The 121,896-nt window shown below is 49.2% G+C and overlaps 3 protein-coding genes, 2 long non-coding RNA genes and 1 pseudogene across 9 annotated transcripts; 3 read left to right on the plus strand and 3 right to left on the minus strand.

Moving 5' to 3' along the window:
- The first annotated feature begins 12,307 nt into the window (after positions 1-12,307).
- On the plus strand, positions 12,308-50,068 carry PITPNA (phosphatidylinositol transfer protein alpha). Its single transcript, XM_021006958.2, has 12 exons — positions 12,308-12,512; positions 16,471-16,501; positions 22,290-22,435; positions 24,926-25,017; positions 30,641-30,648; positions 31,416-31,490; positions 32,191-32,274; positions 33,704-33,781; positions 33,966-34,076; positions 34,965-35,087; positions 45,995-46,062; positions 47,386-50,068. Exons 1-11 carry the CDS (start codon positions 12,493-12,495, stop codon positions 46,037-46,039), a joined length of 813 nt encoding a protein of 270 aa, XP_020862617.1. The 5' UTR covers positions 12,308-12,492; the 3' UTR covers positions 46,040-46,062; positions 47,386-50,068.
- A 1,034-nt stretch (positions 50,069-51,102) lies between these two features.
- INPP5K (inositol polyphosphate-5-phosphatase K) lies at positions 51,103-70,472 on the plus strand. Of its 3 annotated transcripts, XM_021007016.2 has the most exons (13): positions 51,103-51,248; positions 51,418-51,481; positions 54,187-54,294; positions 54,634-54,742; positions 58,179-58,295; positions 58,597-58,772; positions 59,318-59,429; positions 60,302-60,411; positions 66,794-66,980; positions 67,915-68,052; positions 68,366-68,449; positions 68,738-68,842; positions 69,096-70,472. In XM_021007016.2, the coding sequence occupies exons 2-13, from the start codon at positions 51,438-51,440 to the stop codon at positions 69,159-69,161; spliced, it is 1,356 nt and encodes a 451-aa protein (XP_020862675.1). In that variant the 5' UTR covers positions 51,103-51,248; positions 51,418-51,437; the 3' UTR covers positions 69,162-70,472. The 3 variants fall into 3 exon arrangements, with proteins under 3 accessions (XP_020862675.1, XP_078010893.1, XP_078010894.1); XM_078154767.1 differs by lacking the exons at positions 51,103-51,248; positions 51,418-51,481 and adding an exon at positions 53,774-54,027; XM_078154768.1 differs by lacking the exons at positions 51,103-51,248; positions 51,418-51,481; positions 54,187-54,294; positions 54,634-54,742 and adding an exon at positions 56,392-56,668.
- Positions 52,825-54,190, minus strand: LOC144457482 (uncharacterized). The gene is made up of 2 exons (XR_013486815.1): positions 54,100-54,190; positions 52,825-54,001 (listed from the first exon to the last, which is right to left on the minus strand). It is a non-coding gene; the product is annotated as an uncharacterized LOC144457482 (long non-coding RNA).
- On the minus strand, positions 69,341-74,561 carry LOC144457483 (uncharacterized). The gene is made up of 2 exons (XR_013486816.1): positions 74,076-74,561; positions 69,341-72,641 (listed from the first exon to the last, which is right to left on the minus strand). It is a non-coding gene; the product is annotated as an uncharacterized LOC144457483 (long non-coding RNA).
- Positions 73,207-118,455, plus strand: MYO1C (myosin IC). 3 transcript variants are annotated; one of them, XM_021007013.2, is made up of 32 exons: positions 73,207-73,390; positions 94,948-95,106; positions 95,230-95,345; positions 95,645-95,843; positions 96,013-96,093; positions 96,717-96,896; positions 97,068-97,166; positions 97,525-97,638; positions 97,737-97,808; positions 98,493-98,612; positions 98,852-98,934; positions 99,466-99,571; positions 99,751-99,831; positions 100,280-100,371; positions 103,954-104,048; positions 104,199-104,245; positions 104,646-104,726; positions 105,079-105,184; positions 105,746-105,863; positions 108,741-108,854; positions 108,952-109,028; positions 110,649-110,717; positions 110,893-110,977; positions 111,448-111,607; positions 112,663-112,746; positions 113,874-113,967; positions 114,375-114,430; positions 114,980-115,115; positions 115,563-115,633; positions 116,097-116,194; positions 116,310-116,409; positions 116,964-118,455. In XM_021007013.2, exons 1-32 carry the CDS (start codon positions 73,316-73,318, stop codon positions 116,988-116,990), a joined length of 3,195 nt encoding a protein of 1,064 aa, XP_020862672.1. In that variant the 5' UTR covers positions 73,207-73,315; the 3' UTR covers positions 116,991-118,455. The 3 variants fall into 3 exon arrangements, with proteins under 3 accessions (XP_020862672.1, XP_020862674.1, XP_020862673.1); XM_021007015.2 differs by lacking the exon at positions 73,207-73,390 and adding an exon at positions 74,680-74,935; XM_021007014.2 differs by lacking the exon at positions 73,207-73,390 and adding an exon at positions 89,132-89,269.
- Positions 118,456-120,929: 2,474 nt separating this feature from the next.
- LOC144457481 (large ribosomal subunit protein eL30 pseudogene) lies at positions 120,930-121,282 on the minus strand (annotated as a pseudogene).
- Positions 121,283-121,896: the final 614 nt, after the last annotated feature.

A 121,896-nucleotide genomic window follows, 5' to 3' on the forward strand; every position in this document is an offset into this window, starting at 1 on the left:
AATGTGTAATAATGCTTGAATGGTAGGTTGAGGCCAAGCTGTGAAGGGCTTTAAAAGCCCAAAAAGGAGTTTACGTTTGCTCCTGGAGCAATGATAGGGATAGGGATAGGGAATGGGGAAGTGACATGATCAGGAGGCCAGCACTTTAGGAAAATCACTTTGGTGGCCATGTGGAAGATGGTTGGGAGCAGGGCCAGTTTTCTGGCAGAGGGACCAGTAAGGGATCTACTTTAGTCGTCTGAGGTGAGAAGAGACAAGAGCCTCTGCTAGGGGAGTGACCTGCACTGGGGGAGTGACCTGCACTGGGGGAGTGAACTGCACTGGGGGGAATGACCTGCACTAGAGGGGTGACCTGCACTGGGGTGGGGGGTGATCTGCACTGTGGGAGTGACCGTATGAGTGGAGTAAAGGGGGAGATATGAGAGATTTTTGGATGTAGGCTATGCTCAGCCTTTCCTACTCTCTATAACAATTCCCTTATGAATAATTGCACAGTTCCAGGGAAAAGAACAAAAACTGGCCTGCGTAGGGCTCATCCTTGTGATTTTGGCCTCATTAATATCCCAAGATGACGAACTCCCAGAGGAAGAAAAAGACTGGAACAGAAAGTAAGACAGAATGAATCCGAGAAAAGGGCTAAGAGGTGTAGAAACATTTGTTCAATAAACATTTATTAAGCTCCAAATGCCTGCCAAGTACTATATTTGGTGCTTGGAGAGATACAAAATGTAGACAAAACGTGAGGCTACCCTCAGGGAGCTTAATCTACTAATGGGAAAGATGCCAACACAGATAATTAGAATACACAATTTTACTTGCTCAGTCAGCAAACGTTTATTATGTCCCTACCAGTCACTGTGCTAAGGGCTAAGGATAGAAAGAAAGGCAAAAGACAGTCTGTGTTCTCAAGGATCTCATGGGGGAGATAAAATGCAAACTGCTAAGTCCAAACGAGCTTGTTGTTCAGTCTTTTTCAGTTGCATCTGACTCTTTGTGACCCCATTTGGGGTTTTCTTAGCAAAGGTACTGGAGTGGTTTGCCATTTCCTTCTCTAGCTCATTTTATAGATGAGCAAACTGAGGTAAACAAGGTTAAGTGACTTGCCCAGGGTCACCTAGAAAGTATCTGAGGTCAATTTTGAATTCAGGAAGATGAGTCTTCCTGACTTCAGGCCTGGCACTTTATCCACCATGCCACCTAGCTGCCCCACAAACAAGCTACATACACAACCAATTGCAATGGACCCTGAAGTCAAGAGGACCTGAGTTCAAATCTGGCCTCAGACCAAACACTTGACAGTTACTAGCTGTGTGACCCTGTGCAAGTCACTTAACCCTAATTGCCTTAAAAAAAAAAAGAGTGATAGGGAAAGGTTTCCTCTAGAAGGCGGGGATTTTAGCTGGGACTGGAAGGAAGCCAGGGGAACCAGGAGATGGAGATGAAGAGGGAGAGTGTTCCAGCCATGGGGGATAGTCCATACCTAGAGTCCAGAGATGGAGTTTCTCTTTCTGACAATAGCAAGGAGGCCAGTGTCGATGAATAGTGTGTTAGAGTGATGAAAACCAAAGTCCTCTGAGAGATCCAGGGAGGAAGGATGTTCAAAGTAAAAATAATAACAAATAAATGAAATAATAAAAACAACCACAATAACAAGGGAATAATAATAACTGACATTTATGTCACTCTAGTCCCTAGTGCAGGGGCCACCTCCCACAAGGGGCTCTGCTCTGGACTCCAGCGATCTGAGTGCACCCTCAGGAGGCTTCAGGCTTTTCTTAAACACTTGTCCATCATCTTTACTGGGGTAATTCTAGGGACATCTCAGAAACAAAATTTGGCTCCTATCCAGGCTCTCTCCAAAATGTGGGTAATAGAGTCCTTCAAAAAGGTCCTCAGTGTACAATAGAGATGTCAGTTACAAGAGAGTGGTTTATTTCTTCCACCACTAAAAATGCTCAGCACACAGCAGAACCCAAAGGCATGCGTTAACAAATACAGAAATCCACAGAGCAACAAGCCATCACCCTCTTTATATTCTCCGGGGAGGTAAAGACAACTTTGTGGGCCCAGTGAACGGGTATCAAGGGTATTTGACATTCCCTTCAGACTTAGAGTATTGGAGCATTTCACAAGGGCTGTATCTCCTGGCCAACCTGGGCATGGCTTGGGTTCTCTTAGCTGCAACATCCTTTTGGGTGTGTGTGTGTGTGTGTGTGTGGGTATGGGTGTGGGTGGGGTGTGTGCACACACACACACACACACTTCTTTGCCTCTCAGGCGTGCTGTGCAGCTAACACCTGAGCTAACCTCTCTTACATGAGGTTATGCCAGGGCAGAAAATGATTGCAGGTCTGTGGTTAGGGAATGGTGACTTCCTTAGGGCAAGTATGTGTCTGGCCACCATTGCCACTGGGGGAAAAGGAGAGAAATTCCCTCCTCTCCCCTTACTGGAAGTTCAAGAGAGAGAAAGCACCGGATATATCCCGAGTGAGACGTTTTTCCTCTTAGATTCTCTTTTCTCTCCCAATGAAAAGGCAGCTCTTAGTAACTCTGTGGTGAATCACCTTTGACCAACTTCACCAATCAAGAGCTGCCACGTCAAGAACCGTGGCCAGGGGCCGTATGAAATGTCCCACAGAAAGGAACCAGAGAGTATGAAAGTGTGCCCATTTCCATGGGAGGTGCCTCAATCCAGCAGATCAAGGGGTTCTCCAGATTGTTCCCATGATAGAGGAGATTTGGGGTTTGGGTTTAGGTTTATCTAAGGACTGTGTCTCCCTATTCCATCTGGGCTAAAAGTGTAAGTGTTACTCACAGGCTAAATCCTAACCACTGTCTGGCACAGAATCTGCTCTGTTTCCAACTTAGGAGGTTGGTACCACCCAACTCCCCCTCCCCCCAGCTCCTCTCCCTGATCTGGAGGGCTCAACATATTAATGCCAAACTTAGTGAGGACACCTGACCAGCATAGCCCTCTGCAGCTCAAATTCCTAAACTCAAAAGATGTGCCAGGTTCCACCTCTCTGGCAGCTGTGATTACAGGCATGTTTGGCCACCGTACCTGGGTACTTGGTGTTAAAGTCTGCAAACAGTAGGTACCAGATGGGCTGGAGTATGTTCTGTAGGACGAGGTTTTAACAAGACTTGGTAACTCATTGGATGTAAGAGCTGAGGGAGAGAGAACAGTCAGGGGCAAGGCCATTAACATGGAGGCTGATCAATGCCAAAGATAAATAGGGAAGTCAGGCAAAGCAGCAGTTTTAGTGGGAAAGAAGCTAAGTTTGGGCCATGGAGAGTTTGAGCTGCTGGTGACACCTCCAGGCACAGAGACCTTTTAGGCAGCTGGAGATGTGGGTATGGTGCTCAGAAGAGAAGCTGATCTGTGATGTGGTTTGGGGAAGCATCTACAGGGAGGTGATAATTGGGAAAGGGGGTTGGAGGGCAGGGAGAGAAGTGAATAAGATCAAAAGAGAAAGAGCAGAGAGAGGTAAGTCCAAGGGCAGAACCTTGGGAGAACTCAAGAAATCATGTATCTGTGGTAGACTCATAATAAGGGAAGGGAGGGAGGTGGAAGCTAAGAGAGACGCACTTAGAGAGAGAAGTGAAACAAACAACAAAAAAAACCGAGGAGAGACACACACACAGTGAAACAGAGACCAAGGCAAAAGGGGATGGAGCAGACCCCAGAAAATGTCACATGCAATGAGTGCAACAATGTAAATGGGAAGGGCCAGAAAAAATGAAACTGAATTCTGTGTGATTCTGATGCCCGAGCTTGGCTTAGGAGAAGAAATGAGCATGTGCGCCTCCTTCCGGTCTTCTCTGAGGTGCACGTACTATCAAGCTCAACACACCTTGTTAAAGGGAGCATGGTACATTGTGGAATACTGGACTGAGAAACAGAGGCCCTAGCTTTGAATACCAGCTCTGCTATTTACTGCTCTTGTGACCTTCTCCCCATGGTTACAAATAAACAAATGAACGAATGAATGGATAGATAAACGATTAAATAAAGAGATAAGCAAGCAAATAAATGAATGGATGAATGAATAAATAAACAGATGGATGAATGGACAAATGGATGAATGAATAAAAAGACTTTTTTTAAGTTAAAAAAGTTAAAAAGAAAGAATGCTGTACTACATTACCCAAAAGTTCTCCTCCACCTTTCTATTTTTTTTTCTTTATTAAAAGGAGTGGTTCTCTTAACTAGTAGAGGGGAAGGATATACTTGGACATAAAGGTGATGTAAAAGTAAGAGCAATCAATATATTTTTTGAAAGAAAGGGGGGGAAAGGAAACAAAAGAAGCCAGAACAAACCAACACAAAGATAAAAGTGGGGGGGAGAAGGGGGGAGGCCAAAACAGAAACAGAGACAGGAAGATGGGAAGACATAGAGATAAAGAATGTGGACAGAAAGAGAAAAACAGTGAAAAAGAAGACTGAAATAAAACAAGAAAATGAAAAGAAAAATGAAGCCAGAGAGTGAGATACTGAGAAGAGCCAGGGAGATGCTTAGAGAAACAATGAGTGACAAAGATCAAGCTGAGAGGAAGCCACTTTCTCTCTCTCTGTTTCTCTGTCTCTGTCTCTGTCTCTGTCTCTCTGTCTCTGTCTCTCTGTCTCTGTCTCTGTCTCTGTCTCTCTGTCTCTGTCTCTGTCTCTCTCTCTGCCACCTGTCTTCTCAGAACAAGGAATATCAAAATATCTCTCCCTGCCAACTCACATACACGCACATACATGCATACTCACACACATGCACGTGCATACATCCATTCATTATTAGATAGTAGGACTATGTCAGCACATCCTCCAGAAAAGTGTCGGCTGTATGAAGTGAAGGTGTTCTGTAGCTACTGGACAGGTTAGAGGCAGTCACCTTTTTATCTAAAGGATGAAGGGAGCATCACTGAAGTAATAACCAAGATGAGAAGAAGAAATGATGAAAAGCAGGATGCTGCCCAGGGCTCTCAGATGGCAAGATATAGTAATAAGGACGTTCTGGGGGCAGCTAGATGGCACAGTGGATAGAGCACTGGCCCTGAAGTCAGGAGGACCTGAGTACAAATCTGGCCTCACACTAAACGCTTGACACTTACTAGCTGTGTGACCCTGGGCAAGTCACTTAACCCCAATTGCCCCCCCCAAAAGACATTCTGCTTCAAGTCAGCAACCCTGGGTTTGAATTCTGATATTTACTATCTGGGTAGCCTTGGGCAAACTACTTCACATGGGGGCCTGTCTTCCTCAACTTTATAGTAGAGTTTTATAGGGTTATATGGTGGAAAGCATATTGGATCTGGAGTCAGAAAGACCTGAAATCAAATCCACCCTCAGACACTTCCTAGCTTGCTGATCATAGACAAGCCATTTAACCTGTTTCCTTTTCTGTAAAATGGAAATAATAATAGCACCTGCCCCCCCAAGTTGTTGTTAAGATAAAATAACACTTGTAAAACCCTTTGCAAACCATAAAGTATTATGTAAAATTTAGCCATTATTATTGGATCCCTGGCCACAGATTGTAGACAGGTCTCAATGTGTAGCCATGTGTGCTTCAGGCCAAAGGGAGATGATTGCGTATGAAAGCCTGGATGACTCAATTTGACCCATCCCCCACTACAGGAGGAACGTGTCAGAGCACACGCTCCATCTGGCACACTAGCTTGACTGCAGAAACCTCAGGGAAGGAGGCTTTTTGGCTGCCCCCTGTTGGGAGGCATCTAGTCAGGAAGACATTAGCTACCTTTGACTGGGGTAAGCAAGGCTAGAAGGGTGCTCTCAACATCTCCTACCTCCTCAAACCAGCCTTGCCAGGATGCCTCCTTTGGCGGGCCTTATCTCTGCAGAGGGTCATGCCTTATTCTTCCCAGGCTGCTCATGCGGAAAGCAGAACCAGACTTCCTCATCTGTTATGATATGTGCTGGGGGGTGGGGGTGGGGAGGGCACCCGGATGGGATGCAGGAGGGGACACTTGTATGTGTATGTGTCCAAGGAGTGTATGTGGAGAGCAGGCAAACACATCATCACCTTATTGACGTTGATTCAGTGGGCCCTGACTACATAGGTTTCAGCAGCTCCTACAGCCGCCTCCTCCCTTGGCTCAGGACCCATAATTTTATGAATGTAGGAAACTCCCTTCACCCAGAGAGAGGCAGCTGGTCTGTAATCTATGATCTTGGTGATCTGCCTGGGGCACTGAGAGGCTGACTTGCCTAAGGTCAACCAGTCAGTCTGTAACAGAGGCAGGGCTTGAACTCAGGGTGTCCTCACTCCGAGGTTAATTCTCTATGTTTGTCTCTTTCTGTATCTCTGTCTCTGTCTGTCTCTGTATCTCTCTACCTCTGTCTGTCTCTGTCTCTCTGCTGCTGCTTCTTATTACCAATACATAATAATAATATTAGCTCCCATGTCAGGAGAATATCAGCTCCTTGAAGACAGGGACTATTTCTTTTTGCACCTCCGTTGCCTAGTAGAGGGCCTAGCACACAGTAGGTGTTTAGCGAATGCTTGTTAAATTGAATCGGCTAGAATTTCATTTCTTAATGCTTCAAAGGATAACAAAGCACTTTCCTCACAACAACCCTGGGAAGCAGAACATGTAGGAGGGAGAAAGAATGTGAAGTTAATCTGGAAAGATCATGGTTGGCTATTGTCCTTCATTCTCAAAGAGGACCAAATGGCATCACTATGTTAGAGTCTTGACAGTGTGTCTGTGGCTGATCAGACCAAGAGCTTTAAAGACTCTACCACAGGTTGGGCACAAATTGACCACAATGAATATATGATCTAGGAAGATACATGGGGATCAGATTAGGATAGGCTTTACTTGCCAAGCAAAAGAGTTTAGGTGATAGGGAGCTATTGAAGCTTTTTGAGATGAGGAGTGACATGGTCACACCTCTGCCATGAGAATATCAGTTTGGTGGGTTTTTGAGGATGGATTAGAAAGTAGAGATTGGAAGCAAGAGGACCAATTAGGAGGCTCAGTAGTGCTGGTGAGAAGTGATGAGGACCTGACTCAGGCTGGTGGCCATATGAGTAAAGAGAAAGAAGGGGCCAGATACAAGACATGTTTTGAAGGTAGAATTGATAAGATTTGGCAACTGATTGACTATAGGAGGGGGCAGTGAGGGAGAATGAATAATTGAGGATGACTCTCAGGTTGAAAACCTGGGTGATTGGAAGAATGGGGACAGAAACAGGGAACTTAGCAAGGGGGAAGGGTTGGGGAGTAAAGGTCATAAATCTGTTCGGGACTTGTTGAATTTGAGATGCCCACAGGATATTTGGGTGGAACTGTCTAATAGGTAATTGGAGGCATGGGACCATTACTCAGAAGAGAAACAAGAGCTGGTTTTGTATATTTGGGAGTTTCCAACATAAGAATAATCATTGAACCTATGGGGGCTGAGGAAATCACCGAGAGAGTGTATATATAGAGAAGAGAGCTCAGAATTGAGTCCTGAGGTTTAACCGTAAGGGGCAAAGAGGACGGAAGGAGTATTAAGGCAGGCAGGAAGCCTGTGGTGCTGTGTGGTGCAGTGGAAAGGGCACTGGGCCTGGAATCAGGAATCAGGAAGACGAGTCCAAATCCAGGACGCTTACTAATGTGTGACCCTGGGCAAGTCACTTAACTTCTGTTTGACTCAGTTTCTTCAGCTATAAAATTAGGATGATAATAACACCCACCTCCCACGGTCGTTGTGAGGATCAAACAACTGGCATGTATATAGTAGACACTTAATAAGTATACTTGGGTAGTGGTCAAGAGTGTAAAGTGTTTCTGAGAAGTCAAGGATAAGAACTGAGAAGAGGCCATTGGATTTAGTCATGAAAAGGTCATTGGTAACTTTGGAGAGGGCAGGGTTGGCCAAGTGGTCCAGGTGGAAGCCAGACTACAAGAGGTTGAGATGGGGGATGTCTCAGAGGAAGAAGTGGTTGCCAACTCCTCTGGCTGTAACAATAAGATTATTACAGCTAGCAAATTTCATTTTATCCTCACAGGTAGGTGCTATTATGATCCCCATTTTACAGTTGAGGAAACTGAGGCTGAGAGAAGGTAAGTGACTTGCCCAAGGTTACACAGCTAAGAAGTACCCGAGGCTGGATCTGAACTCAGGTCTTCTTAACTCCAGCTCCAGTGTTCTATCCGTGGTACCACCTCGTTACCAATGACCTCAATGCCATCCTTCCCTCCATCTCTTTCCAGAGCTTGCCCTGCATCCTTCCTCACCCTCCTCTCTAATCTTCAGTCTTCCTTTATCCACTGGCTTTTTCTAGGCCTTTGTCTGTACAAGGGATAAGATACTGCAATAACTTAAGGGGATGCCAGGGGTGAAATGAAAGTTTTTTAAGGCTAGAGTAGGTCTAGGCACATTTACAGGCATCAGGGGAGGAGACAGTAGGTAAAGGTTGAAAATTAGAAACGGGGAAGGGAGGCTTGAGGGGTATGTTCCTGGAAGAGATGGAGAGAAGGATTGGATTGAGAGCGTGTCTCCCCTAATAAGTGATTTGCTATTCCATTCATCACAGCAACTGTTCCAAACCATCTCTCCTCAAGCCTCCCATGGCACCTTCTCCATCCACCCTCTCACCTGGACTCCTGCATCACCAAAAAAAATTGAGACAATTCACCAAGAGCTCTTCCTCATGTCCCATCATGTTCCTTTACAATCTCCTCTTTCACCCCTATCTCACTTGAAGAAGTGGCCCTTCTCCTTGCCAACGTAAATCCTTCAACATGCACCCTTGGTTTCCTATCCCCTTCTGTCTTCTTCTGCAGATTGCCTCCTCTATCACTCATACTCTTTCTCATCTTCAGCTCTCTCTACCCATGGTTCCTTTCTTGATGTCTATAAATATTCCCATGTCTACTCCAGCCTTAAAAACCCTCACTGGATCCAACTATTGATGACAGTTATCAGCCTATACCTCTCCTTCCTTTCATGGCTAAACTCCTTGAAAAAGCCATCTACATTCAGGGTTTCCACTTTCTCACCTCTTACTTTCTTCCAAACTCTCTGCAGTTTTGCTTCTAACCTCTTCATTGAATGGAAACTGCCCTCTCCAGTGTTGCTAGTGATCTCTTAATTGTCAAATCTAATGGTCTTTTCTCAATTCTGAACCTATTTGATTTTGTGGCAATCATTCCCTTCTTTTGTATTCTTTTGTATAGGTTTTTAGGACATTGCTCTCTCCTGGTTCTACTTTTATCTGTCTCATCACTCCTTCTTAGACTTCTTTGCTCATTCTTCATGCAGGTCATGCCAACCAATCCTAGGTGGGCCCCAAGGCTTTGTCCTGGGCCCATTTCTCTTTTTAGTCTGTATTATATCTCTTGATAATCTCACCAGCTCCCATTTCATTCAGTTATCATCTCTTGCAGATAATTTTCTAATCTCTATACCCAGCCAGCCGTAGTCGCTATGCCCTGAAACTCCAACTGCCTCCTAGACATTAAATGAGATGTCTCCCTTGTTCAGTCATTTCAGTTGTGTTCAACTCTTTGTGACCCCATTTGGGGTTTTCTTTGCAGAGATACTGGAATGCTTTGCCATTGCCTTTTCCAGCTCATTCTGCAGATGAGGAAATTGAGGCAAACAGGGTAAAGTGACTTGCCTAAGGTCATATAGCAAGTAAGTGTCTGAGGCCATATTTGAACTTGGGTCCTCCTGATTCTAGGCCCAGTGCTCTATCTACTGTGCCACCTTAGATGTCACCCAGATATCTCAAATTCAACTTGTCCAAAATAGAACTCATTATCTTTCCCCTCTTCTGAATGTCCTTCTTACTGTCAAGCAGGCACCATCCTCCCAATCACCCAGATCTGCAATCTCAGAGTCATCATCAACTTCTCACTCTTACGCATCCCACAAAGCAAATCTAGTGACAATGCTTGCCTTTTCTACCTTCATAATATCATTTATATATACACCTCATTTCATACATATGCACACATATACATATATGTGTTTATGTAAGTATGCATATATGTACATACACGTATGTGTATGTGTATGTGTATAGGTATGTGTGTGTATATGTGTGTGTATACACACACACACATACGTGTATATACACACACACATACTTCTCTCCACTCATACAAACATACCATTGGTCCAGATCATCATCATCTTTCACCTTCCAGTCTCATCTCTCCGCACTCCAATCCATCCTCCACTCAGCTGCCAAGCTGATTTTTCTAGTGTAGATCTGACCATGTCACCTTTTCCCCTTCTCAGTGAATTGCAGTGGCTCCCTATTACCTCCAGAACCCAATCTAAAGGCCTCTGCTTGCATTATACAGTTCTTCATAACCTGGCCCCTTCCTATCTTTCCTGCACTCTGTAATCCAGCTCCATGGACTTATTTGTAGGCCCCCAAACAACTCACCTTCTGGGCACTGTGTACCTTCTCCCCCCCCCCATGCTGCCCTCTTAGTTTCCTTGACTTTTTTCAAACCACAGCTCTTTGAGAAGGAAGGATGAACAACAATAAATCCTATCTTCTACAGGAAGCCCTGGACAGCTAGATGGCAGTGGATAGAGAAGCAGGACTGAAGTCGGGAAGACTTATCTTCCTAAGTTCAAATGTGGCCTCAAATACCAGCTGTGTGATCTTGGGAAAGTCACTTTACCCTGTTTGCCTCAGTTTCCTCATCTGTCAAATGAGCTAGAGAAGGAAATGGCAAACCACTCCAGTGTCTCTGCCAAGAAATCCACCCCCAAAAAAGGGGTCATGAAGAGTGGGACACCTTTGAACAAACAGGAAGCCCTTCCCAGTCCTCTTAGCTACTTTCTAAATCTCATATGTCCCATGTTATTATGTATGTGTCATCTCCCCCATTTAAGTGTAAGCTTCTTGAGGCCAAGGACTGCTTTGACCTCTCTTTCTGTCCCCAGAGCCTGGTATGGTACTTGGCACACTGGATGTGGTTAAATCAAAGGTTCTTGATGGAGTGTGTCAAGCTTACATTCTCCTGAATGGAAACAATATGGATACAGTTAATGCAATATAGATAGGTTCTTGATGGAGTGTGTCAAGCTTACATTCTCCTGAATGGAAACAATATGGATACAGTTAATGCAATATAGATACAAAGTAAATGCAAAGCTTAAGAAACAACAAGCACATACATGAGTCAATGTGAAAGAGACACAAAGGGAATCCAGAGGAAACAACATGTTCTCAGACGGTTATATACAAAATAGCACCCAGATCCAGAGTTGGAAGGGAAAGTAGAAGCCACTTTGCAGATCAGGAAACAAATGGAGACCAAGAAAGTTGGGCCACACTGCTCTTAAGAGATGGGACAGTTCCTCTGAGTCCAAAGTCAGTGCTCTCTCCGCAGGACATACTAAATACAAGGTGATTTGGTGAGGGAGACACTGGTAGATGAAGAGATCAGGAAAGGTCTCACGTGCTGGAAGTGAACTGAGCTCTGAAGGAAAAAAAAATAGCGATTCTAAAAAGGTGGAGAGGAAGACCCGACTTTAAATCTGATTACAATAATAATCATCATCATATCAGATGGGGGCGTGGGGGGAGAACCATGCAAAGACGGAGATAGGAGATGGAACACAGTGGGTAAGGACAGTTTGGCTTGGCTGGACCCTAGAGTGGAGGAAGGGAAGTGAACTATTCTAAGGCTGGAAAGATAGCTTGGATTAAGATTCTAGAGGCAATAGGAACCCACGGGAGTTTACTGAGCAGGACAGTGACCCAGAATCCGAGGTCTAAGTCTAGAGCCCGAAAATTCTTCAGCGTCTCTCTAACGGGTCCAACCCTTTCATTTTACAGTTGAGGAAACTTCGAGCCAAAGAGATGAGGTGTTTTGCTCAGGGTCACAGGGTGGAGTCAGGATCCGAGGGGAGATCTGAACCCACGACTCGGGATTGCAGAGGCAGACACGTGCAGCTCTCGGATGCTGTTTGGGGGAGAGGCCTGACACCACTTAGTAGGCTGCTTCCACAACGGTCCAGACAAGAAGAGGGCGCAAGTGGGGGGCCTCCCACTCCAGGACGCAGCGCTCTGCCCCCCAAGAAGGATGCCCCGAGGGGACAGTAAACCGACCCACTGACACCTCCCGAGAACGTGCGCCGGGCAAGTGAGACTCGGGATAGCACCGCGCGCGAACTCATGCTGTGGCCTGGGGAGGGGCGGGGGTAGGAGCGGCTTCCAGGCAAGCGCGGGCACTGGTTCGTCGACGCCCCCCGCCGGGCTGCGGCCCCTTTAAGGCCCCGCAGGCCCCGCCTCCGTGGTGAGATCAGCGCGCTCGCGTGCGTGTGACGCGCTGGTTGCCGCAGAGACGCCCCGCCCCCCGCGCGGTGCTGCGGAACCAGAAGCCCCGGGCGGCGGCAGCCGAGGCTGGACAGGCGGCCAGGGGCGAGGGAAGGACGACGACGACGACGAACGCGGCCGGGCCGAGCTGAGGCGAGAGCGGCCGCCGCGAAGCGGGCCAGCCGCACGGACGCCGGGCCCAGACATGGTGCTGATCAAGGAGTAGTGAGTGTCCGGGGCAGGCGGCCGGCCGGCTCGGGGGACCCCCCGGGGCGAGGGCTGGGGTGCGCGCCGGGAGCCGGGAGCGCGCTGGGGGAGCCGGGAGTGCGCGCGTGCCAGAACAGCAGAGGGGTGGGGGGGGGGGTCGGGCTAAATGGGTACTGACCTGGGGCCCTGGGCCAGGGGGCTGGGCCACTGGCGGGGTCCGGTGCCCAGGGGTCTGGAGGGAGGAAGGAGGCACCGCAGGCTTAGGGGGTACTGATGAGGGGGATGGGGGTGCTGAGGACCAGGAAGAGATGGGGGTACTGAAGGGGGAAAGGGGTGCTGAGGGCCAGGAGGGGATGGGGGAGACGGGGTGGGGACTTTGGAAGGGAGAGCCAGGCAAGCCATGGTGGGGAGGGGGGGGTCCTGCGGGAGTGGGGAAGGGGTGCATGAAAGGGCAGAGGGGGCTGTCTCACATGGGATCTTGGGAGGCAAGGGCAGGCTGGGGTGCGATTGGGATGGAGAGCAGGGCCTGATTGGTTGGTGAGCCATAGGAGGAATAAAGAAGGAGATAGAGAGATGTCCTGTCAGGAGGGATCTGAGGTGACCTGGCAAGGATTGGGAGGGAGGGAAGGGAGGCTGAGTGAGGTGGGTCAGGGAAGGCTTTGGGCTGACAGGGGCGGCTGGTGGGGTCATTGGGGGTTGGGCAGACAAGAAGAGGTTTGGCGGTGGGGAGGTGCTCCAGAGGCAGAGGGGAGATTGGGGTCGTAGAGAAGGATGGGTGGGAGGAGTTTATGGAACAGACTGACGTGATAGGGCAGGATTTGGGGGGTCATTGGAGGTAAGGAGAGATGATAGTTTGAGGGGCTGGAGGGGCGACAAAGATCTCTGGAATGATGGGGATGTTGGAAGACAGGAGTGTAATGGAATTTAAGGTGGGGGGAAGGGATTGGCAAAGGTTTGAAGGGATGTGGAGGAAATTTCTAAGCCCAGTGTTGTGAAGGGACTGGGGTGAGGGATTGATTTGAGGGGAGGAAATACAGTCCCAAGACTATGGGAGGGGCATATTGGCCCAAGTGGTATGTTGAGAGGAGACACAAGTCACCCAAGGGGATGAGAAGGGGGAGTCCTTGTATAGTGGGGGAGTAAGTAGGTAGCACATCATTCTTGGCATTTGGGGCCCTTGTGGGTACTTTGGAGAAGGGAAGTGAGTCTTCGTGTCTGGACCCATGATAGGTGAAGATGTTAAAACTCCCAGATCTCCTGGGCACTGGGAACAGTATTGCTACTTCTCATCCTGAGTAAATGTCACAGAGCCATCTTCAAAGGTGATGGATGGAGAAACTGGGTACAATGTTAAGACAACTCTGCATCTTTGGTAGGGGAGAGCGAGGAGGGCTGTGGAGGAAGAGTCAGTGTCTCCAAGGAGTACAGAAATGCCTGACGAGAAGTGGGGAGCTGGTGCAGCTTCTCTGGGGACCTTACTGGGCAGAACGCAAGTGGATTGTGAGTCTGGGTGCTTCCCCTCCTGCAAGGAGGGCCACTTGGTTCTCATTCTGTAGAGGGTATAGTACAAAGGGGAGACCCTGGTGCTGTGGATGTTAAGAAATCAGGGATCTAAAAGCTGTCCAAGAAAGGCCTTGTTTCTCACCTGCGCAGAAAGACTTTGAAATTGTCCAAGGTGAGGCCTGGCTAAGGCATTTTTCAGCCCCAGGACCTTGCAGGTGTTAGGATTGGGCTCTTTTAAGTCTGCAGGGGCAGAATCCAGTATGATCTTAGAGATTTACATCGTGATTGTAGAAAGGAGGAAAAGGTGGAAAATGTTTCCTGGGTTATTTTTTCAGGAGCGAGGGAGTTGTAAGGAGGCTCTGGTAACTTTGGAATTTTAACTCTTTGTACCCAAGTTAACAGCCTTTCCCTCTGTCCTTCTCACAACAAAGTGCTGCAGGAATCTGCAGTCAGCTGCAGTTGGGAGTTTTATAGGGAGGGTGAGCCTGGAAGGGATCTGAACACTTTCCGAAGAGGAGTTCTGTTTGTTCTTTGATCTCCTCTGGTTCAGAGGCCAGTGGTGCGGCAGCAGCAGTAGCCATCCATCTCCATTTCCTTTCAGACGTGTGCCTAGCACGTGGGCATGTGTGTGCATGTGCCATGCTCTGGGGCTTGTGTGCCCGGGGGAGGGGTCTGGGATACTTTGCCATGACTGCAGTGCTGCAGCTCCTGAGAAGGGGCAGAGTGAAGGGCACGCTAACAGCACACCAATTGGAGTCTCCAGACCTGGCGGTGGATGTTCATTACCTTTGCCCTGCTCTCCAGGGCTGCAAAGGTGGCTTCATTTCCAGGGACTGGAGAGAATGAATGGCTTTAGAGCTGTAACAGAAGCGGCTCTGGATGGTCCTGGCAGCAGTTAGCTCAGGCAAGCCCACCTGCCCCTGGCTGGACTCAGCGGCCGGATGCTTTCCAAGTTGCTGTTGACTTTTCCGACGATTCCTCAAACGGAAATCCTCACAGTCTAACATCAACAGAATTCCAAATATGGTTTTCTCTACTGTGCTTGAATTTAAAAGGCTTGTTGTTTTCTAGGAAGTTTCTTTTGAGGGTGTAGGAATTCTTGCCCCCAAATGAAGAACATTTCTATGGTCTTTGTGTTCTCTAAGGAGAGGGAAGTGTCAGCAGCTATATCCAATAAACTGGATTATTTGAGTCGTTCTGGGTTCTTTACCTAGCAGCAGATACTCATCGGGTTTAGTCATCCACTCTCGCTAGATGCTGGGGTCTTAGTTCACTGGCCCCCCAACCCCGTGTGTGCTTCCCACCTTCTCTGGGAGGCCTCATGGGTCTGTACTGTACCGTGAACTGACTCTTCACTGGTTTGGGGAGGGGGCAGGATTTGAGGAACGTTGCACAGGGAGAAGGCCACTGCTCTTGCATTCATTGATGGGACTTAACTAGACGCTTGCAAGATGCAGAAGATTTCAGTAGCCGTCTCTGAGCCCTAGAAAATGAAAGCCAGGGCTCTGTAACTGGCTCACTAGCGTGTATTGCCCATTACCAAGCCATTGGCCTCCAGTTGCCTTCCCCCTCAAGCAGACATTGGGCTTCTCTGCATCACCAAGGAAGCTGCTTGTAAAGAACTTTATAAACCTCAAAAAGTCTGACAAACGTGAGCTCGACAAGTTGCATAGGAAAGCAGAGGTAGCCCCTGGTTCTTGGTTGCTTAGTAGGGTGGGAGAAGTAAGAAAACCCAAATGATTGGTTTGGTCGCTTCTGGCCGACCCTTGGAAGGTGGACTGCACCGGCTGGGTACAACTGCCACTGAGACTTGACCTGTGCTGTGCTGTGGTCTCTTTTCAGGCTGGCTGATTGCTAGATTTGTAGAGGTCTTTAGTTAGTGGATGTTTGAGAGTGAAGAGTCCAGCGAGGCATTCGGCTTGTCTTCACTCTAGTACTTGGAGAACCAGCAGTGCTGCTGAGCTTTTTGGGGGGAGTGGGATGAGTGGAGTGTCCAGAAGTAGAGGGGGCTGCATTCAGTCGATTTCAGAGCTGCTGCTCTGGGGCATCAGATGTAGAAGGCTCATTATCTAACAGATGGGAGCTGCAGGCCCTGACCTGGGGCGGGGTGGGGGGGAATCAGCCGAGCTCCTCACTCTGGGGTCTGCATCACACCTAAGTCAGCCTCTTCTGTTTTGACCAGACTTATCAATGGCTCACCAGTGGAGGGAGGCACCTCCCGATGTGTGAGCAGAAGGAGTTCCGAGTGAGTCATGGATGAGGCTCCTGGTGTTCCAGATGAGTGTGCTGGGAGGTCACCGTGGCTGTAGATTGTAATCTTCTGGAGGGCAGAGCCTACTGCCTTCCATGGAGTTCTCTTTTACAGTACGGTGCCACCTAAATTAGGCCTTAATAAATTCTTTTAATGATGATCTAAGAGTCTTGTGCTGGTTCCAAGGCTTGAAGCTGATGCCTTGTTTTCTCTCTCTTACAGCCGAGTTGTCTTGCCTGTGTCTGTGGATGAGGTAAGTCCTTTTTCCCCATCTCCTCCGTGGCTTTTTTTTTTTAAGTGTTTCTCTCTGGTCAGCTAAGTTGGAGCTTACGCTGCTCAGACTGATGCCCTCCCCTCTATTTTCACTTTGTCCTAAAGTAGGAATGAGCTGTGCTCATTTTGACCAACTTCAGTAAAAAAAAAAAAAAAGGTCACCTTTCATCCCTTGAGGTCCTTTATTCTCAACACTAAGGGCCCGGCCTGGGTGCTCTCCTGGCTTGGCCCCAAGCTAGCCAGGTGTGTGTGGGGTCTTTTACTCCTGAGATAAAGCCAGCCCGTATCACAGATTTTGGGGTAGTGGAGGGACACCTCCTTAGATATGTCACTGGTCACATCGAACAGTGTGTGTCAGTGAACTGAGGTGTTGGTCACTTAGGGAGTCTGTAGGAACTCTTTGTCCTTGTGTGACGAACCAAGATGGCCTATTGGGAAAAGAATGTGCCAGGACCGTCCTTACTCCCTGAGGTCCCTGATGGCGAAACAAAAGTGTAAAAGTCTGTTTCCAAGGGAGGAGAGTGAAAACAGAAATGATTGGTTTACCCACTTGGCTTCTGGTTATGGGATGCTCTGGCCAAGTCAGCCTGAGGAGATTTCAGTCAGAGTACTGACTCAGCATTTGTCCTCTGGAAAGAGAACTGTCCTCAGGGCTGCCTCACCTGCCCTTTTCCCCGCCTTCCTCTCGCTCTCTGTTTTGTGACCCGCTCCTCTTCCTCCCCGAATTAAGCACCTATACACAGATCTTCTTGGTAGGTCCCTGCTTCAAACACACCAAAGCCTAGGAGCCCCCAAGGGGGTGGGGAAGGTGGGGGGGGCAGTGGCACAAGCTTGTTTTCTGGTGCTGTCATCCGTGGAACCCCACCCGTCCTTACCTTTGGATGATACTTATCATAAGTGTTTCAGACTGATAACAAACTCCCTTATGTATACAAATAGTACTTAAAAAAAAACCCCAAAAGCTCAGGCAAGCAAAAAAAAAAAGAAGAGGAAGACACTTTTTCTCTGTGGCAGGTGTCCTGTCTCAGCTGCAGTTTCCATGCTCCATGAAAAGAGTGAGGAGTACTGGTGTGACTCTCCCAGAGGACTGTACTCATTGTCAGACTTCACACATGAGAAGCATTGTGGGAAACCTAGAGACAGGCCCAAGGAGAGAAATACAGCCAGTTACAGAGGGCGAGGTCTGTGAAGGTGGAGGGCAAAGCAGGGATTCTTTTCTTTCTTTCTTTTTTTTTTTGTGAGGCAATAGGAGTTAAACAACTTGCCCAGGGTCACACAGCTAGTAAGTGTCAAGTGTCTGAGGCTGGATTTGAACTCAGGTCCTCCTGACTCCAAGGCTTTGGACCTCTGCTTTGGGCCTCTGCTCTATCTACTGTGCAACCTAGCTGCCCCTGTTGTCCAGTTCTTCAAGAAGAATTGTGTCACCTTAGTTTGTGACATAAGAATTTTGGTGAGGACATATGCACATGTTTTTAGGCACCGGACAAGTGACAGAATGCTTGTGAAATGTCCTCTGTATTGGAGAGCAGCAGTGTCCTAGAGGGGCTCTTGTGATTTGTCTGGGGGCAGCAGTGGCCACGCCTCAGGCCAGGCCACAACCAGGGGGGTCTTGAGTGCCCACCTCAGGGTATCCAGTGACATTCCCGTGGCCTGGCATGGCCTTCCTTCTGGTTAGAGGCTGTCCCTGAAGGAACCTGAAATACCTGAGCTCTTGAGTCCTTTTATCGGTCAGTAGAGGCCCTTCTCCCAGGTGGGAAATGCTGAGTCATTTCCAGCTCCTTGTTGCCACAGCCTGGAGAGGGTCTGATGCCCTAGAGCTTCTGGTCCCTGTGAAGAGGAGCCCAGATGGGGAGACCAGAGTGAGATCCCTGGCTCCCAGGAGGCCAGGAGGCCAGCTCTGAGGACAGTGACGCCCAAGGCAGTGACTTGCCCGGTGTCACCTAGAGCCAGATTATGAACCCGCATCTTTCACTCCCAGCCCAGCGCTCCTTCTGTTGCCTTGCCGCTGCCCTCACTTATTATAGGGCCTGATATTGGCGGATTGAAGAACTCCCTCTTCTCCTCAGCAGTGGCTCTGAAAGTATTTGGTTTTATCTGCTGGAGTAAGAAAGGGTTAAAAAAATTTTTTTTAAGTCAGGGTTGAGGGGCAGCTAGGTGGCGCAGTGGATAGAGCAGTGGCCCTGAAGTCAGGAGGACCTGAGTTCAAATCTGGCCTCAGAAACGTAACACTTACTAGCTGTGTGACCCTGGGCAAGTCACTTAATCCTATTGCCTAGCCAAAACCCCAAAAAAACTCCCCAAAAAACAAACAAAAAGTCAGGGTTGGGCCGAGAGGGCAGCGTCAGTTCGATGCCGAGCTTGTCGGGTTCACACTGCTTTGGTTTGGGGGTGACTTGGCTGGCTAGGTCAGAGGAGTGTGTGGGTGACAAGCTACAGAAATGAGAGTGGTGCCTGGCCCAGGTCTGGACAGAGGAAGTGGGGGAGGGGAGGATCTCCTTTTCAACCCCCCCCCCCCCCCCGTGCTCGTCATGAACCTCACTTAGAGAACCTTCGAAAGTCCTGAATGGGGAGGATAAGGAAGCCAGGAGCAAGATAGGCCACAGTCTGTTGCCCCATCCTGACGATAAATCGCTGTGTCCCATGAATTCAGCTGAGCACCATGTGCACATCTGCTTTGTGAGAGGCTGTCCTGAATCATGGGGTGGGAACTCTTAGATTTATAAGTTTGAGGAGGAATGGTAGGAAGTGATACCTTTGTAAGGCCTTCTTTCCCAGGAGCCTGATTCAGCCACTTGCTGGTTGTACGACTGAGGGCTTCATCTTCCCTGAGGGGTTTGGCATTTCCTAGGAAGAGTAGTTTCATGTGCTGTGACACAAATCTCACACTGTCAGGATCTTTTCCTTCCTGTTTAAGTTGTTTGTTTCATTTTTTAAATTTAATTTAGTTTAATTTTTTTTCAATGAACAAAGATCAGTTTTCTCTCCCTCTCACCTCCCTCTTCCACTGAAAAAACAAAAACAAAACCCTTGCAACAAATATGCACCGTTGAGCAAAATGAATTCTCACATTGGCTGTGTCCAGAAATGTCTGTCTCGTTTTGCACCCTGAATCCATCAGCCCTCTGACTCATCATGAGTCCCCCAGAATCATGGTCAGTCATTGCATGGATGGGAGTTCTTAAGTTGTTTGTTTCTTTACAATGTTGTTGTTACTATAAATTGTTCTCCTGGTTCTGCTCATTTCACTCTGTGTCAGGTTATTCAGATCTTCCCAGGTTTCTCCCTTTCATCATTTCTTCCAGTGCAGGAGTATGGCGCAGCCATCATCTGGCCTGGTTCCATTTTAAGGTGCATAGTACTGGGGCTCCTCTTCATTGGGCATGTCCGCCATGAGCTCCCATCTGGAGGAAAGCCTATCCTTGCCCTGGTGGGTGGTGCAGTTTCACTTCTTCTTTCCCAAGACGTCTCCAAGGCTTTGTCTCTTTTTGGGTGCCCAGCCTCACACGGTTGTGTGGGTGGAAGTAGCAGCTGCGCTGTATTTTTTGTGTGCCTCAGAGTTCTGTGTTCACCCTTGTCCCCCACCCTCCTCCTGTAATAGGATTGCTAAATACAGCAGAGTTCCTGTTTTTCTTAGCTAAATTTTGAAGCCGTTCTTTGGGATAAGGGGACAGAACTCAAAGACGAGAGTATGGATTCTCCTTAGGGACCTTAGAAACGGACTATCTCTCTGTGGGCTTACCTGATGTCATGACCCTTGTTTAGATGGATACCCTTGTTTAAAGGCCCTCCCACCTGAACCTGGCTGTTTTTCAGAGTTGGTTCTTTCTCAAGGACTCCTCAGGTGAAGTCTCCCTTCCTCTCCAGCCCTCCCCCCTCCCCCCACACACCCCCTGAAGCCCCCGGACTGGAGCTGGTGATGGCTGAGTCTTATGTACCAGTCTGTCTCACTAGAACCGCCTTCCCTTGTCTCGTTGGAATTATAGGATCAGAATATCAAGGGAGATTAAAGGGCCAAGATGCCAACCCAACAGGCTGATCCTCTTAGAGCTTGACCTTTGACTCCTGCCTCCGAAGAGGAACCAAATGAATGAAACACTGTTACTAAAGGAGATTAGTCTGTGCCTGGGGAACCCTGGCCCCAGCTTGTCCCATCGGGCTTGCTGAGGGAGCCAGCCCAGGCAAATGTTCTCACAGCTCTTCTCCAGCTGATGTTCCTGGGACACCTGCTCAGTCAAACTCTCCTCTACTCAGTGTGTGTCCCAAGTAGGCCCTCTAGGGTATCAGAAAGCATGCTGGCAGTGCTGGCGGGGCTTGGGATTGGCAAAGCTGGGAGGGCTGGTGACCCTGCTGAAGCCATTCTTGCCTTCTTGTATAGAGTTCTCAGCTGAAGCTCTGGAGGGCAGGGGGCAAGGAGGGGCTGCCTGTCAGCTTAGCCCAGGTGCTGGGGGTCTCCCCTGCTGTGCCGAGAAGCACACCTGGGGTCCCCACTTCACTGCTGAGCCCTTCTCCAGCCGCTGCCCTCCTGGTAGCTTAGCTCAGGGTAAGGTGAGCCATCACCATTCCAGCTGCTGTGGTTTTTGCTGTTGTGGACAGTAGTGCCACTGACAACCACGCAGTGATCCATTCCTTCTCTACTAGTCTGAGAAGAGAAGGAAATCCCAAGCCCTTATTTTCCTGTAAGGAATGGGATGAGAGGAATCTCTTGTTTGATTTTTTTTTTTCCCCATACGCTGTAAGGAAATGGCTGGCCTTCCTGCCTTCCTTCTTCTCCTTATGGCAGTTTTATGACCAGTTTGGCTGAGGCTGAGATCATTTAATAGGAAATGAATGCTTGCTGTTGTGCGTCCATTCTCCTTCCTCATTCTCCATTCAGCCCCCCTTACAGGTTCCCTTTAGAGAGGAGGGGAGAAGGCCTGGGGTCTGACTGCCTTGGACCTGAGCGCTGAAGTCAGGCTGCACAGTAGCAAGAAAAAGCAAATAACCTTGCGTGTTGTAGCCTGTGACCTCAGGAAAGGGACAGCTCCTCAGTGCCAACCAAAATGATGTTACATATGCCCGGAGTACAGCCTACAGGCCCTAGTTCATGGGACTACACTATTATAGGAAGCCGAAAGATTCACTTCAGTGCCAGCTAGCAAGACCTCAGGACTTTGGAGAAGGACTAGGAGACATGTTTGCTGCTGAGGGTATTCTTTGGGCACCTTCTAGGATGAGGAAGAGCCTCCTTTGGAGACCAAAGAGAGACGTGTCATGGGGGAAGGAGCTTGTCACTTTCCTAGAGCACTTTGGTAAGAGGTGAGGCTTTAGGGTTCTGTAGGAGTGGGTGGAGTGAGAATCTTCTAGTTGGCACCACCACCCTACCAGAACCTGGAGCTTAACTCTAGGGAGAGCCCTTAGGGCAGATGCGGCCTTGAGTGCCAGGAATCCAAGTGGTGGTTCAGTAAGATCTCTGTCCTTGTCATTCCTGGTCAGCCCTGGTGGTTATTAGACGAGCAAGTTGTCTGCCGAGATACATAACTGCTACATGCATGCGTGTGTGCCAACTTGAGAATCTGTGGGGCACCTCGTCTCAGTTACTTTGGAAGAATTCTTGGCAAGGTCTTTGTTGAACTCTTGAATGATTTGGATGTAATGTTCCCCAGCCTTGTGGGCTGCAGAGCGATCTGGTTAGATAGTCTTTTGTATTTCTGGGCACAGGGAACTAGATTGTGTTTAACTACCGAGAAGCCACTAGCCCTCGGATAATTCCTGTTTCTCTATTCCTTCAGTACCAGGTAGGACAGCTGTATTCGGTGGCAGAGGCCAGTAAGAATGAAACTGGTGGTGGTGAAGGTGTGGAGGTCCTGGTGAATGAGCCCTATGAGAAGGATGGAGAGAGAGGCCAGTATACCCACAAGATCTACCACTTACAGAGGTATGTGGAAGCGAGCACTGTCTCTGTGAGCCGAGGGTCTTGGAAGGACTCTGCTTAATCTGATGAGAAGAGCCTTCCAAGGAATGCAAGAGCTGAGATTCTGGGGTCGTCCCAATGATCTTGGGGTGCCTGAGAGGAGTGGGAATTTAGAGTGGGCACTGGGACTGATATCTGAATCAAAAACATGAATCCCCGCAAATTCCTTGAACTCCAAACCCTTTTCCTTCCTGAATTATGAACAATGCCGTGCACATAGTAGGTACAGAATAAGTGTTTGTTGAGTTGGAATTGAATTCTTTTTTGGACCAGGATTCTTTTAAGAACTGTCTATTGATCCAGTCTGAACTGGACCCAGCTATCAGTGTTATTCTAAGCTATTAAACTGGAGTCAAGCCAGCGCTGAATCGATGGTTTCCAAACTGAATCTAAGTTTATTTCTTCTGGTTCAATTCCTGATTTAAAGTGGTGTAGCTGCCTGCCGATAGAAAGCATTTGGCGCGTGTGTTAGCCAGGTGATTTTGAGAGGCGGAGCCATGACTAGTTAGTTGGAGGCAAGATTCATGAGGCAGGCTATGTGTCTCTTTGTTGCCCTCCCACTTTCCTGGTCACTGCCCTTCCTTCTTCCCTTTGGCATTTCTCCCCACCCTCTGACCCCCAGGTGCCTATCAGCATGGTATAGAGTAGGATGTCCAAAAGACAGAGTCAGAGGACGGGTTCCATCACTGGGGAAGTCACTAACCTCAGCTTTCCCTTCTGTAAAATGGAGACAGTAATATTTCTGTTACCTCACAGGATTGTTGTGAAGAAAGTGCTGAACAGACTATAAAATGCTTTATAAAAACTGAAGCTCTGATTGAGCTGGGGTTCCATTCTTGCTTTTACCTCGTTTACTGATCTCAAGACTAATAAGGTGTTAACTAATTACAAGGGGTGATACTTCCACTCATCCTTTTCCCTATCCTCTGCTATTTGCATTTTTATAGGGGACTTCTGAAGCTAAGCAGTAGGGGTGATATTTGGGAGCTGACAGTGATTTAGGGCCTGTGTTATATTATTTGCTCAGTCTTTGGGTGGATGCCACTACTTTCTCCCCTTTGCACAATCCCACCCCAACAACACATGCTTGCAAAAGAGAGACTCCAGTGTTTTCAGTCACTTCTCTTATCTATGAGGATGTGAATAAAGGAATAGTTGGCATTTTGGCATACTGTCTCCGAAAGGTGGGTGACCTTCTTGTTAGCTCTGAGGTCTTGTTTCAGACGTGAGGTTCTCAAGCTGTTGTAGGCAGCCTCCTGAAGCCTAGATGAGCTGTCATGTCCATTAAAGATCCAGGGAAGAAGATCCATGCCCTGCTCAGCCATTCCTAAGAGTAGGATCAGGAGAACTGAGTAGGCCAGGATATCTTGTACTGGGGAGTACACAAATCTTAACTTCCCAGCAGCACCACACATCATCTCCAAAATGGTGGAAAGAACTGGCCATATTAGAAGGACAGGGGCATAGGAGCGTGTTGGTTCCCACTTCCTTTGGAGGCCTTTCCTGATTGCCAGCCACCCTGGCACACTGCTGGGCTGGCAGATCCTTGAGAATTAGGTTCTATTTGCTTTGTATTTGTGCCTGCCTTTTTGTTCTAAGGTATAATTCTGGTCACGATGCTTCCTTGGCTTTTTCAGCATCGGGTTTTGTTTTTTCCCTACTGCCTGCTGAATTAAGTCCAAACTCTGTAGAATAACCTTCAAGCTCCTCCATGGTCTGACTCCAACCTACCTTTTCCTCCTACTACATTCCCACTAAACTTTCCTGGCTGCGCTTAACCACTTCTGTGCCTTCCATCCCCTCCCTTCTCATCTTTCCTGGAGGAAATCCTGTCCCTCCTTCCAGGCCAGAACAAGTATCCCTTGTGTGAAGCCTTCCACAGAAGTGCCCCCTCTCTTCTCGGGGCTGTGCATGGGATGCCTCTGCTCATGAGGCTGTCCCGTTCTGTGTGGTACTTCGTTGGGTTGGTCTTTTCTATGTTGTAGTTTCCTCATGGCATAAATTGTGTTTCTTCCTTGTGTGCTGTACTGCCCAGTGTCGTGCCTCACACACAGTAGGAGCTTAACACTTCATAAATGTTTGCTGAATTGAGTCCCAACCCCTGAAATGCCTAGAACCATGCTCTAGAACCAAGGAGCATGAACTGAGCTAAGTTAATGCTTATTCACTAATGCAGGTGGCCCGGAGGCACCCTCTGCCTTTGGCAGAAAATCAGGGCCTAGGCGCTCACTCTCTTGCTCGTCTGGTGATGGGTTAGGTATTGGGTCTTGATCTGGGGAACCAGCCTCGGTTGAGATGCTGGAGCTCTTGTGTCCTGAGGCCAAGTGGTGTAGGGTCTCAAGGAACGTGCTCCCTGGAACTCATCACAGGAAGCTGAAGGTATGGTCTGAAGAATGCTGTAAAAGTCTGCTGTCTTCTTCCTCTCTCCTTCCTTTTCCCCGTCCCCCACTGCAGCAAAGTGCCGACATTTGTTCGAATGCTGGCCCCCGAGGGAGCCCTGAACATGCATGAAAAAGCGTGGAATGCCTACCCCTACTGTAGAACAGGTGAGTAGAGGAAGGCCTGCTAGCTAGGGAGGGAAGGTTGGAGGGAGGCAGAGGACACAGGGGTGGAGTCAGGCTTCTTTAGTGACCTTTTTGCCTTTAAGTAGGCCAGCAAAAAAGATGCCCAAGGAAAGGTTTCTGGCCAGTGTGTGCCATTATTGGTTGGTTAACACTGAGTAGGCAACTAGGTGGGTAGAAACTACAAGGTAGTTGTGCCCAGCAATCTTCATTTTGGGCTTGGTACGTCCTGATCTGTGGGTGAACTTGAGATGTTTTTGTTTTGAGAAGAAGCTATAGGTGAGGTAGACTCTGAGAGGTTATTTAAAATCTCTGATCAGCAAGCAGTGTCTTATCTCTGGACTTGTACTGTGGGTTAAGGAGAGAGACAAAGGAAGAAGGGATATTTGTTTATATTTTTTTCTTTTAAGAACAGATGATGCCAGGGGCAGCTAGGTGGCACAGTGGATAGAGCTCCGGCCTTGGAGTCGGGAGGACACAAGTTCACATTCAGCCTCAGACACTTGACACTTAGTAGCTGGGTGACCCTGGGCAAGTCACTTAACCCTGACTGCCTCACCAAAAAGCAAAAAAAAAAAAAAAAAAAAAAAGAACAGACCATGCAGTGACCTGCTAGTATAAGGAAGCCATTTTGTACATATATGCCCAATGGAGAGAGTCCTGCCTGGTGTCTGGACCTCATGGCTAGCTGTACACCATGGGTCCAAATGAGGAGGTGGGACCGTGGGCACTCTAGAACCATCATGATTAATGAGGAGTCTGATCTTGGCCTTGGTTAGCTCTGTGTCCAGCCTGTTTCTGGGAGGGACGAGGCCCTCTTTAAGAGGACTTCTGGGCATAGGGCCACGCGGCAGTTTGGTTTAGGTCTTCTGGCATCTTCCTAGTGTGGTGCAGGGTCTTCTGCAACTTGCCTGTTTTTCTACCCTGCTGGCCTGGCCCGGCCCATGGTCACTACACACTGGCCCTCATCCCCAGCCCTGAGCAGTAGTTCCTCGTTGGCCTCCAGATACGTCTGCTGGGGTAGATGAGGGCAAATGCTGTCCTTGAGAATGTTTTCTTGGTCTCAGCTACTTTGGCTGCTTGCTGCCTTGTGCTGGTTCTACCTTCTTGGGTTACACTAATGTACTCATGTACAGCATCTCTGCTATTTGCATGCGAAGCCTGATTCCATGAATTTGGGGAGTAAAAGAGTCATGGAACTGTGTGTTCTTTGTCCTCTGGAGTCCTCGAGCCCAGGCTCCATGGGTGGGGTGGAACATGGCTGTTACTGGGGGAGTGATGGAGCTCCAGCTGGCCTCTTAGTTGGGTGAGGTCTCCAGAGGGAACACCCAGCTCTGGAGTTCACCATTGTGAACAGAAATGTACCCATGACTCAGAGTGTATCATCGCTTCAGCCTAACCAATGGGCAGATAGTGACTGTATTCCTGGAAACAAGACATCCACAGTTCTTCAAAGATGACGTGCAATATGTCTGGTCTTGGGCCAAAGGTGAATTTTCCCGGCACCCAAGAACATTGTACTAGGCATATTCTGTAGTTAACTTTAAGCTTCTTAAGTTTTCAGTTAACTAAGTTTCAATTTGGCATGGAACAGCACATGTTCTGCGCTTGGAGTGAATGTTGTAGGCTGCTGCTCCGTGTCTGTAGCTAGATTTCTGGGCATGGTTAGCCCTGACAGAGCACTGCACCTGTCCCCTGTTTATTTCCTAAGGAGGTGGAAGCTGCCATGAACGCGTGCACATTAGCTCACATATTGATTTGCTCCTTGGAGAAAATGTTGGTACTCCGCAGTAGTCCAGGTAGGGCACGAAGGACCAAAAATGCCCGTAGAGGAGGGAGAGATGATCTGTAGGGACACTGACTGTCTTTGTGAAATGACATCTCAGCATAAAGAAATAGAGCTCTTTGACATCTCTCTCTGGGGGTTGGTGACAGATGAGTTTTAGATCCAAATCCTTACCTAAACATTTAACTCTAATTTAGTTTGCAAAGGAAGGTGTTTAAGGTAGTGTGGGCCAATGTTTTTACTTAACTTCTGAAGGCCTTTCATTTCATAAGAGGAGTGAAAACATAATTCAATTCAACAAACATTAGATGCCTACTATGTGTAATGCGCCATTCTAAGCTCTGGGGTGACAAAGATAGGGCATAAGCCCTAGCATAAAGGACGAGTCATATCTACAAATACTTATGATGCAGAAGGTACCGAGATAATGAAATGGAGGGGTGAGGAGGAGGAAGCTGTCCTTTTTCCTCTTGGGTTGGAGCAGGGAAGGCTTCATGGAAGAGGTGTCACCTAAAGCGGGCCTTGGAGGTAGAGACTTTAGCTAGTGAAGGTCAGGGAGAAGGATTCATTCCAGTTATGGTACCTCTAGCATGGGCAAAGGCATGAAGGCGAGAGATTACGGGATAGGAAAAAAGGATGGCTGGAGAAGAGACTGGTCCAGTGGAACTGGAATGTAGCACACATGAAGAGGACAGTAAATGTTTATTAAGCCCTGCTATGGGTAAGGTCCTGTGTGAGGTCCTGAGAATATAAAAACAGAAGTGCTGACGTCTGTGCCCATGAGGAGCTTCCATCCTATTTGGGAGGCACAGCACATGTGCAAATATACATATATGTTATGTGTGTGTTTACACACATGCACACACACACACGTATATCTCACAAGGAAAATGGAAGAGTAGAAAGAGTCTAGACGATTGAGGAATGAGGGAATTCTTCATGAAGTGCCTGAACTGAGCCTGGAAGAAGCAGGATCCTGAAGTGGAGGAGGGCAGGCATTCCGAGAAGGGAGAGTGGCCTGGACACACTTGTAGAGGCAAGAAATGGAGCGCTGAGTTTGAGTGGTCCATACACTACATCGTGTGAAATAAGGAGAGGCAGCAGCCAGATTGTGGAGAGCCTTAAATGCTGTGTCTGTTGAGCAGGCAGGTCCAGGTCCCTAAATCTGAGGGCTTGGATTGCAAAAAGAAAGCCCAGGTGTTGAAATTGCTTGAAAAAGGAGGGAGGGCGACCTAAGGGCCAGAGGACCAGGGCAGCAAGGATCCAGCCTGGCTGATAGCAACAGAAAGAGTGAACCTCCAAAGGAGAAAGCTTGCTGAGTAATGATGGCCGAGGCATGGTCTGGAAGTGGCAGTGAAGAGTCAAGAGTCTTCCTGGCCCACTGTGTTGGGGGGCAGGAGAGAAGGAGCAGTTGGTCCTGGAGAGAATGTTTTCTGGAGACAGCCGGGTTTCTGTAACTGCATCAAGTTAGAGTACGAAGAGGGACTTGTGTGAGATCAGGCGGCAGAAAAGCTTGATTGTAGAGGCTCTAGAATGCCAGGAACGGGATGTGTACCTTGTTTAGTAGGAAATGAGGAACTAATGAAGATTTTGGAGTAGAGCTGTGGTGTTATCAGGACGTTGCATCAGGAAAATTACTTGGATGGTGGCGCCTACCATAAATCGAAAGCAAGATGAGTTAGGGGGCCGTTACAACATTGTGAGCAAAAAAAGAGGGAGGGCTTGAGGTAGGGTAGCATTATGAGTAGAGATGGGCAGACAGGAGAGCTGCTGGAGGAAGAGGGTTGATAGCACTGGTAACAAGATACAGATGTTGGGGAAGAAGGGAATGGCAGAGGTGATGTCACAGTCATGACCCTAGGTAACCTGGAAGCTAATAGTGCCACCTAAAGAAATAGAGAAATTAGTGAGAAGAGGTTGGTTTGAGGAAACAGAGGTGGAATTCCAGTTTAGAAATGATGAGCTGAAGGCCGTTCAGAGAGAACTGTAGGCCTAGTCCCTTGGAACTAGAGCACTGAAGCAGAACGGGGGGAAGACTTTGTGGGGGGCGAGGGCATGAGTGATCTGAAAAGAAGCCAAAAATGGAGCCGTGGGCATGGATATGTAGAGAAAAGAGGATTTTCAAGGATGGAAAAGGGGAGGTCTCCATTTAAGGGATGCAGAGCAGCCAGAGAGGAAGTTGTGAGGGCCTGGTGCCACAGAAGCCATGGGGAAGGAGGAGGGCATCATGAGGAGTCTATGGCTCTCAGTGCCTTGTGGTGCCTGCCATGTCACAAGGGGCAAGAAGCAGAAGGAAAGAGAAAAGACCTTTGGATTTAGCAATAAAGCAGTTAATGGTGACGTTGGAGAGAGTTGATTCAGTAGGATGCTGGGGGTTGGAGGTGGTTTGCAAGAATTCAATAGTGAGTAGGTGGTAAGGAAGTAGGGGGAGTGAGTGTATAGACTACTCTTTCTAGGAGTTGACAGTGGAGGAGTGAAAAGACGTACTGGGAGGGTGAAGGGAAGGTTTCTGTTTTGATTTTTAGGGCAGGGGATACCTGAGAATATTTGTAGGCTGAGAAAAGGAGCCAGTAGAGGAGACATTGAGTACGTATGACCAGAGGAAATGATTAGTGGAGCAAGGCCTAAAGGAGTTGAGAGGGTGTGAGATTGTGAGGAAGGGGTGTGCGGCCGAGAGGCTCCACTTGGAGCCTCTATCTGGAGGGGTGAAGGGGAGAATTACTGAAGATGCAGTGACATTTCAGAGGGAGTTCCCCCAGGGCCCATGTTGGAGCTGGAGGGTATATAAGTATCACTGTGAAGTAGGGGGTGAAGTCGTCTGCAGGTAGCGAGCTGAGGAAAAGTGGGAGAGAAGAGAAAGCTGGAAATAGGTGAGGTTAGGAGCATTGATGAAAGATGGCTAAAAGGGTGATCCTGAGGTAGAGAGGGCCTGCTTGAGGTTAAAAGGCTCCAGGTAATAGTGGGTTCAGGATGACTTCATGCTCTCAAATACATGGAGCTTTTCCCACACATCTGGCTTCCTATTCTCTTCTTAACTCTCAAAGTGATTGGTAGTCAAGACTGGTCTTGGGGAAGAGGAAGAGAAGCTGTTCCTTTGGTCCAAAAGAATTGGTTTAAAATTAGCTCAAGCTATCTTCACTCATGTAGAATCCTTCATTCCCTAACCGAAAGCCAGTTTCTAAGCCCTCCAACTCTGAAAGTGTGGTGTCCTTCAGAAATACAGACAGCTTCTGCACTTCAAGGACACGAGGCGAAGGCTTTTGTGGGGAGATTGTCTGCTCTCCAGTGACATAGGATCTTGTAGCCGTTTTTCTCTGATGAATAATTGAGCCTTGCTTTCCGAAAGGGTCTAGTTACAATGAGCAGGGGCACGGAGGGGATGGGGTCTGGTTACAGTGAGTGGAAGGGATGCAGAGGCTGAGTGGGCAGTGCTTGGATGCCCTCCTGTCTCTCCTCAAACCCCCAAGCCACTGATGATCTGGTACTTTGGGGAAATGGGGGCTGCAGTGGGTCAGCTGACCAGGTTCTGTTCCATTGCCCTGCCCAGTTGGAAAGGATCCAGAGAACATATAGTGGCATCTCTTTAATTAAGTGCAGAATCTGTTCCTCCAGGCTTATGCTTGACTAACAAAACTCAAGGGGATGGGGGAAGCCCAGTTTTTCCTGACTGGCCAGAGGGCCTGGTAGGACGACTTTGGGACATGAGGCTGGGAGCTGAGAGCCATCTTGCTACTGTTGGCCCCTGGGGGAGGGAGGGCAGTTGTTCATTTGTCCTTATTAATCTTTTGTCTTTCTTCCTTCCATGCCCTAACCTTGGAGCAGTTATTACAGTAAGTATCTTCAGGGGATCTGTGGGGTGTGTGTGTGTGTGTGTGTGTATGTGTGTGTGATCTGTAAGGGAAAGGAAAAGGGCATTGTAAGGTACAAAAGGCTGCTGGGTATTTTTCTCCTTTTCCTGGCCTGCAGAGCTGGATGAGGGAGGCTCAGTCCTCCTGTGACCCTCCCAGTGGTTCATGTGTTCAGTGGCACAATTGCTCCTTGGTTAAGCTGCATTGGCATTCGGATTTGCACTTTGAAACACAGGAGATTCAGGCCGGGCAGCGTCATCAGAGAGCTTGTTCTCATCTGAAAGGGAGCTCCCAGGTCACGGGGGCTGGGGCTGGGCCCTCACACTGCTGATCTCAAGTCCGGCGACTCACGTTTGTCTTCCCCCTTCTGTGCTGAAGAGTTGGTGGCTCCAAGTCCGTGCTGGCCTTTAGCAAGATCGTCAAGGTCTGCTTTGGGTAGCCTGAGCTCTGTCCTCCCAGGGATCTCATCCCCTCTGGACAGTCAGGGACAGTCAGTGCCCACTCAGGTCTGAGTGACTTAATGTGTTTCCCCCACACCCTTTCGCATAGCCCTCGAATCATTCTGCCCTGGGTATCTTGGGAGTCTTCCACAGAAGGTTGGTCCTTTCCTGGGCAGCATTCTGCCCAGGAAAGGACGGGAGTGGCCTTGGGATTTCTGGAGAGGGTCATAGCCTTGGCCATGCTGTCCTCATTACCTGGGCCTGGTGACTAAAAGATCATCTCACGTTCTTCCTCCCCTTCGTCGGCAGAATGAATATATGAAAGATGACTTCCTGATTAAAATTGAAACCTGGCACAAACCTGACCTTGGAACACTGGAGAATGTAAGTAGAGCTGTCGAGGACGCCACTGGACCGCCAGGCCCTACCCAGACTTGCCCACTAGGGCCTTGCCCTTCCTTAGTTGCCAGAAAGGGGGCTGGCTGCCCTGGGGCCTGGTCCCCAGCATTGCAGAAAGTGACCCCCAGGGACTTGCCCAACTTCCTGGTAGTCCTTGTGCTGGTCCAGAGCACAACTTACACTGAATTGTAGTGATCCTGGGGAAAAGCACACAACAAAATGACACTTTAGACAGACATCCACATATCACTTGCCTTCTCAATGAGGGGGGAAGGGACTGGAAGGAGGAAGAGAATTTGGAACGCAAGAGTTTTTAAATGAGCATTAAAAAGAAATAAATAAATAAGTGAAAATGAAAGTTTTTTTAAACTAAAAAGAATTTTTAAAAACCAAGATACCTAGTCAAAGGCTTCTTGCATTAAAGTTTCATCTCTCTGCAGTGGGGGATGAGGTGATAGGTAGTCCTAAGGACTAACTCTGCAGGCAACCACTGCTTTAATTACATTGAGGTAAGCATCGGTCCCCTATGTGTTTTGGTTGGTTTTGCGAGGAAAGCTTCCCCCAGAAGGAATCCCTGTCTCGGCCTCATTGGCTTTGGGAACCCTTCTTCGTAGGCCTCCATTGTCAGGTGAGGGCTTCCTCGTATCTTGTGGAAATCCTGGCCTGAATTATCTCCGTCTCACAGGTGCACAAACTGGAGCCAGATGTGTGGAAACACGTGGAGACTGTCTTTATAGACATTGCAGATCGGAGCCAGGTGCTTAGCAAGGTAGGACTCATTTTCGGGGTGAGAACGGGCGGTTGGCCTCTGAGAGGCGGGGGTGTGGTGAAGCCTCTCTAGAAACAGGAGAACCATACCCCTTCCTGGCTCAAAAGAGTCCTCTCTCACGTGTCTTCCAACTAAGTTCCAGAAGCTCCCCCTTCTTGGTTTGGGGCGCCGCTAGAGAAATCGTGCACCCCAATGATCTATCTCCCATCCTGCACAGCTTCACCTTGGGAAATGATGACCGGTCTGGATCTCCCCAGACCAGCTGGCAATGTGTAGTAAATGTCTATTCCACATGGAGTGCTGGGTAAAGCCGCAGGAGCCCAGGGAGGGAAGAATGGTGATTGCTAAGATGTGGAAGAGAAGACAGGGTGTTTGATTTGGGGACTGGAGCCCTAGATGTGAGCAGTAAGACTCTGGCAGAGCAGAGTCTGTGGGAAAGACGGATTTCTGTCTTCCCGTGGCTCTGCTGGCATCAGGAGAGGAGGGGCCGGGGCCCTCTTCCCCCCACGCTCAGGCAGCAGTGGGCATGCCCCTGCCTCATATGCTGTGCCTTCTCTTTCAACAGTTGTTGTGTGTTCTTCAGACGGGTCTATTTGTGTGTTGATGAAAAGATCTGAATTCTACTTTTGTCCTCCCCTGCTTCCTCCAGTCTCCTCCAAGAAGGGATTTGGGGCTTTTAGGAGGGCTCATTGTTTGGGTACACAGTAGATTCTCAGTTATTCCACATTGATGGGGTGATTTAATGGATCCAACATGGCAGAGAACACAAACCACCTATAATTGGCGGTGGAAGACATTCTGTGGCCCCCTTCTTTTTCTGTAGGACACTCACCCTCCTAAGTAGAGTTTTCTTAGGTGATTCAAGTGAATTTGCATTTCCTGAGTCTCAGTCAGGTGAACGATGGCATAGCAAGCCAGAATTAAAAATTTACTGTGGCTAATTCACTCATAGACGCTCAGGAATCGACTGTTTGCAAACCAGTGAAGCGAGACAGACTGTTAATGCACATAGCCTGCACTTTGAGTTCTTTCCATCCTGCGCCATTAAAAACGAGTTACGGAAAGCAAGGCAGTGAGATCATGCCCAAAGCTGTTTAACATATGGGCCCTTGGCATGGACACTGGAAACATTGTGTCTTCTTGAGCTCTTTGGTCATGGGTATATATAGGGAGAAGTCTAAAAGAAACCCCGGTAGATAAAATAACACGGAGTCCTGTCTCTGAGCAGCCCTCAATATTGACGTAGCTCCTTGGGGACTCGCCATCTGCCCGCTTTTGCCAAGGGCTGGCCAGTGGACTTAGGCCCTCTCAGCCTTCTCTGTTCTTGCTTTGGACAGTTAGTGGGCGGCAAGAATGGGGGGTGGGCTCCTCTATCGGTCAGATGACGCTCTTTGTGCCCCCGTCCTCACTCACCACCTTTCTTTCACAGGATTACAAGCAAGAAGAAGATCCAGCAAAATTTAAATCGATCAAGACAGGGCGGGGACCCTTGGGTCCCAATTGGAAGGTGCAGTTCATGCTCTCACCACCAGGGGGCTGAGATCAGGGACCGGGTGGGCCGAGGGCTCTGGCTTCTTGAGGGGGTGGCCCAGGGGAAGAGGACAAGTTTGGAGGACCTGAGGCTGGGCTGAGGGGAGCCCATGGCTGCCCCCTCAGTCATGTGCTTGCCCATGGGTGTTTTCTCTGTGCAGAAGGAATTGGCAAGTCAGAAAGACTTGCCATACATGTGCGCCTACAAACTGGTAACCGTCAAGTTCAAGTGGTGGGGCCTTCAGAACAAAGTTGAAAACTTTATACAGAAGGTGAGTGGCCAGAGGGAGGAGGTGAGCGGGCACGCATCGGGGACCATGTGTGCACTGCCTGAGAAGAGCAGCTCAGGCGCGGCTTGACTTAGAGCCATCTAGTTGGATTCTGAAGCCACCAGGGTCGTCCTCCACACCAGTACCCAACTGCCTGACGCTTTTAGCTCATTAGGGGGTCAGGAAGATACCGCAGTGTCGTGGAGAGGGGAAAGTGAGGGACAGAAATGGGAAAGGAAGTGACTTGCTGTGATTCAGCTCAGACATTTGTTCCCTTTCTTTGAAACCCCAAGGCAGGAAGTCTTTAGTCTGAATTCCTAGAGGTCCTGAACTGCCGGCCTGGAACAGTGCAATTGAGCACGTGCCCTTAGTCCCTGACATCCTCTTTCTGGGAGGTTTGAGACCCACACCAAGTTTACTGTCCTCACCTCCTGCCCCTTGTGGGTCCCAGAGAAGAAACAAACACCTTTGAGTGCTCCACCCCTTGGCAGCATTCTCGTGTTTGGCCCGCATGCCCCCTCTTCACGTCCTGGCGAGGCTCGCCAGGAAGCCTCTGCCCTGTGGTGGCCAGGATTTCCTTTAGTATCCAAGTGACACACCCAGCTGTGAATAAGCTTATCTTCCCTCCCATCCCTCACCATCCTGGTGTTCCTTTTCTCCCGGCCTCTGCCTTGTGGATCTTGAGGCCCACTAAGAAATTAATGTAGAGGACCCGAGGTGAGAGCCATCCTGACCTTCCACCCTCTAGCCAGTCATGAAAATAAACAGATGTGGCTAGGCACCCTTTGCTTTATAAACTGAAGTGTCGGCATCAGCTCTGACCGTGGGAAGGAAGAGGGCAGTAGAGTCCTTCACCTACTGAACTGGCAACTTGTCCCCTCCATTTTTTAGCAAGAGAAGCGTCTGTTCACAAACTTTCACCGGCAGCTGTTCTGTTGGCTTGATAAGTGGGTCGAGCTGACTATGGATGACATTCGCAGGATGGAAGACGAGACCAAGAGACAGCTGGATGAGGTGAGTGGGAGCTTAGGGGGAGGCTCTGAAACTCGGGTTAATCCATAGGCTAAATCCATGGCAGCTGATTATCAGAGGTGCAGCAGTCAGGATCCTGGGGTGGATGGACCAGTATGACCCAGGCTGGGTGGCACTGATTCTGTTCTGACAAAGCTCTGAGCCGGTGGGACAGGTGGGGCAGCAGTTTGCAGAGGGTGAATACACTGCGAGCCTTGTCCTGAAATTCTGGGAAGTTTTCTTGTTTTTTAACCAATCATCAAAACTGACTAGTTATGGAATATCTGCTCTGGAGCACTGGGCCCAGCTGTACGTAGGATATCTTCCCTCAAAGACCTCTGACAGACCCCTGTGGGGGGCCAGGACCCAGCACATGCTGACCAGAGGAACAGAGGCCTAGGCAGTGTGCACTAAGTGCCAGGTGAGGGGTACAGACACCGTGTGCCAGAGGAGTCCACGGGAAGGGGGGGCACCGGGCCCAGAGCGGGGGGGGGCATCACTGGGCACCCCAGAGAGTACCGCAACAGCCTCAACAGCCCACTTCCCAAGGTTGCCTTTAGCTCTCGTTAGTTTTCACTTGGTTCTCTTGAGAATTTTAGCTTCCGGGTTTGTTGAGCCTTGAAGTTGGACCCAGGGAGGAGGTCCCCTGAAAGTCCTCAGCTGGAAGGACTGCAGCAGTGAGCAGGTGGGGATGAGGGAACAGCCATGGTGGGCGTTCCATTTCCGACTTTCCTGGGCACCTCAGAGCATAGTCCCTTCACAGTCAGGTAGCTGTGCTAGGGAGGGAAAAGCCCTTTCTATTCCCAGCCATTCTGCCCTCCCAAATGCCTCTTTCTTTACCTCCTGGGCCTCTGTGAGCTCCTCCCCTTGGAGCTTGGGGCGGGGCCAGGGAGTGGCTCGCTCTGTTGAGCTTTTCCTGGGCCGGGGTGACTCACATGGGTGAATGGAGCATCAGGTAGTCCCTGTGAAAGGCCAGCGGTCATGGTCACCCATTTTACTGTTTTGGGCTGGCTCCTTGCCAGGCATGGGGCCATAGCCCCTGCTTTGCTATAGGTCTACCAAAAGTTGTATGTTTATGACCAAAGTTTTAGGCCTTGGGAGCTCCTAGGCAGGGAAAAAAGTACACAAAAATGGGAATTTACTTTCTCATTTCATCAGTCGGCCAGTAAGCATCCATTAAGCATTTGTGTGTGCCGAGTACAGTGGTTATGAGTAAAAAGCAAGAACGATCTCTGCCCTCAGGGAGCTTACCTTTCTAAGTGAGGGAGAGGCCCTTAGGTCTGTCGGTTGAGGTCACTGGTAACTGGGGAGAGAGCACACATTTCTGATGTATGTATGTACGGGATATGTACAAAGTGTATACATAGTAACGAGCAAGGAACCTTCTAGCATCTGGGTAGAATGATTCAGACCACTTGGAGAAAATTCTCTTGAACCGAGTCCTGAAGGAAGTCAGGGTCAAAGAGACGGAGGTGAAAAGGAAACCCATTTCAGGCACAGGGGATGTTACCGATGCAGGCACAAGAGCCCTCAGAGATGTGGCCTGACCTGGCATGTGTGAAGAGCAGGCAGGGGTGGCTGTACCACAGAGTGCACAGAGGGTGATAATGTAGAAAGACTGGAGAAGGGGAAAGGCACCAGGCTGTGCAGGGATCTAAATGCCAAAAGTAGGAGTTTGTATTGATCCCCAAAGAAATAGGGAGCTTAGGGAGCTCCATTGGGGATGGTGAGCCATGGTTAGACCTGGGCTTGAGGAAAGTCATTTTGGTGACCTTGTGGAAGCCACATGGACTGATGTGGGGGGAGACCCATCAGAGGCTAGAAGGCCATTGCAGTCGTCCAGGCAGGAGAGACAGGGATGTATGTATAGGAGAGCCATAGAAACAACGAGGTGTCAACGCTGATTGGGCAGGTGGGGTGAGAGTGAGGAGCTGACCTTGCCAACCTGGAGGACTGGAGAGTGGAAGAGCACCCTACACATGTGGGGAAGCCTGAAAGAAGGGTGGGTGTGGAGGGGGAAGGTGATGAGTTGAGTTGGAGATGCCCATAGGACAGCCAGTTCACAGCTTGGTAATGGAGGCCTGGAGCTCAGGAGAAAGACTAGGCGTGGCTCCATAGATTTGGGAAGAGAGAAAGCATTGGCTCCATGGAAGCTGATGAGATCACCAGAGAGAGAGGATGGAGGGGGAAGGAGAAGAGAAGCCCAGGGAGAGAACAGCCATAGATGGAAGATTGAGCCAAGAGAGATCAGTATCCAGCAAGAGAAAAGGTAACCGCCCATACGAAGTGCGGCAGAGAGGTCCGGGAGGGAAAGACTGAGAAAAGCCTACTAGACTCGCAACTGAAAGAGCCTTTCAGAGAGCCATTTCAGTTACATGGAGGGGTCAGGAGTCGGTGGCAGAGGGTCTGGAAGAGGGGGCACGCTGTGTGTAGATAGATGGCTTAGCCAAGAAGGGGAGGAAGAAGAGATACTGGAGGGTAGCTTCCAGAAAAAGATCTAATGAGGATTTTTCAAAGAATAGGGGGGACTTGGGTATGGTTGTAGGTAGCAAGGAAGGAACCAGTAGTAGAAATTGAAGATTAGAGAAGGGAAGATGATAGTGGGAGCAGTCTGCTGGAGAAGATGGGCGGGGGGAATGAAGAGTTCATGAAGAGGGCTTGGCATTGGCAAGGAGAAGAGGGAGGAGTAGGAGATGGTGCCAGGCAGGTGTGAGAAAAGAGTCACAGAGAATGGTCTTAATCTCTTTTGGCCACCTGATAGGTGAGGTTCTCAGCTGAAGGTGTGAACAAAGTGGGGTGCTAAGGGAGGCTTGAGGGAAGAGATTTGGAACAGCCCTTGTAGTGGGCAGGCTAGATGTTTGGCTAGGGAGGAACGGGAGAATGAACTGGCTGCAGTTGAAATTAGATAACAGATTTGTGGTGGGTCTTGGTCAGCGTTTTGTGACTTCTTCCAGCTCCATTCAACAGGATGTGAGTAGGAGCAGAGGAGCCAAATTTTGGGAGTAATCCCAGGTTGGATTTCAACAAGGAATAATTGTGGAAGAACAACGAGGCAAGTTGAACTGGCTCTTCGAGGTGTCGAGGTTGGGGAGGGAGGCGAGTGTTGTAGCAAGAGCCAGGGTGCTGGATGGCCTAGAAGAGGTTGAAAGGGTCAGGGATCAGAGGGCATGGCGAGGTCAAAGGGCAGTGTTGGAAGCAGTAAGGCATAGAATGACATGGAATAATAAAAGTTAAAGGAATTGCAGAGGTCTTGAACATGAACATTGAGCCCTTGCGGGTGGTGATGGTGAGACACAGGCTATGGCCGTCTCTATGTGAAACTGACATGAGAGTTGAGTGGACTGAGGAAGTAGGAAGTTGGGGGGTGTTTGAAGGAACATGAGGATGTATGTTAAAGTCCCCTGGTGTGATATGAAGAGTGTAGCCAGGAGGGAGACTGTGAGCCCGGCACTAACCTGAGAAAGGATGGGGGATGCCCTGGTGGTCAGTAGATAATGACTACCAGGATTGAGGGGGTGACAGTTTTGGAGAGAGTAAACCTCAGAAGAGAGATTACTGAGTGACGGCCACCAGGCGTGTCAGATGAGTGTTAGGAACACTGACTTCCCTGCTGAAACCAGGGAGTCAGGGAGCAGGCCAGAAAGTGCAGCCGGTCCTGGAGGGGATAGCCAGGGGTGCAGGCTCATCTTGGCGAGCCAGGTGTCAGGGAGTACCAGAAAATGGCAAGAACAAGAGGAAGAGGAAGTCTGAAATGAAAGGAAGTGGGTTAGGTATTGAGGAGGAACTTCAGAGGGCTGGAACAGCAGGATGGGGGGAGAGGGAGAGGAATGAGCATTTATTAAGCACCTACTTTGTGCCAGGCACTGAGCTAAGTGCTTTCTAATTATTATCTTATTTCCTCCTCACTGATAACCTGGGAGGTAGGTGCCATCATTGTCTTCATTTTATAGATGAGGAAACTGAGGCAGAGTTTAAGTGACTTTCCCAAGATCACACAGCTAGTTAGCTGAATTTGAACTCAACTCTTCCTGACTCCAGGTCTAGCACTCTATCCACTGTACCACCAAGCTGCCTCCAGTGAGGATGTGGGAGCAGACAGCTGGGGTTTCGGGTTCTTTGGCAGTCTGGGGGTTCATTATCACCAGGATGGAGAATGTGAGAGGGGCTGGGAGTGTGCAGACCGTTTGGGAACACGTCAAAGCAGAGGATCAGCAAATAGCAGGAGGGCTTCTGGCCAGGGCAGGTAAGGAGGAGGTCGAAGGTCTCCTCGGGGTCACCTTGTGGCAGCTGCCGTCCGTGCCCTAGGACTCCTTCTTCCAGCTGCAATTCATGCCCCTAACCCCAGCAGGTCAGAGCCCAGACCCCAGGCTGGAGGCCTTATGCAGATCACATAATGAGAATCACAAGGCACTGTCTGACAGCAGCTTCCTGTGACTGCTCAAGTGTTTGCCCGGTAACCTGCAGGAAGCTTGTGGCTCCTGGAGCTGACTGGACTCTCCAGAGCTCATCATTGATCTACTACCTTCAGGCAGAACCATCCAGACCATCCCAAATAGAGGAGAACTAATCCTTTTCAATGAGTGCCGGAGAATCCGGTTTGCCCGGTTTCCTCTGCTCTCATTCCAGTGGGTGTAACTGCCATAGCTATGACGAAGCTCCTTTCTTAACTCCTCCGGCTGCATCTTCTGCCCATTTCTCTGTGTTCTCTCTGTAGTACAGGCAAGGCAGCAGTGCTCTCTGCCCACGGTGGGGTAACTGCATAGCTGTGAAACCTTCTGTAGCAGAGGACTTAGCATTCAGACTCTGGAATGCTCCTGCCCTTCCAAGCCCCACCCACTGGCTCTGGGCAGGTATCATAGAGAAGAGAGGTGAGACTTGACCTGCTTGCCACCAAGAGGGCAGGATCAGGACCAGTGGAGAGAAGATAGAACTGAGCAGATTAGGAAACAGAAGCCTAAATAGGGCAAGTGACTTACTCAAAACCACACCACAGGTCAGTAGCTAGAAACTCAAGCAAAGGCCGAGTGTGACGCTCACACTGCTTCCAGAGGTGAGCCCTGGTGCTGTGGCAACCAGGCTTTAAGATGCTTGGCCCAAAGCTGGGAAGACTGGGGCCACTGGCAAAGGCCCGGTGTGCCGCTTGCACTTCCAGCGCTAGGCCTGGCACAGAACTGAGGCCGTGCTCTCCACACTTGGCATAGCTTTTGGTTGGACCTCACACACCACCATCTTGTGCCATGTGTCATTTTAGTCCAGTCCCTGGGACCCCAGACCTTCCAAGCCTCCCCAGTGTTGGGGGAAGATCCATGAATGCTACCCTTTCTCTTCACAAGGCCTTAGAAGTTAGAGGCTCCAACCCACTTGTCCTCATGGCCTACAGGCCTGTGTCTCCTACATCCCTGATCACAGCAATCCAGAATCAACGTCACTTGTCATCAGAGCCGCCTTTCCCTGTATGTACTCTCAGCTCCATATGACTTAATGCTCCCATTCCTGAGTCCCTTTCCATGAAGGTGTCTGGAGCCCCCTCGTCAGTTATTCATCTTCAGTCTCTTAGCAGGCTTTCTACTTTGTTGCCCTCATAGAAACCAGTTTCTCCCCAGAAGAGACTGCACCCCTGGCCACTCTCTCTGGAACTTGTCATCCCTTCTCTTGTGACCTCTGACACACTGGACCAGGAGGAGGGCAGCAAGGTGGCCCAGTGGGTAGAGCACTGGCCCTGGAATCGGGAGGACCTGAGTTCGGATTTGGCCTCGGACACATACCACTCACTAGCTGTGTGACCCTGGGCAAGTCACTGAACCCCCATTGCCTCGCCAAAAAAAAATAAAAAATTACTTCTTGCTCCTTGCTGCCCTTCTCTGCCACCATCACTTGGAACCCTTTCTCAATATCCAGCAACATTGATGAGTCCAGCTTCTTGTGGCTGTGATCTGCAGGCTTTTAGGTCACTCTTCATGCTTCCTTTTTCTTCTGTTATTACTAGTCACCTATAATTGGAGTGGCCTAATCCCACTTTTGTCTCTTTCCAGTCTTCACCCAGGTTGTGGGTTCTTCCATTGTATGCCGCCTTTATAATCAGACCTCTGTAGCTGATACTTCTTTTGCTTATGACTGTTCCCTTCCCAAATCTATCCTGTCTCTATCCTCTTGCTTATAAAGTATTTTGGTACTAAGGGGTGTGTGTGTGTGTGTGTGTGTGTGTGTGTGTGTGTGTGTGTGTGTGTGTGTGTGTGTTCTGCCACCTTTTACCTGGTTCAGATAAGACTGAGGTTCTGAAATATTCAGCACCCTCCTTTGTATGTTCTTTTGATGTCACCCCAATTCTGAGAGGTAGTAAGTACTCCCTTCTTTCTCATTTCTTCCCTAATATAGTCTTCTCCCTCTCCTTTCTTTATTCTCATAAAGCAAACAAGATTACATTGACTTTTCCCTCTCTGTTACCTCCCGTATCCAGGCAGTCGCCAACTCTTGTCTCTTCTATTTTTACAACCTTTCTCACATCTGTCTCCTTTTCCCCACCCGCACAGGCTCCCTCCTAGTTCAGATACTCATTACCTCTTGGCTGGACAACTATAATAGCCTCTTAATTAGTCTGCTGGCTTTGTCTCTCCCTTCTTCCCCAAGCCATCCTCCACACAGCTACCAAAATAGTCCTTCGACATCACAAGTCTCATTATGTTATTTCTCTACTTAGAAATCGTTACTGGCTCCCCATGGTCTATAGAATAAGATACTAGCCTGGGATTTAATAAAAGTAATAACGATAACAACAGCGCCACTTTACCTAGCCATCATAAAGGCTACTATCAGGTACACACCCACCGATTGTCTCCTGTCACTAGAACAGGCTTACCTTTAGGAGGAGCCAATGAAATCATGAAGATCCCAGCATGGACCTTGGGCACGAGCACCTGAAACCCAGCCAAAACCACGTCTGCAAAGAAGTATTGGACAAATTTGAATCATGCAGACTCCCTTCTGGAAACAGGATCATGAGGGAGATTCGAGTCCCTGTAAGGAGCCCAGACTTGGTGATCAATGCAGATTGTGCAAAGAAATGGAAGGAACTACAACATATGACTTCACTCTGTAAACACTGAGCACCTACTGAATACCTAGCAACTAGAATTCTTTATCAAAAGCTTGATATCTTTAATGAATTGCCAGGTCAATCTCCATACTATAAATACAGACTTTAAAACGTCCTGGAGAACCCAACCTATAAGCTAAAACCTGACCATTTTTACTGACCAAACTCGCCAGTGGTGGTCCAGAAGCACCTGTGATCCATTCCCAATGTGACCACGTAAACTCCTGGCACTGGAGGAGGGGCGGACCCTCCCCATTGTCCTCTCACGACCAGTGTCATCCCAAGGATGCTCTCTGCTACAAAAAAACATCTATTTTCTCTTCTGCTTGAGAATTCAGAGAACGTTTATAGAAAGAATAGGAGAGTGACCTGCTCCAGGGTTATTTCTGTCAGTGCCCCATTGAAGAAGAGGAGAAAAATAAGGTCATAACTGCCATAAGGCTTTCAAGTTTGCAAAATAATTTATACACATCATCTCCTTTGAGTTTCACAACAACCCTGGATGTGACTGCCACATAAATTATCGTCTTGATTTTATAGCTGAAGAAACTGAGGCTAAGTGATTTGCCCATGGTCACACAGCTAGCAAGTATTCAAGGTAGGATTTGAACTCAGGTCTTCCTGCCTCCAAGTCAGGCACTGAGCTGTATTGCCTTTTTGGTAAGGCCCTCCATAATCTAGCTCCTGTTGAATTTTCTAGCATTATCTCATACTGGAGAGTGCTCCTGATACATTAAAGAGATGATCTGTTAGCAAAGATATGCCTATTTCCCCCATTCATGGATATCTCTATGATGTATCTCCTGTGAATGCCAAAAGTAACCTATACTTCCAGATCTTCATTCAGTTTCTCTTCAGTCTTATCTTTTCCATTGTCATTAATCTAAATTTCATGTCTTTTGTCTACTTCTCCCAATCTACCTATGCTAGTTAATGTTTAAATAGTGCTTTAAGGATTGTAAATCTCTCTGCATGCATTATCTCCCTTGTGCCTTACAAATAACCCTGTGGGTAGGTGTTAGGATAGTCCCTATTTTATAGATGAGTGGGTCACACAGTTGGTTAGTATCTGAGGCAAGATTCTATCTCAAGTCTTCCTGATTCCAAGTCCAGCGTTCCATCCACTGTATCACTTCAGAATCTTGTTTACGCTTCCAGTCCCTCTCCGTGAAGGCTTTGGTTGGTTCTTGGTTGTAGAGCTCAGCACTGAACTCCACCCTTTAGTAATGGAGCCCTGGGTGTGCAGTTCAGGTTGGGGATGAGTGTCAGGACTCACCTATACCTTTTTGGTGAATTTGGGTTGGGTCTGTCCCGTAGCCTCTCTCTTATTAGGAGATAAGAAGATTTGCCTCTCTTGGATAACCTTGTTTCTTGGTGCCTCGGGGCCTCTAGCTGCCCTGGCTTCCTTTTTATTGTTGAGTACGTCCTCTGTTTTAGACTTTAGGTTATGAAAGCCTGTATTGTTCTGGGCCCCATGCATTTAGAAAGTGGCATTTTCTCTGTACAATGAAGCCCTCCCTAAGTTTCCAGGCTGGAATTAAGGGGGCTGTAAAACACCTTTATTGGTTTAATTTCTTTCCTTTCTGGTCAGTGGAGTTCCAGTATGCTTTCTGATCTTGTCTTGATACTCCCTAACTTCTGAGTGTTAGGCAAACAGGTGCCTGGCCTACCTTGGCCCTAGGAACAACGTCACTTAAACTTTCAGCACGGCCTAAGGAAGACCCAGAGCCCAGAAGTTTGTAGGGATGGGCACACACGGAAGATGACACTGGTTCCTTGTCTTTCGTTCCTGTGACTCCAGCTGACTTGGACCAAGCTTTTTAGTCAGTGGTATTTGGCTAGTAATAGCTCAGAATCTTGAATTTTGCTGAACTAGAGGCTCTGGCTGATATTTTTCTAATATATCTCCTCAGTTTCATGTTCCTTACAGTCTGGTTCAAAATCCACTTCCCTCCAGAAAGTATTCTCTAACTGACTTTACTCAACGACGACAGCGCTTTGACTCTGTTTCCCTTTGGAAACTCATACTCAGTTGGTAGTATGTTCATTGACCTTCATGTGTTCAGTCTTCCCAACTACAAAATAACAGTATCTTCTATTTCTGGGGTTAATTATTTCCTATATATGCTACCTGGTGGATGCTAAACAAATATTTACAACTGACTTGCCATTCAAATGAATTCCCAACATTTGGGACGTCTTAGAGTTGGCCTTGTGGGTTCTTTGGCCTTTGATCAGAGCTTAATACGTGATTATTCAAAGCCTTGTTTTAATTTATTTATGAAAAGCCAGTTACAATTTTGCTAATTGTGGAGGTATAGCTTCTTAACTGTGAGCGCAGTAGTCTTATCCTGCTGTCAGAGATATCAGAAGGGTCCCTCTACAATTCAGAAAGTTGAGGGGAGTTGGGGGGAGATGGGTAATTACTTTTCTTACTCAGTTTTCTGAAAAGGTTCATATCCCGGTCTGTTTCCTGGTTCCTGTGTGACATACCTGATTTGTTTGATCTTTAAAAATTAGCTTTAAAAAAATTGTTTTAAGAAAAAGGCCCCTTCTCTCAGCATCCTGCTTTCACTGAAGGACCATTTATAAAGAGCCCATTATGTGAAAAGCCTTGAGAAAGAGATGGAGATATGTAAAACAAGCTCCTTGCCCTCATGAAGTTTACACTCTGATGTTTGGAGGGGCAATACAAAACATATATAAATATACAAAAACTCTGGTAAAGACCAGCATAGGAGGTAGCCAAAGGACAGGAATGGAAAGATCAGTTCTGACTTAATGTAGTAGGGAATCAGAAATGTCATAGGGAAGATGGGACATTGGAATTGGACTTTGCACCATGGGTAGGGTTTGTAAGAGGGCATTTGGCTTAGAAAGGCCTTAAAAGCAATGCTAAGGAGCTTGCGGTGGTGTGAGGGATCTCTAGAAACTCAGGGAAAGTTAGACATAATAGTAACAACTGCTCAGTTCTGCAACACTTTGAGGTTTACAAAGCCCTTTCCTGACAGCTCTGTAAAGTAAATATAACAAGTATTGTCACCACCATCTTATAAATAAGGAGCCTGAAGCCCTTACGAATGGAGCGGAATGGTGCTTGCCAGAATCCTCATTCCAACACACGGTGACTGAAGGAAATGAAGGAACTGGGAGAGAAAATTGTGCCTTCAGAGACCTGAAGTAGGAAGTCCTAGAGCAGAGCTTAAGTTGGGGCCCATAAACTTGTTTTTAAGAATACTTTGACAACTGTATTTCAGTATAATTGGTGTCCTTTGTAATCCTCTGTATTTTATTTTGTCCATTTGAAAACATGATTCTGAGAAGGGATGATAGGCTTCACCAGACTGTCTGCCCAAGGGGTCCAGGATACCCAAAAAAGTCAAGAAGCCTTGTCTGAGGGAAGGGGCAAAGGCACACGTGTGCAGTAGATAGCTCAGTAATGTGAATGTGACCGAGTTGGAGGGTCTAAGCAGAACTCAGGAGAGCTCCCAAAGCAGGAGCTTGGAGACCTCCCTTCACCCCTAGGACCCTGTGAGAATACCCAAAACATGGTTTGGGGGATGAGAATTGGTGAGCAGCCCAACGGGAGAGAGGAGCCTCTGGCGCTGAGGGGCTCTGATAGATGTCCTTAGTAAATGCACCATCTCCTTCCCAATTTCTCGGCTTGTCCACGAAACCATTCAGCCTGGGCTATTTGGCATGACTAAGCCTTTATCAAGGAGCCTGGAGAGGGTGAAGGGGGTGGTATTTATGGCAAATTTCTACCAACAGCTGAAATCTTTTTCCCTTTTTTTTTTTTTGTCCCTCTCTCTTCCAGATGAGAGAAAAAGACCCTGTGAAAGGAATGACAGCAGATGACTAATGCCATCCCTTCCCCTCAGCACCGTACGTACCAAGTGTTTTCATTCTGCACATCATGGAAGCTAAGGTTCAAAGGCCTACCAACTCTTTGGGGAATCAGATAAACTTCCCTCCTAAAACAGCAGTGACATGGTTGCCAAACTGGTGGTCCGAGCCTTAGATTTCATTGAAAATGTTTGTGAATTTGGGAACTTTTTTTTTCTCTGAGAATCACACAGGAATAGTCAAATACTGGGTAACCGGTGCATGATAGAGGATGGACCAAAAAGAAACATTAATTGCAGCCTGCCTCTGTGTGGAGAAGCCATTACCACTTCCATCCCTCCTTTCCTAGATCCCCCCAACCCCTTTGGGGTCATCAGCCTATTCTTAGGCTGTTGTCATTATTGCCCCTTACCCCTGAGCAAGGTAAAAGCCCTGATGTTCTGTCAGCAAAGGGTGTCAGGTGTCTGGACCATTTCCAGCATCCAAACAGTGCCACTCCCACCCTTTGTCTTGGGAAATTATCTTGAGGAGCATTTGGTGACATTTTCTGGTGATGGCCCTGACGCCTGTCATTTCACTCCTGTTTCCGAACCTTGGATTCAGCCTAAGTAGTTCCCTCCATCAGTGCAGGCCTTTTAGCCATTTGGAAGTAATCTGTCATTAGAGTTGGGAACCTGAAATAATGGATAGAGAACTGGCCTGAGGGGTGCATCCTGGCTGGGCACATCACTTAAGCTCTCAGTGACCCAGGCAACTTCCTAAGACTGCAAGTTCAAGGGAAGGTACCAGTGTGCATTAAAGAAGTAACCCCCTCCACTGATAAAATTAGAGGTCTCGTAAAAAATAAAATGAGAAAAATCTGACTTGACTCCATAGAGCTATGAAAAGATTTCTTGGTAGTTTCTGCCCTTGTTCTGTTCTGTGGCTCTTCCTGAAGCGCCTTCTGGCTTTCCCCCATGGCAGTGGCTCTGACCCTGGTAGAGACCCCCTTTCTCAGAGTCGAAGTTTCTCTGTTGAAAATCTTACTTTGTTCCATGATCCAGTTCAGTGCTGCTAGAAAATGATCAACAAGAGATGCCATCTTCTCTCCTAGGAAAGCTAGGGTCCTAAAAGAGGGGGCTACAAACCTTTCCCCTTCCTCTCTGGGCCTCGCTGTCATAGAAGTGGCTTTTCTCAGGGTATAAAGACTGGGATCTTAAGTGTATGGCGTAGGGTAGCAGTTATGGCCCCTGCACGGGCCAAGGCTGCAAGTTAGTCTGGTAGCCCTTCCTCCATAAGCTGGAGCATCCACTGAAGATGCTTTATGGTGTACTTGTATTTTCCCTTGCTGTTCCCGTAATCATTGTATTTTTTTTCCCCTAGTTTTGCAAGACAGTGGTCAGCAGGAAGGCCCAGCAGCTCCACCCTCCTGAGTGACAGGCCATCTTCGGACCCAGCCTTTCTGTGCCCATTCGACAGGCGATTTCCAATCCCTCGTAGCTAACTCTAGATGCCCTTTAATATTGTGAACAAATAGACCATTTGGTATTATTAAGCACATGTGTGCGGGAGCTGGCACCTCTGAGACGTGTGGCGTATAGGTCTCTGGATTGACAGCTCCTCCCTCCTCTTTCCATTGTGTTCTGACCCATTTCCATGTGGCCCCTATTTCCAAGTGACATTTTTAGCTGAAATAGCTGTCTTTTGTGATGTGATTTCAGTGATTTAAGTTTGTCTGTTTTAAACCTGGGATAAACTGAGGCCTCGTGTCTTGGCCAGACCCTCATGATTTTGAGTGCTAACCTGGGGAGAAAGAAGCTATTGGGTGGATTGATCGATTTTTCTTCTCCTCCCCCTCCCCCTATCCCCCACCCCAACCCTGATCCCTGGAATGGCAGTGAAGCTTCAAGACTCTTAACATTTGCTTCTGGCATCTCAATATCCTGGTGCTTCATACCAAGGGTAGCCAAGGCTTAGCCAACCAGAGTTTAGGAACCAAAACAAGCCCAGCCCTCGGCACCAGCACTTGGAATCCCTATCTTTGGAGACACCTGATAGCTTCTTAAACCATGCTGTAACTCACTTTGTCTGCATCCGTTTGCAGAGCCCGTGATGTCACTATCAAGTCTCTATAGCTAGAGGGGCTCTGTCCTATTTGGCCCTTGTAACATCACCTGTGATAAGTGACCCCTTGGGGTGCTATCTATGCCTGTGCCCTGCCTCTCAGTCAGGCCGGTGCTTCTGTTGAGCAATAATCCCATGTTCTCTTGGAGCCCTCTTCCCTGGCTTTGAGACTGGCTAGGATGGAAGGTCCCAGTCTTTTCATGCTGCATGCAAGAAGACCCCTTTACTCAAAGGTGAAGTCCTCTCATCCTTCAGTGTTGCTGGAGAGGGATTAGGAAAAGGCCCAGTCTGCAAGGCCCGGTCTTTCATTTGCCGTGCTAAGCTCTGCTCTAGACAATCCCAGAGGGTCAGAGGGATGCTTCCATCCAATACTCCACTGGGGTGGGCCTGGGGAGGAGCTGTAGCTTCTAGCCAACCTGGCCTTGCAGGCAGAGCCCTGACTCTCAAATTAGCCAGCTGCTGAAGGCCCCTCCTCCTCCTCCTCAGCAGAACCTGAGAGGACTCTTATCCAAGCCAAGGGCATGTACCTGAAGCAGCTGGGGTGTCAACATTTCTCCAGAGCTGCTCAGATCATCAGTGTTCTAAGCCCTTGCTGTCCCGTGCTCGCACTGCCCAAGAGAGAGGCGAGGTTCCTGGCGGGGAGGAGGTCGTTTGTCCTCGGGTCTCTGGTAGTTTGCTTTGCCTTACTCATTTCGAAGTGCAATAAAGGGAGTGTAGGACTTCACCTGTGACTCTGGTGGACCCTTCTCTGGGACCCTTCTGGGGGCATGGGGTAGGCAGTCCCCAGGCCAACTGAGGTGAAGCATGGACCCTGGGTTTCCAAAAGAGAGTTCCTTCTGGCCATTATCAAGCCTCCTACTGCAGACGCTTGGCCTCTCAGTAATCACCCAAGTCCAGCAGCCTCCTCCTTATGGGTCCCCCAGATAGGGAGCCGGGGCATTGCAATTGGTCCTTTGTGCTGACTACAGAGGGAAAGTGTCAGTGTTGCCCTCGTCATCCTCTTGCTGTTAGCCATATTTGTGCTTAAACAAGTTTTCTTCTCCTGCCTTCGTGTGGAAGGTAGAGTCTAGACATCTGTCCTCTCTGGGAAAAGACTGACATTCAAAGCTAATGAATGTTTACACAGTTGTAGTCAGGAAAGACACAAAGGAGAAAGTCCTTCAAATATCAGTCTCGCCAGCTTCTAAATAAGATCAATGCACAAAACTTGAGATCCTCCTGAGATTTTTGTTTTCTTCCTACCTCCTCCTTGTCTGCACCCCGCCCCTCCCCATTTTAACGCAGAGTGAAAGTGTCCAGAAGGCCTGGGCTGGAGAATCCCTTGGGATCCGCCCTGATCTTGTAGTTCTGAGCATCAAGGGAGGCCAGGGCTCACCCTCCAGATGATGGTGCTGCTGCTGCTGCTGGGTATTGGCGTTGGCTTCTCTAAGACACTCCCACCTCCCACCCCTCTCTGCCCAGCCTCCACATCCCCCTTGGCCTCCAACCCAGTCCTGCTAGCTAGCTTTTAGAGGGGTCCATCATCATCATGGGAGGTTCGGCGTGGGGGGGGGGCGCGGGCGGGTGGTGTTATGCCTGAGGATGCACTCTGGCTCCAGACGTGCTGCTGCTATTAGATTTCCAGCACTGCAGTCCTACAAGACCATCCTCGGTAGGACAGCCCCAGGACTGGGTGCTGGGCTCTGGCATTTCAATGGAAGGGAGGTGTGCAGTGATAATTTTTATCTCTGGCACCCATGCACCTTCCTGGGTTCTTAACTGTCCCTGCTGGGACCCCTGACATGTTTTGATTGGTTCTTCGTGCTGTTCCTTTTACAAAAAACACTTTGTAGAATTAACTAGATTACCTTGTTTCTTTAATGTGAGTTTGTGCCTTTTTGTCTCCTAATCTTCCAATACAGGTATATTGGGGAAAAAAGTCTAATAAAATCATAGACACAGCTCTCTGGAGTCCAGATTGTTGGTGTCCTCACATGGAGTTTCCTGTAAATGTTTTGTAAAAGAAAGACATTCAGAATCATGCAGCTATTTTAACTCCTAACATGCAAAGGTTCCCGATGAAATGTGTACACATTGATTTTTTTCAATTTTTCCATTTGATTTACATTATGAATTCAAATATTTATTTTCGATTCTGCTCCTACTTCAGGTAGTAGTGGCTTCTATGATTTTTTTTAGCTCGGAGTGTCTCTTTATTGCCCCCCCCCCCCCCCCGGCAAAGTAGTTGTTGTGAAAACACTCAATTTGTAGTAGAACTGTTCATTTTTAAGGAACCCTGCTGCGAGTCCTTCGTGAAACAGCCTCTAATTTATTTGGTGGTGATTTTTAAGATATTTTGGGATAGGCAGTGTATTAAGGTAAGGCAAAGGCTAGGGTTATTTAGTTTATTCACTGCTTAGTTTCTGTGATGCCAGGTTTCTAATTTGCAGCACACAAGGCCCGTCCACTACAGCAGGGCGGTAGAGGCGAGGGCTCCCAGTGGGCAGGAAGAGCGGGTGGGGTGGGGGGGGGGGGTGTCAGGGTCAGCTGGGGTGGACTCTACGGGGACATGCGGTCCTGAGCGGGGATATCGTCATGAGAGGACGCTGGCGGGGAATGCACGAGCACCTGTTATTGGCAGGGAACGGCGCCCCCCCCCCCCCCCCCCGCGCCGCAACAGCCAGGGCCGAGCCACAGCCAGAAGCCACTCGGCAGTAACACTCCCAGCCTCGGAGGGGCGCCCTAGGCCGAGGCTGGGCAGCGTCGGAAGCTGCCGCGCCCCGCCTCCGACTCCTCCCACGTTTGGCTGGGCGGCTCGCGGAGCATGCTGGGAGCTGTAGTCCGCGGTGGGGGAGATCAGCTCTACGTTCTGGGCCTGGAGGAGTCGGGTCCCGTGCCGAGAGAACGCTGGCGGCGGCTGTTGCGTCGTATCTAGGTGACAAGGAAAGGTCCGCCCTTTTTCCCCTGTCCCCTCCCTCCCCTTCCCCGCCCCAGTCCCCCTCCCTTTTCCCCAAGTCCCGCCTCGGCCCCTGGTTTTGAGCTCTCCTGGAAGCCCCGCCCCTTTCCTCGGCGCACCCACCCAGGAGTCTCCGTACGCCCAAGGCCCGCCTCTTACGGAAGCCTAGGAGGAAGGGAAACAACAGGCGAGCGAGACAGAGACGCCCTCGGGGACCCGGCGCCCACCGGCCTGGCAGGCTTGGCCCGGCGAGGGGAGGGGGGCGTGGGAGTAACGGCCGCGGCCTGGGCCCGGCCCGGCCCGGGCTCGGGGAGGCTCCGGCTTCGGCTCATCGTGGGCTCCCTCCCTTGTCACAGACCCCTGGGCCGCCGTGGTCATGGAACGGCCCGTCAAAAAGATGAGGCACCTCAAGAGGCTCAGGTGAGGGGCGGGGGCGGGGCGGCCTTCTCACCCCCTTCTCTCCTCCACCCCCCCTCCTGCGGTTGGGAGCCACGGAATTAATCCTAGGTAATCCTCGCTGTCATGGGTCGGGGGTAGGGAGAAGGGGCGGGGTAGCCCAGCGTGCGCCTCCACTGCATCCCCTCCCCCCCACTGCTCACCGCCCCCCCCAAGAGGTAGGTACTGGGTAGGCATCAAGATCCCATTTTACAGATGGGGAAACTGAGGGGCTGGGCCTCCCCCCCCACAGCCGGCGAGGGTCTGAGGCCGGACAGGTCACTGTTCTTGCTTGATTCCCGACTACAGCCCCTCTTCCCCTGTGCCAGCCCCGGGAGGTCCCCGTCTCTTCTGGGGTTTAAGGTTCGGTGTCAGCCCCAAAGCGGAACGTCGGGGGAAGGGCTTCCTAACTTTGGGGGCCCGGGCATCCCCGATCCCGAGGGGGTCCATCACCGAGGACCGTGGTGAGCGGGCCGAGCTGGGTTCCAAAGCTCCCTCTACGCGGGACAGAGTGGCCCTGAGCCCCCGGGCCGGGAAAGCGAGTCATGAAGCCCCCCGGGAAGAGAGGCCAGGAAGGGAGCCGGCCTGGGGCCCCCGAAGACCGGGGCCAGAGAAAAAGGCGAAGGCTGGTGTCCCTGTCCCGCGGGTGGACGCCAGGGGGAGATCTTCAGCCGGCCACCCAAGCTCAGCATCCTCTGACCACGTAGGGAAGCCTCTTTACTGGCGCTAGAAGGAGGTAAGGAGGTTGTCCCAGGGCACCAGAGATTGTCCGCAGGTGCGGTCTGGTGAAACTTTATTTTTTTTCTCTTTTTGTTTTTTTTTTTTAGGCAGTTGGGGTTAAGTGACTTGCCCAGGGTCGCACAGGTGGTTGTGTCACGTGTTTGGTCTGAGGTCGGATTTGAACTCAGGTCCCCCTGACTTCGGGGCTGGTGCTCTATCCACTGGAAACTTTCTTAAAACACAGAATTTAAGAGAGCTGATACTTGGGGGGCAGCCAGGCAGGCTATGTCCTTTCTTCCCATTTCTCCATTTTTGTTTTTCCTTCCCTCAAAAAAGGAAAAACAGAAAAAGGAACTCACCAAACTCCTCTCTCTGAAGCCTGAAAAGAGGTGCTTTCTGGGCCCACTGCCTCTCCTGTCCCTTCTGCCTTTGCAGTTGAAATGCCTCAGCCAGGCTGTTTGTTTGTGAGCCTGCTGGTGATGATTCATCTTACAGTATGAAGACCCTTTTTTAACATTAGAATTGTTTGAACACTCCCACATGGTAGTAATTATATTATTAGTGGTCATTGATTGAGAAAATAAATAATGACAAAAAGCTACTGTGAATTCAGCAATACTTTGTAACGAATTATTTTATTAATCACAATAGCATCAACAAACAGTGAAAAAAGTTGCACATCTCTGTGCAGTACATTTATTCAGTCTGTAGAAGGCACATTTGTGGGTTTGCAGGTGAATTCTGGGCCCCTTTGTAATAACTCCGTGGAGCTGTCTACCCCTCCAAGGATCTTTGGTCCGTGGGTTGACTTGGAATCAGAAAGTGACCTTGGTCCAAGTCCCTCTTCTGCCGGTTTCCTGGCTATATGACTCTGGTGCAACCTTTCCCTGTTCCCATTTTTCCTTAGCTGTAAAATGTCAATAATGGCAAACCTGTGAGGGAAAACTTTTATAAACTGTGAAGTACCAATATATGTGAACTGCTGTTACCTCTCCAAGAGACTTGTTCGTCCTGGCTGCCTTGTGGTACAGCTAGCCTAAGGTGGCACTCAGCCCCATGTCCCAGGACGGCTCTGTGGTATGCTTTTCGTCATGTCCTTCTTCCCTTGCCCCAGGTTTCTCCTAAGCCTCAAAGGAGGGACCCCCCAAATCACCTAGGATTGAAGGTGTATTCCATTCCCCCCCAGGCTATGTGGGGGATGGGGTAGGACTCCACAGGTGACTTTGCCCAGAGGAGGGGAGAGGTACAAAGTTCTTTCACTTGACTCTTAGAGAGAATTCCACATATATACCAATAAGTGGTCACATGTTTCTCCTTAGAGTTTTCAAAAAGGCTTAGAAGGATTGACTGTTAAGTCTCTTAAGAGAATGAATGCCCTGTTATTTATTATTTTCAATCTCTCTGGACTTTCCCTGAGTCAGGAAAGCCCAAGACCTTACCCCGCCAAGTGGAAGCTGACTCTCAGGATATTCCTGGGGACCTTGGTTCTTGCTGGGCCTCCGGGGCTTGTGCTGGCCTGTCAGTGACTGCTGTGTGGCCAGGTGGGTGGTTAGGCTTATGGAGAGAGAAGACAGCCCAGCTTCTTCTTTGCCTGACTCTGAGACCTCACCATTCTCCCGGGACCGCTCCGCCAGCGTGAGCAGCACCAGCTCTGTGGGTCACACATCCCTCCGGCAGCGAGTGGTGCAGCTTCTGACCTGTGTGGAGGATGTCAGCTCAGATGAAGAGATCCAGGAAGAGATGGCTCACATGCTGGATAAGGCTTTCCTGCTCTGGGGGAAAAGGCTGAAGGAGAAATATCTGCAATTTAGGTCTCATTTTTCTCCCAGTCAGATGTAAAATCTTCCCATTTCTTATTCTTTCCTCCTAACAGTTTCATTTACCTAGAAGAACAGTTCATTGGAGGCCAGGGCCTCTTCTTGTTCCCTGCCCTCTCATTCTCTGTAGCCTCACTGTGCATTCATCCACAGGTTGCATGTCATGACCTGGAACGTGGCATGTGCTTCACCCCCGACCAACGTCGATGACTTGCTCCTGCTAGATAGAGAATCTTTGAACACAGACATGTATGTCATTGGGTAAGTTTCTGTTGGGGATTACTCATGAGATTCATCCTGAAATCGATTAAACCTAACTGATCAATTGGGAGTTGGGGTGGGATGGCAGAGGAGGACAGCAGAGGAGAGTGAGCCTCCACAGCCCCACTGTCCCATTTGTCCATATATTCCACCGTCTTCTGAAGGCAGGAGCCTTCAACCTCCTTTGGGGTCCAACTGTTCGTCCCTTGTCCTGGGTCAGCTGCAGCAAGGGGGGAGAAATTTATAGTGAGCAGAATCAGAGTTCTTGGCTGTCGCTGGGTTTTGGTAAGGATAGGGTGAAGTTTCAATAGCAAAGACAATGACCACTGGAATGGTCAGTTTACAGGAAGTAAAGTGTGGCATCATCAATTACCTTTCTGAGTTGGCATTTGAAGATCCATGGAGCAAGCTCTTCATGAACGTGCTTTCCCCTCTGGGTTATATAAAGGTAATTGCTGAGTGATCCTGGGATTTGGCTTTGGGTAAGAGGGAAATGGACTTGGAGGGTTAGTGTTCTTCACTGGCTTTTCACCTAAGAATTACCACCCCCCCTACCCCGCCCCAGTCCTTTCAGGTTTTGGTTTGTCTGCTTCCCAGCTAGTTCTGAATAGGAAGCCAGGAAGATCTGTTCCTGGGAAAGACTCCTGGAAACTTGGTCATATGCCAACCCCCGCTTAAGTAGAGAAGTGACTCAGTGGTTGCTCAGGCCCCTGCTTTTCACCTCCTGGCTCCCCTGTTCCTCTGTTGCATGGCCCAAACTGAGTGACTCAGTCTCGATCTCTCTGTTAGCTGCCACAGAAATGGCATGCCAGCAGCACCAGCTGCAGACTTCTCCTTTTCCTTCTAAGAGTGGGGACTGTTCCATCCACCTCTGCTCAAGCAGCCTTAGTGCTTGGGGCTGGACCATGCTCCTGACAGAAAAACTAGGGCCGCCCAATCCCTGCCCCACCCCCATCCTCTTGCATGAGGGGTGAAGCCTGTGGGCTGTACTTTGTGGACTCTCTCCCTCTCAGTGGGGGGTGTTGTCCAGGGTCATCAGCTATTTCTGTCTCTTCAGCTTGAAAAACATTTCCCTTTCCTCTGGGCATCCTCTGGACGCTTTTGTCCTCGACAGTGGCAGGAGGAGGCTCTGGCTCTGTCTGGATGACTCCTGACGTCCACCCCAAACACATGTCTCTGTGTCTCCGGGAGGGAGTGGGTGGGGAAACAGATGAAGAAAGGGCTGGGCTTGTGACTCCAAGGAACCCTTGCTGCCTTTCCTCACCTTTGCTGGCCTACATCTCTCATGTTATCTCCTGTTTACTTAAAACTCTAAACTTAGACTTCCCTCATGACTCTGGTGCTGCTTCTTGCTGCTGTGTAAGGCTCTTCAAGGTTGTCAGGGCTTGTCTCAGTAGATACCGGCCAGGTCCAAAGGTCACTTTGACCCTTTGATTTTAGGAGGATTGGGAGAGTTCCAGGATTAGGCATCAGATCTCCTTGACCCACTTGTTCTTTCTGCCCCACCTCCCCCCAGATTCCTCCTCTGACACCGCCCCTCCCAGGTTGCCTGGTTTGTGCACCAGAGGGTGGCACCTCAAGCCAGGGGAGAATCTGTACCAAGGCTATTGCGCTGGTGTCGAAGGGGGTGTAGATCTCATGCTGTAGGTGATGAAGCAGCCCAGAGCAGGGCTGAGGACCTAGGCTAGGCCTAAGCAGGTCCCAGGAGAGACAGAGGGAAGTATAAGGCTCCTTTTGCTGAAAGGGGAAATTATCTTGGTGATTTCCTAAGGCTAAACTGAGACCCTCTGGCTCTTCCACTCATTTGACTTGAGGGTTCCTTTTATCCATATCAAAACCTCTTTATTCTCCTCCCTAGGGAGGAAATGTTTCTCTAGAAAAAACATCTGGAACTCTGACCTGCTGGCCTGAGAGTGGGATGTGATTTCTAATTTCAAGCCTGAGTCTGCTGTTTACGCTGCTGGGTCATTCTCTGGATCCTTCCCCTTCCATGCCAGTTCCCTAAGAATCATATTCAAGGCCAGCCCCTTTCCAGTGAAGCCAATGCATTGTACCATGTGCTCGCCGCAGTGTGGAGTTGCTTCCTGCCTTCTCAAACCTCTCTTCCTCACCCTCTTACCCTGCCCAAAAGAGTCGGGGCTGCTTCACCTTTCCCATCCCTGAGTTGGCACTAACTTGGTAAAAGAGCAGCGCTAACAAAATGACTTCAGCCCACTGCGTTCAGAGCGCGACCCCTGAAGGAGATAGGGAGTCAGCCTGCGTGGGCCAGGCTCCAAGGAGGAACACGTGGGAGGTCACCTCTGCTAAGAGGTGGGGAAGAGCAGTTGGAGACCTGGAGCCTCAGCCGGAATTAGGCGCCACATGCCATGGGAAGGTCAGGGCTGCTTCTGAACGTTGGGGCCTACTACTGCTGGATCTCCTTATTTCCCCTCCCCCTTCTTCCTACTAACTCAGCCATACTCAGTGTTCTCTTTGCTCACTTCTTTCTTCCAAAATTTAAAACTTCCCCTTGATGTCTCCCTATGATAATCACTGCCCCACCCATTTTCAGCATGTCTGTCCCTGCCCAGCTCTCCTTACCTGCAAGGAAGCCTTTGTCCCAGGACACCCACCCATGTGTGCACTCCGCCAGGAAGGAGTGGCTGCCCTTGGGGTGAAGCCAGGGCACAAACCTGCCAGCCGGTTTAGGACCAAGCTGGAAACATCCTGAGCCAGCATAGATTGTTATCTGTCTCTCATTCAGTCTGTTACACACGCTCCCCCCCATGGTGTTGGAGGTTCTTCTGAAATGTCTGCTTAACGCAGTGTCCCGCCTCCTTACCTTAGCCCCCTCCATTCTTGGGGTTTCCCCACTTTGGTCTGTCTTCTACTTTGGAGCTCCCTGAACTCACGGATCAGGTTTCATAATTCCTGGAAGGCCCCAGGACATGTTCCCACCTAGGGGATTTCCTCCTCCAGCTTAGAGCTCCGGAAATGGTCACTCAGAGAGTGGGTTTGAGGCCTCTGCTTTAATGCAGCGGGTTTTTTTGGAGGGGGAGTGGAAGGCCTCCCCTCAGGCCCCCCAAATTGGCATATTTTAGCTGTAGCCACCCCTCTTTCAGTGTCCTTTTCCTCATCCTAAGTCATTGCTATTTCCCATTTTATGTTAGGTTTCTCCTCTGCTACCCTCAACCTCTTGGACCGCCTCATATTTCCTTCACACACCCCAACCACCTCTGGACTGTGTATTTGAGGAACCCCCCCCCCCCGCCATGACACTGTTCTCCCACCTCCCCCACAGCTGGGGGCTTAGGGAACATTAGAGATTCTTAGCGGCCTGGGCACACATTTTAAGGGTGGGGAGAAGCAGCCCTGAACAAGTCTCAGAGAGCTTCCAAGAGAAATGATAGATGTGACCAAGGGTTCTCTAGCTGGGCTTGGGGGATTTGGAGTCATTGTTCTCTATTTATCCTCAGGATGAGCACAGATGTCCACTGTCATGAATGGGTTTCTTTTTTTCTTTTTTTTTCTTTTTTGCATTTTAGTGAGGCAGTTGGGGTTAAATGACTTGCCCAGGGTCACGCAGTTAGTGTAAAGTATCTGGTCTGAAGCTAGATTTGAACTCAAGTCTGCGTGACTCCAGGGCTGGAGCTCTATCTGCTGCACCACCTAGATGCCCCATGAATGAGTTTCTTAAACTGTTCCCTTTCCCTTAGGTCTTAGAGAGTGGGGTCATAGGCTCAGGGTAGAAAGTCAAAACAGACTAGACTCACTCAGACCGGGCATCACAGCCTTTACCCCAGAGTTTGTGGGTAGAAGAGAGGTCATGGATGTGAGGGTGGAGCTGGAGGCACTCGAAGATGTAGCTCTGAAATAACTGGGCCCCAACTTCCTCTGCCCCATAGGAGACCTCCATAAGGATGCAGGGGCTCCTTCTGCTGGTCTTTGTCAAGCGCCAGCACGTGCCCTTCATTTCTGGCATCTACACTAACTACACCCGCACAGGCCTCGGTGGCTACTGGGTAAGGCCAGGCCGGGGTTTGGGCTGCATCGCTGAGTAGAAATGGATAAGAGATCTTGTAGTAGGACAGATGGATTTGGATGAAATGAATTTGCCAGGTCCTTCCCTGAGCCTAGCCCTGTGTGATAGAGCCCCTTCCCTTCGAACCTCAGAGGGTTTGTCGAGATAGTGGACTGTCCCATGTGTGGTTGGAGCACTCTCCCATGCGGTGAGGGATGTGGCTCAGCCTTCCCTCTGGGAGCGGATCGGGGGGAGCACAGGGGAACAGGCAGGCAGCTACTGTTACCCTTCTGCCTGGACAGGGGAACAAAGGGGGAGTTGCCATCTGCTTTCGGCTATATGGCTATGCTATCTGCCTCCTCAACTGCCACCTGCCAGCCCATCTGTCCAACATTGATCAGCGGCTCAGTGACTTTGACAAGATCCTAGAGATGCAGAACTTTGAGAAAGAAGACATCCCCAACATCCTGGACCATGAGTGAGTACCTGCAGCTTAGCCCCAAACCACCCTTCTGGTTTACCTGGTGTCCCATTCCCTACCTCCCGCCCCAAAACCCTGGCTGTGTCCGTGTCTTCCCTACCCTGAATTTTCTGGCTCTGTCTAAAACAGAGAAGGGTTCCATCCTTCATGAGCTCCTCTCCCTGAAGCAGGGCCCTGTGTACCCTGGCTAACTCAGGAATGAGCCTGAGCATCCATCCTTGGCTAGGTCCTCTCTTCCCCTCAGTGGGAGCCGAGGTTACAGCAAAGTTATTTCACCTGTCCCCCATCCCTCTGGTCTAGAGAGGCCAAAAGTCCTTCTGTACATGAGGCGCTTGGGTCTGCTGGCACAAAGCTGCTTTCCCTTGCCTCCATTTGGGTGTTGCCAGGTGACTAGCTGTGTGTGACAGGGAGGTAATGACCTCTGGGTCTCATCTCATTTAGCCGTTTTCCTCCATACCCGTGATAGATGGCTTGAGCTGACGCCTCTAGTGGGGGGCACAGGCTCCATTTTGATGATGCTCATTCTGGCTTTCTCTCTGAAGTCTCCTCCTCTGGTTTGGTGACCTAAACTTTCGCATTGAGGATTACGGGCTGTGCTTTATCCAGGAATCCATCAGCAATGAGGAGTACAGCCTCCTCTGGAGGAAAGACCAGGTACTGAATAGGAAAAGAAGGCCCTGCATTGGGCTCCAGGCCTGGGGGAAGGCCAGTCTGAGGGTGCTGGAGGGCCAAGACACCCTCGGTGGCCGTTATCTGGCTCTGTCACCTTCATTCCCATGATTGGCACTTGGGAACCTATGCCCAGTCTTAGGTCCAAGAGATTGTCTGCCATGTGCTACTCCAGTTACTTTAAGAGTTGTCTAGAAGACTCATCATTCCATCCAGACTAAATCTGATGTGTAGTGTCTGAGAGCTACGAGGGGTCTCTTCTTCCACCAACTCCACCACACTGATATCAGGCTACTTCAGCCACTGGTCTTTCTCTTTACCTCCCTACCTATGTGCACCTGACTCCAAATACCTGGTTTCAGAGCTGTTGAACTGACTTTCCTTTTTCCCTTGACCACCCCTAACGCCTCTCAAGTGCATATCTTTCCTATAGTGCGTGATCCCCTTAACTCTGGGGAACTGCCCTGATAACTCCATCTTCCTTTCTAAGATATGTCAACTGTTTGTGCCCAGGAAGGCATTCAGAGCCTCATCAGCTGCTTTTATCTGGGGCAGTAGATTGATTTTCCAAAGGGCTCCAGCTTCTTTTCTTGTAGAGACTGAGAGAGGCGATAAAGGAAGTGGAACCACTTGAGAAATTTGGGTCCCTTCCTTGGCAGGGGATCAAATGTTATCTTTAAGGTGATAACGGAGAAAACATGAGGTTGAGGATCCTCTTCCCCCTCTCCTCCCCAAGCCATGTTTAAGCATCTCCTTACTCTAATTGCATACTGAAGCTTTGGTGCTCAGCCAGTGCCCAGTTTTTGCATTTTTACAACTTGGACATGTGGCAATGAAGGATCTTCTTCTCTCTGTAGCTTAACATGATTAAGAAGACAGATTCACTGCTCCAGCAGTTCCAGGAGGGTCCTCTGCTCTTCCAGCCAACCTATAAATTTGACGTCAACTCAGAAAATTATGATTCCAGGTGAGGGGCTAATGGCAGGACTAACTGTAGGAAGACCTGGGAGGGTATCATGTGGTTAGCGGGGAGCTAGTTGGGAGGAGTGTCCGAGGGTGTTTGGAGGAGATGGCTGGGGGATCCGGGCTGGGGAATGAGGGAAGCAGAGGGTAGGAGAGGCAGCCCCAGAAAAGAAATATCAAGGGAGCAGGAATAGAAACAATTGTCGTCATTCTGGAGCTTTGCTTCCTTTCCATCTCATGAAGCAGCAGCCTCCCAGGAACATAAGGAGCTGCCCCAGATTTATCCCTAGGGAGAAGTGGAAGCAGAGAGAGAAGTCAGTGATGTACAAAGGTCCCCAGGGGAGGGAGGAGGGATTGATGAAGCCCTGATGAGACAGTGAGTTAAGTCTCTCTGAGAAGAAGGTGCATCAGGGAGATGGCCCCAGGTCACATTGTTGAACATCCGCCTTGTGCCTGGCATCCTTCTAAGTGCTTCAAAAGAAGTATAAGAATGAGAAGCTGGTTTAGAATACTATGTATCAGGCAATTCTGAAAAAGCAAAGTTGTAATCATGCTATCAGATAAGACAAAAGTAAAAATTTATAATATCAAAAGAAGATGAATGGGGAAACTATGTTCTACTTAAAGGCACTACAAAGTAATGATATCATGAAATGTGGCACTAAGTGTCATGGAATCTAAATTCATAAAGGAAAAACTTAACTGCATTGCAAAAACTCACCACCATCGTAATTGTAGGAGACTTTAATGTTCCTCTCAGAGCCTGATAAGTTAAACAGAAAAATAAGCATAAAAGGAAAACATAGAACTGATTGAACAGACTTTTGGAAAAGTTAGATTTGAAAGTCTTATGGCATCCTCTAAAAGGAACAGTAAAGAATATACATATTTTTCAGTATCATATGGTAATTTTACAAAAATAGACCACATGCTAGGGTACAGAGAAATGATAAATAAAGCTAAAAAGGCAAAAGGAGACTGGCTTCCTAAGGAGATGAAGCTCCTCTTATTTAGGGAGGGAACACCAAGGAAGGAGTCTCGAGTGGCCTAAAAACATTGATTTTTCCACCCAGAGGCATTCTGGTGTAGTAGAATGAACAATGGACTTGATGTCAGAAGAGGTCCTGGATTTGAGTGTGGGTGCTAACGTTTACTGGCTGTTCAACCGAGGGCAAGTCATTTCACTGCTCTGAGCTCAAAGATAATAATACATAGCATTGTTGTGAATATGAAATCAAATGAAAGATGTATCTGAAAGAATCGTGCAGATATTAGGGGTTTTCATCAGCGCACTACAGTGCCTTCTGGCCCTTCACAAGTTTCATCCAGGAGTTACTCATGTCCGTATATATGGTGTACTGGCCTGCAGGAGTAGCACTGTGCTAGCTTCAGGTAGTGCCAGGGTTCTGGAATGCAGTACATGCATTAGTGTGGGGGTGTGTCATTCCAGGGCCTTTAGCTTCCGACTCCCAGTGTTTAGGCAGGGCCTTTCATCATGACTATACCAGCAGCTTCCTAGCCCAGTTTAAAGATAAGGGTGACACAATCACCTTGGCCAAACAGTCAGCAGCTCCTGCCAGGCTTGTCAGGAGTTTGGGCCCCAGTTCTGCTGGTTAAACAAACAGAAGACAGGAGGGAGAATGAGGGTAGTAAGTACAGTGAGAGCAGAATGTGGCTGCCATAACAGGTCAGAACCCCTTCCCAAGTTGGGAGAATGAGAGGGGAGGGCAGGAGTCATTGGGGAGGATTAGGGCATAGGTCAGTTGGGTTTTGATGCAGAAGTCAGTAAGAGGCAATGTGGTTTTCTGAGCAGAGGAATGACAAGCAGATTGTGGAAAGATCAATCTGTTTTTATTTATTTAAGACTCATTCCTTTCCTTTTCCCAAAGTCATGAAGCAGCTGACATTTTTAAGCAGAATGCATCTCAAATGAGAAGTAATGATGTTTTCAGACATTAAAATCAATCCAGTTGTTACATTTGTGCAATAAATTTGGCTTTTGGATTTTCTAGCAACTGAAAGAGGAAAAAAAACATGCAGAATGGCTGGTTGTATTTTTAGACAAGAGAAGCATTTTTATCTGCAGAAACAAAACTCTTCCTGGAGCCAAACTTGAGCATGAATTCATTGCCCGGCTCCTCCAAAAGATTAATCACCAAGTTGGAAGGGAGTACCTGCTATGTGCCCAGCAGCTTTCTGAGTGTTACTTATGTGCGGAAAGGAAGGTGAAAGCCTTTTTACAAAAATATTCATTATTTTTAACATTCTTTTCTTTTTCGGTTTTGAGTACCAGATTCTCTCCCTGCCACCTACTGAAAAGGCAAACAATATGGTCTCAATTGTACATGTGAAATCATGTTAAACATATTTCCATATTAGTCATTTTGAAAAAAAAAGAAACTGTACTGCAATTTGCACTCAAAGTTCATCAGTCCCTCTCTGGGGGTGGACAGCATTTCTTTATCATGAGTCCTTTGTAATTGTCCTGGATCAGTGTATTGGGCAGAGTAGCCAAGTCCTTCACAGTTGGCCATCATTACAACATTGCTGTTACTGTGTACAGTGATCTCCCAGTTCTCCTCACTTCACTTTGCATCAGTTCATATAGGTGTTGCCAGACTTTTCTGAAACCAGCCTCTTCATCATTTCTTATAGCACAATAGTACTCCCTCACAACCATATGCCATAACTTATTCAGCCATTCCTCAATTGATCCCCTTGATTTCCAATTGTCTGCTACCACAAAACGAGCTGTTGTAAAGGTATGCATGTGATACACTGTGTGTGCGTTGATCTGTTTGGGATACAGACCTGGTAGTGGTATGGCTGGATCAAAGGGTATGCATAGTTTTATAGCCCGTTGGGCATAATTCCAGATTGTTCTCCAGAATTGTTGGACCAGTTCACTACTTCACCAGCAGTTCATGAATAGACCTATTTTCCCTCATTCCCTACAGCATTTCTGATAAGTATGAGGTGGTACCTCAGAGTTGTTTTAATTTGCCTTTCTCTAAGCAATAGTATTTGAGCATTTTTTCATGTGATTATAGATAGCTTTGATTTCTTTGTCTGAAAACTGCCTGTTCATATCCTTTGCCCACTTAACGATTGGGGAATGGCTCTTATTTTCATAAATTTGACTAAGTTGCCTCTATATTTGAGAAGTGAGGCCTTTATCAGGCAAGTGTGCTGTAAGAAGTTTTGGATACTGCTTCATTGTCTGTGGTACCTTTTAGCAAAATGTAGTCTCCCTTGTCTCTTTCAGTTAGGTCTATTTTTGCTTTTGCTTTGTCTGAGATCATGATTGCCACCTCTTCAGCTGAAGTATAATAGACTCTGTTCCAGCCCTTCGTTTCAACTCTCTTGTGCCTTTCTGTCCCAAGTGTGTCTCTTGTACACAATATTTGTTGGATTCTGGTTTCTAATCCATTTTGCTACCTGCTTCTGTTTTATAGGTGAGCTTATCCCATTCACATTCACGCTTATGTACACTAACTATACATTTCACTCCATCCCATTTTCCTCTGTTTATCCTTCTCTCTCTCTTTTTATACTATCATTCCCCAAAAGTCTGTCTTACTCCTGACCACTACCTCCCCCAATCTGCTTTCCAAGCTGCCATTTGCTCAGTTCTAATTTTTAAGGAATCACTTTCTTGAGTGAGCTTCTGTACCACCTTTTCCATGTGGCCTATTTTGCTTTCAAAGGAGTTTTTTTCTTCAGAGAATGTTTGTGCCTCTTTTATCATTAGACTAATTCTGTTTTTTTAAGATGATATTTTCCTAAGGGGCAGCTAGGTGGTGCAGTGGATAGAGCACTGGCCCTGAAGTCAGGAGGACCTGAGTTCAAATCCGGCCTCAGACCAAACACTTGACACTTACTAGCTGTGTGACCCTGGGCAAGTCACTTAACCCCGATTGCCTTAAAAAAAAAAACTTAAAAAAAAGATGATATTTTCCTAAGTATTTTTTGTGCCCCTTTTGCCATTAGGTGAGTTCTGTGCTAGGGACTAGGGATAAGTGAAATAATCTTTGCCATTAACAAGCCTACATTCTGTTGAGAAAGACATCATGAACACATACAAGGCGCTTCAGAAATCTTAGTGAAAGCTAAAAATCAAAGCAGCTAAAATTAGAAGAGAAGCAGGCAAATGATAAACAAAAAACCTTTTCAGTAAGTTTCTCTAGTAAAGGCCTCATTTCTCAAATGCATAGAAAACTGACCCAAAGTTATTAGAATAAGAGCCATTCCTCAATTGATAAATGGTCAAAGGATATGACAGTTTTCAGAAGAAACCCATTCTATCAATAGTCATATACAAAATTCTCTAAATCATTGATAATTAGAGAAATGCAAATTAAAATAACTCATAAGTATCTCCTCATACCAATCAGATTGGTAAAGTTGACAAAAAGGAAAATGACAAATTCTCGAGAGGCTATGGGAAAACAGGTACTTTAATGGTGACAAAGAATTGGAAACTGAGAAGCTCCGGAACAAGCAGGGCATGGCTGAAAAGTTGTCTGTAAGTGCGACGAAATATTATTGTACTTTAAGAAATGATGAAGGGGATGGTTTCAGAAAAGCCTGGGAAATCATGTTATGAACTGATACAAAGTGAAGTGAGCAGAACCAGGAGAAAAAAAATCTACAGTAACAGTATTGTAAAGGCAAACAACTTTGAAAGATTTAGGAACTCATCAGAGTTATCCTTAACAAAAAAGATTTGTTCTATAAAACTTGCACTCAGTCAGAAGGTCACACTTGAGGACCTAGAAGGCCACATGTGACCTTGAGGCTGCAGGTTCCCGACCCCTGGTCTAGAAGAAAGATGATATGGTCTGGATTTGAGTGTTGGCTATGTGAAAAGAGGGAAGAGAACAGATGCAAGAGATGTTGTGGAGATGGAATCAGTCAGACTTGGTAACTAATTGTTATGTGTAATGAGGAAGCATGAGGATTCAGTGGTTGCAAATCCTGGAGGTAGAGGAGGGATGATGGTGCCCTTGACAAAAACTTAGAGGTTATAAAGGGTGATGAGCTAGGGGGGAGAGGGTGAAGTTAATGAATTCTGCTTTGAATTGGTTGAGTTTTAAATGCCTAAGATGGAGATGTCTAAGAAGTAGTTGATAAGATGGAGCTAGAGCTCAGGAGAGAGATTAGGGCTGAATATTGAGATCTGTTAATGTTGAGATGAGGTTACCCAGAGATAGGATAGAGAGAGAAAAGAAGATGGCCCGAGATACACAGTCTTGGGATGTCCTCACGATTAAGGGATGGGATGCGGATGATGATCAAGTGAAGGGGGGGACAGGGAAGAATTGATGAGATAGGAGACTCAGGAGGGGAGCACTGTCCCAAAAACTCAAAGGAGAGATTGTTCAGGAGGAGAAAGTGGTCAGCGGACAAGTTGTAGAGAGGTCTACAAGGATCAAGATTGAGAAAAGACCACTGGGATTTGGTGATCATGAACTCATTAGCAACTATGGAGAAAGCAATTTCAGCTGAGTGATGAGATTGGAAGCCAGATTGCAAAGGGTTGAGAAGTGTGAAGAGAAGGTTGTGGAAGCAGTGAGTGTAGACAGCTTTTTCTAAGTTTGGTTATAAAAGGCAAGAGATAAATATAGCCTGCCAGACTCTGACCCTTCCTCAGGAGTGGAGGATGGTTGTGGAGGGGGAATAACGGGATGGCACCAAGGGTGTAAGTGCACGTCTTGGCCTTATCCAGGAGAAAGGTTGCCTCTTCATCGTGATTAGAGTACAAAGGAGAGGATGGGAGATGATGTCTAAGGCTTTCGAGGTGTATGTAGGCTAGGGAAGAAGACAGCTCATAAAGAGTGACCTTTCTTTTCTCTGTAAAGTTGGGTCCTCTACTGCAGGGCTCAGGGAAAGGGAAGGAGGAGAATAAAGAGCCTTAAGTAGCAGGAACCAGTCTAGTCCATCATTTCACTGTGGGCCAGCCCTTGATGGGAATGCCCATCAGGACTGGCAGCATGTTTCCTTTCTGGGACTACTCTTGGTTCCTGGGGACAATGGATGCTGCTTTGGATTAAGAGAAAGAGATTTTGGAATTGCATACTAATAGTTTCTGAGTCAGAATCTTTCAAATCAGGGGATTCCATTTATTTGCAGTGTAGGAAAATCAAAAGGACCTTCTCACTTTCTGACTTGCTTCAGTGTAACTGGCCACTGGTAACGTATCCCATCAACTCAGCTGTCCTTCCCCCATCTCTTGCCACGGGCCCCTTGTGCCTGGTGATTCCTGTCATTAAGGGCCATCACAAACTCTGTTTAATGTAATTGGGACAGCCTAGCATTTTACCCCTGATGCTGCCACTGCTGAGCCACCCTCATCCTTGCTTTCCCCTTCTTCCTTGTGAATTCAGTGAGAAAAGACGAAAACCAGCATGGACTGACCGCATCCTCTGGAGGCTGAAGCGGGAGCTCTTAACTAACCCTGGGGACTCTGGGAAATGTGATCGCTTCTTCTCTCTGATGTTGAAGAATTATGAAAGCCATATGAAATATAAAATCAGTGACCACAAGCCAGTCACAGCGACCTTTGAGCTGGAGGTGAGCCTCCCCCTTCACGTATACCTAGCCCAATGAACTTAAGGCCCAATCTTCGGTGGCTAATTGAGATCCCAAGGAAATGGGCAAGGAGAGATGGCCATTGTCTTCCCTGGCCTCTGTCTTACAGATCCAGTATTCCCCATCTTCCCTCAGTGGTCATTTCTGGCTGTCAGTCTCAAGGGCAGGCCTTCCCTACCTGTTGGCTGCACTGTGAAGTAGGACTTCCTCCTGGTGCTCCTAAACTTACCTGCTCAGGTTTCAATAGGAGCCTACTGCATCCTAATGACCTTAATGACATAAGTGTCAGTCACTCTCTTTGCCTTTCCCAATAGAAGAGTCTTTATTTTAGTCTGTGCTCAGAGCCAGGCTTCTTGCCCTCTCCACCAAATAAAGCCCTGCAGCCATTTTACTTGGACATATGGAAGCAATCGAGGGCGTAGTCTCTAATCCTGCAGTTCACCCTTGAGTTTGGGAACACTGAAAACCATGTGGAAGGTTGATCCGAGTCGACAGCTTCCTGCCTCACTGGCATTATCTCCTCCCAGGTCCTCTTGGGCCCCTGGTACTTCTTACCTACCCAGGTGCCCCTGTGTTTCTCCAGAGAACTGCCTCCTCTTTCCATCCCCAAGGCTTCCCTCCTTTTAAAGTGGCATTTTTCCTAGTGAAACAGCTGAGAGGAAGCCCCTGGTCCTCCCTTGCAGGATGATCTGGTTCTAGTCAAACAGTGTGTTCTTGCCTTCCTAGCTAGCCAGACTCTGACCCTTCCTCAGGATCTCGGGGCAAGAGGCCTTCCCATAAAGACAGTCCATGGAGCAGCTGTGCATTGCCATGACAGCCCCACCATGGATGCCCCTGTGCTGCTCCATAGAGTTCAACCCGAACCCCAGGTTAGTAGGATGCTTAATGATCAGAGCTTCGCTCCTGTCATGTCCAGCTGAAGTCCCTCCTGTTAAGCCCACCAGTCACCTTGATTCCTGAGGGTCAGTGGATCACACCTTACGATCTGATGGTCAGCTACAACCAGAGTCCTGACTTCATCAGCAGCCCCTGGGACTGGATTGGCCTCCACAAGGTAGCAAGCTGGGGTTGTGGGGAGAGGGCCAGTGGGCGTAGGTCAGCCAAGGCGTGGGTCTGTCACTTTTTCAACCTGGGACCCCCCTGGGGCATGCTGGAGGTTCTGTTTGTGGCAGACCCAGGGAGATCCATCACACAGTAGCCTTGGGCAGCCGCTTCCTCCCTTGAGCGTCTCTGGATGCTCCTTCCTGCGGAGCCTCCAGCGTTGCCTGAGTGGGAAAGCCCTCGGCCCCCTTGGCCATGACATAAGTCTTGCTTCTAGTGCTCAGGCCCTTGACTGACCCCTGCTCCTGCCATGTCTTGACTGCCAGGTTGTGATACGCCATGCGAAGGACTATGTGAACTATGCTTGGGTCAAGGACAACTTGGTCTCTTCACGTGACGGGCGTCACCAGGTATCCAGGCCCTTCCACCATGAGTGGCTCATGCTCCCCAGAACCCTGCCCCATTACAGGGCCAGTCTCCTTCCCGTGTGCCCGGTATAGGTGCTAAAGACGCACAGTTGGCAGGACTTAGTGAGCAGAGGGAAACTGAGGCACAGAGAGGAGCCAGATGCCTGACCCCATTACCTGAGAGCCAGGGACTTACCTTGAAAGGGAAGACTGGGAACTGGGCTGGCAAACAGGTAAGTGTCCAGGCCTTTAGCTGACCCTCTCCATTTCCTACCCCTTTCCCTCTTTCAGGTTTACATCAATGCTAGTGGTTTCCCAGAGGAAGGGGGAGAGTTTCTCCTCAGTTACTATAGTAACAACCTTCAGGCTATAGTGGGGCTGAGTGAACCCTTCCAGGTAAGAGCTATTACTGGACCCTGAGCTGGCCAGGATGGGAAGCGGGCAAAGCAGAGGGAAGAGGGAGTTACTTGGGTCTGGTGTTGGGGTCCACCAGTGGAGGTGGTAACATGTTCTGATCTGTGGTCATAGAATTTCATTCTGGGAGCTTTGGAGAAAGCCGGTTACAGTGAGGAGATTGGGGGAGGGGGAGGGCAGAAACACCTCTCCCCCACCCTCAAGCACTAATTCACCACCTCTTCTCTCCTTCCAGATCGCTAAAAATGCCATGACCCCAGATGACTGGAGAGAAAAGAAAGGAGATCCACTGATGTATTGAGCCAGGGTGAATGCCTAAATAGGGGTCGCAGCTCCCCCGGATGGCTGTTGCTTGTGTGTCCAGCTCTCTCAAGATAGGGGCACCCCATGCAGAGCACCTGCCTCCCCTAATCACCTCCTGGTTCACCATTCAGGACTGGGATTAGGTTTCACTTACCAGGATATGGATGAGGCCAGCTGCTCCATTTGCAGTGTGTACTCAAGGACAGTCAGCTGAGTGAGAGGGGGATTCTTCTATCCTCCTTCCTTCCCGGGCTTCGCCCTGCCCCATAACCCAGGTAGGGCTGATTGCCTTCAAAACGCCCTCAGTGGGGCTGCCAGCCACATGCCCCAGCTGGCACCTGCCCCATATTCCTGTGACTCCATCTCCAGGGCTCTGGCTGGCAGGGGTGGGGAGATCGATTTGTACAGGATCCTCTGACCAGTTGGCAGCAGCCCTCCAAGATTTAGGAAGAATCTTGGAATCTTGCCAGCATATCCCTCTTCCAGTGGCAGGGCAGGGGTGGCATAGTGATGGGCATGTCCTAATGTGTTCTTTTAGTGTGGAGAATTAGGCCTATAGCTTTGGTGTAGTAGCAGATTGCTAAGTATCTTCTCAAGAGGGTCCTGGATCAGGAAGCCCCTTTGGCCAGGAGATACAGCCTGAGGTCATGGGGTGGGGAGAGTTCAGTCCATTCTGATGCCTCCTGCCCTTGGCTGTGACACAGCTGAGGCTCCAGCCTTCCCAGGAGGAGCTCTAAGACTTGTGGCCCTGAACCCTGTCATCTTCACCTTCTTTCAGCATTTCTGGGATACCTCACCCCAACAACCAGGTCTTACGAGCCAATTCACATAGCATCATTGTACTGTGAGATACCAGCCCACAGGAAACAGCTTTGGGACCCCTCTGCATGCACTGGGCAAGCTGATAGTTAAGGCCATCTGGGGATCTTTAAAAAAACATTCCTCTCTGGGTACTGTCATGAAATTTTAAGTCATTCAACTCCACCCCTAGCCATGGGGGGTCAATGGCAACTCTGCCTTAGTCTCGTAGGAAAGACCATCTCAGGGAGCCCGCTCGGTGACATCACTGTGGTTCTTTCCTCCCTCCTTCCCGAAGGCCCATGGAGGGGGTCGATTCAGTGACTGTGGAGCCCCTTTCTCCACAGAGAAGCTCCCTGAGGGGGGCTCCAGGCTACTTGACATTTCCCCTTTGGAAGCCTTGCATGTCAACTTCCTGTGCTTCTGCTGTCCCTGCCCTGGTTCCCCAGCAACTTGAGTCTGTGCGTCTGTGTCTGTTACATTTGAGAATAGAGATGTGGCTTTTAGAGTGGCCTTGTGTGTTCCTGTTCATGTTGCTTGGAAGCACGTGCTCTGGTATTAGCAGGAGAAGATGAATGCAAGTCTCTCTGCCCTGGGGATCCAGTCCTCTCTCTGATTCCTGGGGCTGCTGGATCTGGATAGCCTAGGGCAGGGGAAATGGGGGTGGACTGGACTTCTGGGTCAGTTTGGCCCAAAGGATCCCACTCAGTGGAGATTGAAGTTTGTCAGCTTCCAAGTAATAGGGCTGTGGCTCTTGAAGCTTGGAAAGCTCAGGGAAGTACTTATGGGGACCAGAAACACCCTGAATTCCACCTACTCCCACTGCCTGGTATCTCAGTGTAGCCTTTAGCTGAAACAAGCTGATGGAGTTCTGCATTTGCCCCATGCCCCACCTTCACCCTGGTGGTCTCCTCCCACCCGAAGGATTCATATACCCTCATAGAGTCCCCTCAATTTCCCATATTCCCGTCTGTCCCTTCTTTATGCTCAGTCTGTTGTGTCATGTCATCCTCCTTCCATGTTCTTCCACCTCATCCTTGAAATTACCTCTCTCCTAGATCTGACTCGAAAAAATCTCACCCTGCATTGTGCATTGGTTCCAGATTCCCAGCCCAGGCTGGTGACGAGGGGCAGGCAAAATGTTGTCTTGGGAAAGGATCCAGGCCTCTTGGTCTAATAATAATTGTTGTCATTTGTATAGCATTTTAAGGTCTTAAAAAAACACTTTGCACACGTTCTCATTAAAATCTACTCTCCCCTGTGATGAGAGGCCAGTCTCCTAAACTCTTACTTTCTCTTGTCCCTAGCTATTCATGGGGTCATAGGGTTAGAGCTGCAAGAGACCTTAATGAGCTAGTCCAGCCTTCTTTACAGGTTAGGAAACTGAGGCCCAGCCTAACACTCCCAGATAAGTAGCAGAATGGGGATTTGGCTTCTGGGACTGTGTAGCTAAATCTTGTATTCTTTCCACCACAACATCTCTGCCTCTGTTTTACTTTGGTCCATCTTATCATAAACTCTCCAAGAGATCCTGTAATCCTACTGGGGGGGAAATGTCTAGAAAAATGACTTGCCCACCCATCTGGCTAGTTTCTGGTAAATGTAAAACTCGGGAGTGGTCCCCTGACTTCCAGCTGACTGATTTTTTAGATTTTCCAATTTGGATTTTCTTTCAATTAGTTTGTCTCTGTTCTGTCTGCCCTTTTCATTTTCTCCACTTTTTCACCCCACCCCCTTATGTCACCAGAACAAGTCTCTGCACACAGACATCCCTTCTGTTAGCAGGATTCCTCTGCAAGATGTTAGGGGTGAGGCTACCCTAACTGAGATAGGGGAGAGATGACATCTCCCTCCCTCCCCAATCAGGATATGTGGCGGCTATGAGCCTAGCCCTGCCTTCTTTGTGGAAACAGGAAGTACCCGAGACCTGTCCATTCACTCTGGGACCTGACTCCCTAGTCTGATAAGGCCATTGTGTGGCCGCCAGGAATGAACCTGCTCCTGGATAGATGTCCTTCCCAGAGGAAGGAAACTACTGGTCTTTCCTGGGAGGGGGAAAGGAGTAGAGTGGTGTGTCTTGTGGTGTTTGGAGGGATGGGACTGAAATGTCTCACTGCTTCGAGAGCCCCCATCTCCCAGGCTCCAGCCTCTCCATCTGGGAAAGGTGATTTCCCCCTCCACTTCCTCTTCTCGCTTCCTACAAGGAACAGCCAAAAGTACTAAGGGCTCCAGCCCAGGCCAGGAAAATGTCAGCTGTGATTTAACAACAATGAAAATGGAGAGGGAAAACAGGAACATTAGGGTGTGGGCCTGAAGGGGAGGGAAGAAGGGGATGCTCACCGGAGAATCGGGGATGGGGAGACATGAAGCCCTGGGACTCAGTGGGGAAGAATAGATGTCAGATCTCCACTGAACCTTCTTCCCTCCTGCCAGAGAAATGATTAGGAATTCACTTGAACCAAAGACATATCCACAGTGGTGGTGGTAGTTATGGCCTTGACACTGAGGTTGATCAAATTAGGGGGAAGGGTGAGTGAAGATACTTGTGCTGGGAGATAGGGTGCCATGTACCCCAGAGTTTTAGTCTTCCCTGAAAGGGTTATGTGGAAAAACAGACTTGTGAGAGGTTTATGGTCCAGGGTCAGGCAAGGGTGATAGGATTGATGCCTTACAGCAGAACCTGCAAAGAACCAAGGTTCAAAGTTAACCAAGACTCCTGGAGAGAGATTGAGACGTCTAGATGTGGATACCCTGGGCAAAACCCTGGGACAAAGCCCTTGTTACCTTGCTTAGTTATAGGACTGCTACCAGTTTCTCCAAGTGCTTGTAGATCATCAGGCAGGTAGTGGGGTACACAGCTAGGAGAGAATTTACTGTCTGCCCTTTGAGGCTCTAGCGGCCTGACCTGTCCCACCCCGTTCTGCCATTTCCCTCCCAGATAAGAATGGAAAGCTTCTAAGCTCCTTGCCTTCTGGGAGTGAGTAGGAAAGACCCAAGTCATGGGAGTGGCATGGGAGCTAAAGAGAGGGATGTCCCACCCTCCTCTTGACCGGAAGCACTGAATCTGGTGAAGGGGGGGGGCTCATCATTCCCCTTGGTTACCTGGGGCAGCAGGCATTTCCTTAGCCCCTATCAGCTCTTCCCTTTCCTGCTTTCAGCTCCAGCCCTGGGGCCACTGTCCGGCTGCGTCCTGAGGAGCTGGACTTGGCCACATCCCCTGGGGCCAGAGTTGAACCTAGCCCAAGTGGCAAGCCCTGACTCAGGCCATAAATTCCTAGCTACTGGAGCAGCAGGAGGCAGAGGGCACAGGCCCTGGCTCTCAGCGAGGAGGCCTGAGCATTCAGAGGGGCTGAGATGGCTCTACAAGTGGAACTCATCCCTACAGGGGAGATCATTCGTGTGGTCTACCCTCATGGCACCTGCAAAACTGTAAGTCAGTTGGGAGGATGCAAGGATGGGAGTGACATCACCCAACATAACAGAGTTAGGTATTCTCGTTTCAGAGGAGAAGAATGGGAATTTCCTAGATGGGCATTTAGGGGCTTATTACGCTAGTGGAGAAAGGAAGGAAAAGGGGTGCTCATGCAAAGTGAAGTGAAGGATGGGTCTGGGATGGGGAAAGATGGGAAGGGGTTTCTGTGGCTGTTCCACTCCAGAAATGAAATCCTCCACTGAGCTAGGAGATTGGGGGGCAGGGGGGGAGAAAGAGCGGGAGCTCTGTGTCCTGCTTCAAATCAGGAAAGGGTTTGTAAAAAGCAGCCCTGAACTGGAAAAGGGATGGACCTACAGGGACAAAAGGGGGACAGAGGAAAGAACATTGGATTCAGACTCAGAAGAACTGGGTCTGAACCCTGTCTTTGCTATTTATTACCTATGTGACCTGGGACAAGTCACTTTGTCTCTCTCTAGGGCAGTTTCCTCATCTTTAACCACATGGGGGAGGGGGACGACTACGTGGGCTTTAAGATCCCCTCACACTGCAAACCTAGAACCTTGATCAAAATGTCTCGCTTTGGCTCCATTGTTCTCTCTGCCCAAGAGAGCTCTAGAAATCCTAGGGTTGATCAGGCTGTTTCCTTCGGAGTCAGTTAGGAGAGAGGGATGGGGAACTAACCTGTTTTCCCCTTTTGCTGGGTAGAGAAAGGCGTTTATCTCTGTCCTTTGGTGTGGTGGTGGCGGCGGCGGCGGCGTTAGCGAGCAGAAGCGCAGCAATAGCCCAAGCTTCTGGCTCTCGGCCCCAAGGCCTGTCTTCTCCGGAAGGACTCTGCGCTGCCTGGGACAGGATGGGATGGGATAGGATTGAGAGAGGGGTTGGAGATGGAGGCCCGAACCCCACTTCAGCCTCCCGGAGAAGCTGGATTCTTGTCCCCTTTGGGAAGGTTGCGCGGGGGACTCTCCAGGGCTTGCTTTCTGCGTGTGGTTGTGTGTCTATGGGCCCCTGAGACGACCGTTAGGAGAAGCTGGGATAGGTGCGGGGGTACCTGCGACTGTTCGGGGGGCAGGGGGCGTGTAGGTATCTGTCTTTTTTTTCTTTTTGGGGGGGGGGTTTGTTGTTGCTATCAGAGCCTGAGCTGGGGAATGGAGCCCAGAAGGGGGAAGGGGGCAGGGCCGAGGGGGGAAGGGCGGGAGGAGCTAGGCCGGGGGCGGGGCCTGATGAGGGGTGGGACTGGGGGCAGGGTGCGTGTCCCTGTGTTTGTGTGTGTGTATGTGTGTGGGCGTGTGTGTATGTGTGTGTGAGTGTGTGTGTGTGCGCGCGCGCGCCAGCTCGCGGATCCCGGGGAGCTGGCCGGGATGACGCCAGGCGGAGAGCGGCTGTCCCCCGCCGCCGCCGGGCCCTGGCTGGGGGAGTGGCCGGGCCGCTGACTCTCGGAGCCGGGCGCCCGAGCTGCAGGACACTGCGGCGGCCCCCAGTCCCAACCTCGCCCCGGAGCCGGACCTCGCCGCCCGCCGCTGCCAGCCAGCCGCAACAGCCGGGTGGGTACGAGGCACAGGGGGGAGCGGGCTCGCTGGGGCCGGGGCCGGGGGGCTGCAGGTGATCGTGGGGAACTTCCGGCCAGGGGCTGCGCCGAGGGAGCAGCCACGCGGGCTGGGGCAGCGACGGCTGGGTGCAGGGTGGGCAGGGCGGGAGCTGGCGGGAGCGGGGGTGGTGGGGCGCGCCTCCTCGCCCGCCAATGTAGGGGAAAGTGCGCGGGGCAGGCCACGGGGTGGGGTGGGGTGGGGTGTGGCGGACTGCCCGTCCTACCCCGGGCTGGGGACTCGATGACCCAGACCCTCCACTTGCCTGAGCAACTGCCAGGCGGGCCTTGGCTGGATCCTCAGGGTTACCCGACTCGTTGGACTTAGTGCCACTTTCTAGACTTAGTTTTCTGGCCCATAAAATGGGAGATATGGGAGATGCCAGGGGCCTGGGGGCCTTTCCCTGAGAAACCAGTGAGCCTTGGGCTCTCCCCTTCATCCTTCTTTCCTCTACTCCAATCTGCTGGCTAAGTCTTCCCTCTTTGCTAGGCTAAGCTGGTTTCCCAGCGTCCCACCTGCCCCCTGGCTATGCTCTCCCTGTTTCTTCCAGTCATCCCATTCCTGCCAAACTTCCGCATCCTTTTTTCCTCCTCAGGTCTCTTACCTCCATTTTTTATTCCTTCTCTATCTCCCTGTCCACCTCCCCTGCCACCGCTTCTTGCAATGGCTCTTCTCATCAAGTTATTCCGCCCTCCAGTCATTGAATCAGGGAACTATGGGATGGCTATAAGAGTTAGAAAGGCCCTCAGAGTCCATCCTCATCTGGTGCCCTTCAAACTTTGAATCTCCCAGGCCCCGCCCCCCCAATACCTGCTGCACAGGGCTCTGCCCATCCTCAGTACCAAATAAACACATTGAAGCTCTTACAGAGAAGGAACCTAAAGCCCAGAACATCTAAGTGACCTGTCCATGGACCCACAACTAGTTAGTAACAGACCACCCACAGATGTGGTGCAAAGGGGAGATCCAAGTGTGAATCCTGCCACTGGTGCTTCTTGGCTGGCCTGTAATCTCTCTGAGCTTGACTTTCTTCCTTCTTGAAGCACCTACCTTGGGAGACAGGGTGGCTTAAAGGATAGAAAGCTTCAGAGTAGTTCAGGCTCTGATCCATACTGGCCCTGTGACCCAGGGAAAGTCATTCACCTTTCCTGGGGACTTAGTTTCCTCAACTGTTACTTGAGGAGGTGGAACTCAAAGACCTCTATGGTCCCTTTATGGATCTAAATCTATGACCCTATGGAACTAATGGGACAGTTAGGTGGTGCAGTGGGTGGAGTGCTGCATGAGTTCAAATCCAGCCTTAGATACTTACTAGCTGTGTGACCCTGGGTGAGTCACTTAACCCTATTTGACTCAGTTCCTCACCTGTAAAATGAGCTGGAGAAGGAAACAGCAAACCACTTCAGTATTTTTGTCAAGGAAACCTCAAATGGGGTCACAAAGGGTTGGATAGAACTGAAATGATTCAACAACATGGAATTATCCTCTTGGTGGCCCCAAGCAACTCTCTAAAACTAGAAATTTTCCAGGAAGATGCTGATCCACATTGGTAGAGGGAGGGGGCTTCCTCACTGGGAGCCCTCCCTCTTCCTACCTTACAGAGTTGATACAGGAATGGAGATAATGGATGGAAAGAGATGGGAAGTAGTCCTTGGTCCTGTGATTTTATTGCTACGGAGAACTTCTGGATGATGAAACTGCATGTCAGATGGTGCAGGTTAGCACCTTCTTTGCTGATTAGCCTTGGAACATTGCCTGGTGTGTGCATTGAGAGATCAGATGACTTACCCAACCAGTTAGTTAAGTGTCTGGAGGACTGGAACCCAGATCTTTCTAACTCAACTGCTAGCTTTCTTAACCTTTATCCTCCACAGCCTCTCTCATATGCACAGTGCTTCCTAAGATTTAAGCCATAAATGTCAGTTATTACTATTCCAGAATGTCAGAGATGTCTTCTAACCCAGACTCTTGTGCTATATTTTGGGTACTTCTGTTACAAAGAGGGTACCAGTCACTTGTAAAATCCTTTCCCAATGTCATCTTCCTTCCATGGTCCTGACTCTGCCCCCCACCACCACCACCTCCCTCACCCACAGGCTGGTTCCCTTGCCTCTAACCTTTCCCCGATTACAGTGATTTACCCCTTCCAACTATGTTGGAGGAGGGAATGTGCCTGTGGAGTTATCACTGGGGCCTGGCCTGGGTCCAAGAAGGGTTTGAAGAGGGGACTGGACCACAGGGCAAATAGGTTTCCACTCCCTAGAGAGAGATGGAGGTCTCTAGCTCTGGTCAGCTGTCTTGCCCATCCCTCAGTGCCTCCAACATTCTGTCACTAAGGCATCTCTGTTCTCTGAGACACCCAGAGGCATGAGGGGAGGGAAGAACACTAAGCGCTCTTGGCCTGGGTATAAGACCAAGATACTTCTGGAGAAGGGGATGGGGAAGGTCACTGACCTCTCATTATTCGTCCTCTGATAGTAGGGGACTGGCTGTGTCAAAAGAGCTAGGATTGGTTTGGGGAAAGAGTCAGAGGGCAGGAATGCCTACTTTACTATAAAAAAAATCCTCCTGATTTCATCTTTTAACTTTGCTATAAAAATTCCCCCTGATTTCATCTTTTAACTCTTCCACTGACATACATACTTGCTGTGTCACCCTAGGCAAGTCACTAAGACTCTGTGTTGCAGGGGTGATGATTTTTTTGGTAGAGGGAGTTGTCCTACCTAAGAGTTCCCTATACCAATGAAATCACAAGCCCAGCGTCTAGTTCTGAGTGCTAGGCACTGGCTGACAATGGTAGAACAAAACCTACCGCCTGTCCCGGGAGCCTTACCTTATATTATGGGAAAGCAACACGTGCACTGAGAAGTCAATCCAAAATTAAATCCAAGGTCATTTTTGAGGGGGTAGAAGGGGAGACAGCACTAACAAGCAGGGTTATCAGGAAAGGTCTCTAGATATAGTCAGGGAGGGTGCTCAGGGAAGAGATGACTTGTTCATTTCTCTCTACTCCATTCACTCTAGTTGAATATTGAAGGGAGATGGGGATTTAAAGAGGTGGAGAAAAGGAGAGAGGCATTTCAGACATAGAGTACAGCCTGGGCAAAGGCATGGAAGTGGGATGAAGAATGTCAGGTAGTGGGAATGGCAAGTAGGTCAGTTTGGTTGGAACCTAGAATCTAGTCCCAATCACTTGATCAAAAATCCCTGTAATAACAATATTTATATAATGTTTTGAAGGTTTTTTAAATTGCATAATTTGTCAAATCTTTCTATTCTTTTTTTTTTTGGCTAGGCAATGGGGTTAAGTGACTTGCCCAGGGTCACCCAGCTAGTAAGTGTTATGTGTCTGAGGTCGGATTTGAACTCAGGTCCTCCTGAATCCAGGGCTGGAGCTCTATCCACTGTGCCACCTGTGTGCCACTGGAAGGCCATTTGCTTAACTCTGCCCTGTAAGATTTGCAAAGCTCCATATGTATGTCATCTCACTTGATTTCTTGTGGTTCATTTGTGTCCAGCTCTTCCTGACCCCATTTGGGGTTTTCTTGGCAGAGATACTGGAGTGCTTTGCCATTTCCTCCTCCAGCTCATTTTACAGATGAGGAAACTGAGGCAAACAGACTTGCTCAGGGTTACACAGTATTTGAGGCTGAGTTTGAACTTACGAAGATGAGTCTTCCTGTTTCCAGGCTTGGTGCTCTATCCACTGCAGCACCACCTAGCTGCCCTGTTTGATCCCAGCTTCTGCTTGAATACTTTGAATGAGGGGAAACTCACTACCTGTGAGGCAGCTGCTTCTACCTTGGGACAGTAGTTCTTTTTCCCTATATCAAGGGGAAATATGTCCTGCAGCTTCCACTTGTGGGTCCTAGTTCCTACCTCATACTGAGAATTCATGTTTCAGGAGCTATTTTACTCTCTGCCATAGGTTCCTAAAGTAAGCAATACTTTGAATGATCCAGGGGGGTGGTAGTAGCCTTGGATGCAATTGGGGGTTGTTGAATAAAAATAAGGGTTAACCTAACCTAAACCCAGGGAGGTGCTGAGTAATTTTTAAAGGGGGCAGTAGGCCAAATAAGTTTGGGAACCTCTGTTCCCTGCCTTACCATCTACATTCAGTCCAATAACACCCTCTCAACATACTTTCTAGCTTTAATGTATTACATGTTTGAGGAACCATCCCATAGGGAAAGAGACAGTACTGTTCAAAGGGAAAATGGTAGGGGTGGGGAGAAGCTAAGAGGTTGTGGATACTAGTGATAATCAGGCTTGGGGTCTAGACCTTAGGGTTCTAGAGCTAGAAGGGACTTTAGGAGTCATCCAACCCACTAGCCTCCCCTCATTTTGCAGATGAGGAAACTGAGGCCCAGAGAGCTTAAGTGGCTAAATCTTGGTAGAATTTGTAGCTTACATTTAAGTGGCATTTGAATTCAGGCCCCATGAGTCCCAAATTCAAGACTAGGTTGAGTTTCTTTCCACTACACTATGGATGGAAGGTGTCAGAAGAGTCACTTGTCTCCTCTTTAGTGAAATCCAGGTGCCTCTTTGGGGGACTCAGGAGTCACGGAATGGTAGGTTTTAGAGTTGAAAGGAACTTTAATTACTAGGGAATAATAATGAGAAATAGTAGATGGAAGTCTGCCTTTTGAGTCAGCAGTCCTATGATCCTATGGATTCGACTTTTTTTATCCACTTAATGTATTTTATTTTTTCCAATTCTATGTAAAGATAGTTTTCAACATTCAGTTTTATAAGATTTTGAGTTTCAGATTTTTTCTCCCTCCCCTCCCCCCTCTCTAAGACAGCAAGCAATGTGATATAGGCTCTACATGTACAATCATATTAAACATATTTCCATGTTAATCATGTTATAAAAGAAGAATCAGAACAAAAGAGAAAAGCCACAAGAAAGAAAAAACAAAGAGCAAATAGTCTGCTTCCATCTGCATTCAGACTCCATAGTTCTTTCTCTGGATATGGATAGCATTTTTCATCATGAGTCTTTTGGAGTCAAATGAATTCAATTTTGAGTACCTACTATGTGCCAGGCATCGTGCTGGGTTCCAAAATAAGCCATTAAAGAGTCTTTGCTCTCACAGAGTACACATGCCATGGGGGAGGAAATAACAGTTTTACAGATATTGGGATTGTGGATACAAATGTTGGTATCAGAGATACAAAATCTATACAAAGTAGTTTCTGGGAGCAAGAATAGTCACTAGGTAGCACCATGGATAGGGCACTAGACCTGGAGTCAGGAAGACCTCAGAAGCTAGCTGTGTGAACCTGGACAAGTCACTTAACCTTAATCCATTATATTATCAGCTCCTTGAAAGATGGGATTGTCTTTTGCTTCTTTTCATACCCCCAACACTTAGCACAGTGCCTGGCATATAGTAAGCATTTAATAAATGTTTATTGGCTGACAAACATCTATCTGTCTTAGTTTCCTTAACTGTAAAATGGAGATTATAACCTCCCAGAGTTGCTAAGAGGATAAATGAGATAATATTTGTATAGTGCTTTACACACCTTAAAGCGCTATATGAATGCTACCCGTTATTACTAGTAATTATTAACAATAGGAGATCAACGAAGCATACTATTTGCTCTTCTTTTCCTTCTGTTTTGTTTTGTTTCTTCTTTCTTGTGGCTCCTCCTATTGGTTCTAATTCTCCTTTACAACATGACTAATGTGAAAATATGTTTAATAGGAATGTATATGTAAAGCCTATATCAGATTGCATGTTGTCTTGGGGAGGAAGGCAGGGAGGGAGGGGGAGAAAATTAAAAACTCAAAAGCTTATGGAAGTGATTGTTGAAGACTAAAAATAAGTTAATAAAATAAAAAAAAACAATAGGAGATCGGTGAAGGCCTCTTCAAGGAGATGATACTTCAGCTCAGAGATGAAGGGAACTAGATCTCCTAAGAGACAGAAGTAAGCAGGCAGAGCATTCCAGACCTAGAAGACCACCGTGCAAAGTCAGCAGAGGAGATATTGTGTATAGGAAGGAACTAAGTCAGTGAGTTTGGCTGGAGTATAAATTGCATGATGGGAGAATAATGTGAAATCAGTCCAAAAAAGTTGGTTGGCACCAGATAGCAAATAACCTTAAATGCCAAACAGGCATTTTTGATTCTGTCCTGGTAGCAGCTTCTTGGGCAGGGGGAGTGACTTGGTCTGACCTGGCTTTGGTGATAGTCATTGGGCAGCCAGGTGGAGAAAAGGCTGGAGAGACTGTAGGGGAGACCAACCAGGAAGCTGTTGCAATTGTCTGTGAAAGAGGTAATGAGGGCAATGGAGGCTGTGTTGGTGAAGACAAGGGGAAATGATTTGGATATCAATTCTGACTAGGTACAAAAGGCCATTCTCTGCCTTATTTGTAACCTGGACTTAATCACTGAATGGGTATTGCCTCAGTCAAACTGAGACCTGTTAAAGGCCTTAGCTTGAAAAGGCCAAGGTCTCCCACTGCATCTTGGGCCATCTCTAGTTGTCCTGATCTGTATCTGGCCACTGGACCCAAATGGCTCCAGAGGAGAGAGGCAGACTGGTGATGTTGCACCGCCCTCCCTCCCTTAAATCCAATTCACTTGCAATTCACATCACCTCCCTGATGTCATGGTTCTTTCTGAGAATGAAAGACAAACAGCAAGGCTTGGCAACAGATTGGGTGCTGAGGGTGAGTGAGGAGGTGAGAATGACTCCCAGGGTGTGAATCTGAGTGACTCAAAGGGCAGATGGTGATGACATTGCCCTTGACAGAAACAGGGAAGTTGGGAAGAGGGATAGATTGGGGAGGAAAATAACAATGAGCCCCATTTTGGCCATGTTGAGTTTGGTGTCCCTTTGGGACTTCCGAGAGGAGCAGTTCAATGAGAGACCCAAGTGCAGAGGAGAGATGAGGGCTGGCTATGTGGATGTTGGAGCCATTGGACCAGTGGTGACTGATGAGATCACTAAGAGAGAAAGTGTAAAGAGAACAGGGCCCAAGGCAAAGGTCTTCAATACGCCCTTAAAAAGGTTGGGCTGTGTGCTGATCCAGCCAGAAAGACCGAGGCCTGATCAGACAGGAAGAAGAAATCCAGAGAGAACAGAGACTGGAAAACTGAGGGTGGAGGGAGGGGTTAACAATATGAAGCCATGCTTGGAAAGGTCAAGAAGGAGGAGGACTGGGAAAAGGCTACTGCATTTAGCAATTAAGAAATCTTTAGAGAGCAGTTTCATTCAAGTAGTAGAGTTAGAAGCCAGACTGAGCTTGCCAGGGTTTGGGAAGTGAGTGTGAAATGAGGAAGTAGAGGCAACCAGAGCAGATGACAGCTTTTCCTAGGAGTTTGACAGTGAAAGGGAGGAGGACAGTAGTTTGAAGGAATAACAGAGGTTTTAAGGATGTCAGCAAGGCAGGAACCTTCAATGGGTGGAGACAGATTGAAGATTAGGGAAAAAAAAAAAGAAAGAGGGGATGACTAAAGGGGCCAGTTGATGAAAGAGAAAAGAAGGGATGGGATCAGGGGCACAAGAAGTGGGATGGGTTTTACATTTTTTTTTTTGCGGGCAATTGGGGTTAACTGACTTGCCCAGGGTCACACAGCTAGTAAGTATCATGTCTGAGGCCAGATTCAAATTCAGGTCCTCCTGACTCCAGGGCTATCCAATGCCCCACCTAGCTGCCCTTGGGATGGACTTTATTAAGGAGAAGAGCCACCTCTTCTGAGCAAAGAGAGCAAAGAGACCTGAGCAAAGGAGGTGAGAATGAGAAATGATCCTGAGAAGATGAGATGTGAAGAACTTGGGGGAAGGAGGGAACTGTGTGACCAGGGGTAAATCACTTCACTTCTGGGTCTCAGTTTCTTCATCTATAAAATGAGGAATGTGTGTGTGTGTATGTAAATATAATTATAAATAAAATAAAATATATAATGTACATAATAAAATATGCATAAAATTTTATTCTCAGAAAAAAACAGTATGAGGTGTTATTATTATTATCCTCATTTTACAAAGAAATTGAGATCCAGAAGTGAAAAAATATATATATGAAATATATATATCATAAAGCACTACATAAATGTTAGCTATTGTCCTTAACAGAGAAGCAGTATGTCTTAGTGGACAGAGAAACAGGAAGTCCTGAGTTCAAGTGTTATTTCTAACATATGTTCTGGGAGCTGGGGAAGTGACTTCATCTCTCAATGCCCCAGGCAACTCTACACCTGTATGTTACAGAAATTTCTCATCTGCGTCTGAAGTTTCCACACTAGATGAAATCATATGTCCTGATCAAGATAATAGATACTAGCTGCTGTTAGCTGTACCTAGTGTGCTGAGCTTTGACATATATTATCTCATTTGATGAGACAGCTAAGTGCCAAAGTGGAAAGAGCGCTGGACCTGGAGTCAAGAAGACCTGAGTTCAAATCCAGCCTCAGACATTTACTAGCTGTGCGACCCTGGGCTAGTCACTTAACCTCTATCTGCCTCAGTTTCTTCAACTATAAAATAGGATCATAATAGCGCCTACTTCTCAGGGTTGTTGTAAAGATCAAATGAGACAATATTTGTAAAGTGCTTTGCAAACCTTAAAACTCCATAAATGCTAGTTATTATGATAATTATGTTATCAGGTTCATCACCATCATTACGGCAACCCTGTGACAGTATTATTTCCATTTTCCACAGAAGGAATCTGGGGCTTGCCGGGGCTATGTGGCTTGTTTGTCACCAGAAATCAAGTCTGCATCTCTCCTGATTTGGGTCCCAATGCTGTTTCCAGCTGCCTGTCCATCTCGAGATCATTAGTCTAATCACAAGCATTTCTTAAGCCCCTCGTGTGCCAGATGCTGTTTGAGGTGCTGGGAATGCAGAGGCAAGCGGTCCCCATTCTACAAAGGAAAACCACATGACCCATAAACACAACATAATTGTGGGGACCCTAGCAGCTTTTGGGGGGTAGTCCAGAAAGACCCCATGTAGAAAGTGGCTCTTGAGCTGAGCTTTGAAGGACTTTTAAGGGAGGAAGTCAAGAGGAAGCCCATTCCAGGCATGGGGACCAGCCTTTGCATGGGGAGATGCCTGCTGTGTGTGAGGAGCAGCAGGGGGCCAAGACTCTCTGCAAAGTCTCAGAAAGGGAAAAAGATGCAACAAGTCTGCAAAGGCTGGCTGGAGCCAGATTGGGAAGCCATGTCAAGAGGAAGAGTCCAGCCCTGCCCTCCCCCATTTTTACAGAGAAGGAAATTGAGGCCTAGAGTGGGGGGGGTGACTTGCAGGTTTGAGCAGGCAGGAAAGTAGCAAAGCTGGGGTTCAAGCCCAGTCCTCTGGTTTGGCTTTCAGCTCCATTTTGATGACAGGGTCCAGAAGCTGGATAACCAGCTATCAGGCAACTGATGGAAAGGATTCTTGCTTTGGGAGGGTATCTAGCTGTAGGAGCTCTAAGATTCCTGGGATCATAGGACTTTAGAGCTAGAGCCTAAAGAGGCCATCAAGGCCATCTTCATCTGATAGATAAGGAACTGAGGCCCAGAGAGAAACTCAGATCACAAAGGCAGTAAGCATCAGAAATGGGATTTGAACCTAGCACATCTGACTTCAAAGCCTGTGTTCTTTCACTATACTGCGAAGCCGCTCTAATATTCTTTGATCCAAGGATCCTTGGTGATCATAGGTGATGAAGTGAATAGAGAGCTGAGCCTGAAGCCAGGAAGACTCATCTTCCTGAGTTCAAATCCAGCCTCATTCACTTTCTAGCTGTGTGTGACCCTGGGCAAGTCATTTTACCCTGGTTGCCTCAGTTTCCTCATCTGCAAAATGAGCTGCAGAAGGAAATGGCAAACCACTCTGGTATCTTTGCCTAGAAAACCCCAAATGACTCACAACAACAAACTATAGCACGCCTGGAGCCCTTTCTGGTGCTTGGAATTGGGGTTTTGGGGGGACAAAAGCTGTGATAGGGTAGTGGATCTGATAGAAGAACCTTTTAGGGGCAGCTAGGTGGCGCAGTGGATAGTGTCGCAGTGGATAGAGCGCCGGCCCTGAAGTCAGGAGGATCTGAGTTCAAATGCGGCCTCAGACCAAACGCTTGACACTTACTAGCTGTGTGACCCTGGGCAAGTCACTTAACCCCAATTGCCTTAAAAAAAAACAAACCTTTTAATTGGTGATGAGGTTATCGAATTGGCTGCTGCTTACAAAGTCTGTATAAAGGTACCTCCTGGACAGGGCACTGGACTTGGACCTGGGTTCAAGTCCTGCTTCAATCACTTACTAGTATATGACCCTAGGCAAATCCACTTTACCAGTTTGTGTCTCAGTGTCCTCATTTGTAAAATGAAAGAATCAGACTCAGATGCCTCTGAGGCTCCTTCTAGCTCTAAATCTCAGTTCCTGTATGATCCCTCTCCCTAAGCAAGAGAGCCCTGAATGCCCCTCTTGGAAAATTGGTAGATTTGGACTTATAGGACCTGAATTCAAATAATAAACAGCAAATGTTTCTATAGGACTTTAGGTTTTGCAAAGTACTTTATGTGATCAATCTGATTCAATTAAACAAGCATTCATTAAACACCTATGTGCAAGGTACTGTGCTTGACGCTGGGAATACAAAGGCAAAAAAGAAAATAGCAAAACACTCCCTATCCTCCGGGAGTTGAAAGGTATTATTATCTTTATTTTACAGATGAAACCTCTGAGGCTGCTAAAGGTTAATTGACTTCCCCAGTTTATCCCCCTCCACCTCTTTGCTCTCTTTGTAAATCATTTCTGCTCTTTGGTCCTCAGTTTCTCGTCTGTAAAATTAGAATAGCACTAGATGCCCTCCTATGGACTTCCCCAAGTACCATCTAATGCAGAAGGCGTTCCCTGGTCACTCCAGCTGCTGTGCTACCTCCCCCCCCGCCCCTTGAACCTGGTACTTATATGTTATTCTCTACTTAATATGTATACACTATTTCCCCCTCCCCCCAGCTTGAGAATGTAAGCAAGATGTGCTTAGATTTTGACTGTTATGTAGAAAGCCTAGCACACAATAGGCGCTTAATTGATGCTTGCTGATCGCCTGGATGACTCCAGCTCTGAAGCAGCCCTCTAGATAACTAACCCCATCCCTTCCCCACACAGTCCTCCATCCTCTTCTTCCCAGAGAGTCCCTCCACCTACTGCTGTGTCTGAGCTACCCAACCAAAACCGACTAGAAGCAGCGAGGGCTGCCGCAGATGTGCCCGGGGCGGCTGTGTGGCAGAGAGGAGAGGCCAGGACGAAAACCCACCAGCAGCACTCACTCCCTGCCCTCCTGAGCTTACATTCTATCATCACTGCCACCTGGGCTCCTGGCCTGCCTGAGAGCCAGAACCTAACCCAGAGGACTTGGTCTCCCGTCGTCTTCTTCAGTCTGGGGTCCGTACTTTATTATTTGGGTGTTGGGGAAGTTCCTGAAAATTCCAACGAGAGTTTCCTCGTGGCACCTGGGGGCGCACGACCTGGGTGTGGGTTCTGGGCCTCTCCCGAGACTGGTGATCCGTCGGGGTGGGAATCCCGGGAATGTGTGCTATCCCACCCCACCCCCGTCTTTCCTTAGCAGGAATCCCTGTCCTCAGACCCCTACCCCCTCTCCCTCGTGGAGGCGGAACGCTGCGTGACGTTCCCCCCTCCCCCTTGGATTCCCCTCATTCCATCCTCTTGACGCGGGCTCTGGGACCTGCCGGGCTGCGGAGGTGGCGGGGAAGGAGGGGTGAGACAGGACCGGACCGGCCGGGTCTGGGGGGGCTCCTTCCTCCACTCTCCGGTGCATACCCCCGTTTGACCGGTCCTCCAGGCTTCCGCTGCCTTCTGGACTGTGGCGGGCGCCTCTGTCCAGCTCCCCACCCTACTACCCCGGGAAGAAGCTCCGCCCACGAAGGCGGGAGGAGCGGGGTGGTCTCAGGAGGAGGAGTCTGAGCCCTAGGGGGCGGGGCCCAGAGACTGGGGTCTAGGTTGGGGGAAGGGAAGAGGTTCAGGCTCTTTCCCTTGGGTTTGTGCAGGAAAAGGCAAAGTCTCCACCCCCCCCTAAAGATCTTTGCTGACTTCCTCTCGACTCCCCTTCTCTCCAGCCCCAGCCACCACGTGGCTCCTCGGCTCCGTAATTAACTACTTTGGTGCCCCAGTTTGTAGCAATTACCTTCGGAGCGTAGAGGGTCAAGCAGCCTACAGACTCCCCACTCCTATAGCTGCTCTTGTGGGGACCACCCACTCCAGTCCGGGTCAGCCAGTCTGGTGCAATGGGGGAGAATGTGTGGATTGTGGGCAAGGGTGTGTGTGGGAGATGGATCGGGCGCAGGCCAGGTCCTGGCCTCTTAGGGATAAATGACTGCGGATGAAGTGTTCTGTGGGTGAGAATGAAAGCTGAACTGGGTTCAAATTAAAATTCTGCTTCTTGTTTATCCGTGTGACCTTGGACAAATCACTTGCCCTCCGATCCCCATTTATAAAATCGTGGGTTCGGAGTACGTGATGTGTATAGTCTCTCTTCCCTCTGAATCCTGTAATTCTTACTAAGCTAAGCTGTCTGGGCGAGTTCCATCCCCCTTCTCCATGAGACCATTCCTTCCCCCCCCCCCTTCCTGGTTCTGTCCTGTCCTTTCTCAGCCCCGCCCATTCCCCAGCTGCGTTTTCTATCCCCTGGCTCCATATCACCTCACCATCCCCTTGGTGTATGTGTGTGGAGGGGGTTGGGGGAGTTGTCCCCCATCTCCCAGCTGTCAACCTATTTCCACCCTACTGGAAGTTAACTCATCCCTGGGTGGCCAGTGATGCCTACCTGGGCTCCCTCCCCCAGGCCTGTTGTTCTGCTGCTAATTAGCCTCACCTAAGGGGAGCCCTGTATCTGTTGTTCTCATCACCCCAGTCCCCCGAGAGCCCCTTGTTGTCCTAGGCTGGGGTGGGGGAGGGGTAACTGAAAGTCAGCAAAGAAGCCCAGAGCACACTGTGGCTGGGTCTGTAGTGAAGGCTGCGTTTTTGGGTTTTGATTTTGAAGGGATAACTGGAGCTGAGCATGAAGGCAGCAGGATTGAGTGAGGGCTGGGACCTGAATACACACCTCCTTTTTGGCCTAGGAGACTGCCGAAGGAGGGGGATTTAGGTGGCTGTGGACTTAAAAGGGGAAGTGGAAGGGGGAACATACTAGTTACTCTGGAGAGTGAAGGGAGCTTCGGAGGAGGAGGGTTAGAGCTGAATAGACGGAGTGTGTGTGTGTGTGTGTGGTGTGTGTGGTCGGGCCAATCCCTTCATTTTACAAATGAGGAAACTGAGGGTCCGAGAGAAATGACTTGTCCAAGGTCACGCTGCTAGTTAAATGCTACACATAGGGCTGGCTGCCTTTCTTTGACCTCAGGCCAAATCTTAGATTGAAACTCTGGGCTTTCTGGTCAGTGGGGTGCCCAAATCGCTACCCACCCTCATCTCCCCATCCCGGGGAAACGCGAGTGAGCCTCCCCAGGAATTCTGCTCTTCCTTCTCCCAACCCACTGTGGATTGAAGGGTGTCTGGAGTCTGGCTGGGGGCGGGAGTGTCATTCTCCCTAGACACGTCCCCGCCCCCTGCTCCGGCCGCTCCGGTCCCTATTTGGACATTTCTATTTTTAGCTTTTTCTCTGAACTCGACGTGGGGAAAGGGGATATCCAGAGGGAGATTTTCTTTCCTTCACTATTTGAGGACGAATAGCCCAACTCATATAGCGACCCCCTTCCCAATCCTTTCTAAAATGTAGCGGTCTAGACTAGGGTCCGGAAGTGAATTCCTGGTCCGCGTAGACTCGACTGCCTCCCCGGTTCCGCCTCAAATGGTGTGGAGCTCGCCCCACCCTGGAATCTACGGCTCTCCTGGAAAACCTGACTCAGGCGGAGCCCCTGCCCGGGGGAGGGGCCGAGAAAAAGGGGAGGGGGGCTGTGAGCTCCGCCCCCAGGGTTTTGGGACGAGGGAGCCCCTCCTCCCCCATGCTCTGAGGGGAAGTGGGGAGGCTCGCGCGTGTCACGTTGCCCCCCAGACCCATCTCCCCTCCCGGGGTTCAGAGGCCTTGGCCTCCGGAGCCCCTCTCTCCTACCCCACTGGGTCTCGTGGGTCGCTGTCTCTAGGGCGGGCGGGGGAGGGGGGGCAGTGGGCGGTCCAGCCCCTCCCTAGCTGACACCGCCCGCCTGCCCTCCCTCCCTCTCTCCTTGCCCTCCCGCCAGTGCCAAACACCTCTGGTGAGCCGAGTGGGTGCTTGCGTGCGGGAAGCGGCCCTGGCGGACGGCCTGAGGGGGTCAGGATGCGGTACCGAGCATCGGTGAGCGGGCCGGGGGAGGGGCCGAGGAGGGGGTCCGGGGAGCTTCCCTCCCCAGTCCCCATCGCCAACCCCCGCCCCAGCTCCGTAGCTTGGGCAGGAAGCGGGCGGGGCCCAGGAATTTCGGGTGGAAAAAATGTCCCGGAAAGTTGTAGGGAGAGGGTGGGGGTGGGGAGGACGCCCTGGGCCCGGAATGGCTGAGGCCGAAACTGGGGGCGCCCCGTGGGAACCCCTCTCCCCGACTTTTGCCCTGCACCGTCCCGGTGCCCAGCGGCTGGTAGTAGGCTACGACCTTAGCTTTAGGCCAGCCTGGGGCTCGCTTGTCTGAGGAGGGGATTGCTTGTTCCTCAGCGCTTGGGGGGCGGGAGTCCTCAATTTCCCAGCTGCTTCCAGGTCCAGATGTGCACATCTTTCCCTACTCCAACTTCCCGGTTAGGTCAGGGGTCACTCCTTTTAGGAGGCGGACAGAAGTAGCTTGTGCGTCCTGGGTTACACCCTTTCCTCTATCGCCCAGGCGTTTCTCTAAACCTGTCTCCCAAAATCTAACTGAGTGAGAAGCCTCCCTCCCCCCCTAGAAGGAGGGGTTCCAGGCCTCTCTCCCACTCACTCCTACCTTATTTCTCTCCCCCTTTCCCTCTTGTCTTCTATTCTCTGGCCCATGTGTTTAGACCGGTAAGGGCCATTCCAAGTTCTTAGAAGTTCTATCCCTCCATTTGTCAGATGAGGAAATTAAGGTGCAATGACTTGTCCAAGGTTACACTGGCAGTAAGTGGCAGTTAGAATTTGAACCCAGGTCCTGGGTCTCCAAATCCAGAGTTTGTGGGAACTGCACCTCTCCTGCTCCCTGTGAGCCCTTCAAGGCCTGCCTCGTGAGGATAGAGGCAAAGCACCAGGTTATGTGGTGCATCTCTGTTGGCCCCTGGCTGGACCCTGGTGCTTTCTGCTGGCCCTCGGGGCTTGGGGGTGGGCTGGGAGGCAGCTGTTCTTTCTGATGAAATAGCCTCCAGGGCTGTTACGGGGCACCTGTAGCCTGTGTGGGGGTGGTTACAGACTGGGCAAGGAAAGCTTGTTGAGTCAGATCTAGGCTTTCTAGGGGAGCCCCTCAGGGAGGAGAGATGCCCTGGGAAGGGCAGCTGGCAGGGTGGGGCTTCTCACCTTGGATGCATACATAGTGGGGGAGAAAGTGCAAACCTTTTAGGAGGCTTTTCCTCATTCCCCCAGTTGTGATGGCCTCCCAGATCACTGTATCCATTTTGTATGTATAGCCTGTGTTTCTCTCTGGTCTATCTTTTCTGGATTCCCAGGGCCCAGATTCCCTGATATTCATTTTGTATGTAGTTTGTATATAATTCTCTATGTGTGTTTTTCCTGATATTTCCAGGGCCTGTTACTGGGGTATCTAGGTAAATACTGGTGGTCTGATGGATCTGTGAACATCCCCATCCCCATTTCTGGAGGACAAGGACTGTTTTCATTTTGCCTTTGTCTCTCCTGCTTGTCTGACTTATCCAAAGTGCTTACTAAGCTGGACTTTTATCTTCCTTATCCCTGAACTCCAAGTTCAAGTCTCCTGCTTAGGGAGAGGCTCCCCGGGTTTGGTCCTCAGGAATGCTTGGGGGAGGTCAAGAGAGAGGAAGTTGCCTCCCTCTTTGGAGGCTTTAACTTCACTGCACTTTGCATCCATCCTGAATACCTGCCCAAAGTGGCTCTTATGTCTAGGGAGGCCCATTCAAGGAATTGGAGAGAGCTTCCTGGTGGGAGAGGGATTAGCTTTGTTCTGATGGTCCTCTCAGAAAAGAATCAGGAACCCTGATAGGGGGAAGATGCAAAGAGACCGATTGAGGCCTGATTTGGGGAGGGAGGAAACTTCCTAACAGAGCTGCTCAAGAGGAGGTCACCACTGGCTGCCTCTGGAGGTCACGGGCTCTAGCTCCTTGGAGGTCTTCAAGGACAACCACTTTTCTGGTATGTCAGGGTGACTATGTCAGGCCTTGATGAAACAAGATGGTCTTTAGGGTACTTTTCAATTCAACAGACATTTATGAAGTGCCTGCTGTATGCAAGGGAGCATGATACATGTTGGGAGAACAAAGGTCTCCAACGGAGCTCACATTTCTATAGCATATTCGAGTTGACAAAGAGTCCACAGCAATCCTGTACAGTAGCTGAGCCGCTGAACTTGTAGTAACAGGAACTGCGTTCAAATCCTGACTCTGCCACTTCCTACCTGTGTGGCATTGGGCCCAGAACAGCGGAAAGGGCTCTGGATGTGATGTCAGAGGGTCTAGTTTTGAATCCTATGACTCTGTCATTCCATCTGGGGCAAGCCACTTTTCCTCTCTGGGTCTCATTTCCCTCCTCTGTCAAGAGAGAAGGTTGGATTAGATGACTTCAGAGGTCCCTTCCAGCTTGAAATCTGTGATCCTGTGATTATACCCATTTTACAGATGTGCATATAAGCTGAGGCTTAGTCAATGAAGTGACTTGACTACCATTGCACAGCTAGGAAGTGTCAAACCTGGGACTTGTACAGTCTTTGACTTAAGTCCAGTGCTCATTCCCGCCATTTGAGGACATCATGATGATTGTAATAATTGACATTTATATGTCATTTTATGGTTTGTAAAGACCTTTGCATACATTATCTCATTTGAGGATCACAGTCCCTGTGAGATAGATACCATCTCTAGAGATATTTATCCCTGTCTTACAGATGAAGAAACTGAGGCTTGGTGACATGGGGTTCACTATGACTACATAAGTCATAGATTTAGAGCTGGCAGGAACTGGAGAGGCCACTGAATTCTCTCCCTCATTTTCCAGCGAAGGAAACTGAAACCCCTTGTCCAAGGTCACCCAAATCGTAAACAGCAGAGCCTGGATAATACTGCCTTCGTGTCCAGAGCTCTTCCCAGCATGCCACGCTTCCTCCAACATGTGTTAGTTTTGTGTTTTCCTCTAAGGAAGTGTCGAACATAGGGTTCAAACCTGGATTTGTCCTGACTTCAAATCTCTCTGTCCGTTACAGTATACCATGCTACCTCAATAGAGCTTTTCATCTGGTTGGAGGAGGGGGAAATGAGTAAACAATTAACCGTAATATAGATTGGAAGGTGGTTCCATTCATAGAAGTCAGAGCTGGGGAGGCTACAAGGCCTCCAGTGGGGCCTTGAAAAAAGGGTGCCAAGAGGTGAGACCATTCTAGGTGCAAGGGTTGCCGCTGGAAAAGGGGAGAAGGCAGGAAAGGCTGAGCAGCCCAGTTTGACTGGAGTAGAATGTCCCCAGTAGACAGGACCATGACAGCACTGGCTGTCCCCTCTCACAATTGCAATAAGCTTCTCTTCCCACCTCAGCCCATCCTCTGCTAGTTGTCCGAGGTAAGATTCAAACTCAGGACTTCCTGACCCCAGATCCTGCAGTCTCTCCGCCATATTGTTTCACATTGGCATTGTTTGGAGCCAGAAAGACTGCCTCAGCTTGTACCTCTGACCCGCACTATGTGACCCTGGGTGAATTATTTAACTGCCCGGGGCTCTGGGCACCTTTCTAACACCAGATATTGGAGGGACGGTGTTTCGCCTTGTGGGAACTTGCTATAGTAATGACATCATCATTCAAATTCCATCTTCTGCTGGAAGCTTTCCCCAGCCCTTCTTAATTCCAGTGCCTTCCCTTCACTAATGACTTCGTACTTGTCCTGGATATAGCTTGCCTTGTGTATATTTGTTTGCACATACTCTCCTCCATTAGATTATAAGCTCCTTAGGGGCAGCTAGGTGGCGCAGTGGACAGAGCACTGGCCCTGAAGTCAGGAGGACCTGAATTCAAATCCGGCCTCAGATCAAACACTTGACACTTACTAGCTATATGACCCTGGGCAAGTAACTTCACCCCGATTGCCTAAAAAAATTTTAAAAAAATTAAAAAAAAATTATAAGCTCCTTGAGGGCAGGAACTGTCTTTTGCCTTTTGCATCTCTAGTGCTTAGCACAGTGCCTGGCACATAAAAGGTGCTTAATAAATGTGATTGATTGATTGATCACAGATCTGATCCTTATCCCTATCACCAGTATTTTTCTTGAATTTCAAGTCTGAGGGGGCAGCTAGGTGACACAATGGGTAGAGTACTGGCCCTGGATTCAGGAGGACCTGAGTTCACATCTGGCCTCAGACACATAACCCTTACTAGCTGTGTGACCCTGGGCAAGTCATTTAACCCCAATTGCCCAACTGAAAAAAAAAACACAACAAAAACAACAACAACAAAAAAAAAGAATTTCAAGTCTGACCACATCACTGCACTACTCAGTAAACTCCGGTGGTTTCCCTCTAGTCAACTACAAACTTCTGTTTGGCATTCAAGGCCCTCAACAACCTGGCTCCAACTATCTTTCCAGCCTCATTCTACATTACTCCCCTCCACAAACTTAACAATGTAGCCAAATGCTGTATTTGCTGTCCCCATGCTAGAATGCATCCTCTTCTCCATTCTGTTAGCATGGGAGACTTTGAGGCAGGTGGGTCGTGTAGAAGCTGGAGAGTGCTGAACCTGGAATCAGGAAGGCCTCGGTTCAAATCCTGTCTCAAATGCTTAGTAGCTATGTGACCCTGGTCAAATCACTTCACCTCTCTCTGTCTTAGTTATATATGTGTGTGTGTGTGTGTGTGTGTGTGTGTGTGTGTGTGCGTGTGCGCGTATACATAGGTGTATATATGCACACATACCCATATGTGTACAGACATATGTGCACATAGACACAGGTATACGTGTATGTATACCATATGTGTATATTATGTATGTATACTTTGCAAACCTTAAAGGCCTTCATAAATATTAGCTATTAGAATACCAAGTTTTGGGGGCAGCTAGGTGGCGTAGCAGATAGAACACTGGCCCTGAAGTCAGGAGGACCTGAGTTCAAATTCGACCTCAGACAAACACTTAATACTTACTAGCTTTGTAACCCCAATTGCCAAAAGAAAAAGAACTCCAAGTTTCTTTCAGAGTTCAAGTCAAAGGTCACCTTCTCCATGTGGCTTTTTGGGGTGCCCCCAGTTGCTAGTGCCTCCACATCACATTATCTTGTATTTAGATGTTTATTTTGCATAGAATTCTACATGTGTGTGTTGTCTCCTCTGATGGAATGTAAGCTGCTTGAGTCAGAGACTTCCTTACCTTTGCCTTGTATCCCCAGCACTTAGCAGTAGTAGGTGCTTAATAAATGTCTGTTGAATAATTAACAGACAAGGGAGTAAGATTGTGGAGGGCCTTGGGCCTCTATTTTGTTCAGTGAGCACTGGGGAGCTGTTGAAGGTTCTTGATCCAGGGAGTGATGTCTGTGTGTGAGTGTGAGATTATCTTGACGACTATAAGAGATGAATTGGAGAGGGGAAAGGCTGAGGTCAGAGAGACTGAGAGTCGGTTAAGAGTCTTAGTCAGAGGCTCTGAGGGAGCCAGTGACACTCGACATGGGAAGGAGGAGACACTTCTGAGGCAGAATCAGTCCCTTACCCCGCTGGGCACTCCGTGGATGCTGGTATCCCCCCTTCTCCAATGATCTTTATCTCCCCAGGCTTCCTCATAGATGACACCTTCATTCCCATGTGGTGAATACCTTGTCTCCCCCGACCTCCGTCCCTGGAGCCGGGCTCTGACAGACCTCTCTGATGTTCTTCCCCAGGCTCTCGGTAGTGACGGAGTACGGATCACCAGCATGGAGAGTGCCCTGACTGCGAGGGACCGTGTTGGGGTCCAGGACTTTGTGCTACTTGAGAATTTCACTAGTGAAGCTGCGTTCATCGAGAACCTGAGACGGCGCTTCCGTGAAAACCTCATCTATGTAAGACCCCAGGGAATGAGAGGGGGGGTGAGGGTGGATGGGTGCCTGGGGACCTGAGGGCAGGGAGGCTACAGGAGCATTTTGGAGAACCCTCACCTTCTCGTCCTGTCCCCCCTTCTGCAGACCTATATTGGACCCGTGCTGGTCTCTGTCAACCCTTACCGGGACCTCCAGATCTACAGCCGGCAGCACATGGAACGTTACCGGGGTGTCAGCTTCTATGAGGTTCCCCCGCACCTGTGAGTGACCTCTCTGGTTTCCAACCAGTGTGACCTTTCCTGGGTACTGACCTCCTGATTACATAGACCTGGAACCCCTAACCCCTTCACCTCCCTTATGTCCCCTTCCTGGGTGACTGTCAGTAAGTAACTTCCTGACCTGTGATCCCCCAGCCATCTACCTGTGAACCCCGCCCACAAATTCCACCTCCCCCCATGGGACCCCCATTCCCTCACATTTGCTCCCCCTATGTCCCCCAGTCTGACCTTCCCCCCCCAGTGTTTCCCCCACCCCCAGTCTGACCCCCACGCCCCTTTAGGTTTGCTGTGGCTGACACGGTGTACCGGGCGCTGCGCACGGAGAGAAGGGACCAGGCTGTGCTGATATCCGGGGAGAGTGGGGCAGGCAAGACTGAGGCCACCAAGAAGCTGCTGCAGTTCTATGCTGAGACCTGCCCTGCCAGTGAGCGGGGAGGGGCCGTAAGGGACAGACTGCTCCAGAGTAACCCTGTGCTGGAGGTAGGGGGGACTCCAAGGGCAGCGGGAAAATGGTGGCCTGGCGGGGTGGGGGGTGGGGGCTAAGGAGCAGAAGCTGTAGTGGGAGGACGTGGGGTCTGGGAAAGAGATCACTGATCTCCAGTAGAGGGAGACTTTTCCTCTAAAGCTCCTCCCCTTTCTCCCACCCCAGGCCTTTGGAAATGCCAAGACCCTTCGAAATGACAACTCCAGCCGATTTGGCAAATACATGGACGTACAGTTTGACTTCAAGGTATGGGGGGTGACCAGCAAGGGTACTGATGGGGAGGAGCGTGATCTCTCTTGGGGATATGGTGGAAGATGTTCTCACTTGGAGCTCGCTGCCTCTTCTTACTTCCAGCTAGACTGGAAGCTCTTTGAGGGCAGGCACACTGTGTAATAGACCAAGTCCTGATCTCAGTGAATGAATGAGGGAGTACGGGAGTGAACCTAAGCTCTCCACTCTTCTCTCTTCTGTTCCATATCTCCTCCACCTTTCTCTGGGGCTTTTTTTTTAGTGTGTGTGAGGTAATGGGGTGAAGTGACTGGCCCAGGGTCACACAGCTAGTAAGTGTCAAGTGTCTGAGGCCAGATTTGAACTCAGGTCTTCCTGAATCCAGGGCTAGTGCTCTATCCACTGGGCCATCTAGCTGCCCCACTCAGGGGCTTTCTTGATCCCCTCAAGATGCCAGCATCCTCCTCCCTCCAATCACCCTGACTCTCTTGTATATGCGCCTCTATTTCCCCATCTGTCAAATGAAGGCATTGGATTCGGTGACCTCTCAGGTCCCTTGGCTCTAAATCTCTGGTCCTGTATAAGTGCCCATTATCCCCTGCTTCTGGCTCTAACCACGTCTCCCATCCCCTGTTCCTCAGGGGGCCCCTGTAGGTGGACACATCCTCAGTTACCTCTTGGAAAAATCCCGAGTCGTTCACCAAAATCACGGGGAGAGAAACTTCCATATCTTCTATCAACTGCTGGAGGGAGGGGAGGAAGAGATACTTCGGAGGCTAGGTCTGGAGAGGAATCCCCAGAGCTACTTGTACCTGGTGAAGGTGAAAGGGGGTAGAAGAACAGGACCGTGGGAATGGGGCTAAGAGATACCCACAATTCTTTTCTGTTACTGTGGCCATCCAAGCTGTTAAACTTGGTGTGAGGCTGGGATGGGGGATGGGAGGAGGGGGGAACTCTAGCAGAGGCTCACTCTTCCCCTACCCTTCCTGCAGGGTCAATGTGCCAAGGTCACATCCATCAATGACAAGAGTGACTGGAAGGTGGTCAGGAAAGCTCTTTCTGTCATCGACTTCAACGAAGATGACATCGAGGTGAGGAGGCCCAATGGAATGCTCCCTCCCCCCAAGCCCTGCTCTTTTGCCTGGAATTCCCCTGCTTCCTGAAACTCCCTTCTGCTTGTGATCACTCTTCCCGCCTTCCGCCTTTGCTCATGACCTCCCTTGCCCCTTGTTTCCTCCTCCTCCTCTTCCTCTTCTTCCTCCTCCTCCCCCCTGCCCCCAGTTCCCTCACTCCTTCTCTTCCCCCGCCTGCCTCTGGCTTCCTCCCTTCTGCTTCTGACATCTTCCTCCTCCTTCCCCCCTTCTTCTGGCCTCCTCCTCCCAATGGCCCCTGTCCCTGGCTGCCATGGAACCCTCAGCCGTCCCTAATGGGGGCCCTCCCTCTCCACAGGACCTGCTGAGCATTGTGGCCAGTGTGCTGCATCTGGGCAATATCCACTTTGCCGCTGACGAGCAGAGCAATGCCCAGGTGACCACAGAGAATCAGATCAAGTACCTGACCCGGGTAAGTGAGTGGCCCCAGTGCCCTGAAGGGAGGGGAGATCAGCTTTGGCCTCGACGTCAAGGTTGAGTCCCTGACCCTGCCATGTTTCCTGTCGGCAGCTGCTTCAGGTAGATGGCTCTATGCTGAAGGAAGCCCTGACCCACAGGAAGATCATTGCCAAGGGCGAGGAGGTGAGAGCAAGAGCGACCTTTTACACTTTTTGGTCATGGATAGCCCTTCACTGAGCACCCATTACGCGGATGGCGCCTCAGGATTGTCCGGGGCACTTTTCTCAGACGTTACTGTTTCACCTGATTCTCCTAGGCACCCTGTAACATACGCAGGGTACAAATTATTCACTATCCCCGTCTGCCTGGAGAGGTCAACTGAGGCCCAGCCAAGGTCACCCAAAGCTGGGTCTGGATCCCAGCGCAAGGGATCTTTCTACTCGACTGAGTTGTACTTTCTAAATGCTCTGCTGGGGAGCAGGGGGTAGTAGCATTCCACTCGGTTGTGGCTGCGTCCTTATGGATGTCCCGGCCACAACCATCTTCGGGGAATCTGTAGCCTCCTGGGCTGTGGGACAAGGGTGAAGAATGGCTGATGGAAGGGCCAGCAAGGCAGAATGGGTGGAGAAATGGCCTGCGAGTCAGAAGAGGTCTGTCTTACACATCCCAGCTACATGATGTTGGGAAAGTCACTTTCCTTCTCAGCGCCCCAAGGAATTCTAAGACTAGAATGTGAGAGGGTGCCTCACTAGAAGCTCCCTTCCCCAAAGAAGGTCTGGGCCAAAAAAAGAAAAAAACAGAGTGGAGGATGGGGAAGGGGGGGGGGAGAGCACATCCTCCATCTATCATTCACTTGTCCTTGTCCAGCTCCTGAGCCCCCTGAACCTGGAGCAGGCTGCATATGCCCGAGATGCCCTGGCCAAAGCCATCTACAGCCGCACCTTCTCCTGGCTGGTGAATAAGATCAATAGGTCACTGGCTTTCAAGGTGAGGCTGCTCCTGGGGCCTCCTTCCCAGCTCATTACCCTATCTCCCACCTCCCCAAGCCCTGCCAAGCCCCGCCATGACTTTCCTCACCACCCCCCAATCCATCAGTAGGAATGGGATTTGTCCTGGTTCCTAGAGATCAGCAATCTATCACTTGGGGAGTACCAGGGGAGCTTTAGCACAGATGCTTTTCTCTGAGCTGGGCAGTGAATGAGTGAGCGATTTTGGTTCCACTTTAGGACCCAGAATTCCCCAGCTGGAGAGGCACCACCGTCCTGGGGCTGGTGGATATCTACGGCTTCGAGGTTTTCCAGCACAACAGGTCGGTGCTGTCGCAGCCCACCTCAGCCCGCCCTTTATCTTTGTCTTTTTCTCTTCTCCTCAACTTTGACCATCTTTCTGTGTTCTTCCCTTCCCGTCCCTTCCATCCCCTCCTCATTCCCTTCCTTACTCCTTGTCTTTCTCATTTTCTTCTCTTCCTCTTTCTTCTGACCCATCTCGTGTTTCTCTCACAAACACCCTATTTTCTCTAAGTCCCTGCAGTCTTCTCCCTGAATCCGTCCCCCAGCATCTCCCATTGATTGATTGCTCTGAGGGTCGCCCCCATAATTTCCCATAGTTCTTCCCAGGGTTCTGCAACATCCCCATTTGGTTACTCCCAGCACGGACTCCCCAGGATCATCCCTCATCGGTCTCACTAGTGTTCTTCCACTGGCCACTCTCCTTCTCTCCCCCAGCATCTCCCACTGATTCCTTTCATAGTTTCCCCCATGAGTCCCACTGATAATTTTTGAGGTTCCCCTCCATCTCCCATCAATCTGTCTTTTTGGGGGGCCTCTTTCTGTCTCTCTAGCTTTGAGCAATTCTGCATTAATTACTGTAATGAAAAGCTGCAGCAACTCTTCATTGAGCTCACCCTCAAGTCAGAACAGGAAGAATACGAAGCAGAGGGTATTGCTGTGAGTAGGAAGCCTCTCGTGGTTGACCACTGGTGCATCGGCCCCAACTTCTCTGCACAGGCTGTGTCCTCTGCTGGGTGGGCGGCGCGACCTGTCAACGTGGTTGGGGTGTGGGTGCATGTCCCCAGTCCCCAAGGAGGGAGTTAACCTGCCTCGTGTGTCCCTTTGTCCGGCCACAGTGGGAGCCAGTGCCGTACCTCAACAACAAGATCATCTGTGACTTAGTGGAGGAAAAGTTCAAAGGCATCATCTCCATCCTGGTGAGGCTCTGACAGTTAGGGTGGGGGAGGGGGCGCCATGGGCCCAGGATATGTCAGCCCTCTTTCCTTCCATTGCCCTAAAGCTTCCATGGCCAAACCGGGGGGACCGTCTGAGACTGAGCCAAGAGCAGGGTGTGGAGAAGGACCAGGGCAGAAGGAGGGGGGGGAGAAAGTATTTGGGGGCTCTTGTCTTGGGTCTGGAAGGGGCCGTCTTTGGCTCTTCCTCCTTCTCCTGTGTGTCCTCCCAATCAGAAGAGCATTCCTTCATCCCCTTCTTCCCCAGTGTCATGCGATGCTCCCCTGTTTCCTCCTCCTGGCCTCCCTTTCATTCCCGCATCTTATGTCCCGTGGCTCCCCACCATATTATCTGTATCCATGATGGTTTTATGTGTCGCACACACCCCTCTGTCCTCTCTGCCTTTTACTGCCGCTCTCCCTTTCCTCCCAGGATGAGGAGTGCCTTCGCCCTGGGGATGCCACAGACCTGACCTTCCTGGAGAAGCTTGAGGACACGGTGAAGCACCACCCACACTTTGTGACGTGAGTGGGTCGAGCTCCCAAGTGCCCATCAGGACTCTTGGCTTGGCCTTCCCAGTGTGCCACGCTGGGCTCTTTCCCCTCCCAAACCCCAGGATTTCTGGACGAGAAAAATGAGGTCCCATGGGCTCGGTGTTTGCACCAGGCAAGCTGCCCAGTAACCTCCAAATGCTGCCCTCAGATCTAGAGTGGGGCAGAATCTTAGGCACAAGCTAGTGCAGCTCCCCCATTTTAGAGAAGAGGAAATTGAGGCTCAGAGTGGGAAAGGGACCTGCCCACATGGAGTGGAAAGGGACCCCAGGCTGGGAGTCAGGACCCCTGGGTTCAGTTCTGGCATCACCACCGACTCATCCTTGGGTGAACTTGGATGAATCATTTTTCCTTGTGAGCCTGACTTTTACCATCTGTAAAATAAGAATTATGTTCCTTTCCCTTCTGTGAAATGGAGAGGTGTAAATAAGATATTGGCTTTAAAAGTCTTAAAGCCGAGACACTAGTGACCACAATAATGGTAAAAAGAAAACATTGTCACGAGTGAGCTCTGTCCCGGAGAGCACATGAGGAAACATCCTTCTCTCTACTCAGAGAGGTGGGGGCCTTCAGGTTCAGAATGTGGCATGTGCCATCTTCCTGGGTCTCTGTTGCTTGACTCTTTTTCTTTATTATAAGGGAGAGTTCAGTGGCAGTTAGGACACCTTGATAGACTAGGAAGCGATTGAGGTGTAAAAACAAAAGCTATCACTGAAACTTAAAAAAATAATAATAAAGCTAACTCGCATTATACTAAATGCTGGTGGAAGCCCCTATTTCCGAAGCAAGGGGGATGTCAATGCCAGGCCGGGAACAAACAGAAGCAGTGATAAGGGAAGAGCTCTCACACTGGCTTGGAATCCAAAGAGCCGCCTGAATTTAAAATGTAGGAGGTCAGAGGGATTTTAAAACACCAGCAAAAAATCAGATTCCCAAGAGAACTGCAAGCCTTCATCCCCTTTTCATTTCCTATTTATGTAAAAGTTAATGGGTCAGTGTCTGCTCTCTCTTCTCCAAGTAAGACATCCTCTTGTCTGCTGCTCGTAAGTTACTTCCTCCTTCGGAAACTGCTGCTTGTTCAGCTCTCCCAGGTTCTCTTATCAGATGTACCAGTGACTTGTTGGGTAACTCTGAGCAAGTCACTTAACCTCCCTTACCTCAGTTTCCTCATCTGTAAAAACAGAGGGGAGACAACAAAATCTGAAATAAAGAAAAATGCACAGAAGAAACAGATGACTATGTACATGGACTGCGGCTGTTTAAAGGAAAAAATTCAGATGCATGAAGGGGAATTCTCAGCATGAGAACTAACTCACATCACCACCAATCTGTGACTTAAGAGCCTAGGAAGCTGCACGTGGAAATTAAGTACTTCCCCGAGGTCACACAACAAGAGTTAGATTGTAATCTCCCTGAGGACAGGAGCGGTCTTTTGCCTCTTTTTGTATCCCCAGTACCTAGCTCAGTGCCTGGCACACAGTAGGTGCTTACTAAATGTTTATTGGTTGACTGATTGAAAGGGAGAGATTTGAAGCCAAGGCTTTCTGGACTCAGTACTTTATTCGTTAAGCCAGGCTGGCTTAGTAAATAAAAATGTGATTTGCCCAAAGTCGGAGGATATGTTAGTGACAGAGCCAGGAACGAAATCAGGTCTGACTCCCAGCCGAGGGACACATTCTTCTACACCATAGGCAAGTCACTCACTTCTCTGGGCCTCAGCTGCCTCATCTATAAAAATAAAGAGAGGTGAGTCAAAATCTGAAATAACAAAAAAATGCATAGAAGAAGCAGATGGGGAGAGTACATGGGACATTATTACTTTGGTAACATCAAGATGGACTTTTTTTTTTTTAGTAGGCAATGGGGTTTAGTGACTTGCCCAGGGTCACACAGCTAGTAAAGTGTTATGTGTCTGAGGCCGGATTTGAGCTCAGGTCCTCCTGAATCCAGGGTCGGTGCTCTATCCACTAAGATGGACTTTTAAAAAGGCAAATTCTAAATGATCTGGCTTGCTTTAAGCATGATCATTTTGAATTGTATTTGTTGGTATTTAATTTTAGAATAAAATGTCTTAATTATTGTTATTACTACTAACAACATTATTATTACTATTATTCTTCAAATCTTTCTTGGAGAAGACAGACAAGACACGGGAGCGTAAACTTTTTCGCAAATGAGGAATGAAAAGGTTTTTATTTTGCTTTTCCTCAGATTTGTAGTTCTCTTGGATTTTTTTGTTGGTATTTTAATAATTTTTACTGTTGTGATCATTACTAATAATCCAAGTATTATTATGTGCCTTTTATGTGTCTGCACTGTGCTATGTGTTAGGGATAGAAAGGTAATAAGAAAGCAGACCCCACACGAGAGGAGCTGATATTCTTTTAGGGGAAGCAACATGTCTATGGAGAATTAAATATAAAGTATATACAAAGCAATTTCTGATGGGTGGACCTTAGTCTAAAATTAATTATTTATTTTTATTAACAATATAACAGGAACTTCAGAGGGCACCACAAAAAGCTGCAATAGAAATAGACAAATAGGAGGTATGGGGATGATAGTGATAGGAATAAGGGGGGCAGGGAGAGGGGAGCTGGCCAGGGATGGGAACTCTGGAATCCCCGGGATGCTGAGTGGAGCTATAGGACAACACTCTCTTATATACTTCATAGTAACAGTGGTCATGTTGGTTTGATTATTGATCCTAAGAGGGCAGAGAGGGGAAGCAGAGCAGCAGATGGTGAGGCCCTGGTCCTGGCTGGCCCATGGTCCAGGCAGGAGTTACTGGAGCCCTGAGGCTTGCCTGGCTCTGTCTGCCCTGCCTTCCTCACGTTCCTGTTGGCAGGCTTAAACAAGAGCCCAAGAAAGCATCATGTGACAGTTGCTTTCAGAAGTGAGGGATCATCGTTCATAGATGTAGCGCTGAAAGGGACCTTGGAGGCCATGTGGTCTAACCTCTTCATTTTACAGAGAGGGAAACTCAGGCTTAGAGAGGCGAAATTACTTGTTCCAAGCTGCACAGGTAACAAATCCTCCCACTCTTTAGGTTGCACCCCGTTGCCCACCGCCAGAGCCAGGCTCTTTTGGACTCAGCCTCTTCTCTATTTTGAGGCATGCTTCACGATGTCCAACTTTCACATGGCATTCTCTCCTCTTGTAGTCAAATTTCCACTCCTAGAGCCCCAGATGTTCTTTAGGGCTCAGCCCAAGCACCATAGTCTACAGACCTTTCCCGATTCTCCCCAGCCCAGCTGGCAGTGCCATCCCCATCAGAAATGGCCATGTATCTACCCATGTCCGTTCATGTCTGTCTCCCCTAAATAGGACGCAAATTCATGGAACACAGAAGCTCTTTGGCTTTTATTTCTTCTCGGTATGCCCAGTGCCTGGCCCGACAGAGACACTTAATAAATTCTTATTGATGAACTGAATCTGAACTTGGCCACGGTGGCAAGGCTTCAACCAAAGTCTCTCTGGGAACCCCAGCTCTGAAGAGCAGCACCTTGAGCCACCTTCTCACCACCTGCCCTTTTTCCTCTTCCCCTCCCCTAGTCACAAGTTGGCTGACCAGCGGACAAGGAAATCCTTGGGTCGAGGTGAATTCCGTCTTTTGCACTATGCCGGGGAGGTGACCTACAGTGTGACAGGTAAGTGACTGGCTGGGGCCCACAGGGCACAACCCCTCCCCCTCCTGCCTGACTCATCCCGTTTTCTTGGCTTTGCCTTTGAAATGTGGCACTCGTTCTGCTGGGACCTTCTCTCCTCCCAAACCCTGTTTCCTGTGTTCCTCTCGCCAGGGTTTCTGGACAAGAACAACGACCTCCTGTTTCGTAACCTGAAGGAGGTAAGCAGGGCTGGCCCCCGGCAAGGGGAAACAGGTTGGCACACTGGGGCTGGGGCTTTTTATCTTTGGCTGAAGGACAGCTTTTCTTTGACTAAACAAAAGTGCAGAGGACATAAAATAAAGACTCATGGGAACACTTGAACAAATACAGAAGGCACCTACAGACTCACATGGCCCCCTCTTTTCTACCGTTGTCCCAAGGTCCTTCTGACTCACTATTCGCCCCATGGTTTAGGCTCCCCTAAGAAAGGAAATGAACATCAGGGGACGCCTAGACCTTCCACCAATATCAAGAGGGGATTGTTTCTTTTTTTTTCTGGAGCAGGGATACGGAAAGCTCTGACTCTCCCGCCTCCCACGGGGGATATCCCTCCTCAGTGTCTTCCCTTCCTTCCCACAGACCATGTGCAGCTCTGAAAACCCCATCCTGAGCCAGTGCTTCGACAGGAGCGAGCTCACAGACAAGAAGAGGCCGGAGACGGTGCGAGCACATCAGGGGCTGTGAGAGGAGACTGTGTGTGTCTCTGTGTGTGTGTGTGTGTGTGTGTGTGTGTGTGTGTGTGTGTGTGTGTGTGTGTGTGTCTGTCTGTCTGTCTGTCTGTCTCTGGGACTGTGCAGGGCTCGGCTCCTTCTCCCCAGGACTCAGTGGGATGTCAGACTACATTCTTTCTCCCCTTACCTCCCACCGTATTCCCCCAATGACTCCATCATCTTCCCCATCCCCAAGCCCATAGACCTTCCCTTTCCTTCTGACCTTTTTTTGTCTCTAGTTCTTAGCACTGTGCCTGGCACATAGTAGGTGTTTCATAAATGCCTGTCACCTTGACTTGCAGGCAGCCACGCAGTTTAAGGCGAGTCTGTTCCAATTGGTTGAGATCCTCATGTCCAAAGAACCTGCCTATATTCGCTGTATCAAGCCCAATGACGCCAAACAGCCAGGTGAGGGGAGACACCCCTTCCCTGCCTCCCACCTGAGTGCACCCCACTCACTATCCTGTTTCTCTCCTGGGAAGACCAGGAATGTCAGAGCTGGAAAGGAGCCCGCTCCCCTCTGCCCCCAAAGTGTCAAAAGAAGGAAACTCGGCATGAACGCTTTCTCCCCAGCTTTTATCTTTGGGTCTCCTCTTCACTGAGGATACTTGCTTTGAGCAAACCCAGCAGCCCTCTGCTCCTGGGATGGGCCCTTCTCCATCTGGAGAGTTGGGGGTGGTTTTTAGTGAGTCCGAGGACTGTCATCAAGTCCCAGCCCTGACACTTCTTAGTGGCCGAGTCCGACTTGAGGGTGGCATCTGTTGTAACCAAGCCATTTCCTCACTGACAGGACCCTCATTTGGGACCACACCAGACTTGCAGAGTACAGGGAGGTGGGATTGGCCCAGACTTCATGGATCTGTCCTTGTCTCTATCCAGATCTCCCTCCAGTGCCCCCATTTTCCGGATGTGAGAACTGAGGCCCAGATGGTTGGTTAAGTGATTTGCACTCTCTCTCCCCCTCCCCAGGTCGGTTTGACGAGGTGCTTATCCGACACCAGGTGAAATATCTGGGGCTGCTGGAGAATCTGCGGGTCCGGAGAGCCGGCTTTGCCTATAGGCGCAAATATGAGAACTTCCTCCAGAGGTGTGTGGGGCTGGAAGAAGATGGGAGGGTGTGGCTTGGGGAGCAGGGGAAGCACCAGGGAATGGGAAGGACAGAGGCTGGCGGTTCAGAGATTTATTTATTTGTTTGTTTATTTAGGTTTTTTTGTTAGGCAGTGGGGTTAAGTAAGACAGCTAGTGAGTGTCAAGTGTTTGGTCTGAGGCTGGATTTGAACTCAGGTCCTCCTGACTTCAGGGCCAGTGCTCTATCCACTGCGCCACCTGGCTGCCCTTGTTCAGAGATGTAGAGATAGAAAGGAGGGAGGAGCAGAGTCCATTTGAACAGGCACTGAATTTGGGAGGCAAAGAATCTGAGTTCAGATCCCAACTCTTCCATTTGCTTTGTGACTTTGGGCAAGCACCATGCCCTCTCTGGGCCACAGCTGGGAAATATGGGGGTTGAACTTGCTGGCCTTTGAGGTCTGTTGCTTGACAAAGTGGGTAGAGTATTGGACTTGGGGTGAAGAAGATCTCGGTTCAGATCCTGCCTCTGTCACTTAGCAGCTGTGTGATTCTAGATGAGTTACTTAGCCCCTGTGAGCCTCAGTTTCCTTTTCTGTAAAATGGGGACAGTAATAACAACCCAAGTCACAGGGTTATTGTGAAGAGCAGATGAGCTAATCTTATAAGGGCTTTGGTAGACCTTAGAATGCTAAGGATTTTTGTTGCTTTTCACTCATTTTTCAGTTGTGTCCAACTCTCTGTGATCCCATTTGGGGTTTTCTTGGTAAAGATACTGGAGTGGTTTGCGATTTCCTTCTCCAGCTCATTTGACAAATGAGGAAACTGAGGCAAACAGAGTGAAGTGACTTGACCAGGGTCACGCTGTGAGGCGGGATTTGAACTCAGGTCTTCCTGACTCCAGGCTCAGTGCTCCATGCACTGCATCACCTAACCATCCAGATGAGGATTCAAAGGCAAAAATAAAGCAGCCCCCACTCAGAAGGAAGTGACATTCTTCAAGTGCCATACAAACACCAGCCATTGTCTGTTAGCCTGTGATTTTGTCACCCGACTTTTAGATGAGTGAACTGAGCCCCAGAGAGGCCAAGTGACTTACCCAAAGTCACACAGGGAGTAAGGAGCTGAACCAGAATTCGAACCCAGCTCCAGAGTCAGCGCCCTTTCCCTTATGCTGTTGTCCCATAGGTAGTAAATGGTAAAGGCAGGATTCGAACCCAGGTCTTTGGAATCCAAATCCAGTTTGCTTTCCACAACTCTGTAGGAGCTTATATATGTGGGTGTTTTGTATGTGTGTATTATATGTACATGTTTACATGTGTAGGGTATGTATGTAGTTCTCTGTGTCTGTATATGTGTGTAGATAGGTCTGTCTCTATGTATGTAGAGACATTCTGAAGGCGCTTTCCCCCTCGGGGTTTTCCTGGCAGTCTCCCCATCCTCACCAAGGCCATTCACTCTTAAGTAATCTTGTACCTACTGTCCCAGCAGCCCCCCAGCTTTCGGGCTAGCACGCACTGTCTCCTCTTGGAGAATTGGTGGAGTCTGGGGACCTGTCCTCAAGGCCCAGCCCTGACGCCTTAGGTATCATAGAGTTTAAAGCTGGAAAGGACCTTGGAGACATTAGTGGCCTCCTGATTTTACAGCTGAGAAAACTGAGGTTCAGATTAAGAGACTTCAGATCACAGCCTCATACCCTAGATCTGAAGCCGGAAGGGACCATAGAGGCAACTGAGTCTAACCTATTTTTTTAAATAATATTTTCCCCAGTTACACGTAAAGATAATTTTTAACATTCATTTTAAAAAATTTTTGAGTTCTAAATTTTTCTCCCTCCCCTTCTCCCTCCCTAAAATGGGAAACACTTTGATATAGGTCTAATCTCCTAATTTTCCAGAGGCAGAAGCTGAGGCCCAGAGAGGTAAAGTCCTTTAAGCCAGGGTTACACTGGTAGTCCTGGTCTTAAGCCTGGATTTGAACCCGGGTCTTCCTCACTCCAAATCCAGCCTTCTGTGCCTACTGCATCTCTGTGGGATCATGGGCAAGCCTCTTCACCATGCTTTCTTGGGGTCACATTGGCGTGAGCGGCAAAGCTGGGCCCACAGCCCAGGCCTCCCCCACTGGACTCCCTCTGTCCATGTGGTTATTTGAGGTAGATTAAGGGTCAGGGGCCAAGAGCCCAGAGCCCAGGGTTTGGACCCCCAAAGCGGAAGGGGCCGTTTGGGTTCTAGCCAGGGACACGTGGGCTCACGCATGCACACATGCATATACACACACTCAGTGACACACACATGCTTTCTCATATCACACACATGCACACACTCAGTTCACACACACACACTCTCTCATATCACATACATATACTCCCCCCACTCTCACGCACACTCACACTTTCTCATGTCACACACACAGTCACATGCACACACACTCAGTCACACTCATATGTACTTTCTCTCATATCACACACATGCACTCCCCCCACACTCTCACACACACTTAAACTTTCTCATATCACATGCACACACATAGTCACACTCAACACTTTTTCATATCACACACACTTACTCAGTCACACTCACACACTTTTTCTCATATCACACACATGCGCTCCCCCCCCCACATACTCCCCCCATACGCGGTCATATGTACTGTCATAATTCACACACTTTCTTATATGTCACATTCACTCAGTCACACTCACACACATTTTCTCATATCAAACACATACACAGCCACACACACACTCTCCCATACACTCTCAGTCACATGCTCTGTCACACTCACACTTTCTTCCATCTCACACACTGAGTCACACACACTGCCACACTCAGTCGGTCACACACCCCTTCTCTCTCCAGAGTGGTGAACGAGGCTAGCGCTCACTCTGTCTCCTCTGCAGGTACAAGTCCTTGTGTCCAGAGACGTGGCCCACCTGGGACGGGCGGCCGCAGGATGGGGTGTCGGTCCTGATCCAGCACCTTGGCTACAAGCCTGAGGAATACAAGCTGGGCAAGTGAGTAGTCAGGCCCCGCTGGGGCCTCGCACAGGGGGCTGGGGGAGAGCGGCTGCTGGTGGCTGTGGCCACACTGCATCCTCCTTCCCTCCTCCAGAACCAAGATCTTCATCCGCTTCCCCAAGACGCTTTTTGCCACAGAAGACGCTCTGGAAGTGAGGAAGCAGAGCCTGGGTGAGAGTCCTTGGGGTGGGGCCAGGGTGGCTCTGTCATCCTGGCTTCGGTCCCGTCCTTTTGGATTCCATCTTTATCCAGTCCCACCATCTCCATACAGCCCCGGTTCTAGAGTCAAAGGACTTGGATTCAAATCCCCACTTTTGATGACTTCGGGCAAATGGCTTTACTCAGGCACTTAGTAGCTGTGTGACTCGGGGCAAGTCACTGCCTCAGTTTCCTTATCTGTAAAGTGAAGAGGTTAGACCGGATGATCTTCAAGATAGAAATCTGACCCCATGGCCTCCCAGGGCTTCAGTTTCCTCACTGGTGACGTCTTAAGATTCCTTAATGGCTTCACTCCCCTTCACTCTCCGTCTTCTCTTCTGTAAAATGGGGGTTGAACCAGACAGCCTCTTTGGACCCTTCTAGCTCCGCAGCTAGGCTGGGATCTCCCCTTCAGGAAGCTGGCCTGAGCAGGTAACTCTTGGGTCTGTAGTCAGAGAACATGGGTTCAGATCTTACCTGGGTGACCTTGGACAAGTCACTCTCAGATGGCCTCAGAGTTCTCTCACAGCTCTCAGCTTCTGCTCCCACCCTGACCGGGCCTCGGAAGCTTTCTCCGCTGGCTTCCGTAGCATCTTTGGTCGACACTAACCAGAGTGTTCCCGGCAGCCCTGAGATGTGGGGAGTGCAAAGGATGCTCGCCTCACAGGGAAGCCCAGGGTTAGAGTGCGGCCCTGCCAGGCCCAGAAGGGCTCCAAAGCCAGATCTCCGGACTCCCAAGGCCGCTACTCTTGCCAGGACGGTGTGCTGCTTCCTCTCTGTGCTGGCTTTAGAACTTGCCTTTCTTTTCTTGTTGGTCTGAACCTGTGGGATCACTAGTATTGGGAACTCCCCGTTCAGAAATTAGTTCCTTCAATGCAGGCGAGCATCTTTTCTGCAGCCGTGGGGTTTTAGAGAGGCTCCTAGGGGCGCCAAGAGGCGACTTTGTGAGAATCACGCAGTCTGAGGCTAGCCTTAAACTCGGGGCCTCCCGCCTCCCCGGCCAGCTGTCTGCCAATCACTCTTTGTTGTCTCTCCGTTGGTTGCTTTTGGCTGGTCTTTCTCTGGTTGTTTTAGCTGTGTCTGACTCTGTGACCCTATTTGGGGTTTTCTTGGCCAAGATATTGAAGTGGTTTGCCATGTCCTTCTCCAGCTTATTTTACAGATGAGGAAACTAAGGCAAACAGAGTTAAGTGACTTGCTCAGGGTCACACAGCTAGTGAGTATCTGAGTTCACATTAGAACTCGGGTCTTCCCAACTCCAGGCCCTACACTCTCTCTTCAACTAGAGGTAAACTCGTCAGAGCCGGGGACAAAGCTGGTTTACAGGTTTTGGTGAGACCCAAAGGTTATCTACTTTGGGCCTGTGCAATTGGAAGAATAAGAGAATCATAGATTTGGAGATTAAAAGAACCAGCTCATTCTGTAGATGAGGAAACTGAGACCGAGAGAATTAGGTGCCTTGCCCAAGGTTACCTGACTAAAAAGGTGGGATTTGAACCCAGACCCTCTTGACTCTGGGACAAAAGCTCTTTTCGCTCTAAGACAATGCTAATGATGAGTAAATGTTTGTTCATTGGCTTTCTGAAATCCCAGCCACAAAGATCCAGGCGTCATGGAGGGGATACCATTGGAGACAGAAATTCTTACGAGTGAAGCGTGCAGGTTAGTAGATCTGGTGGAGGTAGGGGAGAGGAGAGGAGAATTGACGGTTCAAGGAGGGGGCTCAGAGTCTTTTCTTGCCATCTGAAGCCAGAGGCCCAGATCCTTTGGGATGAGAGCCCAAGGTCAGGGTTGTCCTTAGACAATGGAGGTGAGCAGTCATCTGTTCACTCTACAGCTATCTGTATCCAGTCATGGTGGCGGGGGACCCTGGGCCGGAGGAAAGCGGCCAAGAGGAAACAGGCAGCCAACATGATCCGACAGTGAGTTTGGGAGGTCCCTGATAGCGTCCCCCATTGGGACTGGGGAGGAGGGGTTGGCTTTCTGTATTGGGAGTGATCCCTGCAATTGGGAGCAGATCACCAGTGATGGGTCCCCATCATGACAATGGGATGTTGTGTGTTGGGAAAAGTCTCTAGACCAGGATTTCAGTCTCAGCTGGGTAGCCTTGGGCAGGGCTCCAAGTTACTCATCTGTAAAATGGGCCTCATTCCTTACAGATGGGATGTAGGCTCACATAATCATAGCTCTAGAGTTGGAAATGACCTCAGAGGTCCTGTGATCCAGCCTCCTCATTTTACAGAGGAGGAAACTGAGGTCCAAATGCCTTGTCCACAATTACACAGGAAGTAAGCAATTGGAAGAGGATTTGAACCTAGGTTTTTAGGAGGAAAATCCTCAGTGAGCTGTTTTCATTAACATGCTGACCTCCATCCCTCCCTCTCTTCCCAAGGCTAATCCAAGGCTTCATCCTTCGCCGTGCACCCAGGTGCCCTGAAAATGCCTTCTTCTTGGATTTTGTTCGGTGTTCCTTCCTGCTGAATCTGCGGCGGCACCTGCCCCGGAACGTGCTGGACAAAACGTGGCCCACCCCTCCTCCTGCCCTGCATGAGGTCCGAGGAGGCTGGACAGTGTAGAGGCCAAGCAGTGTGATAGGCTCGGAAGGGGGAAATGCTTGGGGTCCATTTGAAACTCAGACACTTACTAGCTGTGTGACTCTGGGCAAGTCACTGCCTCAGTTACCTTATCTGTAAAGTGAAAAGGTTAGACTGGATGACCTTCAAGATAGAAATCTGACCCCGTGGCCTCCCAGGGCTTCAGTTTCCTCACTGATGACGTCTTAAGATTCCTTAAATTCTCAATTTCACATCCCATGTTCCTCCGGGAACTGATCTAACCCTAATTCGTTAGTGAGTGCTGACCCAGCCCTGCACTGGACACTGCTGAGGTCCAGGCCTTCAGCTTAAGAACAAGTTGGCATGACAAAACACCCACGCCATAGAGAACATAGTAGTAGAAAGCAGTAGGCCCACTGGAGTTTGGAGAGGAAGGTGTTTAAAAATTGAGAACATTTATAGCCACGTTGGACCTCAGGCATCTACTTCAACCCTCTTGTTTTAACAGATGGGAAAACTGAGATCCTAAGAAGTCACATGATTTTTTTCCTAAGGTCCCACAAGTAGTAAGGAGCAAAGGTAGGATTTGAATCCAGGACCTTCTGGCTTCAACTTCATAGGATCATAGGTTTTGAGCTGGAAGAGTTCTTCTAGACCAATGGTGTCAAACTCAAACAGAAACCAGATCCCTCACATATTGACTTAGAAAGCCACAAAGTGACGTGGATTGGGTTTTTTTTAATTGATTTTGTGAAATATTTCCCAATTACATTTTAATCTCTGTTCTAGACTAGCCCCTTTGTTTTACAGGTGAGGAAACTGAGGTCCTGAGGATGCAGGGACTTGCCTGAGGTCACAAGGATAGTGGTGTCAGGTCCAGGATTGGAACTTGGGTCCTCGTTGGGGGCTGGAGTCATGAACGAGACACACAGGACAGTCCGAGGTCCCCAGCTCCATCCTTGGGCTCTTTCCCCAGGGACATCTGTCCACAGCCCCCAGCCAACCTTTCCCCTCCCTCCTGCTCCCTCTAACTTCATTTCTTGTCCTCCCAGGCTTCCGAGCAGCTGAGGGAGCTATGTATGAGAAACATGGTGTGGAAATACTGCCGGAGTATCAGTTCAGAATGGAAGCAGCAGGTGAGCTGGCTTGCCGGGGGAGGTATGTAGGGGAAGGCAAGGAGCCTGGAGCACAGTGATGGAGACACTTAGCAGAAGTCATGGGGCCACTCAGTCTCGGGGCCAGGACCAGAACCCAGGGACGTTTACTATCCCGGGTGTTATGGAAATCAAGAGAAAGACAGGTGCTGAGCACAGAGCAGGATGGGGCCAAAGGGTCGTAAACAGAGTTGGCAAAGACCTTCTGGTTCTTTCATTTTACAGATGAGTAAACTGAGGCTCAGACAAATTAAGTGACGTGTCCATGGGCACACAGGATATATGTGTCAAAGGCAGCTTATGAACCCTGATTTTCCTAGTTCTGACGCTATCTTCTCTAAACCATTTCTTCCTCTTCAGGATATTATTAGTACTTTAAACATGTTGAATCCCATTGTACTGGGGACATGGGAGGGTAAGAGAAGGTGGGACCTAAGATGAATCTGGAGCTTCCAGATCTGGTCCTTTGTCTGTTTCCCCACTGACATCTCAGAAAGAGGGTACATTTCTTAATCAAGAAAAGCTCAGGGGGCAGCTAGGTGGCACAGTGGATAGAGTACAGGCCCTGAAGTCAGGAGGACCTGAGTTCAAATCTGGCCTCAGAACAGACACTTGATACTTACTAGCTGTGTGACCCTGGGCAAGTCACTTAACCCCAATTGCCTAAGAAGAAAAGAAAAGAAAAGAAAAGAAAAGCTCAGAGCATTTAGTATTGGTGGTGCGTTATTATTGAAGCAGTGAAGTATACTAGGAGTCAGGGAAACCTTAGTTCAAATCCTATTTCAGACACATGCTAGCTCTGTGGCCTTGGGCAAGTCACTGAACCTTGATATGCCTCAGTTTCCCCATCTGTAAAGTAGAATAATCGTAGCACCTGTCTCCCAGGATTGTTGAGGAACAAATGAGTGAATCTGTGTTAAGTGCTTTGCAAACTTTAAAGTGCTATAGAAATGATAGCAATTATTAAAATGCCTACTGTGTGCAAGGCAATATGCTAGGCACTGGAGATGCAAGAGGAAGAACTGAAAAACAGAAGCTTATGTTATACCAAAGGATGAGGGTGTGGCACTGTTGAGCTGTTGGTCAGGAACCCCCTCTTGTCTCAATAGCTGCATCAGAAAGCTGTGGCCAGTGAGGTTTTCAAGGGCAGGAAAGATAACTATCCTCAGAGTGTCCCCAGACTCTTCATCAACACTCGGCTTGGTATGACATTCCACCCTCCCACCACCCCTTCCCCATAATGCCCCTTTCCCTGGGCCTCCCTTCCCCATGACGTCCCTTTCCCTGGGGCCCCCCTCCTCATGACACTCCTTTCCCTGGGCCCCTTATCTCCATCCCTTTCTCTGGGCCCCTCCTTCCCTATAATTCCCCTTTCTCTGGGCCCCCCTTCCCCATGACGCCCCTTTCTCTGCCCCCCTTCCCTATAATTCCCCTTTCCGTGGGCCCCCTTCTCTATGACGTCACTTTGTCTGCCCCCGCTTCCCTTGTCCACTATCCCACTTGACTAACTTCCTACTTCACTTCCACTTGAGTTTTCTTCTTTCTCATTTCCTTCCAATATCGACTTCCTCCAGCAGTTTTCCCACCTCCCATCTCTCTGTCTTTTCTAGCTGCTGATGAGATCAGCCCCAAAGTGCTCCAGGCCCTAGGCAGTGAGCCTGTCCAGGTGAGCCTCCTGTTTGGGATCCCAGAGAAAGAAGCAGGAGGGAACTATGGGAGCAGGACTGATGGTGGCAGTTCAAAACTATGTCGAAACCCAGTTAAGAGCTCTCAGAATGGGAAGCAAGAGGAATGGCAGGAGAGCCAGTCAATAAGTATTTATTAAGCACCTATCATATCCTAGCCCCTGGGAATACAAGTACCATCCTGCTCATAAGGAGCTAATACTCTAGTGGGGTGGGAGAAGTAAGAGATAGTCTGAGAAGAGAAGTGAGAGGTCATAGTGGACCACACAGAGTCCAGCACTCTGTTTACTCAGTTCCTTCCTGGAGGCCTGCTCCCACAGTGTTCACCTTCAGTGCCATTTCATCCAATCCTGCGTTCTGTTCTTTTTGGAATATGAAGGGATAATGGAATGACCCCCAGATGGGACTGAGGGAGAGGAGTGGACCCAGGGGAGTCAGAAACTTGGAGGTGTTTTGTTCCATGGAGATTGGAAGGCTCTGAGAAGGACCTGGGCCACCAGAGAGTAGTCTAACAGTGCCTTTCCCTCCAGTACGCGGTGCCTGTGGTCAAGTATGACCGGAAGGGCTACAAGCCTCGGGCCCGGCAGCTGCTGCTGACCCCTGGTGCTGCGGTCATTGTGGAGGAGGCTAAGGTCAAACAGAGGATTGAATACGCCAACCTGACCGGTAAGGGGCCACCCAGAGAGACTGGGCCAGGCTGTCTTCACGCTGTGCCATCTTGACTGAGGATGGGCTGGGGGCAAAGGCCCAGGGAATGCCAGCTCTGGTCAGAGGACCTGGCTTCCGATCCGCCTCGGGGACATCAACCCTGTGTGACCTCAGACGCATCCCCAGCCTCCCCAGGCCTCTGTCTTTCGATCTGTTAAATGAAGGGGGGTTGGCCTAGGTGTGGCCTCTGAGGGGTCTGTGGATCCCAGGTAGCCTGTGGAGAGGACGCCCAAGGGCTCACACCCCATCCCCATCTTCGTGTTGTTCTCAGCCTCCCTCGTCCTCTGGCATCTCACCAGGGCAGCCTTTCCCAGTCCCCTTTGCTCAGCAAGCCCAGCCCTGTGTGGAGATGGAGGGGGTGGGGAGACAGTATCCCGCTGACCATCCTGACCTTTCCCCCACCAGGAATCTCCGTCAGCAGCCTAAGTGACAGCCTTTTCGTCCTCCACGTGCAGAGAGAGGACAACAAGCAGAAGGTGTGGGGGTTGGGCTGGGGGCTGAGCTTGTTACATCCCCTCCTCCTCCTCCCACCGGCCCTCAGGAGACTTATGGGAATTCCTCTACAGACATGGAGGAAAAGGAGGGAGGAAGAGAACACACCTCTGACCTTTCTGCACCCGTCACTCAGTAATCATTTATTAGGTGCCTACTGTTTACTAGTCACTGCACTAGGTACTGTATAGGCAAAGAAAGGCAAAAACAATTCCTGCCCTCAGGGAGCTTACATTCTATAATTCCCCCTGAAAACCCCTCTTCCCTGCTCCCCCTGGCTTCATGGTTTGTGATTTGGAGCTCCTCCCCCACTGCCGTATAGAGGGCCTCCTGGAATCGCTGTATCTTACAGATCTTGGGGGTGGGGATGCCCTGGCTGCGGAGCTGCAGGACTCCAGGCGTGGAGAGGCTAAGCATCTCTTTCTGCCTACCTCCTGGGTCTTTTAGGGGGATGTGGTACTCCAAAGTGATCATGTGATCGAGACGATAACCAAGTTGGCCCTCAATGCAGACCGAGTCAACTGCATTAACATCAACCAGGGCAGGTAAGCCCAGGCTTCGGTGAGAGGAGCTTTGGAAGGGCTGGTGGGGAAAGGGAGCGAGGGGATAACAGATGGGGGCCTGTCCCATCTTGGATCTCATCAAGCCCTTCCCCACTAGCATCACCTTTGCTGGTGGCCCAGGCAGAGATGGTATCATTGACTTCACCCCTGGCTCTGAGCTCCTTATCGCCAAGGCCAAGAATGGGCACCTTGCCGTGGTGAGTGAAGGGGGTTGGGATGTAGGACCCCTCTGGTCCTGGGCTTCTGATGGCCCCTTTCGGGGGGATCACCCTGCCCCAGATACAGCCTCTTCACCTTCCTCTCATAATCCTGGCCTGCCTTGGAATGGCTGGTTGTTGAGATTGGGGGGGCTTGAGCCTACTGTATCAAGAGAACCTCGGGCCCCGTAGGATCCCTCAGAACAAAGTGGATGCCGAACCACACACAGTAACATTAGCGTAGCAGAAAGAACATCAGAAAACTTGGGCTCGAAACCCAACCTCGCCACTTACTAGCTCAGCCAATTGCCAAGGCTCCATTGACCTCTAATTTTCATTGTTTATAAAATGGGGCTGCTGTTCCCTGCTCTGCCTACCACCCAGGGTGAGGAAGGCATGACTGTGCTTTGTAAGCTGTTGAACACCCTCCAGATGGGGGGTGGGGGTGGGGAGGTCACCTGCGAGGGGCTCTCATTGATCCCTTGAGCTCGGTCCCCTCAGTAGATGAGTGAGGTCAGGGCTGCCTCTGAGTGTCCTCTGCTACCCCTCTGCAGGTCGCTCCCCGGCTGAATTCCCGATGATGATGATGGACCCCGTCCGTCGGGACGCTCTTCCTGCCCCTCCACCATGCCTGCTTTGCTCACCCGCTTGCTGCTGCCCTATCCCCCTTCATGGTAACCAAAGACTCTCACTTCCGTGCTTGGAAAACTGGGTGCATCCTGGGTCTGAAGGGGGGCCCATGTGGCGCCTGCCTTCTGTTCCCTGATCCCTCCTCCCCGCCCACATCCCAACCCCCACATCAGCTCCACGGTGGACGTGGGGGGAATAGTAGGACAATGGGGAGCTATGTCAGGAGCGGGGCTGAGGGATGACGGGGGCCAGGGCAGAGCCCCATGACCGATGCCAAACCAGTGGGAGGAGACATTTTGCTGAGGTTGTTTTTTTCTGCTGAGTCATTTTGATGCTTTGTATGAGATAATTTTTTTTTTAAAGCCATCATTCCTGCCACCAAGACACGCTGGATGTGATCTGGCCAGCCCTGCAGGGGGGCAATCAGAGGGCTGGAGGTGGGAGGAAAGGTGGGGTCCAGCTGCCCTCTCACCCCACCCCAGAACCAGTTACTCCATCGCATCTCCTCTTCCCCACCCGTGCCCATCGTTCACTCCCAGGGACACCCCTCAGTTTCCCTTCATCGCTGGCCACAAGGGGCTGGGACCCGAATTTGTTCTACTGCTCCTCTATGCCTTAGTGAGGCCCTGCCCACCTGAGACCTCTTTCCCAGAGGGACCGAGGCACCTCCCCCAGCAAACACACACCTAGGAATTAGCCCCTATGATAAGCTCCTAACTCTGCCTGGGGCAGGGGGAGGGGATATCTTGAAACAAACCGGGTGGAGGTGGTGACAGCTTAGAGTGATGGGCAGTGTGGGGAGCCTAGTGGGAAGAACCCTGGCAGAGCTCTCAGAGGACCTGGGGCTCTGTTACCTGTGTGACCTTGGGCAAACCACTTCATCCCTGGGCCTCACCTTCCTCTTCTGCAAAGCCGAGATCATAGGACCACTCAAAGGGATTTTAGGGGCCATCCAAGCTCCCCTCTTAACTCACATTATGTGATTATGGGGGCCCAATGGTGCTTATTCTGAAGCCCCTGCCCAATGGAAAATGGGGCCCTCATATCCTAGTTCAAAACCCCTCAACACCTAGAATCAATAGCCAATATGGGTAGTTTGGAGAATAGGGTTGGGTTTTGGGTATAAATAGAAGGGAGGAAAATGGTCCTGGGGTCCACAGTGTGACCCTGTTCACTGCTTTGCTGCCCCCCTCCCCAAATCTGTCCTCCTGTAGAGTAAGGGATGACTTTGGGATCAGAAGGAAAGGGGGGTATCACTTATCTCTGCTGCTTCTCCACCCCATTCCCCGCTCCCACCGAGGGTCAGGAGGCCAAGAGACCCTCCAAGCAGCCTGTGTTCTCCCTGGGGATCCCCGGGACATCGCTGACACTTGCAACCCCAGCCAACACTAAATAAAGCAATTATGTTTTTGCAAATGTTTGCCTGTGGTTGTGGAGGGTGGATGGGAGGTAAGCTGGGTTGGGGGTATTTCTCCCTAGATGGGACCCTGAAGAGAAGGGGGTACTGGTAGGCAGGTCACCTAGCTGTACCTTCGGTGGAATAGAGAAGATCTGTTCACACCCCGCTTTCTGGTGTTGGAGTGAGGAAAGAGGCCAAGTAGAGAAGGGAAGGCTTCCCATCATGGGGAAAGGCACCGAAAAGGGAGATATGGAATGTTATGTATCAGGAATAAGCAGGTCGGCCAGTTTGGCTGATTCATAAAATGTGCGAGGAGAAATAAGATAGATTCATCTTAGAAAAGTAGGCTGAAGCCAAACTATAGAAGGCTTAAGTGCTAAGGGGAGGTGTTTCTATTTTCTAAAGGCTAGGGAGCCTTTAGAAGCTTATTAAGTAGAGGAGCAATACAACCAGACCTCAGGCTCAAATGATATAGAATATGTAAAGCCCTTTGCGACTGCTAAATCCATCTATGAAGGTCAGCCACTATTTTGAGTCCAACTCATCTGAGATCACAATACCTTCTATAGTCTCTCCAATGAGTGGTCAAGAGGCCTCTGCTTCAACAGTCCCATCGATGGGGGCTCATCACGATCGGGGATGGTCCTAATTGTGAAGCATGTTTCTGTTAGCATGTTGGCAGAAGTGAGAAAAGATGGGAATAGTTCTTGTCAAAAAGGTTGTGAAAAGACAGGCACATTAAGAATGCACTGTTGGTGGGGGCTGTGAATTGGTCCAATTCTAAAGCAGTTTGGAATTACGCAAAAAAAAATGACTAAAATGTCCAAAACTTTTGACCCAGAAGTCCCATTGCTAGGCATCTACCCCAAAGAGGTCAACAAATACGCCAAAATATTCAAGTCGCTCTTTTGTGTCAGCAGTGAATTGGAAACAAAGCAAGTGCCTATCGATTGGGGAGAACGGCTAAACAAATTGTGGTCTATCGATGGTGTTGGAATACTATTGTGCTATAAGAAACAATGAACATGGAGAACAGAAAAGCACAGGAAGAACTAAATGCATTGATGCAAAATGAAGCAAGCAGGAACAGGAAAACTATACGATGTATCATAAAGGGAAAAAACAGCATCAAAATTGAAATTGAATGCTGTGAAATTGTGAGCAAGCTTGGCCCCGAAGAAGTGATATGAGAAGGTGCCTCCCTGCTCCACAAAGGTGGGAGACTATAGGTATGAAACAATACATGCGAGCCAGATGTGGCTGAAGGAATGGATAAAATGAAAATGTATTTCAATAAGCATTTATTAAGTGCCTACTATGGGCCAGGCACTGTCCTAAGAACTGGGGATACAAAGAAAGGCAAAAGACAGTTCCTGTACCCAAAGAGCTCACAGTCTAATGAGGGAGACAGCATGCAAACAACCAAATACAAAAAAGCTTGGGATGGGTTGTAGAGGTGCTGTGCTCCAGACTGAGCATACAAATATAAAAGCAATACAGTTTCTGCCTAGGAGGAGTTAACTTTCTAATAGAGGAAGATAATAGGAAGAATAGTTGCCAGAGAGTAATAAATAATTAATAAAGGAACAAATAAATGAGCATTGATTATTAATATACAATAAATTTGACACATTAAAGTTAATAAATAATATATTGAGTAAGGAAATTAATAAAGGAAGAATAACGGTTGCCAGGCAGGGTGGTCTGGTATGAACAGTCACAGGGATGGTGAATGGAACAATAAAGATAACAGTCAACATGGTGTGTCTTTTCCAGAAGTAATGGTACCATTGAACCACAGTGCCAATAGCAAGGGTATGTCCACAGCCATCACAGCAGGCAGTGGGCTGAAAAGTGCAGTTGAGTCGATATTGAGGTCATATCCAAAGGCCAACCTGGTTGATGTGGTGGGTTGATACATTGATACATTTTAGACAGCTTTGTTTCCTTCTTTTTATTATTTGGTGTAAGGGATGGCATTCTGGGAGAAGGCAGAGGAGGAATATGTTGGGAAATTACTTATGAAAAAACAAAACATAAATAAAAAATTTAAATGAAGTATTTTTGAAAAGAAGACAATTTTTTCTTATGCAAAAGGGGGTGGATCAGGGAAATCCATGATCAAATTCAGGAGATTCCCCAATCAACCTGATGAAATTACAAAAAAAAAAAAAAGAAAAATTACAAAGGCATGGGCCATTGTTTGTCACACTGAAGACTCCCTGAATAAAACTGATGGGATGCAGAGATGTGGGAAATGGCTGATTAAAGCTCAGCCACACCTCTTTGTGATTTATAAAAGCTAGTCGCACTTTAAGATACCCGGATTTTGAGTCTTTGCTGTTTGCTTTTACCTTCCAAAGTTCAGTAAGATGAGTGAGGGAATTCTTCCCCTCACTCCTACCCGTAGTAGGAGCAACAATAGTGATTTCTCTCTCTTTTTTTTTAAACAAGTTACGGCCTGGTTTATTAAAGAATACTTTTGTACAGTTTACTTTTCACTGGTCTGTTCCGGCATGCTTATAATGATATCAGAATCACCTGGATCAATGATAGCTAGGGTACACACTCTGTAGTACTTCCCACATGCTGTACCCAATTCAATGTTATCGCCATTGTAGTGATGTACACCGGTTTTGGCCAACATAGCGTAATATTCAATCTCTGATTTCCTCAAGGCTGGGCAGTTGATGGCTAAGATGACCAATTTGGCTTTGCCTTGTCTGATCATTTTCAGGATCTGTTTGTAGCCTAGCACGTATTTGCTGCTTTTCGTGACCAGCTGGAACCTCGAGTTGATGGACTCCAGCGACTTTTTCATCTTCTTTGCGGCCACCATCTTCCTGCCTGCGGTGCAGGAGGACCCTCAGCCACAGACCTGCCGCGAGGATGGCCAGGAAGCGAGAACAATGGTGATTTCTAACAGAAGCATATGGCAAGGGGAACATGTATGGCTTGTGATCCACTTTGGGTTAGAGGTTCCCATGTCTATTTCAGTTGGACACTGCAGCCTAAGAGGGAGTTCATGGACACTGTTCTTGAATCCCAACCTCTGAGGGAGACAAGAGGGGATTTTTGAATTCTGTTATAGGCATCAGGATGTTGAATTCTAGGCCTAGCAGAGAAGGGAGATTTCTTGGGCAGCACCAGTTTCAAGAGTTGCCTTGTGCATAATGCCAATTTAAAAAATTCCCGAGTTTGGGAGTTCAGGCATTGAACTGCCTAGAAAGAGATTTTCTGATGCATCCTGCTCCTTGGAGAAGGAATAATACAATCTACATGGGTCTTTGCATCCTACCTAGAGAACAAAGTCAATGAGTTACTCACACTGCAAAGATATGATGAAAAGAGATTTGTTTGTTTAAACTCCAAAATATGTCTACCTCTGGAAGAAAATTAAACTACCCTATAGTACTATGAGTGTTGATGAGATTATGGAGGATTCTGGGAAAGAAGGC

The sequence above is a fragment of the Phascolarctos cinereus genome, unplaced genomic scaffold (genome assembly GCF_003287225.1).
Source record: "Phascolarctos cinereus isolate Bilbo 61053 unplaced genomic scaffold, phaCin_HiC Scaffold_5;HRSCAF=322, whole genome shotgun sequence".
Lineage (NCBI taxonomy): Eukaryota > Metazoa > Chordata > Mammalia > Diprotodontia > Phascolarctidae > Phascolarctos > Phascolarctos cinereus.

Coding starts and splice junctions, on each gene's coding strand:
- PITPNA (XM_021006958.2), top strand. CDS start 12,493: ATGGTGCTGATCAAGGAGTA. Junction 31,491..32,190: donor ACCTTGGAACACTGGAGAAT/GTAAGTAGAGCT, acceptor TCCGTCTCACAG/GTGCACAAACTGGAGCCAGA. Junction 35,088..45,994: donor CCAAGAGACAGCTGGATGAG/GTGAGTGGGAGC, acceptor TCTCTCTTCCAG/ATGAGAGAAAAAGACCCTGT.
- INPP5K (XM_078154767.1), top strand. CDS start 53,774: ATGGAGAGAGAAGACAGCCCAGCTTCTTCTTTGCCTGACTCTGAGACC. Junction 58,296..58,596: donor CAGGCCTCGGTGGCTACTGG/GTAAGGCCAGGC, acceptor CTGCCTGGACAG/GGGAACAAAGGGGGAGTTGC. Junction 68,843..69,095: donor GGCTGAGTGAACCCTTCCAG/GTAAGAGCTATT, acceptor CTCTCCTTCCAG/ATCGCTAAAAATGCCATGAC.
- MYO1C (XM_021007013.2), top strand. CDS start 73,316: ATGGCTCTACAAGTGGAACTCATCCCTACAGGGGAGATCATTCGTGTG. Junction 110,978..111,447: donor GCAGCCAACATGATCCGACA/GTGAGTTTGGGA, acceptor TCTCTTCCCAAG/GCTAATCCAAGGCTTCATCC. Junction 116,410..116,963: donor AGAATGGGCACCTTGCCGTG/GTGAGTGAAGGG, acceptor ACCCCTCTGCAG/GTCGCTCCCCGGCTGAATTC.